Below are 110,888 nucleotides of genomic sequence, written 5' to 3' on the forward strand. Positions count from 1 at the left end.
GCACCGTGTGGGAGCGCGGCAACAGCAAGGGTCGGCTCGTCTCCAGGCGCCGGTGCGAGTCGGACCCGGGTGGCGGGAACGGGCATTAAGGCCCTCCGCTTGGGGTTCGGGCGTGCTGCCCGCCCCTCTGCCCAGCTGCACCTGCTTCCCCCTCGGTGGCCTAACCCCGCCTCTCCCCCGAGGGCCACCACCGCGCCATGACAGCCCTGCCTCGCTGCCACCGAGAACCCTGGCTACCCCGTCTTCTGCCCGCAACCAGTGATGCACCCCTGCACGAACCTATCAGCCGTCTGCTGCCCCCCCCGGCCACGCCCCCTGCCCCTCCCCCATCTTCACCCTATATTAACCGCTGTACTTCCTGAATAAATCAGACTTGCGCACAGATCCTGGTCTCCTTGGTAGTCTTCTTCCTACCGCGCGTCCTCTGCACCTTGCCAGCCCCGGAGCGCCTTCTCAGAAGGCCCCTCCGTGTGTTGCAGCCCTCCGCCCGAGCCCACACCGCCCCTGCTGCGGCCCTCCGGGTGAGCCCACACTGCGACATTTGGCGTCCAACGTGGGGGCAACAACTTCCCGGTCGGACCCCCACCCGCCTCGCCCGCAAGGTAAGGACCCCTGTCTTCGCTAGGCCCCGCCGTCGGCGCCATGGGCGGCCGTCTTTCTTCCCGCCAGGTGCCTCAGGTTAGGGCCCTTGCCAGCCTTTTAGACACCAATCATATGAATGTCTCAGTAAAGCAGCTCCAAACGTACTGGGACCTTTTGCTGCCTTTCAACCCCTGGCTCTCCACTTGCCAGCTGTGGGACCCGGACATGTACACTAACCTCATTGACCACGTCACGGCGGCTATGGAGTATGAGAACAAGCGTTTTCCTCCCAGCCTTCTCCCCACGCTCATCGCCATTCACTCGTGCCTCCAGGGCACCCCCATCAATCGGGACGCTTTCCACTGCACCTGCGGTAAGAGCAAGGGAGAGGGGTCTCAGTCAGACAGTGATTCCGACACCGAGTCCTTGTCCAGCCGCCTCAACCACGCCCTGGACTCTTGCCTGCCCAAACCGGACGCGCCTACCTCGCCCCAAGATGGCGAACTTCCGCCTTCTTCTTGGGAGAATAAAGGGAAGTCCCTCCCCCTATACACGCCCCCTCCGGCCACGGCGCCATCTTGGCCCCCGCCGGAAGAGGAGCGGCTGCCATCTTACAAGCCGCCTACCCCCTGGGGCAGTCCGCCATCTTGTGAGGCGCCGCCATCTTGGGACGAGCCACGTTCTCGCCCCACCCCCTGGGCACCCCCCGCCGCGGATCCCTCATCCGCCAGAGGGCCCATGGGTACTTGGCCCCCGCGGGCAGAGGCCCCCGCGCATCAGACGCCACTCTTATACCCGCTGAATGCCGCCCCCTCGCGGCACTGTCCGCAGGATTGGTATCTCTTTACAGCCGACGAAATAAAAAACCTCCGCAAGGCTGTTAAAGAGGACGGCCTCGGTAGCCCGTACGCCCAACATTTGCTTGAGGAGCTTAGCACTCAGCTCGCGGTTCCGTATGACTGGGTTTCCCTCGCTCGGGCCATTCTAACCCCCGGCCAATTCATCGACTGGCGTGCTCACTTTACATCAGAGGCAGAAAAGCAAGTGGCACACAACGCCCGTGTCGGGGCTCGCCATCCCCCGGATGCTTACACAGGCACGGGCCAATTCGCCAATCCGGCCCAATATCACAACGCCCCCCCCGAGTTCTGGCTCCAACTTCGCGAGCTGGCTTTCCGCGCTTTCCGCAGCTGCTCCGCCACCAGACCTGAGCCACTTGCCAAGCTAGTCCAACGAAAAAACGAAGACTTCGCCGACTTCGTATCCCGGGTTCAGGAGGCCTGCAAGCGCAAGATCCCTGGCGAGCGTGCGCAACAAACCCTTGCCCGGGAACTCATTCTGGAAGGGGCCACCAATGCCTGCCGACAAGCCATCCTACCAATGAAGGAAAGGGGAGTATACGACTGGATCCTGGCCTGCTCCCACATAGACCCGCAGGCCACCGCGCTGGCTCAGGCCGTAGCCACGGCCATGTCCCTCTCCTCCGACTGCTTCAAATGCGGAGAAACCGGACATTTTGCCCGTGAATGCCCTCATGCTGCCCAACCATGACCATCCAAGAACACGCCACGAGACACCGGAGGAGCCAGACCACGCGCGCCTCCCACCCCATGTCCCCGCTGCGGCAAAGGATACCATTGGGCCCGTGACTGCTGCACTGCCAACAGCCAACGGCAGCCTTTAAACGCAAGAGGGGGCAGGCCTCAGCCCCGCCAGCAAGAGGCCGCTCACCCATGCCACCACCCCCTGCCATAATGTGGACCGTTCCACTGGGACCCAAGAAACCAATAATGGAGTTAGAGGTTGAAGGCCAATGGTTCGAGGGAATCCTTGACACTGGGGCAGAAATATCCTGCTTCCCAGAAACAGCTGCACACAACTGGGGTGTGCTGCCCAGCCCCCACGTCATTGGAGCCACCGGAACAGCTCCCTCATTCCAAACCAGCCGAGATCTTATTTGGAAGGACAAGGAAGGCCGCCAAGGCACCTTCCGCCCCCTTGTCCTGCCCGGCATCGACAATATCCTCTGGGGCCGGGATGTCCTCTCGAACTGCAGAGCCATTCTATCCACGGCTCCCCCCCAATGATATATGCCACTGCTCGCATTACACCTCCAGCACCCACTCCTCTTGAATGGGATACCGAGGAGCCCATTTGGGTGGAGCAGTGGCCCATCTCATCCCAGAAACTGTTAGTTCTCCGAGCTCTTGTCTATGACCAGCTCGACGCAGGACATATTGAGCCATCCACCAGTCCGTACAACTCACCCGTCTTCGTCATTCAGAAGAAGTCAGGCAAGTACCGGCTCCTCCACGACCTGCGTGAGATCAACAAGCACATCCGCCCAATGGGCTCCCCCCAAACGGAGTGCCCCCACCCCACGGCTATACCTAGACACTGGTGCACCGCCACCATCGACATCAAGGACTGTTTCTTCTCCATTCCACTGCACCCAAAAGACCGTCCAAAATTCGCCTTCACGCTCCCGTGCACCAATCACCAAGAAGTAGCTGAGCGTTACCAATGGCGAGTCCTCCCGCAAGGGATGCGAAACAGCCCGGCCATCTGCCAGCTTTATGTCAATAAGGCAATTCAGCCATTAAAGAACTTTGCATACATTGTTCATTACATGGACGACCTTCTCGTGTAGCATGAAACCCCCGGAGGCCTCCAAGCCATTGTCACGGCATTACTGCGCCATCTCAATGACCTTGGCCTACAAGTCCAACAAGATAAGGTACGCATGGAGCTCCCCTTCACCTTTCTAGGCTTCAACATCCACAACACCATCACGCCTGCGGCCCCCCAACTGGCCATCCCACAGAAGCTATCTCTGACAGAGCTACAGCAAATCTGTGGGCACATCAATTGGCTCCGTTCGGCTCTCCCGATCACCACCGCTCAACTACAACCCCTCTTCGCTCTCCTGCAAACTGACCAAGACCCTCTGCAGGCCGTAACAAAGAAAATCGCTATTACCTCGGCTGCGCAGGAGGCCATCTGAACTGTCAGTGATGCCCTGCGAGAATGCCAACTGCAGCGTCACGACCCCAACCAAGCCATCTTGGCGCTGATCCTGCCTACCACTGCGGTCGCCCCTCGGGCTGAAGTGTGGTTTGCTGACCTGGTGAGGGGCGGCGGCTGCGGTAGGCCTATTCCAAACCGCTGCCCCTGTAATAGGGTGGTTGGTCGGGCCCACTGCCACCCCTGAAGGAAGCTCGGCATGGGCGCGGAGTGCCCTCAGGTCTCCCCTTCTCGGCAGCCATGCTTCCGTGGCCGCCCCTCCTCCCAGATAGCGTCACACGATGCCTTCTTTCTCCCTGCGCAGGCGCAGGGCAGAAAATTCCAGTCTGCCCTTTTCCCTCCCCCCGACAGCAGCAACAGCCAGGCGTGGGCGGGAAACTCAAGTCTGCCCTCCACCCCAGCAACAGCAGCCACTAATCCCTAAACGCTGCCACTTCCCCCAGCAACAGCAGCCACCAATCCCTAAACCCTGCCACTTCCCCCAGCAACAGCAACAGCCAATCCCTAATCACCACCCCTCCCCCGTCCAGTACCTCCCACTGACCTTTCTCCGGCAACCAATCAGAACAGGGCGTGGCTTCGACCAATCAGCCTTCCCCAGCCCCTATAAAACTGTTGCCTCTCCCTCAATAAAGTTGGACTTGCGTGTTTACCTTGTCTCCGCGGTAGTTCTTCTGCCGTGCGCCCTCCAGTCCTGAGAGCCCCTGACAAGGGCCTGGCCTCCCTTGTCCCCAGTTCGTCGCCTGCTTCTCCGGGTGACCCCCTCGTCGCCGGCTTTGCCAGGCAACCCCGTCAGCCGAACCGCGCAACCCCTGTGAGACCGACCCCTTGTCTGCTGCCGGACCGACCCCTCGTCCCAAGCGGGACCGACCCCTCGTCCAAGGCTGGACCGACCCCTCGTCCGCCAGACCCCACCTCGACCGACTGAGCCAGCCGCTGCATACCACGGGTACGCCCACCGGGCTCCTCTGGCAGAAGGGGCCCCTTCTCTGGCTCCATATCGCCAAAAGCAAGCTCAGAAAAATCGGCCCGCAAGTCACCCTCTGGATCTCCTTGGCCATTGACCTCGTCCGGCAATGCACCCACACATATGGTACTCCCCCTGACACCACTGTGTGGCCGCTTGATGCCAAGAAAACCACCACGCTGCTTCTGTCCAGTCCAGACATGCAAGTCCTTGCGGAACTCTTCCATGGCGAATTTGACAACCACTACCCCAGCCATTGGCTGCTTCAGGGCATCTCCCAGTTATCCTTCATCCCTCCGCCGCACCACCCCTTCCCGTCTCGCCGCCCCTACCCACATGCCACCACCGCCTTCACTGACGCCTCCAAGCACAAGTTCGCAGCTGTCATCTACTCGCCTGGTACGTCAGAGCCTCAAATACTCATCCACATCAACGTGAACTCTGTCCAGGTAGGAGAGCTCCAAGCCGTCGTCCTAGCTCTCCGCGCCTGTCCCGACAGACCCCTCAACATCTTCACCGACAGCCTGTACACCTTGCAAGTCTGCCAAGTCTTGGCTTTCACCACGTTTTTTCCTGCCAAAAGGCCTATCGACCAAGCACTCCTAACTCTCCAGAGTCTCTTGGAAAACCGCACGGCGCCCTGGTACATCGCCCATGTGAGGAGCCACTCTGGCCTTCCTGGACCTATCGCCGCCGGCAATAACCTTGCCGATCAAGCTGTCCAAGCCCTCCCAGCCTCAGTAGAGCACTCGGGAGGCCGACCGCCCGCCCCTCCACCTGGCGACCTCCTCAACCAAGCCAAGCTACTCCACTCTCGATTTCACTTCTCTGCCAGGAGCCTTCACAAGTTGTTCCTGGAACTTTCCATCCAGGCCTGCAAGCACATGGTCAGATGCTGCCAAACCTGTGCACCCCTTCTGCCCCTTGGGCCACTACAGCCGCAAGGAGTTAATCCGCGCGGGCTACGCCCCAATGCCCGATGGCAAATGGACGTCACCCACGTGCCCCAGTTCGGCAGGCTCAAGTATCTCCATGTGGCCATCGACACCTTCTCCCACCTGTGCTATGCCGTTCCCCTCCCAGGAGAAACAGCCAAGCACTGCATTCAGGCCCTCAGACAAGCCATCCTCTTCATGGGAGTCCCATGGGACCTGAAAACCGACAATGGACCAGCATATCGCAGCGCTTCCTTCCCTGCGTTCCTGAGGCTATACAACATCACTCATCACTTTGGAATTCTGTTCAACCCCCAAGGTCAAGGCATGGTTGAACGCACTCATCTCTTCCTCAAGCATCTTATTCAAAAGGAAAGGAGCAACCATCCCCGCCACACACCTGGAGAAATTGTCACCTCTGCCTTAATCCACCACAACCTCCTCTGCTTTGATGAGGATGGCCTTTCCCCAGTACATGCTCATTGGGGCCCGTCCTACCGGCCCACACAGGCCCCCCTTGTTCAGTGGAAAGACCCCAAGACTAACATCTGGTCAGGGCCTGCCCCCCTCCTTGCCCAGGGAAGGGGTTTTGCTTGTGTCTTTCCAGATGATGCCACCCAGCCCATCTGGATCCCAGGATGCCTCATCCGGCCCGCCACCGCCGAACCACCTGACCCGGAGAGAGAAACATCGCCAGCGACACCTCGCCCCTCGGATGGCCATGATGACCCTGAATGCCGAGCCTGACCCTCTCCGCCAACAAGTTCTGCGGCTACTCCACCTAGCCCAAGCTGAAAGGGCCCAGCGGCCGCCGCCACCCACCTTCACCCCCCCCAAGACAGGCTTCACGAACGCGCTGCCTGGCGAGGCCCCCCCAACAAAATGAGCACTGGCCCTTCCTCTTCCACCTTTTTCGGTGCTTAATAAAAGAAAAGGGGGAAATGTAGGGTGGCACCGTGTGGGAGCGCGGCGACAGCAAGGGTCATCTCGTCTCCAGGCGCCGGTGCGAGTCGGACCCAGGTGGCGGGAACGGGCATTAAGGCCCTCCGCTTGGGGTTCGGGCATACTGCCTGCCCCTCTGCCCAGCTGCACCGGCTTCCCCCTCGGTGGCCTAACCCCACCTCTCCCCCGAGGGCCACCGCTGCGCCATGACAGCCCCGCCTCGCTGCCACCGAGAACCCTGGCTACCCCGTCTTCTGCCTGCAACCAGTGATGCACCCCTGCACGAACCTATCAGCCGTCTGCCACCCCCCGGCCACGCCCCCTGCCCCTCCCCCGTCTTCGCCCTATATTAACCGCTGTACTTCCTGAATAAATCAGACTTGCGCACAGATCCTGGTCTCCTCGGTAGTCTTCTTCCTACCGCGCGTCCTCCGCACCTTGCCGGCCCCGGAGCGCCTTCTCGGAAGGCCCCTCCGTGTGTTGCAGCCCTCCGCCCGAGCCCACACCACCCCTGCAGCGGCCCTCCGGGCAAGCCCACACTGCGACAGATTATGTTTGTAAACTGTCTATTCCTCTGGGCATGATACCCTTTGATTGTATTAAAAATTCAAAGATGTTATGTTTAGTTGATTAAATCAAGATTAGGATTTTGATTTAACCACATCAGTAGGGTGTAACTCAGGGTTGAGTCCCCATCTCCTTGGTGGACTGATAGAAAAGACACTCACTCTAAAAGACACACAGAAAAAGATACAAAAGAAGAGAGAGAACTTCGTCAGTTTTGATTCTGGAGCTCTGGGGAGAGATGAGCCATTTTCCAGATAGTTTACAGTTGACCTTGTGAAGAGAGCAGAGCAGCTGAGCCCAAAAAGAAATGAGCTCTATGCCAGGCTATAGTTGAGATCGGAAGAAGCTGGGACCACAGTACCTTAAGAGGAAGAAGAAGGCTGAACCCTCACAGAGATTGGCAATCATCTTTGGTAAGAAAGTACCATGGTGGCTGCTGGGGGTAGGGAGTGGGAGGAAGAGATGTGATATGGGGGCATTTTCGGGGGTTGGAGTTGTCCTGGGTGGTGCTGCAGGGACAGTTACTGGGCATTGTATGTCCTCCCATGGCCCACTGGGTGGACTGTGGGAGAGTGTGGGCTATGGTGTGGACCATTGACCATGAGGTGTAGGTGCTCAGAGGTGTATTCACCAAGTGCAATGCCTCATGATGATGGAGGAGGTAGTTGTTATGGGGGAAGGAGTGTGGGGAGAGGGGGGAGGATATATGGGAACCTCATATTTTTTTAATGTAACATTAAAAAAATAAAGACAAAAAATTTTTTTAAAAAAGAAAGTACCTTTTACGGTATCTTGAGTTGAACTCTTCAGGGCCTTGTAAAAGTAAGCTTTTACCCCAAATAAATACCCTTTATAAATCCAATAGATTTCTGGTACTTTGGAGCAACACAGCTTTGACTGACTAATACAGTGCATTTATCAATGTCAAAGAAATTTGATATAGATATAAAGCTTACAGTATGCATTCCGATTTTTCATATGTCACAGTAATGTCTTTTTGAGCCTTTTCTCCTCCATTAGTAGATCCCATCCAACATCATGTATTACAGTTAATTGTCATTGTTTCTTTAGTTGTTTTCTTTTATTTTTTCATTGTAGAAACATATACAAAATAAACCTTTCCATATCGACCATTCCCAAGCATATCATTCATTGAGATTAATATCGTTCACAGTTTTGTGGTACCCTGAGCACCATCCATTACTATAACTTTCACTTCACCTTAAACAGAAAGCCTATACCCATTATACATTAATACTCCATTGTCCCTGCCTCCACCCCTGATAACCTGCATTCTACTTTCTGTCTCTGTGACTTTGCAATTCTCTGATATTTTCTTAGTAGTTACCATGGAGCTTAATTTAACATCCGAAAGCTGTAAAAATCTCATTTGGTTTGATGCCAACTTGGCTTTGATAGCATACACAAACTATGTTCCATACCCCATCTCCTCATCTTTTTGTTTTTCTTGTCTAATTGTTACACATTATGCATTATGAGCCCAAACCAATGATTTATCATTACATTTTATGTATTTGCCTTTTAGATCCTGTACGAAGTTAAAAGTGAATTTACTAACCAAAAATACAATAGTAACGATATTGATAGTTACTCAGGCCATTATCTTTACCAGAGATCTTTGTTTCTTCATGTGGCCTTAATCTTAATCTATTGCCCAATGTCCTTTCCTTTTGACCAGCAGAACTGTCTTTAGCATTTCTGTGAGTGCCAGTTTAGTGGTGACAAATGTCCTCAGCTTGTTTATCTAGGATTGTCCTAGTTTCTCCCTCATTTTTGAAAGGCAGTTTCAGTTCTCAGCTGGAAATTTTTTCCTTTCAGCCCTTTAACTATATCATCCCACTGCCTTCTTGCCTCCGTGTTTTCCAATGAGAAATTGGCACTTAATCTTATTGAGGCTCTGGTATACATTACATGTTGCTTCCCTTCATGCTGGGAGTCTTTTGGGTTTATTCTATTTGGAGTTCGTTGAGCTTCTTGGATGTGTATAGTTATATCTTCCATTAAATTTGGGAAGTTTTCAGTCACTATGTCTTCAAATATTCTCTGAACCCCTTTCTCTCTTTCTTTTCCTGGCATTCCACAATGCATACATTGGGACACTTGATGGTATCCCATGGATTCCCAGGATTTGTTTATTATTCTTTACTCTTTTTTCTTTCTGATCCTCAAACTGAATGATTCTGTCTTAGCTTTAAGGCTTTAAGTTCACTGATTATTTCTTCTGCCAGCTCCAATCTGCTTTTGAACCTGTTTAGAGAACATTAAATTTCTGTTACTGTCATCTTCAGCTCTGTTTGCTTCCTTTTCATAATATTTATATCTTTATTGATATTCTCCTTGAGTTCAGCTATCATTTTCCTAATGTCATTTAGTTCTTTTTCCATTAGCTCTTTGAGGACATTTAGTATCATTATTTATTTTGTTTGTTTGTTTTTTGTGTTTTAAAAATTGTATTATTTGTATTTAATTTATGTTTTTTATTTATTTTTTATTAAAGTTAATAGATCATAAAGAACATTACATTAAAAAACATAAGAGGTTCCCAAATAACCCACTCCCCACCCTCCCACCCCCATCATTTTTGTAAATTGTATTTTTTTGAAGATATATACATCTCAAAAAATGTTACATTAAAAAACATAAGAGATTCCCATATACCCCCCACCTCCCCACCCCACTCCTCCCACACCAACAACCTTTCCCATCATTGTGACACACTCATCACACTTGGTGAACACATTTTGGAGCACTGCTGCGCCACATGGATAATAGTTTACTCTGCAGTTCACACTCTCTCCCAGTACATTCAGTGGGTTATGGCAGGATATATAAGGTCCAGAATCTGACCCTACAATATCATTTAGGACAACTCAAAGTCCCAAAAATGCCCCCAAATCACATCTCTTCTTCCCTCTCCCTGCCCTCAGCAACGACTGTGGCCACTTTCTCCACCTTGGTGCTACAATTTCTTTTATAACTAGTCATAATAGTTTTACAGTAGAATATCAGTAAATCCACTCTAATCCATATTTTATTCCTCCATTCTGTGGACCCTGGGATGTCCACTCCACTTCTAGATCAAGAGAGGCTTAGATTCCTTATGGATGATGGATGCAATTCTTCTGCTTGCAGTGGTAGGCACTCTTGATTCCCTGGTGTGGTGGTTGACCATTTTCACCTCTCTGTTAGCTGGCCTGGGTAAGTCCAACAAACCAGAGAGTAGGAGCTGCAACTCTCCTGAGACTCAGGGCCCAGCTGGCCCATGGGCAGTCCAGAGATTCAAGACCCCTGAGTTTACACCATCCCTAGCACCAACCACAGTTTCAGTAAAAGTGACAGAAGAGGCATGTGCAGAAAGGTCACATCTGAGTCCAGCTCCATCACACTCAAGCACAAAATCCAAAGTAGGGCCCTCTGACATGGCACAGAACTCCAAATTCATCTGCCATGACCGTATACTCTGTGGGTCTCCATAGCCTTAAGGAGAACCAGTACCTAGGGTTGTATCTACTTTGGCTTTTTCTGGGTTCCTGCTGAGGTGTGCGTAAGTGCAACCCCTTTGATGACCCCTCGAATCTTTTTTGAAGACTCTTAGTCATATAAACCCATTTGTCTTTGCCATCTCCCCCTTTTATTCAAGGTCAGAAAGCAGTTTTTAACACATGATCCTACATGTAGGCTGAGATATCCTGCTGGTCTGAGTTGACCCTTTTATTCAAAGTCTCCTTCTAGTTGCATCACCACCTAGTGATTGGTAGTAATCCCTCGGTGCCAGGGAGGCTCATCCCCAGGAGTCGTGTCACATACTAGGGGTAAACTAATGCACTTACGTGCTGAGTTTGTCTTAGAGAGTGGCCACATTTGAGCAATATGGAGGCTCTCAGGAGGCAACTCTTTAGCACCCTGCAGCTCTAGGCCTAGTGCATATTTCAGGCACACAGGTTCATAGGCATAGTCATCAGTATCAAGGGCCCGTTATTGGACCATCCTTCTTTGTTGGCCTTCGCTGTTGCACTTTGGGGATTATTGCTGTTCCATTGGGGAATGTGACAGAGCTCCCCTGGGTAGGAACTCAGCACTCCCTCAGTTGATGTTTGTAACTGTAACTACTATGAAAATACCCAACATAGAACATTTTTATGTCCCCTATATATACGTCCTGGAGAATTCCCTCCCACCCATGTGTCCCCATCAATAACACCCCACACCGGTGTTCCTCCCCTACCATAGTTGAACCTCTCTGTGGTCCAAAACTTCTTCAACAATGAAGCCTAATATGTTGCCAAATTCAATTAATAGGAAATTAAAATATAGTGATGAGTTTAAAGTTTAGAAACAGAATACATACTAATTTAGAAATACCAAAATAGGATAAAAATAAATTGGTGTATTTAAAAAATGAAAAATATTATAAAGCTTTGCTTTTAATGTTTCGCTTTTCATCACTGTAATAGGTGTTGCCCTGTATGTACAGTGGCAAGGCACTTTCTTTAATTTCTTCCTCATGTCTACATCCTTTCTTTTTTTTTCTTCTAATTTTTAGTTTTGCCTTCAAAAAAGTTTTAGATCACAGTAATTCACATATACTATATAGAGGACTCCCAAATATCCAACATCAAACCCTTTTCCCCTTTCCCTGGCAATGATTTCTTTACATTTTCATGTTATATTTGCTACAGCTGATGTACAGATTTTGAAACATAGCTATCAAACATGGTTCCATTTTGGTTTACATTATGGTTTATATTTTAAACTGTACACACTTTTAAATTTTTAGTTTCCTTATGTTTACATATGGTTTACATTTTAGCTTATAGACTTTTATACACTTTTGATGTAAGTTAACATGTCCTATATCGATCATTACGTGATCTTGTGGAGCACTTCCATTGCCCCCCAGTTGCCCCGCTTCCATCTATTCTATACCTCTCTCCCCTTCCCCTCAGGGCCCACAGTGACAATCTTTACTACTTGAGGGGCCAGATTTACAGATACATGCAACAATGCTGAGGGCTTGACATACTAGACTGCCCTAACCAATTGGGAGACCCCAATTCTCTCGAGAGACACAATTTCCTCTCTTTGAGAACATCAAGTCTCCCCAGGATGTGGGTATAACTTCACACTCATTGTGTGGGTCTCCACCCAATGAAAAAACACACTTCGACAAAATGAGCACTCACACATTCCCTAGAAGCCTGCCCCTGTAACAGATCCCCCCACCCCTTAAGCACATTAAACACATAATCCTTCTTTATTATATTTTCTAAAGAGTTTTCTCAACATTATAGTGTCAACCAAATACCTGACAGTCTCCCATATTCAACTGTTTTCCCCATCCCTCCCCCCAATTCCTTGGGCCATCTGACCCATCCTCCCAACCCTAGCCCCTTCAAGCCCACAAAGCCCCGCCCAAAAGTATCCCTATGCCTCCATCTTATCACTTCCCTGTACAAATACTTACCTCCAGCTTATCATAGACTTCACCTAGGTAGGAGTCAGCTCACAACCTTCCTCTCCCCCCAAATTCCTTTAAGCTTATCTTCCAGTCTCTAGTTCTCTGAGACAACTTGGTTTGCTTATTTCATATCAGAGAGGTCATGTAGTATTTGTCCTTCAATGCCTGGCTTGCTTCACTCAATGTAAGGTCCTCAAGATTCATCCATGTGATCACATATGTTTGTACTATATTCCTTCTTATAGCTGAGTAGTATTCCATTGTATGTATATACCACATTTTATTTATCCATTCATCTGTTGATGGGCATTTGGGTTGATTCCAACTTTTGGCAATAGTGAATAATGCTGCTATGAACATTGGTGTGCATATATCAGTTTGTGTCCTTATTTTCAGTTCTTCTGGTATATACCCAACAGTGGAATGTCTGGGTCATATGGCAAATCTATTGTTAACTTTTTGAGAAACCACCAAACTGTCCTCCAGAATGGCCAGATCCTTCTGCATTCCCACCAGCAGTGGATGAGTGTTCCCATTCCTCCACATCCTCTCCAACACTTGTAGTCTTTTTTTTTTTTATAGCTGCCAGTCTTATGGAAGTAAGATGGTATCTCATTGCAGTTTTGATTTGCATTTCCCTAATACCTAGTGATTTTGAGCATTTTTTCATGTGCTTTTTAGTCATTTGTATTTCTTCTTTGGAGAAGCATCTGTTCAAATCTTTTTCCCATTTTTAAAATGGGTTGTTTATCTTTTTATTTTTGCGATATAGGAGTTCTTTATATATGCAGGATATAAGTCTCCTATCAGATATATGGTTACCAAATATTTTCTCCCATTGAGTAGTCTCTCTTTTCACTTTCTTGACAAATTCCTTTGAGGTGCAAAATGCTTTAATTTTAAGGAAGTCCCATTTATCTATTTGTTCTTTGGCTGCTCATGCTTTGGGTATGAAGTTCATGAAGCTATTTCCTATTACAAGGTCCTGTAAATGCTTCCCTACATTGTTTTCCAAGGTCTTTATGATCTTGGCTCTTATATTTAGGCCTTTGATCCATCTTGAATTGATTTTTGTATAAGGTATGAGATGGTAATCCTCTTTCCCTCTTTTGCATAAGAATATCCAATTCTCTAGGCATCATTTCTGAAGAGGTCATTCTCTATCAGTTGAGTGGGCTTGGTGGCCTTGTCAAATATCAGATGAGTGTATATATGAGGATCTATATCAGAACTCTCAATTCAGTTCCATTGGTCAGTGTGTCTAACCTTGTGCCAATACCATGCCATTTTCACTACTGTAGCTTTGTAGTATGTTTTGAAGTCAGGTAGTGTGATTCCTCCAATTTCATTTTTCTTTTTCAATATGTCTTTGGCTATTCGAGGCCTCTTTCCCTTCCAAATAAATTTCATGGTTAGTTTTTCTAGTTCATTAAAAAATGCTGTGTCGATTTTTATTGGGATTGCATTGAATCTGTAGATTAGTTTTGGTAGGATAGACATCTTAATAATATTTAGTCTTCCTATCCATGAACAGAGAATATTCTTCCATTTATTTAGGTCTTCTTTGATTTCCTTGAACAGTCCTGTGTAATTTTCTGGCATAAGACTTTTACATCTTTAGGTAAATTTGTTCCTAGGTATTTGATTTTTTTATTTACTATTGTAAATGATATTTGTTTCTTGATTTCCTCTTCAGAATGCTCATCATCGGTGTACAGAAATGCTGCCAATTTTTGTGCATTGATCTCATAACCTGTGACTTTACTGAACTCATTTATAAGTTGTAGAAACTTCATTGTAGACTTCTCAGGTCTTTCTATGTATAGGATCATGTCATCTGCAAATAGTGAAATTTTGACTTCTTCCTTTCCTATTTGGATCCCTTTAATATCTGCTTCTTGCCTCAGTACTCAAGCAAGTACTTCCAACACAATGTTAAATAGAAGGAGCGATAGGGGCATCCTTGCCTTGCTCCTGATCTTAGAGAGAAAGATTTTAGGATTTCACCATTGTAAATTATGTTAGATTTGGGTTTTTCATATATACCCTTTATCGTGTTCAGAAAATTTCCTTCTATTCCTATCGTTTGCAGTGTTTTTATCAAGAAAGGGTGCTGTATTTTGTCAAATGCTTTTTCTGCATCTATAGATATGATCATGTGATTTTTTCCTTTCAATCTGTTTATGTGGTGTATTACATTAATTGACTTTCTTAGGTTGAACCATCCCTGAATACCAGGAATGAAACCTCCTTGGTCGTGGTGTATAATTCATTTACTATGTTGTTGAATATGATTAGCAAGTATTTTGTTGAGGATTTTTGCATCTAGGTTCATTAGAGAGATTGGTCTGTAATTTTTTCCTTTCTTGTGGTGTCTTTGTTTGGCTTTGGTTCTAGGGTAATGCTGGCATCATAAAACGAATTAGGCAATGGTCCTTCTATTTTGATTTTTTGGAAGAGTTTAAGCAAGATTGATGTTAGCTCTTTCCGGAATGTTTGGTAGAATTCACCAGTGAAGCCATCTGGCCCAGGGCTCTTCTTAGTTGGGAGGTTTTTAATGACTGATTCTATCTTTTTACTTATGATTGGTTTGTTGAGATCATCAATTTCTTCTTGCATCAATGTAGGCTGCTTATATGTTTCTAGGAATTTGCCCATTTCTGCTAAATTGTCTTTCTTGTTGGAATATAGTTTTTCAAAGTATCCTCTTATGATAGTCTTTTTTTCAGTGGGGTCAGTGGTGATATCCCCTTTTTCATTTCTTATTTTGTCTATTTGCATTTTCTCTCCCTTTTTCTTTGTTAGTATAGCTAAGGGTTTGTCAATTTTACTGATCTTCTCAAAGAACCAGCTCTTTGTTTTGTTTAATTTTTTTAGTGCTTTCTTATTTTCTATTTCATTTAGTTCTGCTCTGATCTTTGCCATTTCTTTCTTCTTTCTTTGGGGTTAATTTGTTGTTGTTGTTGTTTTTTACTAATTTCTCCAATTGTGCAGTTAGTTCTTCAATTTTAGCTCTTTCTTCTTTTTTTGATGTATGAATTTATGGCTATGAATTTCCCTCTCAGTACAGCTTTTGCTGCATTCCATAAGTTTTGATATGTTGCCTTATCATTTGCATTAGTTTCAAGGTAGTTATTGGTTTCTGTTGAGATTTCCTTAACCCACTGTTTTTCTAAGAGTGTGTTGTTTAACTTCCATATCTTGGTGCCAAATCTGGGTCTCTGGCCCTTGCAGTTTTCCTGTTTCATTCCACTGTGATCAGAGAAATTATTTTGTATGATTTCAATCTTTCTGAATTCACTGAGACTTTCTTTTTGTCCTAGCATGTGGTCTACCTTGGAGAATGATCCACGTGCACTTGAGAAGAATGTATATCCTGCTGTATTTGGGTGTAATGTTCTTTATATGTCTATTAGGTCCAGATCCTCTAATATATTGTTCAAAGTCTTTGTTTCTTTATTGATTCTCTTTTGAGAGGTTCAGTCTAATGGTGATAGTGGTGTGCTAAAGTCCCCTACTATAATTATAGAGGCATCTATTCCTTCCCTTAGTTTCTCCAGTGTTTACCTCATGCATTTGGAGGTGCCCTTTTTAGGGGCATAAATGTTTATGATTGTTGTTTCTTCTTCAAAGATTATATCTTTCACTAATATGTAGTGTCCATCTTTGTCTCTCACAATAGTTTTGCATTTAAAGTCTATTTTGTCCGATATTAATGTAGCTATTCTTGCCCTTTTATGGTTATTGTTTGCCTGTAAGATTGTTTTCCAGCCATTCGCTTTCAATAGCCTTGAATCCCCGGGTCTAAGATATGTTTCTGGCAGACAGCATATAGATGGGTCATATTTTCTTATCCAATCTTCCAATCTGTGTCTTTTAACAGATGAGTTTAATCCATTGACACAGTGTTATTACTTTCAAGGAATTACTTATATTGGCCATATTTTCTTTGGATTTGCGTTTGTCATATGTTGCTTGATTCCGCCCCCCCCCCCCCTTTTTGTTGTTTTAGTTCTTCTTACACTCTCCTGTTTTTTTCTTTCCTCCTGCAGAACTCCCTTTAGTATTTCTTAAATGGCAGGTTTCTTGTTGGTGTACTCTCTTAGTTTCTGTTTATCTGTGAATATTTTGAACTCTCCATTATTTTTTAATGCTAGTGTTGCTGGATAGAGTATTCTTGGTTGGAGGTTATTTTCTTTTAGTACCTTGACTATGTCTTACTACTGCCTTCTTGCCTCCATGGTTTCAGATGAGAAATCAGCACTTAATTTTATGGAGTCACCCTTGTATGTGAGGTTCTCTCTTCTCTTGCTACTTTTAGTGTTTTCTCTTTGTCTTGAGCATTGGATAATTTGACAAGTATATGTCTTGGGATAGGCCTGTTAGGATTTATGCTGTTTGGGGTGTGTTGTGCTTCCTGGACATGTACATGCATCTCCCTTAATAGGTTTGGGAAGTTTTCAGCCATTGTTTCCTCCAACACCCCTTCTGTCCCCTTTCCCTTCTTTTCTCCTTCTTGGATACCTATAATGCATATGTTTGTGCATTTTGCATTGTCATTCAGGTTCTTAAGTCCCTGCTGGATTTTTTCTATCTTTTTATCAGTCAGTTCTACTATCTGTTTGATTTCAAATGTACTGTCTCCCACATCACTAATTCTTTCCTCTGCCTCTTCAAATCTGCTGTTATTTGCTGAGAGTGTATTTTTTGTTTCTTGGATTGTGCTATTGATACCCATAATTTCTGTTATCTTTTTGTATATGATTACAATTCCTTTTGTATGCTCTCCAAGTGTTTTCTTAATATGCTTAATCTCTTCCTTCACTTCATTAAATTGGTCCATGATACATGTTTTGAGAACTTTAATTAGTTGTTTGATATTCTACTTCTCTTCCTGGTTTTTAGTTTGTTCATTGGATTGAGCCATGTTTTCCTGTTTATTGGTATGGTCTGTAGTTTTTTGTTACTGTCTGGTCATCATTTTATCTTGTTGAGTTTATTCCATTGATTAGCTTCTTTATCTTGGGTTTAATTTAGTTGTTGTTTGTGTGTGCATGTTAAGTCTTCTCTTTGTCACTTTGTTCTTCTTATTCTATTTCCTTGTTGTTGGGTAAGTTCCCTTGAAGGAAAATATTAGGGCCAGAGAAAGCAAAGGGGTAAGAAAAGAAAACTATAATAGTAGTATTGATTGTGAATGTTAGCAGAAGAACCATGTGAGATTTAGAAGAATGGATATTGAACTCATGTAAGCCATGTAGAGTTATAACAGTAAAAAAGTGGAGTACCTATAATGAGATAGTAAACTGAATGTGGGGAGGAATATAGTATGAATTAAAAGGCCAGTGTGCTCAGGAAAGAGGGAAAGAGAAAAGAAAGGACAATGATATAAAGAGTGAATAAAAGATAGAAAACAGAATAGAGGTATTAGAGATGAAAAGTCAGAAATATTGGGGGCTAAGCAAAGAGAGGTAGAATGTAAGAGAACCAATAAATGATGGAGGATAGAAAGATGTAAAGGAAAGGAGATAGCATTGGTAGCCAAAATCAGTACACACAGAAAAGAGGAAATTGAGGATGAGGAAGCTCAGGATAAGAAATGTTGGCTGCAGCACCTAATATTAAAAAAATTAAAAAAAAAGAAAGGGGGGGGGGAGAAAGGAAAAAACAAAAAAGCAAGCAAGAAAAAAAGAAAGGAAAAAAAAGAAGAAAAGGGGGGCCATCGGGGGAGGAAGAGGAAGGAAAAAAAGAAAAGAAACCAACAACAACAAAAAAAAAACCAGACAAGGCCTCAAGCAAGGAATCCTCTTTGCAATTGAATAAATTGCTTAGGAGTCTGACCTTCCTGCTTTCTCCCTTCCTCACTTCCTTCTCTCCCAGGGAGGTATGAAGGCTGTGTGAGGGTTCTTGTAGGAGATTGAAATGGGTCCCTGGTGAACCAACTCACCTCAGAAAATAATGTCTCTTAATTTCTTGAGAGAGCACCCACCCCTTGCCAGGATCCCTAAATATGCTACTGGAAGCCTGCAAAGCATGTCCTACTATCCCTCTCCCTTAGGTGTGCTACAGGGGGGCTAGTTAATTTTCTGATTCCACTTTTCCCAGACCAAGTTTCCTATCCCAGGGCATTTAGGTAAATCGGGCTCTCTCAGCAGATTCACCTCTCCTCTCTTCCTAGGCTCTCCCCAAGTCAGCTGATATGCTCCTCCAAACTCAATAAAAGGGGAAGGGGACCAGAAAGTTGAACCTGCACTCCTTGGACCCCCCTGCACCTCCCACTCTCAGAGTTAGTCTGGGACTGGAGGGCTAGGGCAATGCCAGATTTCTGGGAGTGCTGGGCTTGGGAAACAAAGAGGTCCGGGAGAATGTGGACTCAACGAATGTAGGTCTGTGAAATATGGGTTGCAGGGGTTCAGGGAACATGGGCTTGGGTTCATGCATTTGGGGAACACAGGGCTTGGGAATGCTGCTGCACGATCAGCAGTTCTCAGGGAGCGCTGCGGCCCTTAGCCCTGGGGGAAGAGAGTTACCTTCCCACGGTGTAGCAGTTTGATATAATTGATGAATTCCAAAAAGAATATTGGATTATGCTTGTAATCCGATCTGTATCTGGGCATGATTGAGTTATGATTAGGGCCTTAATTGGGACACCTCATGAGAGCGTTGAGTCCCCACCCACCAAGGGTGCCTCACAGATAAAAGGCATGGCAAAGGACAGAGTTGGGGCTTTTGATGTGAGGGTTTTTGATGTTGGAGTTTGATGCTGAAGCAGCTGGAGTCCCTGGAAGTAAGCACACAGAGGAAAGAGAAGCCAGCCCAAGAAAGAGAGGAACACTGAGCCCAGGAAGAAGCAAGCCCTGGAAAGAAAGGAACCTTGAACTCAGAGAGAAGCAAGACCCTGGAAGGGAGGAACCCAGGAAGCCTGAACCCTCACAGTCATTGGCAGCCATGTTGTTCTGTATAGACTTTGGTGAGGGAAGTAACTTATGCTTTATGGCCTGCTATTTGCAAGCTCCTACCCCAAATAAATACCCTTTATAAAAACCAACCAATTTCTGGTATTTTGCATCAGCACCCCTTTGGCTAACTAATACACACAGCTTCTGAGTTCAGTGTTAGAAACCCGCAGTTTCACCTTGTGGAAGCGCTAATTTTGTTGCAGTCAACATTCACACACCTCCTGCTTTATAGGTTCCCAAAACAGCCCGCTCTGGCAGGTTTCTGTCACCAGTCAGCTGGTCCTTTGCAGGAGAGATGACGATCTAGTACCATTATTTAAAGTCTTTGTCTGATATGTCTCAGGTCTGGTCCTCCTTGTTGATGGTTTCTAAGGCTTCAGTTTTCTCCTTTGCATGGACCATCACTTCCTGTTTCTATGTATGTTTTGTAGTCTTTTGTTGGACTCTGGAAATTTTGATATTTTAGTATGTTATTGCTGAAATTCAGACTCTGATGAGTCTGTTCCTCAAGCTTGTAATCAGCTAGTGTTATGTTAGAACTTCCTTTAAATGCCAGGAGCTAACAAAAATAAAGGAAAAAGAAAATATCTTTTCCCAGTCTTTGCAGATTGGCCTAGCCAAATGCTCTCCTTCAGAGTTCAGCAATCCAAGTTTAGGAAATAGCTTGAAGTGGAAGCAGAGGGACCTCCCCGTTCCTTTCTGTGCGTGCATGTGTAGCTCCAGGAATTCCCCTATTTACATGGATATGAATGTTCCTTCTTCCCTAGGAAACATCTCATAGTCCTAAGGCACTGCACTGTATATCCAGTGAATACAGTGTCGGCTGGCTGTATGCCAGCCAGGCAGCTGCGACTTGACTGCTCTCCCACAGTATTCTGTAATGAGAGCTCTGTGAGCTGCCTCTACATGCAAGGCAAGTTCAGGGATGGCAAGCCGGTGACAAGTGTCCTGGCTCAGTCCTTCAGACTTCTACCAGATTGGCATAGGCTTACACAGGCATGACATGAGGGCTTCTATGCTCCTTCTGGAACCGGGACCAGAGACCTACACTGAGAGTGTGGTTTGCTCCACTGGTGAGGGTTTGGGGAACATTTTTAAGTTTACTTTTTTTAAATTCAGCACTCATGCTATTAGTGGAATCCTTTAAATATTTTTCTGGAGCTTTGAGAAAGATATTTTGATCAGTTCTTATGGTTGTTCAAAGATTCTATGACAGGATGGAGCCCTGGAATGTCTGAGTCCACCATCTTGATAGGCCAATATGAATAGTTTACTTTTTAACTCCATTCTTTTATGTTCAGCTGCATTTGGAACCACATGCATGTATGACAATTTTTTAAAATTGCATGAATATAATAAAAATGTGGTTTGAATTTTAAAAATATCTTAAAATAGATCTGAATATATAACTTGAAGTGCTAAACTAAGCAATCTGGCTAACAGGTTCTTGATTTAGTCTGAAAACAGCTGAAAGTGGATGCACACTTCTGAAGGAGCTCATATGCAAAGTTGCAGGAGGCAAAAGTATACACAAATCATCCTATTATAGTATGGTGATTTATATTGCCTGTTAAAAAGCACAAAAACTCCTTAGGCATGGGTCTGCACTTTTTTTTGGCTAATATTTTATTTTAATATATTTTTATTGAAGTATATCATTCATACATAAACATGCATAAAAAATAAGTGTACAGTAAAGAGAGAGAACTTACAAAATAAACAACATCATATGGGGTCTCATACATCATCCCTTCACCAACACATGGCATTGTTGTGAAATATTTTTTACAGACAATGCAAGAGTATCATCAAAATATTACTACCAACTACAGTCCCTATCTTACAATTGGTGTATTTTTCCCACAACCCACCCTGTTTTTTTAGAAATATATTTTTATTACAGAGGTTGTGAACTTGCAAAACAATCATACACATGTGTAGATTTTCTATATAACACCCTTTCACCAACACACCACCTGTGGTGGAACATTTGTTACACATTAGGAGATAATATCATCAGACTATTACCACCGACCATGGTCCATAGTGTATATTTAGAACACTTTTTCCATACACCTCCATTACCAACACAGTACATCTTTGTCATTGATGCAAGAATATTACAGTATTGCTGTTAACCACAGGTTACAGAGCACACCAATTGTAGTTTTCCCATGCTTCTCCACATTCCCACTGTACCCTGCTGTACTTATTTTTAAATAACTATATCTTTTAAAGAAAATGTGTCATGAATTTCTGCCTTACTAGACATAGTTATTGTGGAATGAGTTGCTTTGTGATGTATCATGGGAATACAGGTTCAAGAACATGAGAAACTTCAGTAAATGACTGCTTTATTACTTGCACAGCACAAATGATCCAAAAGAGCAGGGGAAGAAATCCCACTGCAGCTGTTTAGGTCAGGGTCAGTGGATGGCAACTCTGCACACCCTACTTCCCACTGGAGAGGAGAAACCCTGTGCTCTTTGAGTGTTGGGTATTTATACCTAGCAGGGGGAGGGGACCCTGCCTTTGAGAGGTCCCATCCTGATAGGCTTCAGGGGCTACTTGTTACTGGTATCTGGGCTTAAGGTATGACTGGGTCTTTTCAGAGGGTAGGAGGAAGGTGAGAGCTGGGAGATGACCACTGAGTGTGGATCTGTGACTTTCCAGGCAGTTACCATTATATTGTGTCACAATATATAATTGTGCCAAGCTTTCTTTTTTTCATTAAAAAAAATTTATTGATGTATATCACTCATACATAAACATACATAAACAATAAGTGTATGGTAATAGTTGTGAATTTACAAAACAAACATACATAGCATCAGACAGGACTCTCATAACTCACCCTAAAACCAATACCTTGCATTGTTGTTAAGCATTTTTAACTAATGATTAAAGAGCATTGTCAAAATATTACTACTAATCAAAGTATTTTCCCCCACCCCACCCTATTATTATTATTATATTTACATCATTTATATATGAACATATATAAACAATAAGTGTATAGTAAGTAAACTTGTGGACTTACAAAGTAAACATGCATAACATTATACAGGGGTCCCAACCCTTCACCAAAACCTTGCATTGTTGTGAGATATTTGTTACAGATTATGAAAGAATATTGTCAAAATCTTACTACTAATTATAGTTCTTATCTTACATTTGGTGTATTTTCCCCCAATTCACCCTATTATTATTTTTTAATACATTTTTAATGACAGAAGTTGTAAACTTATAAAACAATGCACGAATTCTCAAACAACATTCATCTATCAACACACCACACTGTGGTCACTGTGGTGGCACATTTGTTACAGATAAAATAATATCATCTGATTGTTACCACATCTATAGTGTACATTTGTCACACATTCTCCATACTACCCCATTATCGACACAATACATCTTTGGCATAGATGCAAGCATATTACATTATTACTGCTAATCACAGTACATAGATCACTCCAGTTGTATTTTTCCCAAGCTTCTCCACATTCCCACCACCCTGCAGTAGTGATGTACATTTACTATAGCTCACAAAGGACACTCTCGCACCTGTATTATCAACCGCATTTCTCATCCATATCTTGGTTTACTGTGCTATTCAGTTCTCAGATTATTCTCTAGCATTCTGTCAATTGGCATTTACATACCTAGACTACCATTTTCAGCCACAGCCCCATTTATAAACTAGCTGTTACTCACTATTTGTCACATTTCCTCTATACATTTCCACCCTTTTACATTAAAGCTAATTAAAACTTCTACATACACTAAACATCAGTAGTCCATCTCAGTCCCCCTCTTATCTCCTTTAAGAATCCCCCACCCCACTCTCTAAGCCAAACTCAGCATGTAAATGTATTGCCTCCCCGCCAGCATGGGACATGACTCCCAGGGATGAGCCTCCCTGGCTTCAAGGGATTACTACCAAGTACCAGCTGATGATGTAACTAGAAAAAGACCTTGAATAAAAGGGTCAACTCAGACCAGCAGAATATCTCAGCCTACATATAATATCAGTAGTTAAAAACTGCTTTATGATTTTGGATAAAAGGGGGAAATGGAAAGGACAAATGAGTTTATATGGCTATGAGTCTCCAAAAAAGAGCCGGGAGGTCATCAGAGGGGTAATGCTTATGCATGCCTCAGCAGGGTCCCAGAGATAGCCAAAGTAAATAGAAGCTCAGGTACTGGTTCTCCTGAGAGCTACAGAGACCCACAAGTTGTATGGTCATGGCAGATGGCTCTGGAGTTCAGTGCCATGTCAGTGCCCTACTTTGGAGGTTGTGTTCCTGAGTGTGATAGAGTTGGACTCAGATATGACCTTTCTACACATGCCTCTTCTGTTACTTTTACCAGACCTGTGGTTGGTGCTGGGGTTGGTGTATACTCAGGAGACCTGAATCTGGACTGTTCATGTGACAACCAGGCCCTTAACCTTAGTAGACTTGCAACTCCTACCATCTGGTTTATTGGACTTACCCTGGCCAGCTAACAGGGAGGTGAAGAAGTTCAACCATCACACCAGGGAGCCAAGAGTGCCTACAACTGCAAGCAGGAGAATTGCATCCAGCATCCATGTGGAATCTAAGCCCCCTCTTCATATAGAGGGGGAGTGGACATAAACATTCCAGGGTCCACAGGCTGCAGGAATAGAATATGGATTAGAGTGGACTTACTGATATTCTACTATGGAACTATTGTGATTAGTAATGGAAGTAATTATAGCATTGATGTGGAGAAAGTGGCCACGGTAGTTGCTGAGGATAGGAAGAGGGAAGAAGAGATATGATGTGGGGGCATTTTCAGGACTTGGAGTTGTCCTGGGTGGGTACTGCAGGGACAGATGCTGGACATTGTATGTCCTGCCATGGCCCACTGGGTGGACTGGGGGAGAGTAAACTACAATGTGCACCACTATCCATGTGGTGGAGCAGTGCTCCAAAATGTATTCACCAAATGCAATGAATGTGCCACAATGAGAAAGAGGCTGTTGATGTGGGAGGAGGGCAGTGAAGGGGGTGGGAGATATATGGGGACCTCATATTTTTTTAATGTAACATTTTAAAAAAATAAAGGAAAGAAAAGAAAAAGAAAAAAAAAAAAGAACCCACCTCCTACCACCAGGTTTGAAGATATTTTCCTACAATTTCTTTTAGAAGCTTTACGGTTCTTGCTTTTATTTTTAGGCTTTTGATCCACTTTGAGTTAATTTTTGGATAAGGTGTGAGATAGGGGTCCTCTTTCCTTCTTTTGGCTATGGATATCCAATTATTTCAGCAGCATTTATTGAATGGACTATTCTGCCTGAGCTGGGGGAGTATGACAGGCTAGTCAAAAATTACTTGACCATACGTGGGAGGGTCTGTTCCTAAACCATCAGTTTGGTTCCATTGGTCTATGTGTCTGTCTTTATGCCAGTACCATGCTGTTTTACCACTATAGCTAGGTAATATAATTTCAAGTCTAAAGAAGAGACTTCACTTTTCCTTTTTAAGATGTTTCTGGCTATTCAGGACCACTTACCCTTCCAAATAAATTTGATAATCATGTTTTCAATTTAAAAAACGCTTGTGGTCTTTTTATTGGGATTGCATTGAATCTGTATATCAATTTGAGTAGAACTGACATCTTAATGATGTTAGACTTCTAACCCATGAGCATGGAATGTTCTTCCAGTTATTTAGAACATTTTTTATTTCTTTTAACAGTGAGTTGCAGTTTTCTGAATTCAAGTGTGTTACATGGTTGGTTATGTTTATTCCTGACTATTTGAGTTTTATCTGTCATATTTTATGTTCCCCACTCTTTTGACACTTTTGGTTACTTTTATTGATATAATCTTTATTTCCAGTATTTTCTCTTTAGGCCCTAGCACACCTTTTAGCATTTCCTGAAAATCTGGTCTCTTGGTTAGAAATTCTCTCAGTTTCTGTTTATCTGTGAATATTCTAACCTCGTCCTCTTTTTTGACAGATGGTCTTGCCGGATATAAGATTCTTGGCTGGAAATTTTTCTCTTGTAGTATCTTAAATATATCATACCACTGTCTTCTTGCCTCCATGGTTTCTGGTGATAAATCAGCACTTAATCTTATTGGGTATCCCTAATATGTCATGCATTGCTTTTCTCCTGAGGTTCTCAGAATTCTCTCTTTGTCTTTGGCATTTGACATTCTGATTAGTATATTTCTTGGAGTTGGTCTATTCAGATTTTTTTCTAATGGGAGTATGTTGTGTTTCTTGGACATGGATATCAATTGGGTTGGGAAATTTTCTACCATTATTTCTTCAAATATTCCTTCTGCCCCTTTTCCCTTCTCTTCTCCTTCTGGGACACCCATGACACATATGTTTGCCTGTCTTCTGCTGTCATTTAGTTCCCTGAGACCTTGTTCAATTTTTTCCATTCTTTCCTTCATCTGTTATTTTGTATGTTCACTTTCAGAGGCCATTGCTTCAAGCTTACCAATCCTTTCCACTGCCTCCTCAAATCTGCTATTATATGATTCCAATGTTTTAAAATTTCATTTATTGTGCCTTTCATTCCCGTAAGATCTGCTATTTTTCTATGTATGCTTTCAAAGTCTTCTTTGTGTTTAAACAGTGTCTTCTTAATATCCTCAATCTCTTTAGCCATCTCATTGAATTTATTAAGATTTGTTTGAACATCTATAATTAGTTGTCTCAACTCCTTTATGTCATCTGGAGGCTTATCTTGTTCCTTTAACTGGGCCATATCTTCCTGATTCATGGTGTGGGTTGTAATTTTTGTTGGTATCTTGGCATCTGGCTTACAAGAGTATTTATTCTGGGTGCAGTTTTTCTATTTAGTTTAGGGCTTCCTGCCCTTTCTTCCTTCCTGGTTGTGCAATAGGAGCCAAGGATGTAGTTGATGATATAAGTTATGGAGGCTCAAGCTGCCCTCATTGCCCCAGGGATGGATGAAGCTTCACCCAACTTTCTCTTTTGCCAGGGGTAGGACAGAGTCACATCTGTGTAGAATAATCCAAGTCATGCAGGCCTAGACTATAATTTCCCAGAGAGGATGATGAGGCTTCATGTCCCTTTCTCCCCTGCCTGAGGCAGGGTTGGAGTTGCAGGTGAGGACAGCAATCTATGCAATGTGGGTCCAAGGTGACCACAGTTGCCTCAGTAGACTTCCATTTATTCAGTCTGTGCCAGCCAAACATACCTATAGTTACCTAGATAGGCTGGTGCAGGTCCCACCAGCCTTCTCCCTGCCAGAGGTGGGGAAACTTAGGCTAGAGCTGCAGGCCAATCTGGGTGAAAGAAACTGGTTCCTACCATCACTGTGATTTTCAGTCAGCTGGGCTTCCCCTCTGGTTGGGGGTGGAGTAAAAATGCAGGCTACTGGCCTCTTTTCAACTTGGGCAGATTCACACCCTAGCTGTTCCTAGGGTTATTCCTTAGCCAGCCGAGAATACTAATCAGTAGCCAAAATCAGTGGCCAACTGTCTCCTCTGCCCCTGTTTTTGGGAAATGGAGTTTCCAATTGCAGCCACAGAATAGCTCCTGGGGCAACCTATACTGCCAAAGTAGGACAGTCACTGACCTCTGCGACTTGGCCGGTAATTTCCCAGAGAAGCTGGCGCTGGTCCCCCCAGGGTCCTTCCTCCCAGAGGTGGGGCTGGGGCTTAGGCTAGACCTGCAATCAGATCTGGATGGAAAGAAGCCAGTCCCCAACAGGCTGGGATTTTCAGTCCGCCCCAACTCCCCTCGTGCCAGGCTCGGAGTTAAGATGGTGACTGCTGATCTCTTTCTGACTTGGACAGGAACTTTAGCTGTTCTCAGGATTATAATTTAGCCTGCTGAATTTACTCATCAGTAAATTGGTGCCTAACTGTCTCTTCCTCCCCTGTTTTTGGGAAGTGGAGCTTTCAGTTCCAGCTGCAGAACAGCTCCTGAGGCAACTTGTGCCTCCAGTGGAGGATGGGCCCTGGCCTCCCTAGTGTGGAGTGCTCACTTATGACTCTTCTCTGCAGATGGGCAGTGTCCTCCTTCCATTCCTTCAAGGATGTTGCAGGATGCTCTTCTGGTATCCTGGAGCTCCCAAACAGGTGCTTCAGCTAGCTCCAGATAGTTCTGGGAGATTATTAACTGCCCTGTAGCAGGAGCTGACTCTAGGAGCTCCTTACCCTGCCACCATCTTGCTGGTTCTCTTTATATTGCTTTTTTTTTTTTTTTTTTTTCATTGACTGGTTCTTAATCCTGAGGCTTATACTTTGGATCTCTGCCTTAAGTATTTGTGAATGACAAAGACAACAATAAAATGAGTTCATGGTGCGTAAGGCTGTAATTCTTTTCATGTTAACAATAGTAATGTAAGCTTCTGACATAAACAGTGTGTATTCAAAACACTGATACCGACAATAGTAAATTGGGGGGTAAAAACTGACAATCCAGTTTAAGGTGGGGGTGGAGGGCTGAGCCATCATGACTAATTCAAAGATGTGAAGGAAACAACAAAAGACATTGACCTGATTCTGTGTAAAAAAGGCAATGAATTGGTCCCCTGGGGTTGATATACCAACTGTTTCAGGCCATTGTAGTACTCCCACTTTCAGTGCTTTACTGTTTAATTTCATGAAAAGTAGAAATCTCAAAAAAAAAAAGTGCATTTACCAAAAGAAAGAGGCCTTCTTATCAGTGAAGAGCTTACTAAGGACAAATATTTATCTATGCCTCACACAATTTTCAGAAGACATTACTTCAATTTTTTTTTATTTACTACAGTGCTGGGTGCAGTCTACAAAATAAAAGCTTGTTGAATAAGTGAATCACAGAAAGAACAGATAAAATCATTATTTTGCTGCAGTTATATTCCCTGCTCTTAACTGATCAGAGCATATGAACTCCACAGAGCAGTTACGTGGACTCAAAAAAATTGACAAACACTTAACAAATTAAAAAGGAGAGCAGATGCATATAAATAAAACCAGGAATGAAAGGAGGAAGTAACGACTGTCCCCACAGAAATAAAAAGGATCAGGGACTTCCGGGAAGATGGCAGACTAGAAAGACATGGGACTTTTCTTTCCCAGAAAAATAACTAGAAGATAGGCAGAAATGGCCTGGAAAAAAATCTTCTAGGATTTAGGACACCAGGGGAAGGCTGGACACCACCCAGAAGAGGGGCAAAAGAAAAGAATTGGGAAAGCAAAACTGTGTGTTAAAAACCGCAGCTGTGGGAGCAGCTGTGGCTCAACTGGTTGAATGCCTGTTTCCCACCTGGGAGGTCACGGGTTCAGTTCCCAGTGCTTCCCAAAAAACAACAAGCAAAAAAACAAAGTAACTCAGGGGAGCCAATGTGGCTCAGTGGTTAAGCACCAGCTTCCCACATATGTGGTCCCAGGTTCAATCCCTGGCACTGGAAACAAAAAAAGCTGCAACTTAATTTTACACCCTATAGACACTTTTGAATTCTCAGACCTCAAGGCCAGTGACTACAAAAGAAGGGGGGCCCGGGAATCTACCTCCCCAGGAAAGGGGAGAGAGAGGGACACAGACTAAGGCTGATTCAGCTTTTTTTTTTTTTTTTTAAGATTTATTTTTATTTATTTTTCTCCCCTTCCCCCACCCCCCCAGTTGTCTGCTCTCTGTGTCCATTCGCTGTATGTTCTGTGACTGCTTCTATCCTTATCAGCGGCACCGGGAATCTGTGTTTCTTTTGGTTGTGTCATCTTGTTATGTCAGCTCTCCGTGTGTGTGGTGTCATTCCTGGGCAGGCTGCACTTTCTTTCGTGCTGGGCAACTCTCCTTACTGGGCGCACTCCTTGCGCGTGGGGCTCCCCTACGCGGGGGACACCCCTGCGTGGCAGGGCACTCCTTGCATGCATCAGCATTGTGCATGGGCCAGTTCCACATGGGTCAAGGAGGCCCAGGGTTTGAACCGCGGACCTCCCATGTGGTAGGCGGACGCCCTATCCATTGGGACAAGTCTGCTTCCCTGACTCAGCTTTTGATCCACAAATTTGGTCTGCTGTGTACCAAGAGTCCTTTCAGGCTGGCAGTGGCTAAGCCACTGTTAACCTTGGGAACTGGTGTGGGATCCTCTCAAACACCCTCCCTACTCACCAGGACTGGTTGTTGGAGACACAGGAGTGAGTGAAATTATTTCCTACCCTGGAAAAGTTTGGATAACTGCTTCTGAGAAAGTTTGAATTATGAGATTCTTAACATCCAGGCAGGATCCTCTATCACATTGATCCAGTCCTTGTAGGAGCAAACACACTCTGTCCAAGCATCGAACTAAGCGCCATCTGCTGACAGACCAAGGAAGTATACATGAGGAAATTAAAAGTAAATAATTTGAGAGACTTTTCCTTTCAGTCTTTACAGCCTCCCTTCCCAAGGCTCTGGGAAGTGAGTCTGCAACCCATTATTGGGTCCAGGGCCCAGATGTGAACAACTAACAGGGATAATCCTAAAGATCCAGAACAGGTTGAAGCAAGAATCAAAGAATAGGTGGCAGACTTGGCCCAGTGGTTAGGGCATCCGTCTACCACATGGGAGGTCCATGATTCAAACCCCGGGCCTCCTTGACCAATGTGGAGCTGACCCATGCGCAGTGCTGATGCTCGCAAGGAGTGCCCTGTCACGCAGGGGTGTCCCCCACATAGGGGAGCCCCACGCGCAAGGAGTGTGCCCTGTAAGGAGAGCTGCCCAGTGTGAAAGAAAGTGCAGCCTGCCCAAGAATGGTGCCGCACACATGGAGAGCTGACACAAGATGATGCAATGAAAAGAAACAGAGATTCCCGTGCCACTGACAATCGGGGCGGGGAGGGGAGGGGAGAGAGAGATAAATAGATAGATAGATAGATAGATAGATAGATAGATAGATAGATAGATAGATAGATAATCAAAGAACAGCAGTAACATACAGCCTTCCCTCCACTAAATTGCTACGATCTGAGTAAAATCACCATACAAATTAGATGCCTAGACAGCAGCAAAAAATTACAAGTCATATCAAGAAAATGGAAGAAATAGCCCAAGAAAAGGAATATATCAAAGCCCCAGAAGAGATGCAGGATTTGAGACAACTAATGAACAAGATGCACACAAATTTCCAAAATTAAATTAATTAGTTGAAAAATAATATGGCTGAAGAGATAAAGGCCTTCAAGAAGATACTGAGGGGGAAAGGATTTGACCCATTGTATAGGGAGTCCCCCTACCACATGGGAGGCCCAAGGTTCAAACCCAGAGCCTCTTGACCCGTGTGGAGCTGGCCCATGCACAGTGCTGATGTGTGCACGGAGTGCGCCCCATAAGGAGAGCCGCCCAGTGCAAAAAAAGTGCAGCCTTCCCAGGAATGGCACTGCACACATGGAGAGTTGACACAGCAAAATGATGCAACAAAAAGAGACACAGATTCCAGATGCCACTGACAAGAATACAAGTGGACAGAGAAAGCAGACAGCTGGGGGTGGGATGGGGAAGGAGAGAGAAATAAATAAAAAAATAAATCTGAAAAAAAAGAAGATACTGAGGGAAATGGATGTGGCTCAAGAAGTTGGGCTCCTGTCTATACCATATGGGAGGTCCAGGGTTCAATGCCCAGGGCCTCCTGGTTAAGGCGAGTTGTCCCACGCATAGAGCCAGCCCATGAGGGAGTGCTGCCTTGCATGGGAATGCTGCCATGTTCAGGAGTGCCATCCTGCACAGGAGTGCTGCCCCACTCAGGAGTGCTGGCCAACATGGAGAGCTGGCATAGCAAGATGACGCAACAAGAGACACAGAGGAGAGACAATAATAGACATAGCAGAACAGGGAGCTGAGGTGGTGCAAGAGAATGATCGCCTCTCTCCTACTCTGGAATTCCCAGGATTGGCTCCCAGAGCCACCTAATGAGAATATAAGCAGACACAGAAGAATTACACAGCAGATGGACATAGAGAGCAGACAATGGAGGGAGGGCGGAGAAATAAATAAATAAATCTTTTTTTTTTTTTTTATAAAAAGAAGATATTGAGTGAGCACAAAAAAGAATTTGAAAACCTGAACAGAAAAGTAACTGGCTCATAGGAATGAAAGACACACGAGGTGAGATAAAAAACACATTAGAATATCCATATCCAAAAGAAAAAAAGAGGACCTCTATCTCACACCTTACACAAATATTAACTCAAAATGGAAGGATCAAAGATCTAAATATAAAAGCTAGAATAAGGAAGCAGACGTAGCTCAAGTGATTGGGCTTCAGCCTACCATACCACATGGGAGGTTGCGGCTTCAGTTCCTGGTGCCTCCTGCAGAAGGCCAGCTGGCATGGCAGACAAGCACAGTGAGCTGACACAACAAGATGATGGAACAAAAGATACACAAAGAGAAAAGACAATGAGAGATGCAACAAACCAGGGAGCTGAGGTGGCCCAGGTGATTGAACACCTCTCTTCCACAAGGAAGGTCCCAGGTTTGGTTCCTGGTGCCTCCTAAAGAGAAGATGAGCAGACATGGAGAGCACACAGCAAATAGACATAGAGAGCAGATAACAATTGCAAACAATGACAGGGGGGGGCAGATAAATAAATAAAATAAATCTTAAAAAAAAAAAAGAAGCTAGTAACCATACAGCTTCTGGAAGAAAATGTAGGAAAACATCTTCAAGATCTGGTGGTAGGCGGTGGACTCTTAAACCTTATGGCAAAAATACAAGAAGTGAAAGAAAATATGTATAAATCAGACCTCCTCAAACCTAAATACTTTTGTGACTCAAAGGACTTCATCAAGAAGGTGGAAAGGCAGACCACTCAAAGGGAGAAAATATTTGGAAACCATTTATCCAATAAGGGTTTGATTTCCGTTCTATATAAAGAGATCATACAACTCAACAATAAAAGAGCAAGCAATCTGGTTGAAAAATGGGCAAAGACTTAAATGGACATTTCTCCAAAGAGGAAACACAAATGGCCAAAAAGCACATGAAAAAAATGTTCCATGTCACTAGCTGTTAGGGAAATGCAAGGCAAAACAACAATGAGATATCTCACACTGCAAGGAATGGCAAGTATTAAAAAAACAGAAAACAATAAATGCTGGAGAAGATGTGGAGAAATAGGAGCACTCCTTCACTGTGAGTGCAATTATAAAATGGTGCTGCCTCTGTGGAAGACAGTTTGGTGGTTCCTTAGGGAGCTAAATGTAGAACTGCCATATGATCCAACAATTCCTCTACTAGGAAAATATCCAGAAGAACTGAAAACAGACATTTGCACACTAATGTTCATAGCTGCATTATTCACAATTGCCAAAAGATGAAATCAACCCAAGTGTCCATCCAGCAATGAATAGATAAACAAAATGTGGTATATACATACAATAGAATACTATGTTGCAGTAAGAAGTGAAATTGGGACACATATAACATGGATGAATCTTGAAGTCATCAAGGTAAGTGAAATAAGCCAGACACAAAAGGACAAATATTGCATGGTCTCACTAATATGAACTAAATAAAAAGAATAAACATGTGGAGTTAAAACCTAGACTACAGGTAATTAAGAGGTAAGAGGAGGGCTGCAATGGAGTACTGATGCTTAATGGATGCCAAATTTTTAATTAACTTGACCGTAAAAGCATGGAAATGGATAGAGTTGATTGTAACACATTATAGTGAGTAGCAGCTGTTTTATAAATGGGATTGTGGTTGAAAAGGGTAGTCTAGGGTGGCGGACTTGGCCCAATGGTTAGGGCGTCCGTCTACCACATGGGAGGTCCGCGGTTCAAACCCCGGGCCTCCTTGACCCGTGTGGAGCTGGCCCATGCGCAGTGCTGATGCGCACAAGGAGTGCCCTGCCATGCAGGGGTGTCCCCCACGTAGGGGAGCCCCATGCGCAAGGAGTGCACCCCATAAGGAGAGCCGCTCAGCGTGAAAGAAAGTACAGCCCACGCAGGAATGGCGCCGTTCACACGGAGAGCTGACACAGCAAGATGACGCAGTGAAAAGAAACATAGATTGCCGTGCCCCTGATGACAACAGAAGCGGACAAAGAATATGCAGCAAATGGACACAGAGAACAGACAACCGGGGTGGGGGGGAAGGGAAGAGAAATAAATAAATAAATAAATCTTTTTTAAAAAAAAGTTAAAAGAAAAGAAAAGGGTAGTCTAGGGATGTAAATGCCAACTGAAAGCTAGAGAATAATCTAGAGCCTGAATAACACAGTGAACCCAGAGGTGAATGAGAATTGTGGTTAATAGTACAAATGCAAGAATGTCCTTCCATAAACTAGAGCAGATATTGCGGGTAGTGGGAATGTGAAGAAGCATGGGGAAAGTACAATTAATTTAACCCATGGACTACATACAGTTAACAATACTGTAATATTCTTGCATCAATGCCAAAGAAGTACTATGTTAATAATAGGGGGTATGGAGAAAATATGTGAAATGTATGCTATGGACCATAGTTAGTGGTCTCTTAAATCTTACACCCAAAGCTCGAGCAATGAAAGAAAAAATAGATAAATGGGAGGGAGCTCCTCAAAATCAAACACTTTGCACCTCAAAAGCTGTCAAAAGGGTGAAAAGGTGGTCGACTCAAGGGGAGAAAATATTTTGAAATCAAATATCCAATATAGGTTTAATATCCTTGATATATAAAGAGATGCTACAACTCAACAATATAAAGACAACCCAATTTTTAAGAATGAACAAAAGACTTGAATAGACATTTGTCCAAAAAAGAAACACAAATGGTGAAAAAAACACACAAAAAGTTTCAACATCACTAGTGATTAGGGAAATGCAAATCAAAGCTACAATAAGATACCATTTCACACTTATTAGAATGGCCACTACTGAAAAGATAGAAAACTACAAGTGTTGGAGAGATAGGAAAGCTTATTCACTGTTGGTGGGAATGAAGAATGGTACAGCCACTGTGCAGGTCTGTTTGGCAGTTCCTAAGGAAGTTGAATATAGATTTGTCATATGACTTGGCAATGCCAATACTAGGTATTTACCCAGAACTGCGAGCAGTGACACCAACAGACATCTGCAGGCTGATGTTCATTAGGATCCCACCTACCACCAGATCTTGATGATATTTCCCTACGTTATCTTCAAGGAATTTTGTGCTCCTGGCTTTTATATTTAGGTCTTTGATCCATTCTGAGTTGGTTCTTCTATAGAGAGTGAGATTGATCATTGTGCCTATTTTTATGCCATATTATACTGTTTTGTCCACTGTAACTTTTTAATAGCTTTCAAAATCAGGCAGTGTGAACCCTCCCACATTGCTCTTCTTTTATTAGAATGGTTTTGTCTGTCTGGGTGCCCTTTCCCTTCCAAATGAATTTGGTAAATGCCTTTTCTAGTTCTGTAAAGTAGGCTATTGGAAATTTTTTTTAAAGATTTATTTATTTATTTATTTCTCTTCCCTCCCCCCCCCCACCCCCGTTGTCTGTTCTCTGTGTCTATTTGCTGCGTCGTCTTCTTTGTCTGCTTCTGTTGTTGTCAGCGGCACAGGATCTGTGTTTCTTTTTGTTGTGTCAGCTCTCTATGTGTGTGGCGCCATTCCTGGGCAGGCTGCACTTTCTTTCGCGCTGGGCAGCTCTCTTTACGGGGTGTGCTCCTTGCGCATGGGGCTCCCCTTCAAGGGGGACACCCCTGGGTGGCACCGCACTTCTTGCAAGCAACAGCACTGTGCATGGGCCAGCTCCACATGGGTCAAGGAGGCCCGGGGTTTGAATCACGGACCTCCCATGTGGTAGACGGATGCCCTAACCACTGGCCCAAGTACACCGCCAGGCTATTGGAATTTTGATTGGTTTTGCATTGAATCTATAAATCAGTTTTGGTAGGATTGACACCCTCATGATATTTAGTCTTCCAGTCCATGAATATAGAATGTCTTTCTATTTGTTTAGGTCTTCTTTGATTTCTTTCAGTGGTGCTTTTTAGTTTTCTGAATACAGGTCCTTTACATCTTTGGTTAAATTGATTCCTAGATATTTGACTCTTTTTATTGCTATTGTAAATGGAATTTTTCCCCCGATTTTGTCCTCAGAGTGTTCAATACTAGTGTACAAAAGCATTACTCATCTTTGCATGTTAAACTATATATGGATATGAAAATAGTTGAAAGTGAAAGTATAAGGTTATGCACATTAGAAGAAAAACTAGGAAAGAAGAAAAAAGAAGAAAAGCAAAACCTTGTATGAAATACGAGTATGATAATATTACATATATAAGACTGTTTTTCTTTGAAAGAGAAAAAAAGCATGTCATGATTCATGATTTTACTATCAGGGAAAACACAACCAAAGCAAACTATAGACAGTAGTGTATAGCAATGTATTAACTATCTTCCATTAAGAATTTTTAAAAAAGGAAATATCCTAAGTAAAATAAAAAAGATAACAGCTACTACATATGGTTTGATTCATCTATGCAAAATATAAATACAAATATATAAAAGAGATGGAAACAGAATAGCTTCTATGTACAGCAGAGGAAGGATAGAGAGGTTGAGAGGAGATTATTAATGGGTAGAGTTTCTTTGTTCACTGTTTTTTTGTTTATGATTATTTTTGGGGTAATGAAACACTCTAATATTGATTGAAGTGATAAATGCACAACTCTGTGATTATACCAAATACCATTGATTGTACACTTTAGATGAACTGTATGCTTATGAATATGTATCAGTAATTTGGAGGAATTGTGAGATGCTGGAAGGAAAAGGTTTAGATTGCTTTGAAGAGACTGTTGGTAGGAATATGGACACTAAAGAGACTTTATGAGACCTTAGAAGTAAATGATGAAACTATTATTGGAAACTGGAAGAAAGGTGATCCGTGTTTTAAAGTTGCAGGGACCTTAGCAAGATTAATTCCTGTTGTTTTATGGAAGGCAGAATTTGAAAATGGTGAGCCTGGGCATTTAGCTGAAGAACTTTCCAAAGTAAACTCAGCTTGGCTTCTCCTTGCAGCTTATAGTAAAATGCTAGATGAGAGAAATAAGCTGAGAACTTAATTGTTGGATACAAAGGAGCAGAGACTGATTCGGGAAAATCCAAGCCTCTGGAAACCAATCCCCCTAAGTGATAGTGCCCCATTTAAGGACTTCACTAAACCTGGAACTTGTACATCAGTATAGAAAAGACTTGTGGAAAGTCTTCCTGTTTTCCTGCATGCTAAACCATCAAGTTTTTGCAAGAGCTGTTTGAACCAAACCACTGTCAGCCTGGACTAAAAGGGACATGGAGGGAAAATATGGAAGGGAAATTTGCTTTAAGAAGAAAACCATGGAAGTTGAGGTCTAGAATTAAGATATCTCCTTGGGTCAAGAGAAGGACATCATCCATGTTTATGAAAAGGGTGAGTTTGCCCTGGCATTTGAAGAGGGTGGATGTTTCAACACACTGTACAAGGAGAGTTTTGCTGCCCCATGCTACAGAGATGGCGAAGCACATTCCCCAAGGTTTGGGGAGAGTAAGATTGACACCCCTTAGGTCTGAAGGGATGGATCTTCCTCCCATAAATTAGGGAAGGCCAGGTTGCCAACTTGTCACTCTGAAGGGGTTGAACCTGTAGGCCAGAGATTAGGGAGAATGTTGTCTCACCTTCATTGTATTAAGCAGGTTGAGATTCTACCCCAAAGACTGGGTGAAGTGTGGCCATCAACCCAAGATTTGGAGCTCGGTTGCCACCCAGATGCTTGATGAGGGTGGAACCAAGAAAATGGCTGTTGGGCAAGTCTGTGGAAAGGGGGGTCCCCATGAGGCCCCAGGGAGAAGAAACCATCATCTTGAGAATGACTCTCAGACTTTGAAATCAATGAAGCATGTCCTGCAGGTTTTCAGAACTGAAGAGGACCAGTGACTCATGGTTCCCACTGCAATTCTCCTTCTGGCAATGCAAATGTTTATCCTTTGTCTGTCCCTTTGTATATTGGAAGCAAATAAATTCTTTTGTAAGATTCACAGGTCTACAGCCGGAGAGGACTTTGCCCCAAGACAAACTATTTCTATAAATAACTGTGATGTGATTTTGTATTTAGCATTGCTACTGAAACATGATTTTTTTAATATTGTAATTTCTTTTGGAATTCAGAGAGTGGAGTGTTGCAGTTTGATATTCTTGTGAATTCCAAAAAGAGATATAGATAATGTTTGTAAACTGGATGGGTTCCTCTAGGCATGATGACCATTTAATTGTACTAGATTCAGCTGAGATGTCTGATGAAATTACGTTAAGATTAGGGTTTTGATTCAGCCATGTCATAAAAATGTGACCCAGTGTTGAGTTCCAGCCCCCTTAGTGGGCTGATAAAACAGACTCTCACATGGAAGTAAATACACAGAGAAGATACAGGGGATACTGAGGCCCTGGGAAGAGAGATGAGCTTGATAGTTTAGAGCTGACCTTGTGAAGAGAATAGAGCAGCAGAACCCAGAAAGAAACAAACCCTGGGGAGAGAGAGACAAGTCTTACAGCAGCCTACAGCTGAAATTGGAAGAAGCTGGGCCATGGAGCCTTAAGAGGAAGAGGAAGGCTGAACCCTCACAGACCTCATCCTCCATCTTGCTTCAACATGTGGTAACGAATTTGGTGAGGAATTAACTTTGAGTTGGACACTTTAGGGCCTTGTAACTGTAAGCTTCCACCCCAAATAAATACTCTTTATAAAAGCCAACAGATTTCTGGCACTTTGCATCAGCACCCCTTTGGCTGACTAATATACTTATCATTAACTGAAATTACATAACTTTTCATGTAAATTACAGATATGGTCTGTCCACAAAGTAAGCTGCTTAAGGGCAGAGACTTTGTTTTAACATTGTAGCCCCACCACCTAGAATGTACCCGGCACATAATCATCAATGGGTGATCAATAATATTTGATGACAAAAAAGAAAAGATGAAAAAAAAGAGAGGAAAGAAACAAACAAAAGAATAAAAAAAATTGATGAGTGAATGAATGAATTCATATTAAAGAAAAACTTTTCTAAGTGAAACAAATTTTGTGCCTCAACAGATATGTAATAGTTAATATTATTTTGCAGTGTAGTTTCCCTTCCCCATTTTTTATTCTCCAGTTTTCTTATCATGCCAAGGCCTACTTGTACATAAAAATTAGGATTATTATGGTGACCATTTCAAGTTACTGAATCATCTATATCTTGACTACTATCTCCCTGCTCAAAGATCCAAAAAAGCTTTGAAATCCTTGCTTTTTCCCCCTTACCTTATCAAATAAGCAGTCAAGGCATCTGTAAGAGAAAAGAGAGATTTATTTTTCTCCTGTCTAGTGCATTCTCCTAGGAATTGGGGGTAAAAGATACATTTTATCCCACTTATATTTGGTATTTATGATTTTGCTTTTTGAAAGAAACTTGTTTTTCTTTTCACTGCTCATGACTGTTCTAAACAGTAGTTAAATCATATTTTTGAAGTATAATTATTTTAACTGTGGAGGAAGATTTATGGGAAAAATATTACATGCTACAAGTTTAAGTGAGAAATTATTATCAAAAGTATTAAATTGTGTAGTATCAATCAATAACTCTCATCTATTGATTTCAATATTTGGATTTTAAAGATAGGGAAAACTTTAATTAATCAGACTGATGTATTCATGACCAAGACTGTAATCTACTTAAAGTTTCCTTTTATATTCTACTCCTAAGCCTCAACACAACTTTCATTTCATCAGCCTGATAGCTGTAATCATTGGTAATCATCTGATTGTAAATTTATTCAAGATGCTGCCTCTCACTATGACTCCATTTCTATCTCTTTTATCTCCTTTATCACAACATATTTTTAAAAATGAAAGAAAATGTGAGTTTATTGCAATGTGCTATTATTACTGTGAAGATATCAAGATGCTGGCAATTAAGATCAGATCCATTGTCATAAAACTTGGCCCAGCTTAGATAGTTTTATCTAGCAGGGAAATCTGTTTAATATAATGCTTAGAAAATTAAATTCAACCTACTACTTAACACTTTTCCAGAAAAGGAAATGAAAGTCAAATAACATTTAGATACAAAAAGATGTAAGCAATGAGTAAGGATATAATTAGTATTCAATCTATGGGCTAAAATTCCCAGAAATCCTACAGGAAAGTTTTCATATTTCTTTTACACCTAAGATAGTTTTGAATTACACCAGTTGGAGAACACATGATAAAAGGAAAACGCCTAAGAATATCAGATTCGTTAGATAATACGTGTATTTTATATAACTTCACATCAATTTCACATCATTTTGTTTTTTAATACCGGGTTCTTAAAAAAAAAGACAATAAAAAAATAAATAAAATACTGGGTTCTACCCTTTTCTCAGCTTATGACTTTAATCTCTTTTATATATACTCCTTTTTCTACTTCCTGGCTGTTGTACTTTCCTAGGGCTATAACTTCAACTTTCTTTTTCATTTTTTCAGGATCATTTTCAGCATTAGTTTTGACCAGCTCAGTGAAAAGATTTTTGAAAGTGGGTGGTGTTTTTGTTAACATGATTATCAACTTCAGTACTAGCTCTGCCTGTTCTCCAACTTCCATTTGTCTAAAACAAAAGGGGTAATAGGAAAGTAAAAAACACTACTATCTTGAAAAGTAGTTTCACAAAATGACTATCACAAACCAGCTAGCACCTGTCACAGGATGTTTTGGCTTCTAGTATGGTCTTGTTGACATTTTCAGAACCTCCAAAACCGGTAGCCTGCGAGGAAGTACTCGTCAAATTGTAGAGTCACGCATCCTTAGGCTTGGGCTTTATAGGTATTGGGAAATGTGCAACAGGTTGTAGAATTGAAGAGTTGGGCAAAGGAATAGGATGCTTAGGACTGGAGCCAGTGGCTTCAAATGGAAGATATTAGGCCAGGGTCTTAAGTACAGCTACATGAGACATGGAGATAGAGAGCCAGGTTGGAATGGAGTTTGAGGCAAACGCTGATCCTTTCAGATATATTTTGACAGAAAGGGGGAAATAGGACTGATTTGTACATCTTAATATGCTTAAACAAACCTAATTCAAAAAATACAAGATAAAATGCCAAACATGGCCCTCTGGAATGACTTCAAAGCCTCAATCCCCACTCTGAAATGAATGATCAGAAGTTCTTCTGTATATGTGATTGAGATGGTCAATTTTATGTATCAACTTGTGTGTCAGTTTGAGATTATTTATGAATCCCAAAAAGAGGAAGATTATGTTTGTAAATTGATCTATTCCTCTGGGTGTGGTATTCTTTGATTATATTAAATTCAAAGGATTCAAGTTTAATTGATAAAATCAACTTAGGGTTTTAATTCAACCACATCAGTAAAGTGTGACTCATGTTGTCTCTACCCACTTGGTGGACCTATATAAAAGGACACTCAAGAAATACATGGAGGGAAGCAGATGTGGCTCAAGCAGTTGGGCAGCCACCTACCACATGGGAGGTCCCAGGTTCAGTTCCCAGTGCCTCCTAGAGACGACGAGCAAGATGAGCTGATGTGACAGGCTGGAGCAATGAGGAGACATATGGAGGAAACATTATGAGAGATACAAGCAGGACTGGAGGAGGCTCAAGCCATTGGGTGCTACCCTCCTACATGGGAGGTTCCAGGTTTGGTTCCTGGTACCTCCTAAAAGATGAGAACACAATGAACAGACACAGAGAGCAGACAGTGACCACAAACAATGATGGGGAGGGAGGAGAAATAAATAAATCTTTTTTAAAAAGATATACAGGAAGAGGAGAGAACTTAGTCATTTCAGTCCTGCTATGTGACAGAAAGGAGAAAGCTCAAATGGTAAAGTCCCAGGAAGAGTGAAGAGCCATTTGCCTGATAGCTTGCAGCTGAAGAGAAAAGAGCAGCTGAGCAGGCCCAAGAGACCAGGCATAGTTCAGCGACAATCTTGCTTCAACACGCGACAACAGACTTTGGTGAGAAAGCAGCCTTGAGTTAGCCTTGTTAGGGCCTTGTAACTGTAAGCTTTTACCCCAAATAAATACCCTTTATAGAAGCCAACAGATTTCTGGTACTTCGCATCAGCACCCTTTTGGCAGACTAATACAACTTGATTAGGGTATAGCTTCCAGTTACTCAAACGTTAAGTTATTGCTCTGAAGGTATTTTGTAGATGTGATTAATGTATGTAACCTGTAGACCTTAAGTAAAGGAGATTACCCTACAAAATCTGGATAGATCTGACTAAATCAGTTGAAAGACCTTAAGAGCAAAACTGAAGTTTCCCCGAAGAAATTCCACCTGAGGAATGCAGTTTCAGCTTAGGCACATGAGTTCCTGCCTGCCCTTCCTCAAGGCCTGTCCTATGGATTTCAGACTTGCTTAGCCAGCCCCCACAATAACACAAGCCAATTTCTTGCAATACATCCCTTAATATATCTCCTCTGGTTCTTTTTCTCTGGTTGAACCCTGATTAAGAAAATGTGCTTAAAAGTAGTATTATGTATATTTTGCACTTTATATTTTAATAGTAACAAAATTATTTTTGTGATTATATAAATGTGTGTATGGATATATATGTGCCATTTTTAATGGCAAATATTTTCTTAATTATGACTTAAATCCTTTGTACTGCAATTTACTCTATTTCTTAAAATTTTCTTCACAGTAGAAAGAGAATTGTTGTCACAGTCATGTTATAATTAAGAATAGCATTCAGCCTCTCTCCTTTCTTTCTCTACCCTGGATTTTAAAATATAGTTCTTTTAGTTTTCCTTATCTCTCAGTTTCTATTTTTAAATTCTCATCAAATAAAACAATTGTTTCTTCTCTTTAAAATGGGAGGATTGCAAAGTCTACTGAGTGAGCACTGAGGTAGTTAACAGAGATCAGCCAAATGTGCTTACTGTTCAATCATTCTGTTAATTTATCACTCAGCTGAACACTGCTAACCACTGTAGCAGTCTTGATACCTGCACAGTTTTTAACTGTTCTTACTCCTGGTCATACAGCATTTAATTTATACCTTAAATGGATGAGAGTTAAAAACAGAAGGCAAAAGGGAAGCAGTTGTGACTCAACTGATAGAGCATCCACCTACCATATGGAAGGTCCAGGGTTAGATACCCAGGACCTCCTGACCCATGTGGTGAGCTGGCCCATGTGCAGTACTGATGCATGCAAGGAGTGCCATGCCACGCAAGGGTGTCCCCTGAGTAGGGCTGCCCCATGTGCAAGGAGTGTGCCCTGCAAGGAGATCCGCCCCACGCAGAAAAAAGCGCAGCCCTGCCTAGGAGTGGCGCTGCACATGCGAGAGATGACGCAGCAAGATGATGCAACAACAACAACAACAAAAGCAACACAGCTTCCCGGTGCTGCATGACAAGAATGCAAGTGAACACAGAAGAACACACAGTGAATGGACACAGAGAGCAGACAACAGGGGTGGAAGGGGAGAAAAATAAACAAAATAAATCTTAAAAAAAAAAGAAGGCAAAAGAAAAATACCATTAAAGTGCTAGTTAATGAAGAGTATTAAAACTGATAATTCTGTAATTTTGCCTTGAGATGCTCTTCATCAGATCCATATAGTTCACTCATCTACAATATACAAATAATATTAAAAGGAGAAATATAATAGTGATTACACCTAGTTTGGCTTGTCATTTATTGACAATTAAAAGGAACCGTATCTGCAATGTTTTATTTACAAATAGCCAACCTTAAACCTTCTCTGCATGTATAAAAGAGACCCAAAAACTAGAAAAATAATCTCATTTTTAATAAAAATTCAATGATACCTACCATCAGGCCATGAAAGCAGTTTTGCTTGGCTGAAATTCTGTAAAATGTACTTAATTTTCAATCTAGAAACAAAACTTATGTGATAAATCATGCTTTTTCTTACACAAATGGAAGTTTGTCTCATGTTAAATATGAAAATAAAAAAAATTTTAAGTGAAAAGTGCACTCCAGCTGCTCCCTCCATCACAGGAGCATGTACAATTGCAAACTTTAGAGTACTGCTAAAATTATCTCAACAGCACACTGTAATATGAAAATCAAATACTTTAATTTAGAACATGGGTAATAACATTTAAAGATACAGTCTTTGAGCGTCTGGACTACAAACACCAGAGTTCCTTGCAGTCAGGGCGGAGCTATCCTCACATTGGTAACTTTTTCGGCCAATGACACAGCCAGAGAATCCCTAAGGGACATTCAGTCATATCCTGAACGACACGGAGGCCTGACTCCCTCACGGTCCAAGCTTGAAGTCTTTCTTAGGATTTCTGAGCACATGTGCGTGTTTTAGCGCCCTAGTCCAATTATTCTCATCCGCTGTAGAGGCCTCCTAGTCATCAGAACATTTCCCTACCCGAGTTTCGCTCGGTGGAAACTCTAGCGTCTAAACGCTGAAAGGCTCAAACGTTCCCTAGTACCAACAAAAGAATCCTGCCTTCCGGGGAGGAGGTAGAGCCGTCTTTATTCTTGCCTTTTATTGGCCACATAGCCAGAAACAAACCGTCAGCACAACAAAAGAAGCCGTCAAGACATACGTAAACATACGTAAGATGCGGTGGTTGTAGCGCAGTTTACGTAAACTTAGTCTACGCAGGCGCACTCATCCTACTTTTGTCCAATCGGGAGCAAACCGTAGGCCAGTTCTTGGCAAATATGTAGCGCACCCATGCCCCGCCTATTTCACCTCCCCTATCTGTGGCTAACCAATCCTAAGCATTTTCGTTTGCTCCCCTACCCAATCAGGAGCGTAGAGGGTGGAGTTCCGGTCCCCGGCTCGCAGCGGTTACTGAGCCTGTGCTTTCTCCAGGGCACGCCGTGGGCTTGTGGAGGTACTTATTGCAAGTCTGGGCAAGGTGGGGTACTCGAGGATGGGAAGCTCCCTTGACAGGCAGCGACAGTGTTTAATTGAGTTTAGAAATAGGAGTCGTTGAACCTTTGTCGCGGCGGGCGCCGAGGGAAATGGGGAGGTCCCAGGAGGAGGTAGCCAAGCGTTGGTGCTTCTCTGGGGTCGGACTACTACGGAGCCCCTGGGATAAACCCGCGCTGTCCCTGCCCTGTGTGACTTCTGTTGAGGTTGGTGGCACCGACGCCTTCCCAGCACTTTCGTGGTTCTGCAGAAATAGCTAAGTGCCCTTCTCCAGGAATTCATTGAAAAGTAGCCATTACCTGTACCCCCTCTGCTCCCATTTCCCCGCATTCTTTCTCTGCCCACCGTCGGGGTTTGGTGTTTTCCGAAGTCAGAAGCAAAATTTCCTTTGAGGAGAGACGTAATGTAGTACGGCTTTTTCTCCATGATACCAGCCACCGTATTTAGCACTTCAGCACTTCAGTGTTTTTTCGTTTAATCTCAGCATTGTAAAGAGGTAGGTGTTGTTACTGTTCTCAGTTTCGAGACTTAGACTTACTAAATTATTCGTGCACGTGTTCTCTTTAGCTGGGTTCTGACAACTCACACAGAATACGGCATTTGGTTTCCGTAGATTTAAGCTTAATGGATGGTATTACTTTTAAAATATTGCTCCTGTTTTCTCTCCTAACTTAAAATTATTTTAAAGTTCAATACAAAATATCTGGAAGTAAATTAATTATTTTTATATAGGTAAAATGATCTAGTAGAAAGACACCGGAGTAGGAGCAATTTACTAACCTGTAATTGGGAAAGTCACCCTCTCAGTTTCCTCAACTGCAGAATTGCAATCAATACCAGCTTGTGTTCTTCCTAAAGTTGAGAAGATTGAAAGAAATAATGGATATAAAATACAGATTCCTAAATGTGACTGTTTCTGCTAGTCAAATACTTTGCTGTGGAGCCTAGACTGTCATTTGAACCTAGTACACAGAATAAAATAATGGGAGCATGCAGCCTAGTAGTATCACTTAAGTGTGAAATACCTCTCAAGCCATTGTGGACCTCTTAACTGCTTGCCCAGAATTCAGGACAACATTCTTTGTAAATGCACATGTGTTATTTGTCTGATTCCTGCTCTTACCTTGAACTACATAAAGTAAAGGGTTAGCATGCAGTTGTAACAGATGTACCACACTAATGAAGGATATTGTTAATGTAGGGAAGTATGGGAGGGTTACGGAGTGGGCCATATGGGAATCCCTTATATTTTTTTATGTAACATTTATATAAAATTTTATGTAAATTTTTTTTAAAAAGCAGAAAAAAAAGATCAACATGCATAACTGCTTTTCTGAGTTCTCTCACCTTTTATTACCTATGTTGTTTTTGAGTTATCTTTGTTTTAGCTTAAAATCATAACTACTTTTTTCTGCAGCTTTATTATTAGCTGCATATTTAACTGAAGATCCTATTTTCTGCCTTTTCCCTATAATGCTTTATATATTCAATGTAGTTTTACATGTTTTGTAGAAATATATTACTACATATTTAAGATTTTTCATTTTTTACTTGATTGCAAAGACTAATTGGAAATAGGAGAATTTCTGTATTTTGGAACTGGAGTGTTCTTCAAATAGAGGCAGATTAACTCAGTTGAATATTTAGGGCCAATTTGCAAATTTTTGTGCTAACACATTGAAGGGTTTATTAGTGTCCTGTGGCTGCTGTATGAAATCATTATAAAGTTAGTGGCGTAAAGTAACACAGATTTATTTTCTTACGGTTTTGGAAGTCAGAAGTCCAAAATTGCTTTTACTGGGCTTATGTCAGGATGTCCTGGTTCTTTCTGAGGCTTTAAGGAAAAAATACATTTTCTTGCCTTTTTCAGCTTCTCTTGTCCTCCTGTATTCCTTGTTTTGTGGCCCCTCTTCCATCTTCAAAATGCATCACTCCAGTCTCTGCATCTGTTGTGATATTACCTTCTTTTTTGTAGTCCTATCTCCCTCATATGAGGACAATTGTGTTTAAGTTTACGGCCCATGCAAATAATCCAGGATATTCTCCCCATTTTAAAACCCTTACCACAACTACATCTGAAGTGTCCCTTTTGCCATATAAGGAAACATTCACTCGTTCCAGGGATTAGGATCAGGATGTTTTTGAGGGCTGTTATTCAGCCTACCACAAATGGTATAAAGAAGGATAAAACATCCTTTCCTATTCCAGTTTAGTCTATTAAGGATTCGAAGAGAAAAAAACATGTATTTCATGTTTAGGCATTTAAAATGTACATAGCTTTAGGTGCAGCTTTTTCTTGTGTTCCAGGTTCATTTTGTAGTTAACTTTGTTCTTTATTATTCCATCTAGATGAACTGGATATCATACAAAAATGAGATTTTTTTTTTTGGCAAATCTCTGTTAAAATTTTAAGGATCATAAAACTCCATTATGTGTTCTACTGAATTGTATTCCAGATTTTCTTGACTAAGCAGTAATCATTATAAAACAATTTGAAGAGTATAAAGTGTAAAGTCATTGGTCCATGGTATGATTGAAGGGGCACTTGGAGTCAAGATATATCTAGACTATCCAGATATTTAACCTTTCTAAGTGTTAGCTTATGCTTTTGTAAAATAAGAGTAATAGTACTTGTCCCACGTAGAGGTGGGGTGAGAAACAGATGAAATAATAAGTACTGTGGTCCTTGCAAACTGCAGCATTCTTTTATGAAAAAAAATAAGGTTGTATTAAGTATCCATTGTACTTTAAAAGGGTTCCAGTTTTGCATTGTCTGTTGTGAATACCACAAGTTTGTATGATTTTATATTAAAACTCGTGCACAGTTTTTGCCTCTTCATAAGTTGTTTGGGCCAAAAAAAGATCTTCCTTTCAAGTCTTTTGACTTAGTATTAGTATAGCCCCAAATTTCAGTTTGTTTTACTAACACTACAGTTTCATAGGAAAATTAAAAGGTGCCTCTTCTTCCAAAGCAATAAGCTTGGTATACCACATACAATTAAAAATATTTTCCTGGCGGTGGACTTGGCCCAGTGGTTAGGGCCTCCGTCTACCACATGGGAGGTCCATGGTTCAAACCCTGGGCCTCCTTGCCTGCCCAGGAATGGCACCGCACACACGGAGAGCTGACACAAGATGATGCAACAAAAAGAAACACAGATTCCCGTGCTGCTGACAACAACGGAAGCGGACAAAGGAGACACAGCAAAGAGACACAGAGAACAGACAACCGGGGTGGGGGGGAGAAGGGGAGAGAAATAAATAAAATAAATCTTTAAAAAAAAGAAATATTTTCCAGATAATTTAGTCTATTTGTCATGTCAGTTAAAATAGTTCCTTTATATGTTTCTTAGTGTTAAATTGTACATAATGAGGTAAGTGAGATGCCTCCATTCTCTTTGTGGACATTCATTCTGATCAGTATTACTTTTTATTGGCTTTTTAAAAATGAATTTCATCATCCCTTGAATTACAATAGAGCTGGTGGTTAAGGGCACAGATTTTAAAACCAAACTACCTGGGATGAATCCTGGCTCCATTTACTAGGTGTAGGATCATGGGCTGTTTATTTGTAACTGCTTTCTGCCTCAGTTAATAGATACCTCATATATATGATTGTTATGAGAATTAAGTGAGTGAGTGTTTATAAAGTGCTTAGAACAGTTGCTGACAAACACTGTTAAATTCTTTCCTCATTAATTTTATTCAGTGTCATAACCCATCATATATTAGTGCGAAACAATAACGAAAAGAGCCTCTGATGATGGCTTATATTCTTAGTTTATTATATTTTACAACTAATATTATTTTAAATCTTTCTTTAAGCTTGTAAGTACTTGGAAATGTGCTTGTTCGCTCTGGGCAACCAAAATTTGCTCTGGATTTCACATAACTAATATTGCCATTATCTCAAAAAATATTAAGTTTTCCACATGTGTATACTTTAAATACTTGCTGTATATTGCTTGGTTGTTTGAATCATGATGATTAATTTCGGTTAGGAGAAATAAGAATTATAAAGTATGACCTTTATATCATTTGAGAATTAGTGTTAGGCATTTAAAAGTGTGGGTTCTAGAATAGACCTGAGTTTCCAATACCTGCTCTGTGGTTTATTAGTTGAGTGCTGTTTGGCAAGTCACTTAAATCTGTAAGGTGATGTTTAAAATCCTAACACTGTCTGTAGCTTCCTTGGTTATGCTTTGTAGTGCTTCCTTTGACTTTAGGAGGCTAGAGTGAATTAACTTTCTCAAAGTTACGATTATGGATGTTTTATAAGTATTGTTACTAAAAATTTACTTATTCAGTAGCCCTTGCTTTCTTTGGAAGAGGACCTCCCTCTGAGCCTTGAGGGTTTTTTGTTGTTGTTGTTATTTTGGTGAGTTTTCAGTCTTTTCCTGTTTAGATTGTTATTGTTTTGCATATACGTGTAGTTTCTTATCTTTGTCTCCTTGTTTTCCTCCATTGGGTATATGTTGCATGTATTTGTACTGTTACACTCTTCCCACAGGATGTAGGATTTAGTGGAATAGGCTGTGGAGTTAGCCTGGGTAGCTGGAGGAGTGATGTTAGAGAATAGAAAAACAAGGTCTTTGTCCTTAAGATGTTTATGCTTTATATTTAAGAGAAACAAATATAAATAAGTAAAACAATGTAACTAGAGATAAATAAAACTTCATTAAAACTGTATTTAATTATTATTAAATAATGCAGACAATACTTTGGATTCAGAGAAGTAGAAGTTCACTTTCAGACTGGGTTAAGAAAGATTTCATAGTACATTTGAACTGGATCTTGAATGTTGGGTAAGATCTAGATCACTTAAGGAAATAGGAATTTTAAGAGTAGAAACTCTTGTGGTTCTGTTGTGGAGGAAAATACTTTACTAACTATAGTAACATATTTTATCCATTAAAATATTCATGTGTCTGGCATTGCCCTAAAATATAGTGTGTAACTCACATATCCAAACATCCATTCGACATCTGCAGCACATACAGAACAAGAATAGAATGTATATGATACATTTTAAGTATTTAGTTTTGTACCCTAAGGAGTGTTTGTGAAACATATATTTGCTTTTATTTCCCATTTAGAGTCATGCCAAATTTCAGTATTTTTTATTACATGAAATTCATTTCTAAGAACAAACTCCTTTATATATTTCTCCTGCAGGAAGTAAGAATTTGTCCTATTCTTGTCATCTTTGTCCAGGAACCAGTTAGATATTAAATCAAGGGTTTCCTGTCCCACTCTGTGGCAGGTACATGAGAGGTTATTGTAGCTGCATATGAAAGATAATAAGAGGGAAGTGGATTTGGCTCAACTGATAGAGCATCTGCCTACCACATGGGAGGTCTAGGATTCAAACCTAGGGCCTCCTGACCCGTGTGGTGAGCTGGCCCATGCGCAGTGCTGATGAGCGCAAGGAAAAGGAGCTTCCTCTGAGTCTTGAGGGTGCGGTGCCACTGCTGGGCAGGCTGCACTTTTTTTTTGCATGGGGCGGCTCTACTTACAGGGCATGCTCCAGGGCTTCCTGATCCATGTGGTGAGCTGGCCCACATACAGTGCTGATGTGCACAAGGAGTGCCCTGCCACACAGGGGTGTCCCTTGCATAGGGGAGCTCCATGCACAAGGAGTGTGCCCTGCAAGGAGAGCCACCTCGCACAATAAAAGTGCAGCCTGCCCAGGAGTGGCACTGCACACATGGAGAGCTGATGCAGCAAGATGATGCAACAACCAAAAAAAGTGACACAGTTTCCTGGTGCCGCTGACAAGAACGCAAGCAGACACAGAAGAATATGCAGAGAATGGACACAGCATACAACAGGGTGGGGGGGAAGGGAGAGAAATAAATAAAAATAAATCTTAAAAAAAAAAAGAGACTGGGAATACAGGTGTGCAAGTTCTATTTTGGATATATTTAATTTGAAGTTTTAGCAACACATCTAATGTCTAGACAGACATTAGAAATAGGGGTTTGGAACTATGTAGAGAGATCAGGGTTGAGGATAAAATCTAGACGTTTACTTATAGGTAATACCTCTCTGCCTGGGAAGAAAGGAAAAGAACAACCAAGAAAAATTTAGTTCATTCTCAATTATACTCATCTTTTCTGTTTGGAGACTCTGGAGATACATCCTAAAAGAATTTTGTCATCCTCTGATATTTGGACCTGCTGCTAGATGGCAGTAGTATTCAATGCCAAAGGCAAATTTTAAATAGTTTTATAGCTTAAGTCTAATTCATTTGTTTAGTAAAGTTACAATTGGCAGTGTATTCTTTGCAGTCCTTTTCATCCTTCGCCTCAGATCTATGAAATAAATTTAATTTTTCCCCACTTAATATCCGGCTTTTGTAGCAGAGTTCAAGAATTATGGTTTTTTTTCGGTTATATCTTTGATACCAGGATCTTTTACTGTGTTCAGAAGAGAGGAAATGAGTTTAGAACTTACTGGATTCAGATGTTCCCACGATATGGCACGAAGTGGTTAAGAGAGATGGTCTGCCCTGCTCTATCTTTACACAAGCTCAATATTTATAAAATATTACTTTAGGGTATGAGAGACGTGTCAACATGATTATAAGCCAGCCATTGTCTAGAAGCCCTTTTCTGACTTAATCTAATTTCAGCCATTGTTTGACTGTGGGAATTAAATAGTTATTAATATGCTAAAGCATCTTTCTGTGTGGAAATTTTTTGGGGGGAGGGCATTTTAGGGGGAACATTTTACACTGTAAATTCACTTTAGAAGTATTTAGTCCACATGTATCTATATATAGTAGTATCCAGTCCATATACATAAACACACAAAAAAAATGAAGAGTAAAATCACATTGTTGATTTTAGGATTCACTTCCTGATTCTACTCCAACTGGTTATCCAACCCAAGAATCAGTCTAGGTTTCTCTTCCTTCCTCTCTTCCTACATCTAATCAGTGCCAAATTTCACCAATTCATTTCTGGATATTTCTTAAATTTGTTTTCCCCCTCCATCCCTACTCTCTAGTTCAGTTCGGGGTCCATTGTTTTTTTATTTAACTTTATTTTGTACATTTAATAATTGAAAATATAAACAATTAAAAACTAAAAAGAAAACACAGTTGAATAAAAACATACATTTCTCAATTAAATACTAGATATAATTTTTTTTTGAATCATACAATGTTACACAATATATTTGGTTCATAGTAAGGCAATCATACAGTGTTTGTCCTTTTGTGTGTGGCTTGCTTTGCTCAACATAATGTCCCAGGTTCATCCATGTTGTCATATGTTTTACAATTTCATTTCTTCTTCCAGCTGCATAATATTTCATCGTGTGAATAGGTCACAGTTTGTTTATCCATTCATCTGTTGATGGACACCTGTATTGTTTCCAATTTTTGGCAATTGTGAAAAATGTCACTGTGAACATCGGTTGTGTCCAATTTTTGGCAATTGTGAATAATGTCACTATGAACATCGGTGTGTAGATGTCTGTTCTTGTCACTGCTCTCAGTTCTTCTGGGTATATACCCACTAGTGGTATTGCAGGGTCACATGGCAAGTCTATTCAATTTCTTTAAGAACTGCCAAACAATCCTCCACAGTGACTGTACCATTCTGCATTCGCACCAACAGTGAATAATAAGTTCCTATCTCTCCACATCCCCTACATTTGTAGTTCTCTTTTTAATAGTGGCCATTCTGATAGGTGTGAAATGATATCTCATTGTAGTTTTTATTTGCATTTCCCTAATCATTGGTGATGTTGAGCATTCCTTCATGTGTTTTTTTACCATTCGTATTTCTTCTTTGGACAAATGTCTATTTAGGTCCTATGCCTAGTTTTTATATGAGTCATTTGTCTTTTCATTGTTGAGTTGTTACATCTCTATATATCCTGGATATTAAACCTTTATCTGACATGTGATTTCCAAATATTTTCTCCCATTGAGTGGGCTGCCTTTTCACCCTTTTGACAAAGTCCTGGGAGGTGCAAAAGTGTGCAATTTCAAAGAGGTCCCATTTATCTATTTTTTTCTTTTGTTGCATGTGTGTTGGGTATAAGGTCCAAGAAACCACCACCTACCACAAGGTCTTTAAGATGTTTCCCTACATTTTCTTCTAGTAGTTTTACGGTCCTGGCTTTTATATTTAGGTTATTGGTCTATTTTTCAGTTGACTCTTGTATAGGGAGTGAGATAGGGGTCCTTTTTCATTCTTTTGTTTATAGATATCCAATTGTCCCCGCACCATTTGTTGAAAAGATTGTTTTGTCCCTTTACCACTGACTTGGTAGATTTGTCAAAAACCAGTTGACTGTATAGGTGAGGGTTTATTTCTGGGTTCTCAATTCTGTTCCACTTTTCAAGGTATCTGTCTTTATGCCAGTACCATGCTGTTTTTTTTAACTTTTCTCCCCCCTTTCCTTCCGCCCCCCCCCCCCCCCCCCCCCCGTTGTCTGCTCTCTGTGTCCATTTGCTGTGTGTTCTTCTGTGTCAGTTGGCATTCTTGTGAGCGGCACCGGCAATCTGTGTCTCCTTTTGTTGTGTCTTGCTCTGTCAGCTCTCTGTGTGTGCGGCACCACTCCTGGGCAGGCTGTGCTTTTTTCATGCGGGCGGCTCTCCTTGCAGGGTGCACTCCACACGGGGAACATACTGCGTGGCACGGTACTCCTTGTGCACATCAGCACTGCACGTGGACCAATTCACCACACAGGTCAGAAGGCCCTGGGTTTGAACCCTGGATGTCCCATATTGTAGGCAGACACTCTTATCAGTTGAGCCAAATCCACTTCCCCAGTCCCATGCTTTTCTGACCACTGTAGCTTTGTGATGCTACAGTGAAATTCAGGTAGTGAAATTCCTCCTACATTGCTCTTCTTTTTTAGAATGTTTTTGGCTATTCAGATGTACTTTCCCTTCCAAATGAATTTGGTAATTGCCTTTTCTAATTCTGTAAAGTAAGCTGTAGGGATTTTGATTGTTATTGCATTGAGTCTATAAATCAGTTTGGGTAAGATTGACATTTTCATGGTATTTATTCTTTTAGCATTATTTTGTAGTTTTCTGCATATAGGTCCTGTACTTCTTTGGTTAAATTAATGTCTAGGTATTTGAGTCTTTTTTTGCTTTGGAAAATGAAATTTTTCCCCTGATTTCCTTCTCAGATTATTCAGTACTGGTGTACAAAAACATTACTGATTTTTGTGTGTTGATCTTGTATCCTGACCCTTGCTGAACTCATTTATTAGCTCAAGTGGTTTTGTCATGGATACTTCAGGATTTTCTAAGTATAGGATCCTGTCATCCGCAAACAGAGTTTTACTTCCTCTTTTCCTATTTGGTTGCCTTTAAATTTTTTTTTGTCCTAATTGCCCTAGCTAGAACTAGTACAATATTGAATAACAATGGTGACAGTGGGCATCCTTGTCTTGTTCCTGATCTTAGAGGGAAAGCTTTCAACCTTTCCCCATTGAGTATGATCTTGGCTGTGAGTTATTCATATATGCCTTTTATCATATTGAAGAATTTTCCTTCTGTGCCTGTTTTTTGATGTGTTTTTATCAAAAAAGAATGCTGGATTTTGTCAGATACCTTTTCTGTGTCAATTTGAGGTGATCTTTTTTTTTTTTTCCTTCAATTTGTTAATATGGTGTATTAGGTTGATTAATTTTCTTACGTTGAACCAACCTTGCGTATAAGGAATAAATCCCACTTGGTCATGATGTTTAAGTCTTTTGATAAACTGTTGGATTCAATTTGCAAGTATTTTGTTGAGAATTTTTGCATCTGTGTTCTTTAGAGAGATTGGTCTTTAAGTTTCTTGTAATGTCTTTATCTGTCTTTGATATTAGGGTGATGTTGGCTTCACGAAATGTGTTGGGTAATTTTCCCTCCTCTTCAATTTTTTGGAAGAGTTTAAATAGGATTGGTGTTAATTCTTTTTGAAATGCTTGGTAGAATTCACCTGTGAAGCCATCTGGTCCTGCACTTTTATTTGCTGGGAGATTTTTTTTTTTTTAATAATTTATTTTTTTTATTATTGATTCTGTAAAAATATTACATTAAAAAAATATATGAGGACCCATTCAACCCCACCACCTCCACCCCACCACTCCTCCCCCAGCAACACTCATTCCCATCATCATGTCACATCCATTGCATTTGGTAAGTACATCTCTGGGCACCTCTGCACCTCATGGTCAATGGTCCACATCATGGCCCATACTCTCCCCCATTTCATCCAATGGGCCCTTGTGAGGATTTACAATGTTGCTGGGAGATTTTTGATAACAGATTTAATCTACTTAAACGTGATTGGTTTGTTAAATTCTTATATATCTTGTAGCATCAGTGTAGGTTGGTTGTGCATTTCTAGGAATTTGTCCATTTCATCTAGGTTGTCTAGTTTGTTGGCATACAGTTTCTCATATTATCCTTTATGATTCTTTTTATTTCTGTGGAAGCAGTTGTAACTTCCCCCCTTTCATTTCTGGTTGTATTTGTTTGCATCTTCTCTCTTTTTTTCTTTGTTAGTCTAGCTCTAGGGATTTGTCAATTTTATTGATCTTCTCAAAGAACGAGGTTTTGGTTTTGTTGATTTTCTCTATTGTTTTTTTGTTCTCATTTCATGTATTTCTGCTCTGATCTTTATTATAACTTTCTTTCTGCTTGCTTTGGGGTTGGTTTGCTGTTCTTGTTTAAGTTTCTCTAGTTGTTCAGTTAAATCTTTGAGTTCAGCTCTTCTTTTTTAGTATAGGCATTTCCGGCTATAAATTTCCCTCTCAAGACTGCCTTCATGGTATCCCATAAGTTTGGATAAGTTGTATTCTTGTTTTCATTTGTCTCAAATTATTTACTGATTTCACTTTCAATTTCTTCTTTGACCCACTGATATTTAGGAGTGTGTTGTTCAGCCTCCGCACGTTTGCAAATTTACTTTTTTCCTGTCTATTATTGATTGCCAGTTTCATTCCATTATGATCAGAGAAGGTGCTTTGTGTAATGTCAGTCTTTTTATATTTATCAAGAGCTGCATTGTGCCCTAACATGTGGTCTATCCTGGAGAAAGATCCATGGACATTTGAGAAGAATGTATAACCCACTGTGTTTTGATGCAGTGTTCTATATGTGTCTGTTACGTCTAATTCATTTATCATATTGTTCAAGTTCTCTGATTCCTTGTTGATCTTTCCTCTAGTTGTTCTATCTAATGATGTGTGAGTGGGGTGTTGAAGTCTTCAACGATTATTGTGGAGATGTCTGTTTCTCCCTTCAGTTTTCCCAGAGTTTGTCTCATGTATTTTGGGGCACCCTGGTTAGGTGCATAAATATTTATGACTGTTGTATCTTCCTGGTAGATTTCCCCTTTTATTAATATATAATTGCCTTCTGTATCTCTTATAACTTTTTGCATTTAAAGTCTGTTTTGTCTGATATTAGTATAGCTACCCCTGCTCTTTTCTGGTTACTGTTTACATGGAGTATCTTTTTCCAACCTTTCGTTTACACCTGGTTTGTATCCCTGGATCTAAGGTGGCTTTCTTGTAACCATCATATGGATGGCTCATGTTGTTTTTTTTTAATCCATTCTGTCAGCCTGTATCTTTTTATTGGGGAGTTTAATCCATTCACATTCAGTGATAATACTGTAAATGCACTATTTACTTCCTCCATTTTATTCTTTGGTTTTCATGTCATATCTTATTTTTGTCTGTCTTATTACTCTTTTGGTTATCCTTTCTGCTATTCTTTCTTTTATACTTTCCTCAAGCCTGTCTCTCCTGTCTTTTTCTTTCAGGTTCTAAGGCTTCCTTTAATATTCCCTTCAAAGGTGAATTCTGTTTTTGCAAACTCTCTTAGTTTCTGTTTGATTGTGAATATTTTATACTCACTTTGATATCTGAAGGACAATTTTGCCAGATAAAGGATTCTCGGCTGGCATTTTTTTTCTTTCAGTATCTTAATTGTATCATACCACTGTCTTCTCACCTCCATGGTTTCTGAAGACAAATCTGTGCTTTGTCTTACTGGATATCCTTGTATGTGATGGTTTGCTTCTCCCTTGCTGCTCTGAGAATTTTCTCTTTATCTTTCACATTTGACATTCTGAGTAGGATGTGTCTTGGAGTAGTTCTATTTGGATTTATCCTGATTGGGGTACAGTATGCTTCTTAGACATGTACATTTCTTTCATGAGAATTGGGAAATTTTCAGCTTTTATTTCCTCAAATACTCTTTCTGCCCCTTTTCCCTTTTCTTCTCCTTCTGGAACTCCCACGCCATGTGTTGTTGCATTTTGTGTTGTCATTCAACTCTCTGAGCCCCTGTTAAATTTTTTCCATTCTTTTCTCTCTTCAATTTTAGCTGTTCTGTTTTTGGTATTGCTTATTCTTTCTTCTATAAGTTTGAGTTTGCTCTTGTATACTTCAAATGTGTTTTTGATTTTAACTATTTTGTCTTTCATTCCCAGGAGCTCTGTTACTTTTCTGTTCAGGATTTCAAATTCTTCTTTGCTCTTACTCAATGTCTTCTTGATGTCATCTATCTCTTTAACCATATTGTCTTTTAACTCATTAATTTGATTTTGGAAGTTTGTGCACATCTCACTGATCAGTTCTCTCAAGTTCTGCATCTCTTCTGGAGCTTTGATATATTCCTTTTCCTAGTCCATGTCTTCTATTTTCTTAGTATGGCTCTTGATTTTTTGCTGATATCTAGGCTCTGATTAGGATGTAGTGTACTCAGATGCTCAATTTTGTTCTCTTTTGTAGGGATTTAGTGGCAGAAGACTGTGTGTTACCACTGCTCTTTGATTCTTGACTTGACCTGGATTGTTAGGATTGTCCTGCTGGTTGTTCAAAACTGGGTCCTGGAGCCAGTAATTGATTAGACAGTCACTTCTTAGGGCTTTGGGGAGGGAGGATATAGAGGCTAGAAAAAGCCTCCTCCTTATTTTTAATTTTCTTGAGTGTGCTTCCTTGGTCTGCCAACAGATGGCACTCTTTTGGCAGGTCTAGTTCAGTGCCTGGTTGGAGTGTATTTGTTGCAGCACAGAGGGGATCAATGTGATGGAACTTCCTGTCTGGAGGCTATAAGCTTTGTAGTTCAAACTTTATCTGAGACAGTTCTCCAGCCTTCTCTGGCAGCCCCCTCCCTTTTCCCTAGTTGGAAATATTTCCTCTCCCCTCTAAGTCCTCAGCAATCAGTCCCTGTTAGTAGAGGAAGAGATTGGGAGGGCTGTATATCTTTAGCCCCTTGCCGGCTCCCAAGGCAAGCAATGGTGCAGCCCCACCTGGCCTGGGAGGCTCCTGGGACACAGCAGTCCAAATTTGTGGGTCAAAAGCTGGGTCAGCCTTTGGTTGTGCCCCTTTTGCTCCCCTTTCCTGAGGTGGCAGTTTCCTCGAGCCCCCTTTGTCTGTAGTCACAGGCCCAGAGGTCAGGGAGTTCTAAGTGTCTTTAGTGTGGGGGATGGTTCTGGCAGCAGCAGCCGCTGGTTTCAACTCACACAGTTCTGTCATTGCGATTTCCCTCCTTTGTCCCTCTCCTGTGGGCAGTGTTCAGCCTTTGCCTGGTGTCCTAAACCCTAGAAGATATTTTTCTAGGCCTTTTCAGCCTGCCCACTAGCTCTTTTTCTCCACTATATCTTTTCTGGACTTTTCTGTAGCCTTTATGTTCTTCCATCCTCCAGGCTTGTGCTTCCCTGCTTTAATCTGTTTTCTCTTTTATAAAATCTGGGCATTATAAAATATGACTCTGACTGTGTAATTTTTTTTTTTTTGTTTTTTGTTTTTGTTTTTTTTTTATTTTATTTTATTTTATTTTTAATATTTATTTATTATTATTTTTTAAAATTACATTAAAAAAATCTGACTGCGTAATTTTTAAAAAACTTTTTATTCTGAAATAATTGCAAACTTACAGGACAGTTGCACAAATAATACAAACCCCATAGAAAGAACTCTAACATACTCCCATACAACCCCCCAGTTACCCAGAACCATAATTTTAACATTTTGCCACATTTGCTTTATCATTCTATCTCTGTCTCTCCCTTCCTTTCTCACCCTCTCTACCACCCTGTCTTTCCTGAACATTTGAGAACAGTTACACACATAATCCTTGAACATATAATAATTCTATGTACATTTTCTACAAACAAGGATATTCACTTATGTAATCACCTGAAATACAGTTACCAAGTTCAAGAAATTTAACATTGACATAAAGCCTGCATTCTATATTCCGGTTTTTTTCTTTTGTTCCAATACCGTTCTTTTGAGCCTTTCTCCATTCTAGATCCTATCTAGTATCAAGTATTGTACTTATTGTCATTATCTCTCTAGTTTCTGTCTTTTTTTTTTTTAATTGTGGAAACATACACAACATAAATTTTCCTACTCCAGCCTCTCCCAAGCATACCGTTTGATGGGATTAATGACATTCACGGTGTTTGAAGTATCTTTACCACCATCCATTACTACATTACTAGACCTTTTCCTTCACCCCCAACAGAAACCTTGTACTTATTTTGCGTTAATCTCTATTGTTTCTATTGTCCCCAGAGTAATCTTTTTTTTAAAAGATTTATTTGTTATTTTATTTATTTCTCTCCCCTTCCTCTCCCCCCCGCCCCGATTTGTCTGCTCTCTGTGTCCATTCGCTGTATGTTCTTCTGTAACCGCTTCTATCCTTATCAGTGGCACCAGGAATCTGTGTTTCTTTTTGTTGCGTCATCTTGTTGTGTCAGCTCTCCATGTGTGCAGCGCCATTCTTGGGCAGGCTGCACTTTTCTTCACGCTAGACGGCTCTCCTTATGGGGTACACTCCTTGCGCATGGGGCTCCCCTATGCGGGGAACACCCCTGCATGGCAGGGCACTCCTTGCGCACATCAGCACTGCGCATGGGCCAGCTCCACAAGGAGGCCTGGGATTTGAACCATGGACCTCCCATGTGGTAGGCAGACGCCCTATCCATTGAGCCAAGTTCGTTTCCCCCTAGTAATCTGTACTCTACTGGGTTGTTTCTATGAGTTTGCATATTCTTTAATATTTTCTTTGTCTTAATAGTTAACATGGCGCTTAAATTTAACATCCTAAAACTCTAACAATCTTGTTTGCTTTAATACGAACTTTAGTAGCTTACATAAACTATGTTCCTATATTTTCCTTCCCCTTACCTTTTTGTAGTTCTTATCACAAATTGTATATTTATATATTATACATCCAAAGTCATTGATTTATCATTTTATTTTATACATTTGTCTTTTAGATCCTATAGGAGGGAAAAAGTAGAGTTACAAATAAAAATACAGTAGTACTGGTAGTTATATTCACCTATGTCATTATCTTTATTTTATTATCTATATTTGTTTGACTTTTATCAATTGTCTTGTGTCCTTTGCTTTCAATCTGCAAAACTCCCTTTAGCATTTATTCTTAGAGAGCCAATATAGTGGTGATAAAGTCCCTTAGCTTTTGTTTATCTGGGAATGTCTTAATCCCTCCCTTTTTTTTTTTTTTAGGAGGACCACCACCACATTTTTTATTAGATTGCTTTTTTTGTTTGTTTTGTTTTGTGTTTAGGAGGTACTGGGGACCTCATACATGGGAAGCAAATAACTTTGGTTTGGGAATATAGCTACTGTAGTTTCTTTTTCTAGTCATTACCAGCTAGTAAGTTTGTTTGTCTTAAATAAATCTTTAAAAGAACATGTGACTTTCTATTATCTGTCACAGAAGAAAAAGCATCTATTTCATCCAAAAGCAGTTTAAGATTAATTAGAATCAAATTGAAAAGAAGATGCAGAATATGCCCAGGCTTTCATTCCCTTTACATCCTCCTGTTCCTCTCTCTCCTAAATAAAAAGGTTGCATATCGAATATGCAGTGTGGGGACTCTGTTTCCTCTCCTCATGTTTCCTTAAACAAGGAGGCTATTGGAGGAACCATTCTAATCTTTTTTCCATGGGGAGAAGTGGCTAATTCTCTTGGTCCATCACATGTTTTACTGGATTGGTTTTCTTTTTTGGTTTTGTTTTGTTTTGTTTTTAGGAGGTACTGGGGATTGAACCTGGGTCATCTTACATGGGAAGCAGGAGACCAACCACGTGAGCTACATCCACTCTCCTCCCACCATTTTTTTGAAAGATAGTTTTGCCACTGGCAAATTCCTGGTTGGCAATTTTCTGCTTTCAGCACTTTAAATATATCTTCCCACTGCATTCTTGCCTCCATGCTTTCCAATGAGAAGTCCTCACTTAATGTTATTGGGGCTCCCTTACGTGTGACACATTGCTTCTCTCTTGCAACTTTCAGAGTTCTCTCCTTATTTTTGGCATTTGATGATTTGATTATGACATGCTGCAGTGTGGATTTATTTGGAGTTAATTGAGCATCTTGGATGTGTATTATATTCATGTCTTTCATTAAATGTGGTACATTTTTAGGCATTATTTCTTTCAATATTCTCTTTGTCCCTTCTCCTTCTGGGACTCCCACAAATTGTGTATTGATACACTTGATGGTTTCTCACAGGTTCCTCAGGTTCTTCATTCTTTGCTCTGTCTGCTTCTCAGACAGGATAGTTTCAATTGTCTTATCTTCAAATTCACTGAATTTTTTTCTGCCAGCTTCAGTGTGCTGTTGAACCCCTCCAGGGAATTTTTAATTTGTTACTGTGTTCTTTAGCTTCATTTGGTTCCTTTTCATAATATCTGCCTCCCTATATTGATAGTCTTTTTGTGTTCATATGTCACTTTTCCAGTTTTCTTTAGTTTTTTGTTCATATTTTCATTTAGCCCTTTGACCATTTTTAGGACTTTTTTTAGCCTTTTTCTGGAATTTTCCTGCTCTGATCCTTGTCTTTGATGGTTTTTAATGCTTAATCTCCTTTTCTGGACTAGGAACTAACAAAAAATAAAATAGTAAAAGAAGAGGGAAAAAAAGAACTTTTTTCCAGTCCTTGCAAATTGACTTGTGCTCAGTGCTTTCTTCCAGGGCTTATCTATACAGTGAGTTTAGTGAATACTCCAGGTCAAAGCATAGGGGCCTCTCTAGTCCTTTCTGCATATGTACCTTGTCTGGAGCTTGCACATTTGACCCTAGGAATTTCCTTATATACAAGCTTCTTAACGTCCCTTCTTCCCTAGGAAACACTCTCCTCACAGTCCCGGACACTACATGGTATGTCCTACACCTGCCAATCTCTTGTCCCATGCAGCACAACTTGATTGCTCTTTCACAGTGTTCTCTTGGAGAGTTCTGTAATGTGACTTCTACACACAGGGCAAGTTCTGGGATGGTGAGTTTCTTAGGCCAACACCAAGCAGACTGGGCCAGAATATATGTCCCAGTATGTGCACAAGGGTTACTCTGCCCCCTCTGGAACTGGGATCAGGGATTCACGCTGGGAATGTGGGCTGGCTGTGCACCTAGCCAGTGAAGGGTGGGGAACTAGTCAACCAGGTCCCCACAATATCCTACTGCTTTTAAATAGCTTTTTCCTTGATTTGGCACACATTTTGTTATGGCAGTCCTTTAACTGTTTTCTAGAGCTTTGAGAAAGATGTTTCTGCCAGTTCTTGTTAGAACAAGGCACGGAACCTTGGAGCCCTGAAGCTTCTCACTCTGCCACCTTGTTCAGGGCAGAACCTGACCATGTTGTTTCCTTGCTTCAAACATCTTTCAATTCATTTATTTATTCAAACAGTTGAATCTGGCTGTGCTAGAGAAAAAGAGGACTCTAGTGACTCCTCATAATCCAAAGAATAAAATTCTAACTTTTTAGGTTGGCGTATAAGAACTAGCCCTGCTTCATCTCTCTCCCCTTCCAACCTTATACGTCATGATCCAGCAACATTAAACTGTTTCTCTACTTCTCTTCCTGCCAATACTTTTATATACCTGTTTGCCTTTCTTCACATTCAACATATTCAAAGTTCCTTGACTGGACCATATTGACAAAGTCATAGGGTTCACCTGGAAGAAAGTAAAAGAATTAGTTATGGAGGAGAGTGAATGCTAAGTGAAGAAATTTAAACTTTATTATGAAAGGAGTAAAGGAGCTACCAGTTATCAGACTTGCTGTCATTCATGGATATTGAAAACATAGGTGTAAGAGAGAAGTTAAGGAAGTAAATTTTGAATAATCTCAGTTTTAAATTCTGACAGGAAATCCGGGTATTTATATAGCAGATATTTGACAGTTTGGGAAAAGGTCGAGTTTGAGAAAGAACTGTATTTGTAGATAAAATTCTTGAAGTGGTTACTAAAGGTTTTTGAGTAGGTATATGCAAAAATCAGTGTTTCAAGACAAAGAAATTCCCTACTTATACTGTTAGTCCTTTAAGGGCAGAACCAAGTTCTAGTTATCACTATCTTTCTAACACTTAGAAGAGTGCTTGGCATATCGTTAACTGCTTTTAAAAATGTTTGTTAAACCTTATTGGGCTTCAGTTGCAGTAGGATTCAAGGAGAAGGGAAGCACAGAACTCAGGAAAATGATAAAGGGAAGAAAGTTTTAGGAACGGGGTTGAAGAGGCAGCATTTGACACTCTGACGGGAGTTTGCCTAGATTCCCTACACAGGCAAATATCCTATTTGTTTAAAAAAAGACTCTTTGACTCTTTTTTTTTTAATCTTCATTTTTAGAGAAATTTTAGATTTACAGAAAATTATACCAAAAATATATGGGATTCCCATATAACCCCACACATATACCCATACACCTACACACATAGTTTCCCCTATATTAACATCTTAGATTAGTGTGGTGCATTTGTTAAAACTGATAAACCAATATGGAAGCATTGCTACTAACCAAAGTCTGTAGTTTACATTACGGTTTACAGTTTGTGCTGTACAGTTTTATAGGCTTTGACAAATGTATGATGTCATGTGTCCGTAATTGCAGTATCATACAGAACAATTCCACCACTCTAAATATGCCCTGTGTTCCACCTATTCCTCTCTCCTCCTCTCTTCTGAACCTGGCAATCACTGTCTTTATATCAATGTTACAAATTCTTCTTTTAAAACAAGATAATAACTACAATAACAAAAATCTACTCTGGTCCCTGATTACACTCTCCCCTTATATTTGTTCATTCCTCAGTCTTGAGGGCTTTGGGATGATGTCTGTTCTGATTGCTTCAGGCTGAGAGGGGACTTAGATATTACAGGGCAGATGGAAGAAATTGTTTTGCTTGCAGTTGTAGATGCTCCTTTTTTGGGGATGGGACTTGTCCATCATTTTGTCAGTCATCCATGGCAAGCCGGAAGAACTGGAGAGTAGGAGTTGGCCACAGTTCTGCTGGGATTCAAGTTTCAACTGGCATATGAACAATCCACAGATTTAAGTCTCTCAGAGATATATTTAGTGGGTATATTGAAAATTACAGGTTCAAATAAAAGGAGTAAAAGAATCATGAGTAGGAAAATAATAAACTATTTTAACTATGTTTTTTTAGGGAGCTAGGTTATCATATATTCCTAATTAGGGCCCACAGAGGGGGTGTTGATTTCATGAGGCTATGTGCCTTGCCTCTGGTATCCAGATGAGCTTAGAGCCCTTGGGAGGACTCTTCTTTGAGACTTTGTTTACTGTAGCAGTTAGTGAAATCTGCCTGAGACCTCCATAAGCATAACTTCTAGAATGACCTCCTGGCTTACTTTGAAATTTTTTAGCCATAAAAACACTTTTGTATTTAATGTTTCCCCCTTTGGTCAAGGCCTTTTTTGAAATGTATTGCTGGTTAGTGCTTGGTAATGATCCCTTGGTGCCAGGGAGTCTTATCCCTGGAAGTCATGTCCAACGTCAGGGCTTAGGTAGTGAGTTCATTTGCTGCCTTTGCCTTAGAGAGGGGCCACATTTGAATAACAAGGAGGTTTTCAAGAGGTAACTGTTAGGCGTTTGTGGTAGTTTGGTATTGTTTATGAATTCCAAAAAGTAATATAGATTATGTTAGTAAACTAGTCAGTTCCTCTGGTGTGATAATCCTTTGATTGTATTAGATTCAGCTGAGCTGTCCGATTAAATTATGTTACGATTAGGGCTCTGATCCAACTATGTTGTTAGAGTGCCACTCAACATTGAGTACCAGTCCCCTTGGGGATAAAACAGTCTCGCACATGGAAGTAAACACATAAAGAAGAGCACGGAGGAAGAGAGACAGCTCATTAGACATGGCAGAGGCCCGGGGAAGAGAAATGAGCCTGATAGTCTACAGCCGACCTTGTGAATAGACCTGAGCAGCTGAACATGGAAAGAAACGAGCCCCAGGGACAGAGACAAGCCATATACCATCCTACAGCTAAAATCAGAAGAACCTGGCACTACAGAGTCTTAAGAGGAAGGAGGAAGGGTGAACCCTTGCAGACATTGCCCATCATCCTGTGTCGACATGTGGCAACAGACTTTGGGTAAGAAAGTACCTCTTATGGTACCTTGAGTTGGACTCTTTAGGGTCTCGCAACTGTAAGGTTTTACCCCATATAAATACCCTTTATAAAAGCAACAGCTTTCTATTACTTTGCATCAGCACCCCTTTGGCTGACTAATAACAGCAATTATAATTAAGCTAAAGGCGGCAGACTTGGCCCAGTGGTTACGGCGTCCATCTACCACATGGGAGGTCTGTGGTTCAAACCCCGGGCTTCCTTAACCCATGTAGAGCTGGCCCATGCACAGTGCTGATGCACTCAAGGAGTGCCGTGCCACGCAGGAGTGTCCCCTGCATAGGGGAGCCCCACGCGCAAGGAGTGCGCCCTGTAAGGAGAGCTGCCTAGCGCGAAAGAAAGTGTAGCCTGCCCAGGAATGGTGCTGCACACACAGAGAGCTGACACAACAAGATGACGCAACAAAAAGAAACACAGGGGAAATGGACTTGGCCCAGTGGTTAGGGCATCCGTCTACTACATGGGAGGTCCGCGGTCAAACCCCGGGCCTCCTTGACCGGTGTGGAACTGGCCCATGCGCAGTGCTGATGTGCACAAGGAGTGCCCGCGCCACGCAGGGGTGTCCCCGCGTAGGGGAGCCCAACGCCCAAGGAGTGCGCCCCGTAAGGAGAGCCGCCCAGTGCGAAAGAAAGTGCAGCCTGCCCAGGAATGGCGCCGCCCACACTTCCCGTGCCGCTGACAACAGAAGTGGACAAAGAAACGACGCAGCAAATAGACACAGAGAACACACAACTGGGGGAGGGGGAGGGGAATTAAATAAATAAATCCTTATTTAAAAAAAAGAAACACAGATTCTCGTACCACTGACAACAACAGAAGCGAACAAAGAAGACGCAGCAAATAGACACAGAGAACAGACGGGGGGGGGATAAATAAATAAATCTTTAAAAAAATAATTAAGCTAAGTTTAATTTTTACAGGAATAAGGTTCATAAGTATAAGCATTAAGGTTGAGGGCTTGATATTTTGCCCTGGTTTTTTCTGTTTGTTAGGCACTGCTTATATATTCCAGAGATTTTTGTCCTTATTTCCTAATATATCACCCCACTATCAATACCCTGTACTAGTGCCATACCTTTGTTATAGATCCTGAGTGAGTATTCTTTTATTTATATTCTTAACAAGAATCCTTTGCCACCCCAGAGGTCACTGAGTTATACTGTCACCCATTTTATTCTGTAGCTTTCCTTTTAGCCTCATGGACTGCCCAGAACTACAATTTCAACCATATTTACACTCACACTTCAGCACTCTTAATTACACTCCTATCACTGCACCATCAGCTCCATCCATTTCCAAACTGTTAAAATCATTCTGATTATAAATTCTATACAGATTAAGCATCAGCTTACCAATCTCTACTCCCCTTCTATTTCCTGGTAACCTTAGCTTCCAGACTTACCTCCATGAGTCTGATCACTATCCTTAGTTCATATCAGTGAGCTCATACATATATGTCCTTTTGTGCCTGGCTTATTTCACTCAACATAATAAGGTCCTTGAGGTTCATCTATGTTGTTGGAAGTGTCAATACTTCATTCCTTCTTACAGCTGAATAATATTTCATTGTATGTATATACCTTATTTTGCTTTTTCATTCATCTGTTGTTGGACATGGGTTGCATCCAACTTTTGGCTATTGTGAATAATGCCGCTATGAACATTGTTATGCATATATCTGCTTGTATCCCTGTGTTCAGTTCTTCTGGGTATACACGTAGTAGTAGGATTGACAGACATATGGCAGTTCTGTACTTAGCTTCCTGAGGGACTGCCAAACTGTTCCCCACCATGGCTGCACCATTCTATATTCCCACCAGCAGTGAATGAGTGTTCTTGTTTCTCCATATCCTCTCTAATACTTGCAGTTTTCTGTTTGTTTTTTTAAATAGCAGCCAGTCTAGTAGGTGTGAAATGATACCTCATTGTAGTTTTAATTTGCATTTCCCTAATAGCTAGTGAGGTAGAGCATCTTTTCAAGTACTTTTTAGCCATCCATATTTCCTCTTTGGAAAAGTATTCAAATTGCTTTCCTTTTTTTTTTCTTTTTTGGTACTGGGGGCCAGGAATTGAACCGGGGACCTTTATCTGGGAAGCTGGCGCTCAACCACTGAGCCACATTGGCTTTCTTGAATTGGGTTTTTTTTTTTATTTTTATTTTTTTAATTTCTCTCCCCTTCCTCCCCCTCCCCCCCCAGTTGTCTGCTCTCTGTGTCCATTTGCTGTGTGTTCTTCTGTGATTGCTCCCATCCTTATCAGCAGCACTGGGAATCTGTGTTTCTTTTTGTTGCATCATGTTGTGTCAGCTCTCCATGTGTGTGGCGCCATTCTTGTGCAGGCTGTAGTTTTTTGTGCTGGGCGGCTGTCCTTACGGGGCGCACTCCTTGCACATGGGCTCCCGTATGCGGGGGACACCCCTGCATGGCATGGCACTCCTTGCACACATCAGCACTGTGCATGGGCCAGCTCCACACAGGTCACAGAGGCCCAGGGTTTGAACTGCAGACATCCCATGTGGTAGGCAGACACCCTATCCATTGGGCCAAGTCTCCTTCCCCTTGAGTTGGTTTTATTGTTTGTGTTGCTTGTTGTTTGTTTTTGTTTTTTCAGTAGGCACTGGGATCTGAACCCCCATGACCTCACATGGGAGAGGCCGACGCTCAACTGTTTGAGCCACATCTGCTTCCCTTTCCCATTTTTTAAAAATGGATTGTTTGTCTTTTATTATTAAGTTGTAGGATTTCTTCCCCGCACCGTTGTCTGCTCTCTCTGTTCATTCACTGTGTGTTCTTCTGTGTCTGCTTTGTATTTTCAGGTGGCTCTGGGAACTGATCCTGGGACCTTCTGGAGTAGGGGAGAGGGATCATTCTCTTGTACCACCTCAGCTCCCTGGTCTGCTGCATCTCTTTATTATTTCTCCTCTGTGTCTCTTTTTGTTGCATCATCTTGCTGTGCCAGCTCTCCGTGTGGGCCAGCACTCCTGTGCAGGGCAGCACTCCTGCACGGGGCATTATTCCTGCACAGGCCAGCACTCCACGCAGGCCAGCACTCTGCATGGGTCAGGTCACCACACGGGCATCAAACCCTGGACCTCCTATATGGCAGGCGGGAGCCCAACTGCTTAAGCCACATCCACTTCCCCCTGTAGGATTTCTTTATATATGCTGGATATTAGACCCTTATCAGATATGTGGTTTCCAAATATTTTCTCCCATTGAGTAGGCTGCCTTTTCACTTTCTTGACAAAACACAAAAGTTTTTAATTTTGAGGTGGTCCCATTTTCCTATTTTTTTCTTTGATTTCTAATGCTTTGGGTATAAAGTTTGTGAAACCATTGCTACAAGATTTCATAGATGCTTCCCTACATTATCATCTAGGAGCTTTATGATCCTGGCTCTTACATTTAGATCTTTGATCCATCTCAAGTTAATTTCTGTATAGGTAGTGAGATAGGGATTCTCTTTCTTTTTCTTTTTCTTTTTGATGTAGATACCCAGTTCTCCCAGCACCATTGTTGAAGAAACCGTTTTGTCGCAGTTGAGTGGACATGGGAATCTTGTCAAATATTAGTTAGCTATAGATGTGTAGGTCTATTTCTGAACTCTCAGTTTGCACTCATTGGTCAATATGGCTATCCTTGTGCCAATGCCATGCTATTTTGATCACTGTAGCCTTGTAGTATGCTTTAAAAGTCAGAGGTAGCATGAGTCCGCCTACTTACTTTTCCTTTTCAAGATGTTTTTGGCTATTCAGGGCCCCTTAACCTTCTTTATCCTTCCAAATAAATTTGATAATGGCTTTTCAGTTTCTTTTCGCATGATGTTGGAATTTTTATTGGGATTGCATTGAATCTATAAATCAATTTGGGTAGAACTGTCATCTTAATAGTGTTTAGTCTTCAATCTCATTACTTGTGATTGATCTGTTGAGATCTTTTTCTTATGGAGTCAGTGTAGGTTGTGCCTGTGTTTCTAGAAATTTGTTCATCTAAGTTGTCCAACTTGGCATACTATTTTTCATAGTATCCTCATATGATAATCTATATTTTTGTAGTTTTCTGTGTACAAGTCCTTTACATCTTTAAATTTATTGCTAGATATTTGATGCTTTTAGTTGCCATTGTAAAGAACTTTTTTGGAGGGATTAATTAAAAAATAATTAAAGGAGAAGATGTGGCTCAAGTGATTGAGTGGCTGCTTCCCACATGCACCAGGTTTGATTCTTTGTGCCTCCTAAAAAAACAAAAAAACAACAAACAACAAACAAACATGAAAAAACCAACTCATGGAAGCCAATGTAGCTCATTGGTTGAGCACTGGCTTCCCACATACAAGGTCCTGAGTTCAGTCCCCAGCCCCGGTACCTCAAGAAAAACACATGCACACACACACACACACACACACATACAAAGTTTAAAAAAATTTACTTTCATTCTTAGAATTTATAACTTTACTGAAAAAATATCTGATCAGAATTCTCAGCTGACCAAAGAAAGGCCATTAATCCTGCTCTAACAGTTTTCCTGAGCCTATTCTATATCTGCAACATTCATTCATTCATTCATTGTTTAACAAATATTTTTAGTAACTCCTTTACATCGGACTATTAGAATGTGAGCTTTCTAATAGAGGAGACAGAGTATAAACAAATCTGTAACATCAAGCATAGCAAACTGAATACAGAAAAAGCTGAGTTTAAAGGATACAGCATGATGAGTAGGTAGGGGTAAGAAGGTGTTCTTTTGGATAGGGTGGCTAGGATAGACTACAAATATGTAATAATTGGGGGAGACACCTGAATAAAAAGAGTGAGAAATGCATATCTCTGGGGAAAGTAGCTGTGACTCTAGGAATATAGTGCAAATACACACAAAAAAAGAATCAGGAGAAATCCAAGATGGCACAGTAGGGAATGACTGGCTGCACTCCTCGTCCAGAAGCTGTGGGAAGAGAGAAGATAAGAGGTATGACTGGGGCCTGTATTCAAGAGGCTTTGCTCATTTGGTATATGCAACTTTTGGATAAGAATTCATATTATTAGATAATATGCCATGGCAATTTCTGCAGGCTAGCAGGACATCTCTAAGTTCCTTCTGTGAACTTATGTTAAGGAGTTTGCTTTATGCCACAGGTAGAGCCACGAGAGAAGTCTCCTTTTTACTACCAAACTAGTACCATAAAGTAATCAATGTCAGTAGCTTAAGTTTGCATATCCTTTTCATAAACACTTGTATATGTATAGTTATTTTAAATATTTTTAAATTAAAAATTGGATAGTACTATGTATTTCTAAAATTTGCCTTTTCCATGTATGTCCTTATCCTACATATGTATCTCATTCATTTTTAATAATAGCTGCATAGTATTATATCTTATGGAACTGCAGTATTTACCAATTAATAGATATTTAGGTGGTTTATAGTTTTTGTTGTTGTTGTTAATCCTACAATAAATACCCTTTTCCAATTTTTTATATGCTCCTACATGTGAGATTGCTGGGTTTCAAGGAGACATACCTTTGTAGTTTCATCACATCCACCAGGATACTTTACAAAAGTTTATGAATTCTTATTTCCTTGCATCCCTGCCAGCCCTGGATGATATCAGCATTTTATATTTTTAATGATCTTGTAGGTGAAAAATGGCATCTTGTTTTAATTACATCCCTTTAGTTGCTAGTAAGAGTGAACGTCTTTTTATATTTATTGTCCTCTTTAATTTCGTCTTTTTGGACTTACTGATTTAGCTATTATTGTCTATTCAGATGAAGTCTTTGCATATCAAGCACATTAATCCTTTTTCAGTCATCTATTGTAAAGATTTTCTTCCAATCTTAGTTGTTTTTCAGCTATATTTTTTATATTTTTTTCCATATAAGTTATGCTTTTGTGAACTTCCAACTTTTTTTCTTTATGGCATCTGGGTTTCTGGTGTTGGTTTAAAAGAACTCTACTGCTCCAGGCTTATATTTTCTGCCTGTTGTGTGTGTGTATGTGTATATTTTACTTTCCTATAACTACTCAAGCAAATGCCATGCAGTGAGTTGGTTTAAATAATTGGAATTTCTTAGAAAATGGTTTTGAGCCTAGGAAAGTGTCCAAATCATGGCATCATCAAGGTTTTGCTTTCTTCATAAAAACTAGCAAGCTGGCTCCTCGTGATCCTTGGGCCTGGGCTCCTCTGTTACATGGCAGTGCACATGGCACCTCTCCTGGGCTCTCCCTTCTCTTCCAGATTCTGTTGAACTTTGGCTACTTGCTTCCTATGGCTTCTTTCCCTATCTCTCTGAATTTCATTCAGTTTATAAGGGACTCCAGCAACAGGAATTAGAACCATCCTGATTGAACTGGGCCACACCTTAGCTGAAGTAACTACATCAAAAGTTCTTAGTTAAAATGGATTCACACCCACATGAATGGATTAAGTTTGAGAACATCTTTTTGTGGGGTACATAAGCTCCAAACAGCCACAGTATGCAATTCTGAAAAGCAGTAATTATTAATTATTTTTACTTTATTAAATTATAACAAATTATTATTGATATAATGTAATAATATAATATTGATACATTATTATTAACTAAAGTTCATCATTACATTAGGGTTCACTCTTTGTATTATAGTTTTATGGTTTTGACAAATGCATTAAGTCGTTTATCCACTGCTAAGTATCGTACAGAGTAGTTTCACCACCCTAAAAATCCCATACTTCATCTTTTCAGCCCTCTTCCTCTTTACGCCCAAACTCCAGCAACCGCTGATCTTTTATTGTCTCTCTACTATGCCTTTTCAAGAATATCATGTAGTTGAAATCTTATATTAATGTATGTAATATTTTCAGACTGGCTCCTTTCACTTAGCAGTATTCATTTAAAGTTCCATCATGTCTTTTCATGACTTGATAGCTCATTTCTTTTGATCCCTGAATGATATTCCATTGTATGGATGCACCACAGATTATTTTCCATTCACCTACGTCTTGGTTGCTTCCAGTTTTGGACAGTTTGAGTAGAAAGTATACTCTGCTGTTGGATGAAGTATTCTGTAAATGTCAATTAAGTCCAGTTGAGTGATGGTGCTGCTTAGTTCACCCATACCCTTACTGATTTTTTATCTGCAGGTCTATCAACTACTGATGGAAGGTGTTGAAGTCTCCAACTATAATAGTAGATTTGTCTCTTTTTCCTTGAAGTTTCATCAATTTTTGGCTCATGTGTTTTGATATTCTGTTGTTTGGCACATACACATTGAGGATTGTTACTCTTTTTGTTCAGGCCAGTTACCTAGGAATCGTCTTTGACACCTTTCTCATTCCGCACTTGCAGTCTTATTGGGAAATTTAGTTTAGTCCTCTTTCAAAACAGTCTAAATCCAACCACTCCCTACCTTCACCACCATATCCTTGTCCAAGCCACAGTCTCTCGCCTAGAATACTGTATAAACCTTTTAACTACTTTCAGTAGTCTAATTATAACATATAATATTCACTTAGCTGGTTCGTTGATAATGTTATTCCATTTGAGATCATAGATCTTTTTTCTTATTTGTTTTTGCAGTTATTAAAGAGACAGACATGAGAGCATTTGCTTAATTTTTGGATGCATCCTTTTGGAATTAGGAAAAGAAGAAATAGTAAATATACAGTACCAATTCGAGCATTGGATTATTCTACAGTGCTACTAACTTTTCCTAATTAAGACATCTGGTGCCTGGGGAAATTTGGTTAACCAGCTGGTTGTTCTGGAAGGGAAAAGACGTTTAATTGTCCTTGTTGAAAGAAGCTGGGCATTCATAGACTTGTATAAAAGGCGACTTTAGGATGAAAGATTTATTTGAGAATCTGGACATCTTTGGATGTTATTGAGAAAAATGTCTTTGTTTCGTAAAAGATGCTTTGCATATTATATTGAACCTGAGCGAAGTCTCATATTGTGTAAGAAAGTATGTATCATTCCATCCCACCTGCAACCCTCCCCCTTTTTCCTTGGTAACGGATTCCTATGCTTTAAAAATTGTGCTTTCCTTAAGAATTTTACTGTATTTAATACATAGGATGCCATATGTTGCTGCAATCAGTATCTTGAACATTCATGTGAATAAAAATAGCATATTCAGTATCACTAAGCAGGATTAATGGACAAAAACATTAAGTCTCAGTCATTAATGAATATGATATTTAAATTTGGGGGGGATTGTAGCAGATGCCAGTTTAGTATTCCTTTCACTAAATATTCAGCACTTCTTCTCAATTTAAAACAAATGGTTCTTTGGTGAATTGTTTTAAAGCTAGTCTGTGTTCTTTTTAAACAACATGCAAATTGCCCTAAACTGTTGATATAACATTTTTCTGGGAAAGGTTCTACTTTTTAATCCTAAGACATTGTTTCCTCTAGGACATACTGGTCATACATATAAGTAACTGTTCCTATTTCATTTTTTCTAGTTTTCCTGACATATTAATAACCAGATTCTTAAGCTTCACCTACTCACTTTTGCATCAAATAAGCTGGCAATAGATATGCTTGCTAAATAATAAGCCTCTTTATTTATTATATATATTTTTTTTATTAAAGAAGCTTTAGATTATGTAAATGTTACATCCAAAATATAGGGTGTTCCCATATACTCCCCTCCCCCTCCCATACTTTTCCCCATTAATAACATCTTTCATTAATGTGTACATTTGTTACAATTGATAAACATATTGAAACATCACTATTAACCATGATCTATAGTTTACATTATGGTTTACACTTTGCATCGAGCCGTCATTGCAGTGTAATGCAGAACAATTCCAGTGTCCCAGAAATGCTCCATGTTATACCTATTCTTAGCTTTCCCTCCCCTCAGAACCTTTGCCTCAGACCACTGTCTTTATATCATTGTTACAATTTCTTTCAGGGAAGCCGATGTGGCTCAAGCAGTTGGGCGCCCATCTACCATATGGGAAGCTCAGGGTTTGATTCCTGGGGCGTCCTGGTGAAGGCAAGCTGGCCTGCAGTGAGCTGGCCCATGCAGAGGGCAGGCCTACACAGTAGTGCTGAACCGCACAGGAGTCCCAGCCTGCACAGGAGTGCTGGTCCACACAGCAAGCTGGCCTGAGCAGAGAGCTGGTGCAGCAAGATGACACAACAAAAAGGGAGACACAGAGGAGAGACAATAAGAGACATAGCAGACCAGGGAGCTGAGGTGGCACAAGAGATTGAGTACTGGGAAACGGACTTTGGCCCAGTGGTTAGGGCATCCGTCTACCATATGGGAGGTCCGCGGTTCAAACCCCGGGCCTCCTTGACCCGTGTGGAGCTGGCCATGCGCAGTGTTGATGCGCGCAAGGAGTGCCGTGCCACGCAAGGGTGTCCCCCGCGTGGGGGAGCCCCCACGCGCAAGGAGTGCGCCCGTGAGGAAAGCCGCCCAGCGTGAAAAAGAAAGTGCAGCCTGCCCAGGAGTGGCACCGCACACACTTCCCGTGCCGCTGACGACAACAGAAGCGGACAAAGAAACAAAAGCAGACAAAGAAACAAGACGCAGCAAATAGACACCAAGAACAGACAACCAGGGGAGGGGGGGAAATTAAATAAATAAATAAATCTTTAAAAAAAAAAAAAAAAAAAGATTGAGTACTTCTCTCCTCCTGCTCTAGAAGGTCCCAGGATCGGTTCCTGATGCCACCTAAAGAGAAGACAAGAAGCAGACACAGAGCAACACACAGCAAAATGACACAGAGAGCAGACAATGAGGGGAGCGGGGGAAGGGAAGTATATAAATAAATAATAAACAAGTTCTTCCATTACGAGAATAATAATAAGTCTACTTTAGTTCATAGTTGCTTCCCCTGCTATGTTTGTTCATGCCTCAGTCTTGAGGATTTTGGGATGGTGATGTCCACTTTGCTTCCAAGCATATTGGTCTGTCCTCCTTCGCTAGGCAATAATAAGCCTCTTTAATGTCCAGTATAGCCTAAAAAAAAACCTCAAAAAACAAAAACAAAAACAAAATGGCCAATATGGAGCTTTTGGGGCTACCATTAGATTTTTCATATTTGCCACTTTCACATGACATTAGCAGCTACTGCTTCCAGGTATTCCAGTATTTCCCTGTAGCAGTTTGATATTGTTTGTGAATTCCAAAAATAGATACTGGATTATGTTTGTAAACTGGTGTGTTCCTCTGGGTTATTAGATTGTATTAAATTCAGAGGTTTCACTTTTACTTGATTAAATAATGATTAAGGCTTTGGTTGGGCCATGGCAGAGAAAATGACATGGCAGAGGAGAAAGTGGGAGTTTTGATCCTGGGGCCTCAGGAAGTAAGCACACAGAAAAGCAGATACATGAGGAAAGAGACGGCTTCATTATACATGGCAGAAGTCCTGAAATGAGGGCCAAGCTGTTCACCTGACAGTTTACGCTGGCCTTGTGGAGAGGGCAGAGCAGCTGAGCCCAGAGAGAAACGAGCCCCAGGAGAGAGAGAAGACTTGTCCCAACCTGCATGTCTTGGGATTGGAAGAAGCTGGGACCATGGAGCCTTGGAAGGAGAAGGAAAACTGAACCCTCATAGACATCGCATGCCATTTTGCGTCAACACATGGCAACAGACTGGACGAGAAAGTACCTCTTATGGTACCTTGAGTTGGACTTTTTAGGGCCTTGTAACAATAAGCTTCTACCCCAAATAAATACCCTTTATATAAACCAGCGGAGTTCTGGTACTTTGCATCAGCACCCCTCTGGCTGACTAATACACCCCCCATTTAAAAAAAAAAAAAGTGATATATGCTTATTATAGAGGTAATATATTTTGTGCCCCTATTTTAAAAAAAATTTTTTTTATATATACTTACTACAGAGGCAGTATAGTATAGGAGTTAATGGTATAACTCTGAGGGACCTGGACTCTGTTCCCTCTTCTAAGATCCCATTAAATGTTCTGTATCAAGTCCCACTCCACCAAACCCAAAGTGTATCCCAATCCTATTGACTGCTTCTCATTTTCCAAAGGGTGTGACAACCTTAAAAAAAAAAAAAAAAGACAAGCCCTTTTATCCACCCTTGCCTTTGATGAGTTTCTATAGTAGTAAGTAGGAGCACTTCTGAATTTTTCTGAGGTTACCTACCTACTGCCTCATTTGGCTTCTCTCCAGATTTGATTTTAATGACAATTCTTGAGATTTTATTTTCTCCTTTCCTCAGTACTACTCTGGGGAAAGGGGTGTTTATATGGCAAAGGAGAGTCTTTTGGGCTCTGCTGTATACTTTCCACATTATACTGAAATTGGATTTAGGCGGTGAATAGGGCAGAGCTTGGTGGTGGTGGTGGTTGTGGCTGGCCTATCAAGAGTCATCTCAAACCTGGAAATGAGATTTATTAAAAAGCTTTTTGGCATAGGAACCTTCCTCATTTGTAAGTTCCTGAAATCTTTTTCTATATAGAATCTCCAAACATCCATGATATATGTCAAGAGGAATTTTTTTAAAACCTTTTATTTTGAAATAATGTTAAATTTATAGAAAAGTTGCAAAGATAATACAGAGTTCCTGTATACCTTCACTCAGCTTCCCCTAATATTAACATAACTATGGTACACTAGTCAAAACTAAGAAATTAATGTTGGTACCATACTATGAGATAAATTAGAGTTTATTCAGATTTTACCTGTTTTTCTACTAATGTTCTTTTTCTGTGCCAGGGTCAGTCAAGGATATGTTGTATTTAGTCATCATGTCCCTTAGTCTCCTCCAATCTGTAACAGTCTCTCAAGTTTTCTTTGTTTTCATGACCTTAAAACTTTAAAGAGTACTTACTAGATATTTTGTAAAATGTCCTTCATTTTGGGTGTTTCTGGTGTTTTCTCATGATTGGATAGATTGGGGTTGTGGATTTTCTGTAAGAATATCACAGAGGTAAAGTGCCCTTCCCATGATGTAACACCAAGGGCACATGATATCAACATGACTTACCACTGGTGATGTTAACCTTGATCACTTGGTTAAAGTGGTGTCTTCTAGATTTCTACACTAAAAAGTTACTGTTTTTTAACCCTTTCCATACTCCGTTCTTTGGAGTCTAGTCACTAAGTCCAGCCCACACTCAAGGGGAGACTTAAGCTCTACCACTTAGAGGGAGAGTATCTACATATACTTTTTAGAAGAGCTTCTTTTGAAACATATTGAAGGTCTTAAGTTTTTTAGAGGTATATTTGTAAACTGAAAAATAATAGCTAAAAAAGAAATCACCAACTCAATTTATTGTATCAATATTTATTTAGACTGAATTATTTGTTTGATTTTATGTTCTGAAATTTTGCCTTTCATGATTTTCTTCATATTTTTGTTTTAATCAAATTTATTCATTTCTTAAAATGTAAATGTAAGAATAGCTAAGACTGCTTAAGCTTTTTAACATCTGTAAGAATTGTAGTTTTTAAATGTAGATGAGAAATAAAGTTAAATTAGGGTAAATAGAAGAAAAATTAATTAGAAAGGAAATTATTATTTATTGATTATTTTTTATGCCAAGAATTATGCCCTTCTGCTCTATGTTCCTGTGTCATCCTGTAATTACTTCTGTCCTGTTCTGTCCTGGCACCTATCAAACCTGTTTTGTAATTTTTTCACTTGTCTGTCTCCTAATCCTTGCAGAAAGCAAGCGTGTTTTTTCATCTGAATCTCTGGCGCTTAGCATAGAACTTGGCCATGATAGACCCTCACTGAGAACATTAATTTTTATCTGCATTTTATATTGAGGTAACTGAGGCTTAAAAGAGGTTACGTAGTATGTATGAGTTTGCTAGTTAGTAGTATAACAAGGTTTGAAATTGGGGTGTTTGTTTCTTAAGCCTCTTGCTTTTTTAAAAAAAGATTTATTTTTTTTTTCCACTTTCGCTTGTTGTTTGCACTTGCTGTCTGCCCGGTTTGTCTTTTTAGGAGTCACTGGGAACCAAACCCATGACATCCCATGTGGGAAGGAGGCACCCAATCACTTGAGCCACCTCTGCTCCCAGTATTGTTTTTTATAATTGTACCACATGGGCAGTTATTGATAAGCCAAAAATACTTTGCTGCATTATTTACATTCGACCCCAATTTGACAGTCTCTGCAAGTATATGAAAGAAACTGGTAACATTTGTTATCTGATGGAATAGAAAAGGCACTTGAAGAGAGGAATTTTCTAAGACAGTAGTTTTGGAACCTTTTGAATTTTGAACAATGTGATGATGGCATTAGATATTCAAATATAAATAACTTTTAAAATGTTCAGAAATTTGCCAGGGGGAGTTACATATAAAATTTTTCAATATTGTGGCATTACAATGGTTTGTTCTATGATTTTGTTGATGTCTTTAGAATCATGGATCCTACAATTATTTCTGAGCATTAGAGTTTTATAAAGAGTCTTTTAAGAGTTCTTATGTAGATCCCATTTATTTCTGAACAAAAACAGCTATAAAAAGGTTGGGGTTTGGATAGGAATTTCTAAAGGCAACAAAAGAGCAAAGTCCTTCTCTTTAATATAAATGAAATTTGTCATTTTAAACTATTTCCCCTAAGTTTTTCTTTGTAGAGGACTCTTATATTAGTTCAGTACTTGGTGAAATACCCAAGACTGTCCTAACTAGTTAGTAGTCTTCTGGCTGCATTAACAAAAACTCTGCTGTAAACTCAAGTAGTCAGGGAATGTAGAATCTCATAAACATAGAATAAAAGTTTTTTCCATCATTTGGGTTAGTAGGTCCACTATAGGGTTAGTGTTCCACATCTGGGAAATTGTAGTTGGCAGGGGAGTACATCACAGATGGGCAAAAATAACATGTTCCTGAATCATGAACTGGTTAAGAGGGATGGGATTACATGATTGGGTTATGCTAATGAGGATCTGCCCCTGTAGCTGGGTCAAGTCCTGAAACCATAAAAATATCAACACTGGATGCAGTGGGGGGGACAGGGTGAGTTTGAGGAATTCAATCACAGTATCCAATAGACTTTCTTAATTGTCCTTCAAATAAAATATGATACATAACTTTTCCTATTAATAACTTTTGGGAAAAGTAATTGTGCTGGATGATGGGTACATGTGGGTTTCTTTTAGTATTCTCTACTCCATACAAATTACATAATAAAAAGTAAACAAAGAAAAAGGAAAACTGGAACACAGAGTACGAAGTAAATGATGATTATTTACTGTAACTCTTTCATAGGTTGCTGTTTTTCAGTCATCCTGCTCCCTTTCTTTTCTGCTAACATGTAGAATTAGTACTTAATTCCTCCCCTCTAAGCCTAATGAGCATATTCCTTAATTAAAGTAGATGCTAGTACTTAAGTACTTAAATAGAAAAATGATAGTTGGAGTTTGATGCTGAAGCTAGAGCCCCAGGAAGAGACAGACAGCTGTTCTCCTGATAGTCTACAGCTGACCTTATGGAGAGAGGCAAAGCCTAGAGAGCCTCATAGTCTACAGCTGACCTTGTGGAGAAAATAGAGAAACTGAGCCCAGAGGAACCCAGGAAGCTTGAACCCTGGGAGACGTCAGCAGCCATCTTGCTTCAACACGTGAAAACAGACTTTGGTGAGGAAAGTAACTTATGCTTTGTGGCTTGGTATCTGTAAGCTCCTACCCCAAATAAATACCCTTTACAAAAACCAACCAGTTTCTGGTATTTTGCATCAGCACCCCTTTGGTTGACTAATACATAGGGTTAAATGATTACGGAGTAAAAAACTGGATATAAGTTTCTGGCTCATAGTCTACCATTTGTTAAGTTCCGATTGTGATTGTTCCTTCTTTGTGAGGCTTAGTTACTTAGCCCAATTTGATAGATGTGGCAGCAATATTGTAGTTAAATTATAAGTGTGGATTATGAAGTTAATAGAGCCCATTCCTGAATAACCTTTCCCTTTAAGCTTCTCCTCACATTTGTGACATTTGCTGGACCTCTGCATTTCACAACCACTAGATAGTTCCTTCTAGTCAATAGGTAATATGAGTTGAAGTTGTGTGGAATTAGATTTTTCAGACCCAAGTCCAAGTCTGCTAAATTGTCTAAAAAGAAAATAGTTCTTATCTAACATACTCCTCACATGCAATTATTACTCTTCAGTGTAAAAACGTTACAGTATATGATGCTTTTGTGTCAGATCTTTCAAATATGATGAATATTCAATCATAACTGAAAAATAGAAATATATCTCTCGAGATATTACTCATTTCTATTTCATACAAAATAATATGCAGAAGACTTTAGTATATAGTTCCTTTTGTAGTAGTTCCTAATTTCTACATAGGTGTAAAATATAGGTTACTTTCTTTTAATACTTTATTTATTTGGTCCCCTGTTTAAATATAATAATAACAGCTACCTCTTCCATTATGGAATTATTTAAATGAGGCACTCCTTCAACTTTCATATTCAAACTCTGAGCCAATTCAGGAATAAAATCACAGCCCAGTTCTAGCTAGGTGTGTTTAGGTGATACCCGATATACAGAAAGAACATTTTATATGGTTTATTTTAATAAAAAATAAAATGGAATATTTGATTGACAAAAAATTTTTAAGGGAAAAATCACAAGAGGAGTTCATGCTTATGATTAGGGATTTTGTTATTAAGTAGTCGACTCTTAATTATCGAAGGACAGGGAAGTGGACTTGGTGCAATGGATAGGGTGTCCGCCTACCACATGGGAGGTCCGTGGTTCAAACCCCAGGCCTCCTGACCCGTGTGGAACTGGCCCATGTGCAGTGCTGATGCGCGCAAAGAGTGCCGTGCCACTCAGGGGTGTCCCCGCATAGGGGAGCCCCACGCACAAGGAGTGCACCCTGTAAGGAGAGCCTCCCAGTGGGAAAGAAAGTGCAGCCTGCCCAAGAATGGCACCTAACACGCGGAGAGCTGACACGGCAAGAATGACGCAACAAAAAGAAACAGATTCCCGGTGCCGCTGATAAGGATAGAAGCAGTCACAGAAGAATACACAGCGCCAATGGACACAGAGAGCAGACAGCCAGGGGGGTGGGAGGGGAAGGGGAGAGAAATAAATAAAAAATCTTAAAAAAAAAATTATCGAAGGACAGATTAACTGATCAGAGATTAGTCAGCATTTCCCATCAGTGTGTTGTAGGATGGCAGTTCATCAGGATTTTAATATTCTGGTCCCACTTTTAGGCTTACCCTGCTGTTATCATATCTGACATGGCTTCCAGCTACTATGTTATATTCAGGCATGAGAATTCCATATCCAGTAAGAGCCACACAGCAGTGATGACTCAATGTCGGAGCACTACTAGGCTTCTACTATGCCCTGATCTGAATTAGGTGGCTCTTTGAAGGAATTGTGGGTCAGTATGAGATAATCGTGATTGTTCTGCTTTTCCCAGAACTGTTAGACCCATATTTAAACTTACCATGCTTACTTGCTACATCCTCTACCTCAAGGCTAAGAAATTTCTCTAAATGAGGAAAAATTCCTTTTAGCCAAACAAATTATCACAGCTTTGGACTTTACTAAATTTTTCTTGTATCTGGACCTCTTCTTTCCTTGTCTCATATCAGTGTTGAGAAAGGGAAAGACTGCAGTGTTGCATCTACATGTGATTCAAGAAAATAGCAGCAATAAATTCCCTTTTTATCCCGTATTTTCTTTATTCTCTTTTCTCTACTGTTCTCTTCTGGCTTATCTTCATTTCTCTTCTTTTTTCCCCACTATGCATTGTTTTAGTACTTTTTTCTATCCTTTTTTGTGCCTTTTCATTTTTTGTGGGGTTTTTTTTTGTTTGTTTTATTTTTGTTTCTTGATGGCAGTAAAAAAGCCATGCTTCACTTCATCAGATCTCACAATATTCCTTAGATCTGTTGAGATCTAGTATGATAATTAGAGCTTCTTTTTATGCATCTTACAGAAATAGAGAGCAGGTAAAAATGTGGCTGATCTTCTTTGCTATCTTCATATATTTTTGTTATGCTAAACCAAACGAAATTGCTAATATCATGTAGATTCACAGAAAGAGCATCATAAGGTTTAACCTCTCTAAGCCTTCTACAGCCAAAAAAAAAAATAGAATTTGAAGGTCGATTGGATGAGAATCTGAGTAGGAGAGTGGGTATTTCCCAGGGCTTCTGACTTGGATAGCTGGTGTAGATCAGGGTGCCAATACCATTAACCAAAATGGAGAAATGAGAGGAATAAGTTTTGTTTTTTTAAATGGAGGGGTTGTGGGGAAGGAGGGCATAAATAATCAGTTTTATTTCATGGTATAGTAAAACATATCCAAGAAGAAATGGCTAATAGGCAGTTGGAAATGCGAATATGTAAATAGAGAGGTGGGATCATCGGCATATAGGTAGCACTTGAAAACATGAGTGTGAATGGTGTCACCCTGCAAGAGTGAAGGTGAGAAGAAAAGAGAGCCTATGGATTCTCTTGAAGCCTGGGAAGCAGATCATGCAGACAGAATTCATATAGGGGGTTCTTCATGGATGTAAAATAAGTTTTGAATGGTTCCTATGTAAAATTTATTAGTATGTAAAATTGTATGTGTAAAATTAAGAATTAGCTATATATCCTTGAAAGGTTATATTTCTTATATGACTCACTTGAATAATAAGTTGTTAAAACATAAGCTAGGAATGCTGTTTGACCTAATGTAAGGGAGAAATGGAAAGGAGAAATGAGTTTATATGGCTACGAGTCTCTAAAAAAGAGTCTGGAGGCTGTCAGAAGGATTGCCCTTATGCACAACTGAGCAGAGTCTGAGAGACAGATAAAGCAGATACAACCCCCAGATATCGGTTCCTTCGAGGGCTAAAGAGACCCATGGGAGTTATGGTCATGGCCGATGGGGTTAACTACCAGGTCAGATGGCCCCTCTTTGGAACTGGTGTTTATGTGTGATGAATCTGGACTCAGATGGGATCTCTCTTCATAAGACTTTCATGCTAATGTGCTGGAGGTGCAGTTAGTGTCGGGGTTTAAGATATATTTAGGGGATTTGAATCTCTGGACTGACAATGTGATAGCCAGGTCCTGAGCCTCAACAGACTCCAGCACCTACAATCTGACTTATTGGGCTCACCACACTCAGCTAAGATGGAGTTGAAGAAGGACAACCACCACACCATGGAGCCTAGAGTGAGTGATTACAACTGAAAGTGGGAGGATTGCATCCAGCATCCATGTGGAATCTCAGCCTCCTCTTGACAAAGAGGTGCAATGGACACAACCAATCCAATGTCCACATAGAAAAGGTGGCATTGGATTGAGAAAAGTGGACATGATGGCTGATGGGTATGGGGAAAGGCAGGAAGAGATGAGAGGTGGAGGCGTCTTTGGGACATGGAGCTGCCCTGGATGGTGCTTCAGGGGCAATCACCGGACATTGTAAATCCTCACAGGGCCCACTGGATGGAATGGGGGAGAGTATGGGCCATGATGTGGACCATTGACCATGAGGTGCAGAGGTGCCCAAAGATGTACCTGCCAAATGCAATGGATATGTCATGATGATGGGAAGGAGTGTTGCTGGGGGGGGGGGGGAGAGGTGGGGTGGGGGTGGTAGGGTTCAAAGGGACCGCATATATATATATTTTTAATGTAATATTATTACAAAATCAATAAAAAAAAAAAAACATAAGCTAGGGGTTTTCATGTTTCCTCACAATATATTAAGCTATTTGTATCTGGATAAATTAAAACTGTTTTAGCTAGAGGGTTTTGGGGAGTAAAACTACGTTACCTCTAATTAATCCCTTCTTTCCTTCCTTGTTTTTCCCACCCTTCTTTTTATTTTCTGAAAGTACTGTACTACTTTTAAACAGTGTTCCATGTGGATGGCCATTACGATTGTTACCAGTGCTATAGTCTCGAAGAGTTATCTTGCTGTAGCATTCTTTCTGGGGCCCACTATGCTTGCCTCATCACTTCAGTCTTCAAATTGAAGCTTTGCAGGGCACTGTCCCAAGGCAAAACAGACTCTCCAGACAGTATAGGTGAGGGAAAGCGTACAGTGGTACAGTCCTGCTCAGGTGTAGTAGTGGAGAGTCATAGCCCTGCAAATGACCATTAGCTTAAAAACCACATTAAACTTGTTTAAACTTGTTTGAAATTGCCATCAATCTGATCTTTCTTTTGCAGAGATCAATATGAAGCAGTAGCAAAGAACTGTGATTTTATAAGCTTCTATTAACACTTTGAATAGTTCAAGAATGGACTTTTTTTTCTACATCTGATTTTAGGTTTTTTTCCTTGCAGTGTATTAGCAGTATAGTCGTAAGTTAAATATGAATTTTAGGATATATTTGAATAGCTTATGATAAAAGTTATGTTAATGTGTTTTTCTTCATAAATATAAAATCTTTTTCTGTATTTCCTTCTTGTGCTTATTTAAAGTATTATTTTTAAAGAATGCCTTTATTTTACTTAATTATTATGAGCAAAGCTCCCCCTTCAAACACAAACACATATAACATCCTTTCAGGTTTTTTTTTTTCCCTTGGAGTTCTTAAGTTTTTCAGAGCATGAAAGTAAAATCATTTTTTCAACAATCATTTATTGATAATAAATAATCAAGAAGGGTCAGGTAACAACTTCCACAATAAAATAGGGTTTTTCAGAAATTATAGTGAGTGTAAAAGAGCAAATTGCAAAAAGGTACATATAATCTGATACCATTTTTATAAATCCATAGTACAACTAAAAGTTTAGATATGTCTGTAATGCTTCATTTCTTTAAATAAAAAATTCTGAAGCAAATATGGCAAAATGTTAACATCTGCTCTGTCCAGGTGGTTGGTAGGTACATGGGTTTCTGTCATATGTACTTCTGTAATTCTTTGTACATTTGAAATATTTCATAATTAAACATTTTTAATGTTTAAGTAAAGCAGGGTAATGTTTCAAAGAATGACAGGGAAGGTCTCTGTGTGGAAGTGACATGTATTGAGTCCTGAATACAGGAAGAAGTTATTCATGCACAAATGTAGAGAATGAGTATTTAAAGCAGAGAAACAATTATTGTTATGGGCTTGAGGCAGGAACAAGCTTAACATATTCTGGGAAAGGCCATTTGAGGCTAAGGTGGTTGAAAAACCAACATTTATGCTGTGGAAGTAATTACCACAGCATAACTGATAAATGGCTGTTTAGTATCTGAATACTTATGGTGAAGGAATCTTACCATTTACAGACTTATCTGATTCTTACACAGAATTTTTCCATGTAAGGCTTAAACTCAAATGGGGTCATGCCAAAAGGACACAGAAACTGGCTTGACAAGCTTCTCAGTGGTGCAGTCTGGGATAGTTTGAATGTCAAGAGGAACAAGACAGTGATGGATTACAATACTACAATTCCTTTTTTTTTTTTTTTTAAGATCAATTGTAGGTTTACAGAAAAGTCACGAATAAAGTACAGGGTTCCCATATACCCTCCCCAAACTTGAGTTTTCCTTATTAACATTTTGCATTAGTGTGGTACATTTGTTAAAACTGATGAACCAATATTATTATAGTTACATCAACAAAATCCCATAGTTTACTTTAGGGTTCACTCTTTATGTTACATAGCTTTATGGTTGTTTTTAATTTTTTTGTGTGGTAACATACGTATAAGATTTCCTCTTTTGACCACTTTCAAATATATCAGTGGTCTTAATTAGATTCACAATGTTGTGCTACCATCAACACCATCTACTACCAAAACTTTTCTAATCGCCCTAAACAGAAACTCTACTGATTAAATATTAATTATTAATACCAATACCCTACCCCCCATTCCTACTTCCAGTAGACTGTATTCCAATTTCTGACTTTGAGTTTGCATATTCTATTTAGTTCATGTACGCTAGATCAAACAATATTTGTCCTTTTGTGTCTGGTTCATTTCACTTGACATGAGGTCATACTATTTGTCTCCTATATCAATAGGACTTCATTCCTTTTTATGACTGAATAATACTCCATTTTATGTAATATACTTTATTTTATTTATCTATTCACCCATTGAATGCTGCTATGAATTGAATATTGGTGTGCCAATATTTGAGACCCTCCTTTCAATTCTTCTGGGTGTATATCTTTTTTTTTAACATTTATTTTTCTCCCCTTCTCCCTGTTGTCTACTCTCTGTGTGTTCTTCTGCGTCTGCTTGCATTATCAGGCTGCACTGGGAAACTGCATCTCTTTTTTGTTGCATCATCTTGCTGCGTCAACTCTCCATGTGTGTGGCACCACTCCTGGGCAAGCTGCACTTTTTTTTTTCACACAGGGCAGCTCTTGCAGGGCGCACTCCTTGCACATGGGGCCACCCCTATGGGGGGGCGCCCCTGCGTGGCACGGCACTCCTTACGTGTGGCAGCACTGCGCATGGGCCAGCTCACCACGCAGGCCAGGAGGCCCTGGGGATTGAACCCCGGACCCTCTCTATGGTAGGCGGATGCTCTATCAGTTGAGCCACATCTGCTTCCCTGGGTGTATATCTAGAAGTGTGGGATGCTGGGTCATGTGTTTAACTTTCTGAGGAACTACGAAACTATTTTCCATGGTGGCTGCACCATTTTACATTTATACCCTCAATACATAAGGGTTCTTATTCCTCCACATCCTTACGAACACTTGTTATTTTCTATTTTTTAAAAATAGTAACCATTCTAGTGGCTGTGAAGTGTGTCTCCTTCTTTGCATTTCTTTAATAGCTAAAGATGTTTATAGCATCTTTTTTTTTTTTTTTTTTTTAACCTTTTTCCCTTCCCATCCCCTTCACTTACCCTGCTGTTTTGCTGGCTTTGTCCAGGATTTGATCCTGGGGACCTGTGATGTAGAGAGAGGTTCCCTATCAATTGTGCCACCTCAGTTCCTGGTCTCTGCTGTGCTTCACCTTGACTCTTCCCTTCATCCCTCTTTTGTTGTGTGATCATCTTGCTGCATGACTCACTTGCACAGGCACTGGCTTCCTGTATGGGCACTTGACTTGCTGCACAGGCACTCGCTTGCTGCGTGAGCACTGACTCACCATGTGGGCACTGGTGCAGGCACTCTGCTCACCACATGGGCACTGCCTCACCCCATGGGCACTCGTGGACACTCTGCTATTGGGCACTCACGTGGGCACTTGGCTCACCGCATGGGCACTTAGTTCACCATGCGGGCACTTGGCTCACCACACAGGCAATGGCTCGCCATGCAGGCATGCTTTCTCTTCTTTTTCACCAGGAGACCCCAGGGATCGAATCTGGGTCTTCCCATATGGTAGGCGGAGACCTTATCACTTGAGCCACATCCGCTTACCTATAGCATCTTTTCATGAGCTTATTGATCATATGTATATCTTCTTTGGAGAAATGTCTAATCAAGTCCTTTACACATTTTTAATTGGGTTGTTTGTCTTTTTTGTTTTTGAGTTGTAGGAGTTCTTTATAACTTCTGGATATTAAATCCTTGAGAGATATGTATGGTTTCCAAATCTACCATTTTGTAGGGTGTCTTTTTACTTTCTTGATAAAAATCCTTTGATGCACAGAAATTTTTAATTTTAATGAAGGCCAATTTATCTTTTTTCTTTTGTTGCTCATGCTTTCTGTGTAAAGTCCAAGAATCAATTGCCTATTGCAAGTTCTTGAAGATGTTCCCTTGTTTCCTTCTAGGAGTTTTACAGTTTTAACTCTTTGTATTAGTCAGCCAAAGGGGTGCTGATGCAAAACACCAGAAATCTGCTGGACCTTATGAAGGGTATTTATTTGGTGTAGGAGCTTACAGATACCAGGTCATAAAGTGTAAGTTACTTCCCTCACCAAAGTCTATTTCCACATGTTAGGACAAGATGGCTGCTGACGTCTATGAAGGTTCAGGCTTCCTGGGTTCCTCTGGGCTCAGCTCCTCTGGTTCCTCCACAAGGTCAGCCGTAGTCAGGCAGACGACTCTATTTCTTTCTCCAGGGCTCCAACTTAAGACTTCAGCATCAAACTCCAACATCAGAAACCCTCAACTGTGTTCTTTACCATGTCTTTTATCTGTGAGTCCCCACCAACCAAGGGGTGGGAACTCAACACCCTAATCCTAACTCAATCATGCCCAGGTACAGGTCAGGTTACAAACATAATCCAGTATCTCTTTTTGGAATCCCAAACCATATCAAACTGCCACACTTTTATGTTTAGGTCTCTGATCCATTTTGAGTTAATTTTTGAATATGGTGTAAGGTAGGAGGCCACTTTAATTCTTTTGCTTGTATATATCCAGTTTTTCTAGTGTTATTTGTTGAAGGGATTATTCTTTCCCCATTGATTGTACTTTGTCCCTTTGTCAAAAAGTCAGTTGTCCAAAGATGTGAGGGTTTATTTCTGAACTCTCAATTTGATTGGTCTGTATGTCTGTCCTTGTGCTAGTAACCATGCTGTTTGGATAACTGTAAATTTGTAATAAGTTTTTAAATTGGGACGTGTGAGTCCTACAACTTTGGTCTTCTTTTTTGAGATAGTTTGGCTATTCAGGGCTCCTTATCCTTCTATTTCAATTTGATAATTGGCTTGTCCACCTCTGCAAAGAAGGCTGTTGGACCTTTGATTGGGATTTTATTGAATCAGTAAATCACTTTGGGTGACATCTTAACAATATTTAGTCATCCCATCCATGAATATAGAATGTGCTTTCGTTTACTTAGGTCTTCTTTAATTTCTTTTAGCATCATTTTGTAGTTTTCCATATATTAAATTATTTACATTCTCAGTAAATTTATTCCTAGATATTTGGTTCCTTTAATTGCTGTTGTAAATGGAATTGTTTCTCAGTATCCTCTTCAAATTGTCCATTACTAGTATATAGAAACACCACTGATTTTTTTAGATTTATTTATTTAAATATTTCTCCCCACCCTACTTGTTGTTTGCATTTGCTGTGTCTGTTCTTCCCTGTTTTTTTTTAGGAGGCTCTGGGAACCGAACCTAGGACCTCCGATGTGGGAGGGAGGTGCCCAAACGTTTGAGCCACCTCCGCTTCCTGCTTCTCTCATTGTTTTTCCTCCCCAGTGTCACATCGGCTCACTGTGCCTGGCTGTCACATCAACTTGCTGTCTTCTTTAGGAGGCACCGGCAACCTCTGCTTCCTGCTTTGTTGTGTCTCTTGTTATGTTTCCTCTTCTTGTGTCTCTTGTTTTGTCAGCCTGCCATGTCTGCCTGCCGCACCAGCCTGCTGTCTTCTTTAGGAGGTACTGGAGTCCAAACCAACAACCTCTCATGTGGTAGGCAGGAGCCCAGTTACCTGAGACACATCCACTTCTTACCACTGATTTTTGTGTGTTGGTCTTTTACTTACTTTGCTGAATTTGTTTCTTAACTCTAGAATAGCTTTGTTGTAGGTTTTTCAGAATTTATATATAGGATCATGTCAGCAGATAGGGAGAGTTTCACTTCTTTCTTCCCTATTTGGATGCCTTTTATTTCTTTTTCTTCCCTAATCTCAACAGTTTTGTTTTTTTTTAATTCATACCTTTTTTTTAGTGATGAAGAAAGGAGGGAGGCAGGGAGGAAAAGGTCATCTTTATAAAAGAATGTCAGATAAGATGAAGAGAATGATAGGATTATAAAATGACCATTTGGGAAGTAGATTTGGCTCAACTGATAGAGTGTCAATCTACCATATAGGGGGTCCAGGGTTCAAACCCAGGGCCTCCTGACCTGTGTGGTGAGCTGGCCCACGTGCAGTGCTGATGCGTGCAAGAGTGCCGTGCCACATGGGCGTTTCCCGCATAGGGGAGCCCCACGTGCAAGGAGTGTACCCTGCAAGGAGAGCTGCCCTGTGCAAAAAAAGCGCAGCCTGCCTAGGACTGACGCTGCACACACGGAGGAGAGCTGGCACAGCAAGATGACACAACAAAAAGAGACACAGATTCCCAGTGCTGCTGACAAGAATGCAAGCTGACATAGAAGAACACACAGTGAATGGACACAGCAAACAATGGGGTGGGGGAAGGGGAGAGAAATAAATTTAAAAAAATAAATGAAATCTTAAAAAAATTAAAATGACCAATTGTAGATTCCAATATAATAGTTTTTTCAGGCAAGGATAATCAATGGATGCTAAAAGCTTTGGGTGAAAGATGGATGGAGAACAGGATATTTATATAGCCTCAAAGTATCACTCCATAATTTCTTAATAATTTCTGTTAAAGTTGGAGAAATGTGCCTTTATAATGCTTCACTGTACCATGTTACAGTTACAACATTAAATAAGTGATCAAACTCATCATTATGTCCCTCCCTGATGTGATATATTAAAATGTACCAATATCACTTAAACAGTATCCCCAACAAAAATGTTAAACTGAAAGCTCATCATGAGGAAATAATCAGATAATCCACAATGTGGGACATTTTATGAGACAAGTGGCCTGTACTTTTAAAAAATTAATAAATATGAAAAACAATGATGTATTTAGTAATGAAGTAATACTAGGTCTACAGCTAATATTCAAGTGATTCATTGAAAAATAATGTGCACGTGTGTGTATGTGTGTATGGAGACTGAAAAATGTGGCAAGAAGGTAATGATAGTTGAGACCTCGGAGGTAAAGGGCTGTGAGTGTGTGTGTGTTCATTGTGCTAAGGGTGGTTGACTTAGGAGACGACTAAGTTATAGCATGGTAGGGAAATTATTAAAATGTTATTCTAGATATGGAAAGCGGTTGTGGCTCATGTGATAAGGCCTCTGTCTACCAAATGGGAGGGCCTGGGTTCGATCCTTGGGGACTCCTGGTGAAAAAGAAGAAGAGAAAGCATGCCTGCACCATGAGCTAGTGTCCGTGTGCCAAGCCAAGTGTCCACGCAGCAAGCCGAGTGTCTGTGCAGAGAGCCAGTGCCCACTCAAGCATGATGATGATGGAACAAAAGAGAGATGAAGGGGAGAGTCAAGGTGAAGTGCAGCAGAGACGAGGAACTGAGGAGGTGCAGTTGACAGGGAACCCCTCTCCACATCAGAGGTCCCCAGGATCGAATCCCGGTGAATCTTAGAGGAGAAACGAGAAGAGAACACAGAAAGAGAAATAGATACAGAAGATTACACAGTGAATAGACACAGGCAGCAGAAACAGTGCTGGGGAGGGGACAGGAAAGAAATAAACTTTTTTAAAAATGTTATAATAGATAATATTTCTTGTGTTTTATGCTAGTTAGAGGAAATTATTCTGATTTAATTGTAATTTTAGGGAATTTGAGTTTTGTGGGTTTTTTTATTTCAAACTTTTAAAGAATAATCATGCATACTATACAGGATTTCCATAATTTTAATTTTTACATTTTTATTACAGATTTTCACTACCTTGGATGCTACTGTTGGTATGGATAAGCTTGAGGAACAATTTGCTGATCTGCACATAGTTAAGCGTTCTTCAGGAACTAAAGAGTCTTCTTACCTGCTTGGCATAGACACATCAAAGACTCTACAGGCAGCAAAAGGAAGCTTGGTTGCTGTTTTATGTTCTAATGGATCAATCAGAATACATGATAAAGAAACATTAAATATACTACAAGAATTTAGTGGACATCCTGGTCTTCTTAATGGAGTCAGATTTGCAAATTCCTGTGATAGTGTATATTCAGCATGTAATGATGGCACTGTAAAATGTTGGGATGCTCGACTGGCCAATAAAAAACCTGTCCAGCTATTCAAGGGCTACCCTTCCAATATTTTTATCAGTTTTGATATCAACTGTAATGATCATGTCATTTGTGCTGGTACAGAAAAAGTTGATGATGATGCATTGTTGATATTTTGGGATGCAAGAATTAATTCTCAGGATTTGTCTACTACTAAAGACCCACTTGGTGCATATTCAGAGACACATAGTGATGATATCACTCAAGTATGTTTCCATCCCAGCAATCCTAACATGGTAATGTCAGGTTCAACTGATGGCCTGGTAAATGTATTTGATGTTAGTGTTGATAATGAAGAGGATGCGCTGGTTGCAACTTGTAATTCAGTTTCATCAGTAAGTTATATTGGTTGGTCTGGGAAAGATTATAAACAGATTTACTGCATGACACATGATGAAGGATTTTGTTGGTGGGATCTTAATCACTTGGACACTGATGAACCAATCACATATTTGAACATCCGGGATGTTAGAGAAGCAATTAATGTAAAAGAAAGTACTTTGGACTATTTGATTGGTGGCCTATATCATGAAAAAATGGACAAATTATTTCTTGTTGGAGGGACAAATACAGGAAAGATTCATTTAATGAACTGTACCACATCAGGATTGATCCATGTGACCAGCCTTCAGGGAGGTCATGATGCTACAGTTCGTTCTTTCTGTTGGAATATACAGGATGATTCTTTGCTGACAGGTGGAGAAGATGCCCAGTTGTTTCTTTGGAAATCTGGAGCTATAGAGAAGACCTTTACAAAGAAAGATAGCATGAAAATAGCATCCTCTGTGCACCAGCGAGTTCGAGTTCACAGTAGTGATTCTTATAAGAGGAAAAAACAGGGATATAAAATCAGGAGTTAACTGGTAGGTTTTATAGTTTCAAGAAATTACTTTCTGTACTGCCAGTGGTAGGCATGTTTAAAACTTATTTGTAAAAACAAGCCAGTTAGCAAACAGTCCTGGAAAAATGTTGAGAGTGGTTTAATTCAGGCCTTCACATATTCAAAAATTGTTTTCAAGCTACCAATTGCATATGAAATCAGTGAGTTGGAAGTAAAATTTTGTTCTTCATTTTAAAAACCATCTATTGAGTTAGTAAATGTTGTGTTTAAAGAAATAGTTCTGATAAGGACTTTTTAGAAGTAGATGGCTTGTTATAATAAAACACATGGTTTTGGCTATGATTTTTTTATGCTCAATTTGTTACATTTTAAATTTTCTTCACTTTTTATAAAGCCAAATCTGACTTTTTATTAAGCCCCTACTTCTTAATATATATACATTACAATGGAATATTGTACAATTGTAATTGTAATGTAATAAAGTGATAGTCATCTATCTAAAATAAGAAAATTATATTTAGCAAATATATGCATCTATAGTTTTAATATTGGTTAAACAGGTGTTTCACTGATGAAAAGGAAACTATTTCAAAATTCATATTTGAGACTCAAAATATATAAAAATGAAAATATTGATAAACACAGAATGACTTTCATTCAAAATATTATTTTATCAATATTGTGATAAAATTTTCCTTCATAGTTGTTCATCCATAATTTTGAAACTTGAATTTTTCTTCATTGCTAATTTTTCATCTTTTAAATATTTAAGAATCGTAATAAAAGAATTTGATCTCCATAAAGGTTTAGTATATTTTCTTATAGTTCACTAAAGATAGAAACATATTTTGAATTAGAAATATACTTACCTGGCAGGAGAGATACCGTGATCACAAAGATGGTTTTCCCAGGGCAAGGCTTATCCATTTCACTTTGGATGTGACCCCTGCAGTTTCCCCAAATGTGAGAAAATTGACTTCTTAATTTGTGGTAGGGGGGACTGAGTCCGTGCTTTACCCTGGCCTTGGAGTCTCAAGAATAGAGCCATTCTCTTGTGAAGAGAAGCTCAATAATTAGGGAAAAAAGAAAAGAAAAAGATAGGATGTAGAATTTTTCCAAATCAATATATATTGTATATCTAACCTTATAACTCATCGCTATATTCCATTTTACTATTAAGGGAACCTGATATTATATTGGGCTTCACTGTTCAGGAAGTTTTGGATCACAGAGTGGTTCAACAATGGCAGCGGAGGAATACTGGTATGGAATGTTATTGACAGGGGACATATGGTTGACAGGCAGTTATATAGGGCCTGTGTCCAGGGTGCATGGAAATGTTTGGATATACTCATAATGGAAACAATTAAAAACAACAGCTGGGGGGTACTGGCTTCCTGGCCGGTGGGGGGGTGGGTGGGCTCTGTCGTGGTCCCTAGGGGCACAGCGACAGTCCCCCAAGTGCAACGGCAAGGACCAGGAAGGAATGAGGTTTCAACAGTGACCCCCCTGATACTAATGACTATGCTTGTGAGCCTATACACCTGAAATAAGAGCAAAGCCTAGAGCAGCACTGTGCCTAAGGGTTCCCTCCTGACAGCCTCCATGTTACTCAAACGTGGCCAGTCTCAAAGCCAAACTCAGCATGTAAATGCACTGCCTTCCCCCCAGCGTGGGACATGACACCCGGGGATGAGCCTCCCTGGCACCTAGGGATCACTACCAAGTACCAGCTGATGACGTAACTAGAAAATGACCTTGAATTAAAGGTTCAACGCGGACCAGCAGAATATCCCTGTCTACATATAATAACAGGAGTTAAAAATGCTGTTTGAGCTAAACTAAGGGGGAAATGGAAAGGACAAATGCGTTTATATGGCTATGAGTCTCTAAAAAAGAGTCTGGAGGTTGTCAGAAGGATTGCCCTTATGCACACCTGCGCAGAGTCTCAGAGAAAGATAAAGTAGATACAACCCCAGGTGTTGGTTCTTTTGACGGCTAAAGAGACCCACAGGTTCTATGGTCATGGCAGATGGAGTTCACTGCCATGTCAGTCGGCCCTTCTTTGGAGCTGTGTTTCTGCATGATGGAGCTGGACTCAGATATGATCTTTTCACAAGCCTTTCATGCTACTTTACTGGAATTGTATTTGGTGCTGGGGTTTAAGATGTATCTAGGGGATTTGAATCTCTGGACTGACAATACAATAGCCAGGCCCTGAGCCTCAACAGACTTCAGCTCCTACACTCTGTTTTATTGGACTTACCCCACTCCGCTAACATGGAGTTGAAGAATGTCAACCACCACACCATGGAGCCTAGAGTGCTTACAACTGAAAGCAGGAGAATTGCATCCAGTATCCATGTGGAATCTAAGCCCCCTCTTGACATAGATGTGGAATGGACACAACCAAGCCAAGGTCCACAGGAAGGAGGAATACAGTAAGGATTAGAGTGGACTTAATGATATTCTATTCATGAACTATTGTGGTTAATAATCGAGAAAATGTGGCACTGGTGTGGAAAAAGTGGCCATGGTGGCTGCTGGGTGCGGGGAATGGGAGGAAGAGATGAGATGTGGAGGCATTTTCGGGACTTTGAGTTGTCCTGAGTGGTGCTGCAGGGACAATTGCTGGACATTCTATGTCCTCCCATGGCCCACTGGATGGAACGTGGGAGAATGTGGGCTATGGTGTGGACCATAGGCCATGGGGTACAGCAATGCCCAGAGATGTACTCACCAGATGCAATGGATGTGTCACGATGATGGGGGAGAATGTTACTGTGGGGGGAGTGGTGGGGTGGGGGAGGTGGGGGTGAATGGGGACCTCATTTTTTGAATGTAATATATTTTTTTAAATGAATAAAATTAAAAAAATAAACTGATCATGTTGAAAAAGTCATTAAAAAAAAAAAAAAAAAAGAGTAGAGCCATTATATTTGCCACTTTCTGCCTCAGGTGTAGAAGTATTTTCCAGCTCTGCTCTTGCTAGCTCTTTTCAGCTGTCCACCTACAGCTGGTCTTGGCCCCTGGGGAGGTCTTCTGTGTGCGACATTCCTGTGACATGCCAGGCCTTTCTAGCGAGGAGGGCTTTAAATAAAGACTGGCGTTAAGAGTTAACCAAAAAAAAGGGGGAAGCTGATTTGGCTCAACTGATAGAGTATCTGCCTACCACATGGGAGGTCCAGGGTTCAAACCCAGGACTCCTGACCCGTGTGGTGAGCTGGCCCATGTGCAGTGCTGATGCGCGCAAGGAGTGCTGTGCCACATGGGTGTCCCCAGTGTAGGGGAGCCCCACGTGCAAGGAATGTGCCCAGCAATGAGAGCCGCTCTGCGTGAAAAAAGTGCAGCCTGCCCAGGAGTGGCATCATGCACACATAGAGCTGACGCAACAAAAAAGAGACACACATTCCCGGTGCCACTGACAAGAATGCAGGCGGACCCAGAAGAACACACAGTGAATGATCACAGAAAGCAGACAACTGGTGGGGGGGGAAGGAGGAGAAATAAATAAAAATAAATCTTTAAAAAACAAATACTGTCATGAAGAACACAAATATTGCTTTAGAACCTTTTACACTTCCCTTTAAAGATTAATAATGTGACAGTTTGAAGCTGGGTGGACCCCATAAGATCATGTCTTTAGTGCTAATTCCATTCCTGAGCACGTAAGCCTATTGTAGGTGGGACCTTTGATTAAATTGCCTCAGTTTAGGGCCTCTCATTGAATTGTGTGACCCAGGGTGGGTCTTAATCCTCTTATTGGAGTTCTTTGTAAGCAGAAGAATAAAAAGTCGCAGATACAGAAAACAGCTGCAGAGACAGAGGAACCCAAAAGCTGAGAGAGAAGGCCCTGGGAGCCAAGGAAACTACTTTAGCCAGAAGCCAAAGCAGCAAGGCCTGGAGGAGAGGGGAGAGGCAATCTGCCATGTGCCTAATTTCTCACACCTGCAGCTTGAGGAGAAAGTGAGCATGGGGGAGAAGGTGGAGACTGACAGATGCCGCCATTCTGCCCTGTCATATGCCTGATCACCTGCAGCTGCAGCATGGTGAGAAAGCATCTCTGATGTGCCTTGATTTGGACATTCACAGCCTCAGAACTGTAAGCTTTTAACCTAATAAATCCCACTGTAAAAGCCAACTGGGCTAAAAAGATACAAAAGAATTTAATGTGTACACATTGGAAGAAAAGGAAAAACAGTCTCTGCTTTGTTAATATCTACCTAGAAATTCCAACCATCAGCAAGGTGTTTGAACTGTTGAGAGAATCAACAAGTTTGCCAATACAAGATCGGCCTGTCATTTCATAGTAGCCAACAAAAAGATATAACCTCTATGAAGGAATTAAACCAAGAATATACAAGATCTATTTGGGGAAAACTTTAAAACCCTAATGAGGACATAAAAAAATCTAAGAAATATTCTTTATTTCCAATATGACAATAAGATTATAAAGTTGAACATTCTTAGTTTGATCTGAAATTTCAACGTAATCCCAGTCAAAATTCCAGAAGGATTTTTTAAGGAAAAATTAGTTTAGATTTTGTATATAACAATAAGGTCCACAAATAGCTAAGTAATCTTAGAAAAGAACAAATTTTCCCTACCTGATATTAAGACATTCTACAAAATCATAATAGTAAAATTGTGAGATGGCCTAAGAACAAAACTATAGAACAATACAAATGAATAGAGAGCACAGAGACAGAAGCATGGATACATGGCAACTTAGTATTTATAAAGATGACTGAAGAAAGGGAGAAGTTTTTTATTACATTGTGTTGGAGATACTATATTGAGAAAACGAAACAAGATTCCTATTTAAATGATAAAAATTAAAACTAAAATGCACAAAAATGTAGGTAAATGTTTCTGACCTACAGTTCTGGCATTCCTGAGATAATTTTTACTTAAAGCTTTTAAGTAAAACTTCAAAATATGAGCATTAGGCAGAGAAGCAGCTGTGGCTCAATCAGATGGGCTTCCATGTACCATATGGAAGGCCCTGGGTTCGTGTCCTGGGGCCTCCTTGTGAAGGCAGACTCACCTGCATGCTGCAGAGTGCCACCCAGCCTGCAGCACCCTGGGGAGCCGACTCAGCAAGGTGATGCAACAAAAAGGGAGACAAGCAAAAAAATGCATAAAAGAGCAGTGATGGTCACAGAGCAGACAGGGAGCAAGCTGCAACGGGGGGCAGGGAAACAGAAAAAAAATAAAATACAGACACAGAAGAATGCACAGCGAATGGACACAGAGCAGACTGCACACAAAAGGCCACAAGGGGGAGTTAAAAAAAATACATGAGCATAAGGCCAAAACAAAAGATACATTTGATTACATAAATATTTCTCAACAAAAGGCACTATAGACAAAGTTAATAATCAAGTGACAGAATGGGAGGAAAGATACTTGAAATATCTAAAACCAAGAAGGGATTAAAAGAAGAATATAGAAGTAATGCATGCAAATCAATGAGAAAAAACAATAATGCCAATAGAAAAGTGAGCAGAACATATGAAAAGGCAAATTTCAGAAGAAGAAAATTTAAAGTTAGTCAACTTCCCTAGTATTTAGAGAAATGAAAAATCAATTTATACCTTTTAGAATTAAACTAGAAAATTGAATAATGTCAAATGTTGGAGGATATAGAAGTTTAGACAGATGCAGCTATTCTGGAGCACAAAGATATTCTTAAGTGTTCATGTGTTTTCTGACCTAGAAATTGCACTCTTGGTGTGATATTTGAGAGATACCTTCATATAGGTCCATTATTGGGTATGATTTATGATGGCATGGAGTTGGAGACAATCTAGATATTCATCCAGTTTACATGCCTCAGCTTAACCTTATGGCTTGATCATAAAAATATAGAACCCAAGCGAAATAGTAGGAAACAGAATGTGTGTGTAAACCATTTATATGAGTTAAACGTGCACAAAACAGCAATCACATTTGCAAGAACACACACAAATCATACATAAAAGCACAATAGCATGATTGCCTGATATGGAGACAGAGGGAGTAAAAATGGATAGAGAAATAAAAAGAAGGGAGAAATAGAGAATAAAAATAAGGAAAGAAAAAAATCACTTTGAGGTCAATGGCTTGTCCCCAGGAGTGTCATTCAAAGCCCCCACTTACCTGGAAATTAGCTCCATGAGAAGGATCTTAGATTCTGCTAAGTTTATCAGTTTCACAGTCATAAGTCCCTTTCCAGGCCTGGTGATTAATAATCTGTTGGTGGACAAGAGTGAGTCAGAAGGCCCAGCAGTGATACAAGAATCAGTTGAGCCCAATTAGAGGTTCTGGCAACAAGAAATAAAGGAGACTGATGGAAGCTCTCAGATCAAGTAAGAACTAGACCCTACTTGGTAGATATCCTTTCTGCTAGGCTTAAAGAATTGATAGTTAAGAAGAGCTTTTCAGACATGTTACTGCCCCAAGCTGTGTAATATACTTCTATGACAGAGATATTTCTATACTAACCTTTTTTTCTACTTTTAGATAGAAATATCTACTTTTTCAGCAATTCTGTGATTGAAGAGTAGAGTGACAGTAGATTTGCAATGGCTGGTTTACCTTGGAATGTATTATAAGGATTTTACAGCAGTGCTGGAAAGCGACAGGGAAAATGACAGGGATGAATGTCTTCAGATTTTTTACATATTTAGCAAAGCCTTCAGCTATGGGGATTATTTTCCAATCAAGTGACGATATTTCCTACTAGAACATCTCAGCTTCTGCAGTGAAGAAAGCACCTGTGACATAGTTCAGTTCTTTAGTTTTTCTATTTGAGAAATCATTTAAATGATTCTTTGGTCACGGATTAATGACTGAGTGAAAAATTATTATAGTATTTGTATATTTGAATAAACCTTTTCCTAAGCTTATCTATCATGGTTATAGGATTTTAAAAATTGTAATATTAAAAAAAAACATCTGAATCATGTAACAGGGGTCATTATCTCTGCATGTAGATTATAGATGAATTACAGAGAACCTCTTCCACTTTTACTTTTTGTCCAAATAAAACTCATGGTCTATCAGAAGTTTAAGATCAAGTATGAGTATTTGGGAAAGCTAAATGACATTATAGCCTCACTATCATATAACTTCTTGTGGCATGGAATTCTTTGAAATACAGTGCCTACATGGATCAGGCTCAAGGGCGTTTCACTGCCTTCATTATTTTATAATTCTGATTGTAACATTGAGGCTCTAGTGTGGGGTGTAAAGGGTCAATAAGCTAATTATGCACTCTCTGATACCTTCATCAGTTGTAGGAGAATCTTACATGTGTCGAGATTTTACAAACAATAGGTTGTAAAATACCACCTATGTGAAAAGCCTAGAGCATGTGATGACATAAGAGTTTTCATTAGTTTATCACAATATTCACAATGGAAAATTCTATTACATGGTAGCAGAAATATGCACTTTTATGTGTTGCTTATATTTTACCTCAAATTAAATTATAGGTAATAGGGTAATAAAATCCATCCATGTCTTTCATACACCAAAAAATCACTTTGAAAGGGCGTTACAGGGAAGCAGATGTGGCTCAAGTGATAGAGTGTCTGCCTACCATATGGAAAGTCCAGGATTTGATACCCAGGGCCTCCTGGCCCATGTGGTGAGTGGGCCCACGCACAGTGCTGCTGTGTGCAAGGAGTGCCATGCCATGCAGGGGTGCCCACCACGTAGGGGTGCCCCACGTGCAAGGAGTGTACCCCACAAGGAGAGCTACCCCACACAAATAAAGCGCAGCCCACCCAGGAGTGGTGCAACACACATGGAGAGCTGTCTCTGCAAGATGACACAACCAAACAAGACAGAGATTCCGGTGCTGCCTGACGAGTGCAAGCGGAGACAGAAGAATACACAGTGAATGGGCATAGAGAGCAGACTATGGGGGGAGGGGGGATAAAGGGGAGAGAAGTAAATAAAATAAATCTGTTTTTAAAAAGAGGCATTACAATTCTTTTGGAGAATTTGGGAACTAATAGTAGATACATAGAAACCAATGAAATGGAATGGTAGGCAATTTTGAACTCCAGGAGGTAAAACAATATTTATGAAGTCATAATCACAATATTGATTTAATCAAAGTTGTGAAACTATTGGGAGTGTAGTAACAGGAAAGGGAAGTGGAAGGGGAATGCAAATGCTTAGTTTTCCTCTTCCATAGTAGAAAGTCAGTATCTTTCTGGGGTAAATAAAAAAATAGAAGTATAAGCAAATTCTTTAGAAGCATGTAAGTAAATAACCTGCCAAAAGAGCTAAGTGTTGAAAACAGTTCCCTCTGGAGGAGAGAAAACCAGAAGAGGAGGAATAGGAGACTATTGTTTTTGTCATCATTTGACTTGTTAGTGTATATGTACTGGTGGTATATAATGGTGGTAGAATATCAATTAAGATAACTTTTGATTGCAAACAATAGTCAACCCAACTCAAATTAACCAAACAAGGAACATATGTATTATCTCACATCAGTTCAGAAATGGTGTATTTCCAGGGTCACTTGTTAGCAAGAGTCCAAATTCTTTCCATTACTTTGCTCTGCCCATTATCAGTATCCTACTAGTTACTGTCAAGGTCACAAGATGACTACCACAGTACCAGTGATCATGTCCACATTTAACAACATCCAGTGGAAAAAGGACTGTTTGCATGTGATTTTTTTTTTTTAATGATTCATGCACACACTTTCTCAGAGGTCTCTCAGCAAGTGTCATTGGATAGAATTTCATTGTGTGCTCATTCATAAAACAGTCACAAAGCATGATGAATGGGATCATTGCCAGATTAATCTATGGGGCTGGGGATAACATATGCTCCCCTGAGGCCCATAGGTTCAGAGGAGGGCCAAAAAGTAGGACAGGGCTGGTGAATACTAGTTGTTTTTTTTAAGATTTATTTTATTGTATTTCTTTCTCCCCACTCCCTAGTTGTTTGCACTTGCTGTGTCTGTTCATCTTCCTTGTTCCTTTAGGAGGCACTGGGAACTGAACCTGGGACCTCCAATGTGGGAGGAAGGAATCTAATTGCTTGAGCCACCTCTGCTCCCTGTTTTTGTTATGTCTCTCATTATGTTTTTTTTTCTTCTTGTGTCTCTTGTTGCATCATCTTGTTGCATCAGTTTGCCATGCCTGCCTGTCGCGTCAGCTCACTGTCTTGCTTGTCTTCTTTAAGAGGCACCAGGAACCTCTCCTCCCTGGTTTGTTGTGTCTCTCATTATGTTTTTTCTTCTTGTGTCTCTTGTTGTATCATCTTGTTATGACAGCTTGCTGTTCCTGCCCGTTGCACCAGCTTGCTGTCTTTTTTAGGAGGCACCAGGAACTGAACCACGGACTTCCCATGTCGTAGGCAGGAGCTCAATTGCTTGAGCCACATCCACTTCCCAGTGACTAGTTTTTTGTTTTTCTTTTAAAAGATTTATTTATCCCCCCCCCCCTTTGTTTTGTGCTTGCTATGTGCTTTCTGTGTCCATTTGCTGTGGGTTCTTCTGTGTCTGCTTATCTTTTCTTTAGACAGCACAGGGAACTGGTCCTGGGATCTTCTGGAGTGGGAGAGAAGTGCTCAGTCTCTTGCACCATTTCAGCTCCCTGGTCTGCTGTGTCTCTTATTCTCTCCTCTGTGTCTCTTTTTGTTGTGTCATCTTGCTGTGCCAACTCTTTGTGGGCCAGCATTACTGCATGGGCCAGCATGCCATACAGGTCAGCACTCTGTGCAGGCTAGCCTTCTGTGTGGGCCAGTACTTCACATGGGCCAGCACTCTACGTGAGCCAGCTCTCCACTCAGGCCAGCTTGCCACACAGGCTAGCTTGAGTTCACCAGAAGGCCCTGAGAATTGAATCCTGGACCTCCTATATGATAGACAGGAGCCCAATTGCTTGAGCCACATCTGTTTCCCCCCCAATAACTAATTTTTAAATAGACGACCAACAATGTTTCTATATTACTTGATGTTTCAGTTATGTGTATGTTACTTCATATGTTTATGTTTTTATTTTATTTCTCCCCTTCCTTCTCCCAAGATGGCTCCCTCATCTCTCTGCTCGTCTGCTCTTCTTTAGGAGGCCCCAGGAACCTCCCCTCATATCTGAGTTTTCCATGCTCTAGAAGAAAGTGTCCTGTAAATTAAACAGTGATATTGGAGAGAGGTCCGACAGAGAAACAAAGTCTAATTTTAGCAGTTAAAACTAACTTAAATAGGAGTTTAAAATGTTTAATCCCTTTAAGGAGAAAAGCAGACTAAATTTTTATAATACAGTATTATAAAGAACTCATTTGTTAATATTGATTTGCCTCTCAGATAAATGAGGATAAAGGTGGTTGTACTATGTATCTTGCTTTTTTATATACAATTTTTTCTTCATCTCTACCTTAGTAACATATTTCAGGCTTCACTCCCTGAAAGGTTTGTTTCTTTCAAGTACCACATTTCCTTCTGGTTGCTGGAGAAGCCTGGGATGAGAGATGTACAGATGCTTTGAGGTCCTAGTTGAAGCCCTGACCTAGTGGCTTCTTGGTTTCTGTAAACTTTGTAAGAGAATGGCGTGTGGGGAGAGAGGGAGAACCTGATCTGCTATTACAAATAAGCTAGGATTTTAAATTGTGTTACCATATGTGATGGTTAGGCTAATGTGTCAAATTGGCCACGCAATTGTGCCTAGTTGTTTGGTCAAGCAAGCACTGGGCTAACAGTAATACAAGGGCATTTATGGACTTTAGTCACCATTAACTTTACTGCAGTGGTAAATCATGGTTAACTGGTTATAATTACATCAATCAGGGAGAGTGCCATCAGCAATGAGTTTCGCTTTATCTAATCAGTTGAATGCCTGAAAAGGGGGAGTGATTCCAGCATTAAGTGAGAATTTCCCAGCTCACCTTTGGACAGTGAGTGTCTCCCAGGACTCATCAAGAACCTCCATTGTACTTTCATTGGAGCCCCTGGTTATAGCCTGCTTGTGGAACCTGGACTTGTGCACCCCCACGGTCATGTGAGAGACTCTGATAAAATCTCTTACTATGGATAGATATCTCTTGTTGATTCTGTTTCCCTAGAGAACCTGACTAATATACCATACTTTAAAAAAATTATGTTAGCATATACATGACACAAAATTTCCCATTTTAACCACATTCAGTGATATCAATTACATTCACAATGTTGTATTACCATCACCACTATCCTTTACTAAAACTCTTTCATCACCCCAAATAGAAACTTTGTACCCATTCCTATTTCTTCTCTTTGATCTCCCATAACATGGATTAAGAGCCAACCCCATTCTATTGGGCTACATCTTAACTAAAAAGATCTTCAAGAGGTTCTATATACAATGCTTTCATACCCACAGGAATGCAGATTCAGATTAAGAACATCTCTATAGGGCGGCGGACTTTGCCCAGTGGTTAGGGCATCCGTCTACCACATGGGAGGTCCGCGGTTAAAACCCTGGGCCTCCTTTACCCATGTGGAGCTGGCCCATGTGCAGTGCTGATGCGCGCGCAAGGAGTGCCGTGCCACGAAGGGGTGTCCCCCGCATAGGGGAGCCCCACGCACAAGGAGTGTGCCCCATAAGGAGAGCCGCCCAGCGCAAAAGAAAGTGCAGCCTGCCCAGGAATGGTGCCACACACACAGAGAGCTGACACAACAAGATGACGCAACGAAAAGAAACACAGATTCCCGTGCCGCTGACAACAACAGAAGCGGACAAAGAAGACGCAGCACATAGACACAGAGAACAGACAACCGGGTGGAGGGAGAAGGGGAGAGAAAAAAAAAGTTTAAAAAAAAAAAAAAGAACATCTCTATATTGGAGTTCATAATTCAGTCTACCACAATCTGCCTGCTGGACTCCAAAAAGACATGTTCTTACCAAGTGCAAAGTCCATTCGCTCTATTCCAATATCCCAAAGCCTTAAGCCATTTCAATAAATAAGTCCAAAGTCTCCTCAAAATCAGTTATTGGGATGTCCATCTTAAGCAAAATTCCTCTCCATCAATAGACCTGTGAAACTTAGGAAACAAGTTATCTGCTTCCAAAATGCAATGGTGGGGTAAGCATAGAATAGACATTCCCATTCCAGAAGGGAGAAATTGGAAGGAAAAAAGGGGTCATGGGTTCCGAGCAAATCCAAAACCTCACAGGGGAAACTCCATTAGATTTCAACTTCTGAGAGTCATCTGTGGATTGATGTTTTGTCCTCTGGGCCTGTTAGAGGAGCAGCTCCACCCTTTCTAAGCTGTTTTGCAGTAGCCATACTCTCCCAGAACACTGCAGCATAGGCCCACCCTCTCCAGGCATTGGGGTGGGGTGGTGGTGCTCCCCCTGAATATCTGGGCAGAAGGCCTACCCCTTGGGGTTCCTGCACTCAAGGCCCACCCCCTTCAAGTACTGGGGCAGAAGGCCCAGCCCCTCAAAGGGTTGGGCCAGAAATCCCACCCTAACAGAAGGCTTGGGCAGAAGCCCCTCTCTTGGCTGAGGAGGTCTTTCAGTTCAGACCTCTACTTCCAGGGTTCTGAGGGTACTGCTCTGGAAGTCATTTTTCGTTCATTTCATCCCGTCTCCATCCCTTTTAGTAGAGGCTGACAACCCTAGGAGAAATGGCCTGGCTGAAGTTAAAGACAGCAATTCTTCCTTTTCATTTCTAAAATCCTCAGTTCTGACTTTAAAATCTCTGAGTAGCTGAGGAAATTCTAACAGCTGAGGGCAATCTCCTTTGTTGATTGTAAATGTAATCAGCTTTAGATGCAATCAACAGACTATAGATGCAAATCCATCTTTGAAATACTCTCACAGTAACAATCAGGCCAGAACTTGCTTGACCAAACAACCAGACACTGTAACCTAGACAAGCTGACACATGAATTAACCATCACAAGTTGTATCTCATTGTGGTTTTGATTTGCATTTCCCTAATGGCTGATGATGTTGAGCATCGTTTCATGTGCTTACTGGCCATTTGTAAAATTATCTTCTTTGAAAACTGTCTATTCCAGTCCTTTGCTCATTTTTAAATTGGATTTCTTATTGTTGTTGAGTTATAGGAGTTATTTTATAATTTGAATATTAAGCCCTTGTTAAATATGATTTGCAAAATTTTTTTCCCATTCTGTAGGTTGTCTTTTCACCTTTTTGGTAATGTCATTTGATGAGCAAAAATTTTAATTTTAATGAAGTCCAGTTTATCTATTTTTCTTTTGTTGTTCATGCTTTTAATATCATCAAAGAACCCATTGCCTAATACAACGTCCTGAAGATTTTTTCCTGTTTTCTTCTAAGAATTCTATGACTTTAGCTCTTATATATAGGCCATTGATGAATTTTGAACTCATTTTTTAATATGGTGTGAGATAAGTGCCCAACTGCATTTTTGCATGTGGATATCCAATTTTCCTAGCACTGTTTGTTGAAGAGACAATCCTTTCCCTGTTGGTGCCCTTTTTGCAAATCAATTGGTCATAGATGGGTAGGTTTATTTCTGACTTTCGCTTCTATTCCATTTGTCTATTTGTCTCTCCTTGTGCCAGTACCACCTGTTTTGATTTCTGTAGTTTTGTAGTAAAGTTTTGAAATTGTGAAGCAGGAGTCCTCCAACTTTGTTATTTTTTTATGATAGTTTGCGTATTTGAGGAATAGACTTTGATGGTTATCTGAAATGGATTTGGTCTAAGTACTCATAGCAGGTGCCATAGTTATAGAATCCGTACTTTGAATCAAGTATATGCTCCCTGAATAAAGGCTCTATTTCCCAGACTACTTTGCAGCTTTTGTAGTTATAGGATAATGTCTGGGTAATGAGATGTAAGTGGAAGCTTCTAAGAACCTACTAAAATGACAGTTGTTGACTGCCTTTACTGCCCTCTTCTGCTATCTGGAATGTTGACCCGATGGGTGGAGTTACAGCCAATATCTTGGACTATGATAATGAAGAGTATGCCTAGCTTCTAGATTAATTGACTAAAAGGATCTTGATACTCTGAGGTCCTTGTGGAGAGAGAAATAAACTGTTCTGTTGTTCAAGGCACTGTTATTTTAGGTCTCTGTTGCAAGCCATTGAACCTAACTAATATATTGTTTAAGCTTTTTAAGACTGTTGCCAACATTACATGAACATTACATGTAAAAGCTCTTAGACCAGTTTCTGCAATTAGAGTAATATAATATTGTTATATTATTACATATGTTATAATATTTCCAGGGTTTGGTAATGATGTATCCTCCGCTTGGTGGTTTGTTTGGCAACCCCCTTTATATCCTTCAAGAGTCAGATCAATCATTTCCTTCTCAATGAAGCTCTTTATGTTTCCCACCTGGGGAGTTAATGCTTCACCAGGATTGAATATTCCATATGCCAATTCTGCAAACTATGCCCCCATCCACCCAGCCAGTGCACTTTTATTTAATTAAATTACTATTAGGGCTTTGAATATGCCGCATCAGTAGGGCATTGATAAAAGACAAGACAAAAGACAGAGTTGGAAGTTTTGAGCTGGAGCTTGGGAAATAAACACACAGAGAAGCAGAGCAGCTGAGCCCGGAAAGAATCGAGCCTGGGAAGAGAGAGCCGGTTTCCTGATAGTCTACAGCTGGCCTTGTGGAGCGAGGCAAACCCTAGAAAGCCTCATAGTGTATAGCTAACCTTCTGGAGAAAACAAAGAAGTTGAGCCTGGGGAGAATGAGCCCTGGGAAGAGAGGAACCCAGGAAGCCTGAACCCTGGCAGATGTCAGCAGCCATCTTGCTCCAACAGTAGACTTTGGTGAAGGAAATAACTTATGCTTTATGGCCTGGTCACTGTAAGCTTCTACCCCAAATAAATATCCTTTATAAAAACCAACTAATTTCTAGTATTTTGCATCAGTAACTCTTTGGCTATTACAAATACCTATTGAGCTGGGCACTGTAGTGGTGAAATTGGAGAAACAGATTTGATCCCTGCCTTCAAAGAACTTGCAGAGTGCTAGATGAGATGGATACTTAAAATAACAATAAAAGGATGTACAAAGTGCAGAAGTTAGATGGATAAGGAAATAATTCATTCTGTTCTCGGGTAGGTGGGTGCAGGTTAAGAAAAGATAAGATAATGTCTGCACTGCATTTTGAGAGAAAATAGTCCCCCTCCCATAGAATAGGGAAAAGGAGGGGAAGGGCAATATCAGATGAAGTGAGCAGAAGGAATAACATGTGCAAAGGCGCAGAGGCATAAGATACGTGTTTAATTTTAGTTATGAGAAGTGGACTCAGGTCTTTCTCAAGTTCCTCTGCAAATACATTCACAAAACATTTCTTCGGGTGAGTTACCTCTGCAGATGGCTCATCTCATCTTTATGTCTCAATTTTTCAGTGTTTTAATTCTGAGGACATTTCCCTAAGCCTGTTCTCTGGACTCAATGCCACTAGGTAATGACTAAAGTTGCTAATGTTATATTCCTGGGAAAATGTTCCTTAGTGCCTGTTCAAGGTCTCACTGTTGACTCATCCTGAAGTTGTGTACCTTCCTTCTAATGCTCATTCTTTTCTCTGACATTCAGAGCATTTGGAGCACTGGCTTGTCACAACTTTCTGGTTAGTTTTAACTACTTGTTTCTAGCTAACAGCAGCTTGTCAGTTTTCTGCCTTTTGTCTTTAGTCCTTAGCCTAGGGGCAATGCTGCACTCAGAGCCCAAGTTTTTTGGTGTTGGTCACCTCCTTGTTGGTGAACTAGACCGTATGTATGAAGCTGCTGTCTGTACCTTCATATCTCTTCTCTCAGAAAGAATAAAGCCTCCATGTTTCCTTAGGGGATTTACAAATAATTAGCTTTGCCCAAGAATTGAGTGAGATCTTAGTAGGAGGTTTAACCAAATACTATTTTCCTAGAGACCCTCAGTAGCTATGCCGCCTCCCAGAGCCTTGAACCTGTCACGGTTTTACTATCCTTGGGCTGGATATGGTTGTGACATTGTCTAGCAACTCCTTTTAAAACTGGTTTCAGTTTTCTACAAGACTTCAAGCCTGTTCCACATCTGAACATTCCCTGTAAGCACCTGCCAGTGCTATTTTCTATCTGCCTCCCTTGTACGTCACTCACACACCTTGGCTGTTGTTACACATATGACATGTAGTTTTTTGGTTTCCATTTCTTTTTTTTTTTTTTAAGATTTATTTATTTATTTACTTCTCTCCCCTCCCCCCGCCCCGGCTGTCTGTTCTCTGCGTCTATTTGCTGCGTCTTCTTCTTTGTCCTCTTCTGTTGTTGTCAGCGGCACGGGAATCTGTGTTTCTTTTGTTGTTGCGTCATCTTGTGGTGTCAGCTCTCCGTGTGGGTGGCGCCATTCCTAGGAAGGCCGTACTTTGTTTCGTGCTGGGCGGCTCTCCTTATAGGGCACACTCCTTGCGCGTGGGGCTCCCCTACACGGGGGACACCCCTGTGTGGCCGGGCACTCCTTGCGCGCATCAGCACTGCATGTGGACCAGCTCCACACGGGTCAAGGAGGCCCGGGGTTTGAACCGCGGACCTCCCATGTGGTAAACGGACGCCCTAACCACTGGGCCAAGTCTGCTTCCCTTTGGTTTCCATTTCTGGCTGCCCTACACAGTATATATAAGCATTAACCATTACTAGCTGTTGCAATGCAATCAATCACTGACTCTGGGCACTACATTTGATCCTCTTTTTGGCTTTGCTACCTGAGGCATTATAAAGAAAATGCTCACTGACAACTTTCTAATATAGAGACCATTAATATTCCCATTTTACAGTTGAGGAAATTGAGGTTTACAGAGGTAAAGGTACTTATGACTCCAAAACTGGAGCATGAAGCAAGGTATAAATGGGAAGTAATTGGCTACAGACATGACCTGGGTTTTTCCTCAAGGTAGTATACAAAGGCCAGTAATGTGGAGTGGATAAGACTGTGAACTCAGATGCCACTTTAGTTGGGTATAAATCCTAGAGGCAAACCCTGTGACTGGTGTGTGTGTGGGGCAGCATATTATATATGTAGTTGAACAACATAATCAGATTTTCATCATTCTGTTGACATTGTGGATGATGGGAACTGATAATTCTCTAAAAGACTAAAGCAATCAGAGCAAATGCCAACACCTGAGCTGAAGTCTGCTGACCCCAAGTTTAGCAGGCTTTCCGTTCTATATAAAAGGTCCCACCACTTATTATGCTGATTTGCTGTTGAAAATTTATATTCTTGACTCAGGGAATGAGAAAAGATTTCACATTATCACTAAGCAACCTAACCTTGTCTTTTATTCCATATTGGGCTTATGCTTATTAAAAGATATTTTTCCCTTGAATTTCATCTCTTCATTTGAATGGAGGAGAGTTACAATTAATTTATTCTTCAGATATGTGCAGAGCATAATTTTCACTCAGTGATTTGCTTCAGGGTTTATACCCTTGACAAATTCACACAATTTTTGCTAAGTCTAAATTCAATTTTTTTTTTCTGGGTAGAATGTAATCCCATTTTCCCGTTTCTTTCATGAGCTTAATTTATCAAGCCCAAAGATTTATGTACAGCAGCCTTTAGCAAGAGAGCTTGCCTTCCCCATGAGATGATACCTACCCTTGGTCTGTTAAATCCTCTCTTTACCTCTGAACCCCTCTATCGGAGGACATCAAGTCAGCCTAATGTGCAGTAAACTGGCCATCGGGGAATCTTCCACATGGTGTAACAACGCTTTTGCTTCTCATGCTTTCTAACTAGGTTCATGCTAGTCCTGCATCATTAGCACCCTCTCTTGGCTTTTCCTACAGAGCACAGTCCTATTAATCTGGCAGGACCTGATCATTAGAATTCCACAGATTTACCCAATCCCCAAAATCCTCATGGTTTCTGCAATCCTGTGTTTCCATCAGAGCCTTAGCCTGAATTCGTCCTAGGGATGGTATCATCATTCTAGCAAAATTTGTGTCACTGAATGCCTATGTCATCTCTGTTCTACTTCTTACTTGTGGAAACACCAGCTAAAGAAAGTAGTAACCTGTTCTCTCTCATGAATAACCACACCCACTTCTGGGTTAAGTTCAAAATTTTAAATCATATCCAGCAATATGGTCTTTTATTCATGCACTTATTCATTCATTTAACAATTTTTGAGTGCTTACTAGATACCAAACACTGTGCTAGGCACTTGGACACCTAGTGAAGAAAACCAATAGGTCCTCTCTCATGAATCTTCTGATCTACTCACCCTGATATTGGAGAAAGGGGTATTAAAAGTGAAGGGGGGAAACGGACTTGGCCCAGTGGTTAGGGCGTCTGTCTACCACATGGGAGGTCTGCGGTTCAAACCCCGGGCCTCCTTGACCCATGTGGAGCTGGCCCACGTGCAGTGCTGATGCGTGCAAGGAGTGCCGTGCCACGCAGGGGTGTCCCTGCGTAGGGGAGCCCCATGCGCAAGAAGTGCGCCCCGTATGGAGAGCTGCCCAGCACAAAAGAAAGTGCAGTCTGCCCAGGAATGGCGCTACACACATGGAGAGCTGACACAACAAGATGACACAACAAAAAGAAACACAGATTCCCGTGCCGCTGACAACAACAGAAGTGGACAAAGAAGAACACGCAGCAAATAGACACAGAGAACAGACAACTTGGGGGGGGGGAAGGGGAGAAAAATAAATAAAATAAATCTTTTAAAAAAAAGTGAAGGGTAGCAAGCAG

The 110,888-nt window shown here is 40.8% G+C and overlaps 1 protein-coding gene and 1 non-coding gene across 3 annotated transcripts; both read left to right on the top strand.

The window, feature by feature from the left end:
• Positions 1-44,174: 44,174 nt before the first annotated feature.
• On the top strand, positions 44,175-93,307 carry WDR89 (WD repeat domain 89). Of its 2 annotated transcripts, none has more exons than XM_004477258.5 (2): positions 44,175-44,255; positions 91,022-92,355. In XM_004477258.5, exon 2 carries the CDS (start codon positions 91,052-91,054, stop codon positions 92,228-92,230), a length of 1,179 nt encoding a protein of 392 aa, XP_004477315.1. In that variant the 5' UTR covers positions 44,175-44,255; positions 91,022-91,051; the 3' UTR covers positions 92,231-92,355. The 2 variants fall into 2 exon arrangements, with proteins under 2 accessions (XP_004477315.1, XP_004477314.1); XM_004477257.5 differs by having other exon boundaries at positions 44,201-44,789; positions 91,022-93,307.
• Positions 93,073-93,232, top strand: LOC111760210 (U1 spliceosomal RNA). Its single transcript, XR_002793967.1, has one exon. It is a non-coding gene; the product is annotated as a U1 spliceosomal RNA (small nuclear RNA).
• Positions 93,308-110,888: the final 17,581 nt, after the last annotated feature.

This window comes from Dasypus novemcinctus, chromosome 3 (genome assembly GCF_030445035.2).
Source record: "Dasypus novemcinctus isolate mDasNov1 chromosome 3, mDasNov1.1.hap2, whole genome shotgun sequence".
NCBI lineage: Eukaryota > Metazoa > Chordata > Mammalia > Cingulata > Dasypodidae > Dasypus > Dasypus novemcinctus.

What these genes read in the sequence shown, in the direction of transcription:
- WDR89 (XM_004477258.5), top strand. Translation starts at nt 91,052, where the DNA reads ATGGATAAGCTTGAGGAACAATTTGCTGATCTGCACATAGTTAAGCGT.